This window comes from Mobula birostris, chromosome 10 (assembly GCF_030028105.1).
Source record: "Mobula birostris isolate sMobBir1 chromosome 10, sMobBir1.hap1, whole genome shotgun sequence".
Classification (NCBI taxonomy): Eukaryota; Metazoa; Chordata; class Chondrichthyes; order Myliobatiformes; family Myliobatidae; genus Mobula; species Mobula birostris.
The window spans coordinates 6,646,617-6,790,795 of NC_092379.1; the positions used below are offsets into that span (position 1 = coordinate 6,646,617).

Consider the following 144,179-nt stretch of genomic DNA (forward strand, 5'->3'; position numbering starts at 1 on the left):
ATACGACTATCCCAAAGCTATCCTGGCTGGTGCCCGCTCTAATAACAATCTAACCCTTTCCTCTCGTGGCCCTTCATCTTTCTTTCATCCCTCATGTCTATCACCACGGCCCATGCACTCAGCACCTTCCGTAAAAAGGAAACTTACCTGTGACGTCCCCCCTCCCCCCGACTTTCTTCCATTCGCCTTAAAGCTATGCCCTCCTTGATGCTTTTTCCCTCTGCACGGAGTCCACAGCACAAGCCAGCCCTGCTCAAAGCGGAACTGTTCACGGAGTTTGGCGGCCTGGCGGCTACCTCTATGGAGTGGAATAAAGAGTTGACGTTTTGGGGCCGAGTCCCTTCATCAGGAAGGGGGAGGAAGCCAGAATTAGAAGATGGTAGGAGGGGAGGGAGTTCAATCTAGAAGGTGACGATTAAAGCACAGTACAGACCCTTCAGCCCTCAATCTAGCCCGTCCTTCCCTCCCCTAGCTTAGACTCCTTCCCCTTCCTTACCTTCTTATATTGGTTTCTTAGCCCTTCCTTTCCAGTTCTGATGAAGGGTCTCGGCTGGAAACTTGGACTCTTTATTCCCCTCCATAGATGCTGCCCGGCCTGCTGAGCTCCTCCAGCATTTTGTGTGTGTTGCCCTGGATTTCCAGCATCAGTAGAATGTCTTCAGTGTTTAGGTGGTGGCTACATTCTGGGCGTTATGGCAATATTAAATCCCTTAATTACATCAGCTGACCAAAGTTGTAAAAGCACATCTGGTTTACTAACACACTCCGTGCGGTCCTAAGCCAATTTAGCCTTGACCACATTGACTGTGGGCTGTTGAAGTGGCAACTCTTCAACAGCTTCTCCAGGGCCATTCCCCAATGGTCAATGAATGCAGGCTTATACAGGAATCGAAGAAAATCCCCCAATCCTTGTAGCAGAGAAGCAGAATTAAAGTACATTTATTATCAAAGAATGTATAGATTATGCAACCTTGAGATGAGACTCTTTACAGGCATTCACAAAACAAGGACCCCATTAAAAAGGCCGTCAAACACCCAATGTGCAGAAGCAGAAACACAAAACAAATTGTGACAATGCAAGCAAACAGCACTCTGAACTGAAGTCCATAGAGAATGTCCATCCGCAGACCCTTAGTCCCTCGCCTCTGGCCCCCAAACCCCGGCCTTTTCAATCTAGCCCGGCGCCTACATCATCGTCCAAGCATCAGGTTCAGTCGCTCAATATAAATGGAGGAGAGATTTATAATCTCCTTTGACTATGATGCTTGAAGCCCACAAGAGCAGAATTAGGGCTTTCAGCCCATCGAGTCTGCTTTGCCATTCCATCATGGTTTAACTGTTACTCCCCTCCTTCCCCTCTACCCAATAACTTCCTTACCAGTCAAGAAGCGATCTTTTCTGCCTTAAAGACACCCAATCACTGGGCCTCCACGAGCCTCTCTGACATCAGATTCCATAGATTTACCACCCTCTGGCTGAAGGAATGCCTCCTCATCTGAGTTTCCTATTTTCTGAGGCTATGCTTCCCGATGCTAGACTTGCTCTCTACTGGAATCATCCTCTTCACATCCACTCTATCAGAATTGCAGTCAGGTTTAATATACCAGCATATGACGTGAAATATGTCGATTTGTGGCAATACATGATAAAAACTGTAAATTACAGTAAATATTTTATATATATATAAAAAGTTAAATTAAATAAGAAGTGCAAAAGACTGAGGTAGTGTCCATAGGTTCAATATCCATTCAGATAGCAGAGGGGAGGAAGCTGTTCCTGAATCATTGAGTGTGCGCCTTCAGGTCCCTGTACCTCCTTCCTGATGGTAGCGATAAGAAGGAGGCATGACCTGGGTGATGGGGGTCCTTAATGATCACCTTTGAAGCATCGCTCCTTGAAGATGATTTGGATGCTGGGGAGGCTATTGCCCATGATGTGGCTGACTGAGTTCACAAGATTCTGCAGCTTCTCTTGATCTTGTGCTGAAACAACCCACCCCCCCCCCCATACCAGACGGTGATGCAGCCAGTTAGAATGCTCTCCACAGCTCAGCTGTAGAAATTTGAGAGTGTCTTTGGTGACAAACTAAATCTTCTCAAACTCCTAATGAAGTACAGCTGCTGTCGTGCCTTCTTTGTAGCCGCATCGATATGTTGGGCCCAGGATAGATCCCCAGAGATGTTGACACCCAGGAACTCGAAAATACTCACTCTCTCCATGCCTGATCTCTCTATGAGGATTGGTGTGTGTTCCCTCTTCTTATCCTTTCTGAAGCCCACAATCAATTCTTTGGTCTTACTGACATTTCAGTAATGATAAAAGTTTAATGGTGAATTTTTAAGTAAATCATAAATATTTAAGGAAAGTTGGTCGGTGTTCAGATGAAACACATTAGAATGATCTCTAACACAAGGAAGCGATTCTGTAGATGCTGGAAATCTTGAGAAACAGGCACAAAATACGGGAGTAACTCGGTAAGTCAGGCATCCTCAGTGGAGGGGAAGAATCAGTAGAAGTGTTGGGCCAAGTCCCAAGACGACAACGGTTTATTCGCCTTCATGCTACTTGACTTGCTGAGTTCCTCTAGTATTTTGGGTGCGAGTTAGAATCACCTCAACTTAAGTTGCATTACAAGATTTCTGCCAGCAGGGGGAAGCACTGCGTCCGTTTTCCACAATTAGATTTTGACCGGGTTGGAGCTATGTCCAATTGCAATGAATATTACCAAATAAATTACGCCCCAAGTTAGATCATGGCACTCGTCAGGTGTCTGTGTGTCTCCCCCCACCCCCACCTTCCAGGAAAGGTGGTGATAAACTCCAGCCCTGAACTTCTGCAGTTTATGCAGGAAAAGTATCCCCTGTTTATTCATTTTCATAAATGCTGCTGAGCCCCTCCAGCAGAATTATTTAGCAATACAGTAGGCCCTTTGAGCAGGGCCACCCCGGCAAACCTAATTACCCCTGACAATCATGAGACAATTTACAATGACCAGTTAATCTACCCGGTACATCTTTGGACTGTGGGAGGAAACTGGAGCACCTGGGGAAAACCTTTGTACAGAAAGTACAGAGACTTCGTACAGAACAGCACCGGAATTGTACCTCAAACTGAGAACAACCCGAGCTGTAAAGGCGTCATGCTAACCCTGGCAATATTCCGTCGATACTGCATCGACACAATCTCTTCTGTTCCCCAATACCGGTGGGTTATATCAGAATTTACACCCAATTAGAAGTGATCCCAACTTCTAGACCAGGGGGGTCCCAACCTTTTTTATGCCATGGGCCAATACCATTAAGCAAGGGTCCATTGACCCCAGGTTGGGAACCCCTGATCTGGACTCAGTTTTAGGTCAGTCCAGAGGTGAGTGTGACCCTCAGATCTGCTGCCCTTGACCTTGGTAGAGCTTAAAGTTTTACTGTTTCTAATGATGACCTCTCCTCCAACTTCCTCCCCCCAGTAGATTTTGATATAATCGCACTTACAAATGTATATTCCATTATGAAAATGCTTTTCACCTTTGGAGTTCCTGGAGGTTGAGGATGCCTGAGAATTTTACATTCCCAAGGAGTTTGGAGTAAGAGACAGGAGGAATTCATAAGACTTAGGATCAGAACCAGGGAATTCGGCCCATCGAGTCTGCTCACGATTCTATCATGGCTGATTTATTTTCTCCCTGGACCCCATTCTCCTGCCTTCTCACAACCTTTGACACCCTGACTAATCAAGAATCTAACAACCTCCGCTTTAAATACATCCAATGACTTGGCCTCGACAGCCGTCTGTAGCAGAAATCCACCACCTCCTTGCTAAAGAAATTCATCCCTCTATTCTGAGGCTGTGCCACTTGGTCCTAGACTCTCCCAGGATCAGATAGATACACCCCCTTTCCTGTTCATTTCTGCCCATCCCAACCTCCTGGAGTTCTGCTTTAGTATTTTGAAAAGAAACCTACAACTAGTTGATGACTGTGAAAGAAACTATTCAGCCCACTGATTTGATGCTAGCTCTTAGCAGAGCAATCCCACTCCCCCTGCAGGAATTTGTCCAGGGAGGAACAGAGGGGGTGTACATGGAGAGGAATGTGTGCTGGGGAGAGGCAGAGAGGATTTCCGGGTTTACAAGAATTCCTTCCAAAATGCAACTCGGGAACGAAGGGATATGGGGAGAAGGCAGGAAAAGGGTACTGATTGTGGATGATCAGCTATGATCACAATGAACGGTGGTGCTGGCTCGAAGGGCTGAATGGCCTACTCCTGCACCTATTGTCTATTGACTTAGCAGCTCCGGCTGCTTCAACAAATGTAGAACAGGCCCCTTCAGCCCACGATGTTAACCCGCTCCAAGATCAACTTAACCCTTTCCTCCCACATAGCCGATTTACTTTCATCCATGTGTCCCCTATGCCTCCTAAATCTCCCGAGTGTGCCTCCCTCCAGCAGCAACCCTGGCAGGGTGTTCCAGGTCTGTTTAAAAAAAATCTGCCTCTGACATCTATTTCTTCCTCCAATCGACTTAAAATTATGCCCTCTCGTTTTAGCTATCTCAGAACGCCTGGTCTAGAGGGTGCACCATGGCCCTAACACAAGTCATGAACTTGAATGACTTAAAACACTGGGAAATTGTCGAGAATCTGTTGTTTATTATAACTGACATATCACAGAGATAATGAACAGGAGGCATTTAACCTTAACCTGCCTTTGGGATGTGGGAGGAACCCCACATGGTCACAGGAGAGCACGCAGACAGCACTGCGGATCAGGATCAAACCTGGTCTCGGCCCTACCGCCCGCAGCACGGCATTTTTTTTGGTGTTCTACGAGCCCCGAAGTTTAACCACCGAGGGAATGCTTGGGCCAAAAGCGCGAATGACAAATGCTGCCCGAGGTAAGCAGCGCCTCAGACACAAAGGGAGAAGTGGGCGACTTTGAACGGATCTGTGGGGCCTTATCCACCCAGTGGGAAGCAAGAAGCCTCCGTACGCACAAAAGTTCGACAAACCAGTGTGGGGGTTATAAATATTAATATAGTTACCTAGACCTCACTGCCTTGACGTGCAAGGGCTGGAGAATGAGAGCAATTAATATTCACTCCCTGTCCCAGTAAAAGTGACATTCCCTTGATCTGTGGCTCCGGATCGGGCTACTCGATGACCGCACAGAGTATGACAGTAGTCCCTTCGGCCCATTTATTGTCTGTGTTCTGTCAGGGGCCCAGTAACGAGGTTGTGGCAGCACGAACGGGGACTCCCAACACCCCCAGTCCCGATTTCTCTCCGTTCGCCGCCAGGGTGAGCTACCTTCCCTTCGGGTACTCCCCCGCAAACCCACTCAGACCTGAATGGTCACTGTCGGTGTGGGTGGGAGGGTGGGGAGGGGGGAGGGAGGAGGGCGGAGCGGTAAAGGGGGCAGCCCACCCCACTACAACCAGGAACGTCCACTCGCACATTTCCGCCCGTAAGCAAGCGGCAGACACGTTTCTCAAACCTCGTCCGTGAAATCTGAGAACAAATGGTTAAAAAAGGGGGAGTTACCCCGCCACAGGCCCCCACCTTGTGTAATAAGATAGTGAGGCGGGTGGTGGGGTCCGGTGTACATATTGACATACTTGTCAATTGCTTATTGAGGAAGGACTGTGTCCGACCCCCCGCACAAACCCTTGAGGTCGGGCGATGCCCCACGATGGATACAAGGAAGGAAGAGGTATCCAGACAATGTTACAAGGGACCGAACTGTCTGTTTAATCCACACCGGCTGGCTCATTGTTGCTTTTCACTGTATTTTGTTTGTAAAACGTAAGCTGTTGCTAAAAGCACTTGTCGAAGGTGCGGTTTCCAATGCATTCCATTGCCTCTCACCTCTGTGTAAGCTGTATAAATGTTAAACATTTGATGTTGCCAATCCGACCTGTGAGGACAAATTGGCTTTAAACTGAGAAGATTAAAAATAAGGACAAAAAAAAGCTTGATCTGATCAAGGTTCAAAAAACAAAAAAATACAAACTAACAACAACACTCTCCCGTGTCTGCGAGCCGTCTTTTGGTGTCTTGTTCGTTGTGTGGCTCCTGGTGTCCTCGTCCGCCCTCTGTTCACGGCGTGAAAACTGCAAGTTGTGTCGGCGGCGGACGTGGAAGAGCCCGGGGCTCCCGCAGGGCCTGGCGCCTCCTCGGGACGGCAGGAGGTGTTTCGGGGGCATCTTGAGGCGGGGGGCACGGCGAGTTCACAGGCCCCCCTCCGGCTGCCGTTCGGTGCACCGATCCGCCCGCTTCCCCCCACACCGGGGCATCTGAAGGCACGGTCACCGACACTGAATTATCGGAAACTGGGCGGCGCGCAACAGGAGGACAGAGAGCATTCGGGGGGCTACAGGAGCAGAGAAAGTACACCCGTGTTTGGGGGCGGGGGAGTTATATGGCATGCAAATATTAAAAAAAAAGGCAAAAATATGTCAAACATAAAGTCCTGCCCAGGCATTGGCAATGAGGAAATGCATGCAGCGCACTGTCACGGTGCCCACAGTGACTGCAGTCTAATGGCACACCTATCATCCGGAGTCGCTCTAGATTCACCGGCAAGACAAAACAATCCTACCGTCCCCTGTTTCACTCTGAAACACAGGACACAGGGCCAGGCCATTCGGCCCACAATGTTGTGCTGAACCGGCTAAAAAGCAAGTGGAAAACACACAAACACTAATCCCTCCTACCCGCACCGTGTCCCTATCCCTCCATCTTCCTCACATCCCCTTTGAACCTACCCCCTCTCACCTTCAATGAATGCCCTCTGGTATTAGACATTTCAACCCTGGGAGACAGATACTGTCTGTCCACTCTATCTCTGCCTTTCATAATCTTATAAACTTCTATCAGATTTCCCCTCAGCCTCTGGCGCTCCAGAGAAAACAACCCAAGTTTATCCAGCCTCTCGTGATAGCACACGCCCTCTAAACCAGACCCTGGTAAACCTCTTCTGCACCCTCTCCAAAGCCTCAACATCCTTCCTATAGTGGGGTAACTGGAACTGTATGCAATTCTCCAGATGTGTCCTAACCAGAGTTTTATGAAGTTGCAACATAACTTCTTCACTTTTGAACTCAGTGCCTCGACTAATAAGAGCAAGCATTCCATAAGCCTTCTTAACCGATATCAACCTTCAAACAGCTATGAACTTAGATCCCAAGGTCTCTCTGCTCAGCAACGCTGTGGCATGGGGAAACAGGATGTTAGCAGGGCATCTTGGTTGGCTTTGCCAAGTTGGGCCAGAAGGCCTGTTTTGGTGCTCATTTTTTTCTAGGCATCTGTTAGTCTCGAGAGACCACGGATTTGAGCCTTGGAAGGTTTCCAGGGTGCAGGCCTGGGCAAGGTTGTATGGAAGACCAGCAGTTGCCCATGCTGCAAGTCTCCCCTCTCCATGCCATCAATGTTGCCCAAGGGAAGGGCATTAGGACCCATACAGCTTGGCACCGGTGTCGCCGCAGAGCAATGTGTGGTTAAATGCCTTGCTCAAGGACACAACACGTTGCCTCAGCTGAGGCTCGAACTAGCGACCTTCAGATCACTAGACCGATGCCTTAATGACTCGGTGCTCAGTATCCTGCTATTCTCCTATACACCAACCTTAATGGTCCAGTCCCATCACAAGGCTCAGTCTAACAAATGATATTTCAGTGACAATTTTATGACAGTACTGCACAGTGGACACAATGCAACTCCAATGCAGAGAACTGCCTTGAGGCACAATCTGACATTGTCGGAGATTGGAGAAGCCCCACATCTTGGCAAAGACACAATTTAAGGATCATTATTGACATTTAGTGTGTAGTAGACCCTCTGAGCTGCACTGCCACCAATCCCCACCCCCCCACCCGACTTAATCCTAGCCTAATCACGGGACAATGACCAACTAACCAGTAGGACTTCGGAATGCGCGAGAAAACCGGAGCACCCGGAGGAAACCCATGCAGTCACGGGTAGATCATAGACAGAAAATGAACCCAGGTCACTGGTACTGTAAAGTATTGTGCTAACCACTACGCTACCGTGCCGTCCCAATAGTCAAAGAGCTTCAAAGAAAGAACATCTATCGCTCTAGATCAGAGGTTCCCAACCATTTTTATGCCATGGACCAGCGAAGGGTCCGTGGACCACCAACAGATGAAGGTCCTCGAGCTGAAACGTTGGCTGTCCACTTCCCTCTGCAGATGTTGCCTGACCCACTGAGTTTCTCCAGCGTTTTTTTTCCAAGTCAGAATTTAAACCGTTGGCACCTGGAGGCAGTCCCCAACACTGAAGGAATAGAAACCGGACAGAGAATTCAAGGGGCCACAGGAACAGAGAAGGATGCAAATATTAAAAATAAAGGCAAACAACTTTTTAAAAAGACACATAAACGGGTACATGGATAGGAAAGGTTTGGAGCAGGGGTTCCTAGACCTTTTTTATGCCATGGACCCCTACCATTAACCAAGAGGGTCCATGGACCCCAGGTTGAGATGTGGAACAAACGTGGGCAAGTGGGACTGGCTTGGATGGGCATCTTGGCACGGATCAGTTGAACCAAAGAACCTGTTTTGTACTCCTGTTGTTGTTCCTTCATGCCTTGTGTCGCATCGGGTGGCATTTTTGCCGTTTCTGTAGCATTTGTCTGTTTTTATTTTACAAGGCCGAGTTGCTAGCTCGACGATTGACCCAACACGGAAGGAAAGCATGCAAGCAACCAGCCAGATTCGAACTCGGGACCGTTCACCTCGAAATCCAGTCCTGATGCCACTACACGACTGGCCGGCAACTCTGAGTTTATATATATAGGCATGTTAGTCTTGCGAGACCATGGATCTGCGCCTGGAAAGTCTTCACTCTCCAGGGCACAGGCCTGGGCAAGGTTGTATGGAAGACCGGCAGTTGCCCATGCTGCAAGTCTCCCCTCTCCACGACACCGATGTTGTCCAAGGGAGGGGCATTAGGACCCATACAGCTTGGCACCAGTGTCGTCGCGGAGCAATGTGTGATTAAGTGCCTTGCTCAAGGACACAACACATTGCCTCGGCTGGGGCTCAAACTCACGACCTTCAGGTCGCTAGTCCAATGCCTTAACCACTTGGCCACGCGCCACACACAAACTCTGAGCTGAGTTGCTCCAAATTCTATTCTATGTTTACTTGTTTGTCACGTGATGGGGGCTCAGTTGATGATGAGCGTTCCCATTTTAAAACTCTCCCAACTTACACTAATGAACTGGGGGTGGCAGGGTAGCGTAGTGGTGAGTGCGTTTTACAGTACCAGCGACCCAAGTTCAATTCCCGCCACTGCCTGTAAGGAGTCTGCACGTCCTCCCTGTGACCGCGTGGGTTTCCTCCGGGTGCTCCGGTTTCCTCCCACAGTCCAAAGACGTTCCAGTGGGAGGTTAATTGGTCACTGTAAATTGTTCCATGATTAGGCTCAGATTAAGTCCAGGGGTTGCTGGGCAGCGCAGCTCGAAGGGCCACTCCACGCAGTATCCCAATAGCCAAATAAATAAATAAATCTCTAGTCCTTGATTCCGTAACCCTGGGAAAAAGACTTGCGCACTCACCAAGTCTATGCCCCTCCTGATTTTATACACTTCTCATTCTCCTACACTCCAATTAAGTCCCAAACTGAACTTACTTTCTGCTTCCTGCATTCCCATTAATTTCCCCCACATTAAGCTGCACACTCAGGGCAATTCAGAGCGTCCAGTCTGCAGGTCTATGTGGGAGTGCCCCGGGAAAGCCATATGGTCACAGGGAGGACATGCAAACTGCAGACAGGCAGCATCGAACACAGGCCCCTGGCGCAGTAAGGTTGTGGCTCTTCCTGCTGTGTCACTGTTGACCCTGTCTCGACTGCAGCTCACTCTACACACTCAGTGGCACCCGAACACCTTGTCGTCAACGCAAATATCTTATCAGCCAATCCCGTGGCAGCATCTCAATGCATAAAAGCATGCAGACATGGTCAAGAGGTTCAGTTGTTGTTCAGATCCAACATCAGAATGGGGAAGAAATGTGATCCAACTTTGACCGTGGAATGATTGTTGGTGTCAGATTCAGTGGTTTAAGTATCTCAGAAATCGCTGATCTCCTGGCATTTTCATGCACAACAGTCTCTAGGGCAGGGGTTCCCAAACCCCTCGGTTAATGGTAGGGGTCCATGGCATAAAACAGGTGGGGAAACCCTGCTCTAGAGTTTACTGAGTATGGTGGGGGGAAAAAAAATCAGTGTGCAGCAGTTCTGTGGGTGAAAACGCCGTTAATGAGAGAGGTCAGAGGAGACTGGTTCAAGCTGGCAGTAACTCAAATAACCACATGTTACAAAGGTGGTGTGCAGAAGAGCTTCTGTGAATGCACAAGACGTCAAACCTTGAAGTGGACAGGCCATGGTAGCAGAAGACCACACCGGGTTCCTCTTCTGTTTCTAATGAAGTGGCCACTGAGAGCATATTTATTTATTTATTGAGGTACAGTGTGGAGTAGGTCCTTCTGCCCTTCCAGCGCACTGGCCAGTAATCCCCCTGATTTAGTATCAGCCGAAACATGGGACAAATTACAATGACCAATTAACCAGAGCACCAGGAGGAAACCCACGGGGTCAAGGGGAGAACATACAAGCTTCTTACACGCAGCGCCAGGAACTGACCACATTCTGGGTGGTAAAAGTTACCCCCCACCCCACCCCCAAGGTTCCTATTAAATCACCCTCCTCTCACCTCCTTCACAGCAGCACCCGAACAGGTGGGCTTACTGACAACCAGGGTAAACCATCAATAAATGCGAATCGATCACATTCCACCCTTGCCATTCTCACACAGAAATCAGGCACACTTTTGAAGTTTTAATATCACTTTTTATTTCATTCAATTTTTTTTTTAAACAGAAAAATGCAAGCCGGCCGAAGTGCTTGGGGTTGAGAGCTCAGTGTTGGGAATGAGCAGCGAGGGTTTCTACGGCACTGGGGAGGGGCTGCTTCTCATTTCCGCACGGCACCCCTATTCACAGCCAGAGCCCAGGAGAGGACAAACGCAGCATTGAAAGATGTGTCAAAAGCACACCATTCAGCCCCTTGCTGATTATTCCTATCCTCCCCATATCCTCTCCGCTCCCGAGGGTGCTAAAGCAATGCCCTTTCGATTATTGCCCCCAAATGCAGACAGGAACAAGGACAATATGCACAACATGCTGGAGGAGCTCAGCAGGTCAGGCAGCATCTATGGATGGGACGAATCAGTCGACGTTTCGGACCGACGCCCTTCACCCAGTCCTGATGGACGGTCTTGTCCGGAAACGTCAGCCAATTATAGCATCCATAGATGCTGCCTGACCTGCTGAGCTGCTCCAGGACATTGCGTGCATCGCTCCAGATTTCCAGCATCCGCAGTACCTCTTGCGCCTCGGAACAAGGGTAAGCTGTTCGGCAGTGGGAGGCGCCGAGCTGCAGCCAAATGCGAATCACTCACAACGCACACATTGCACCTGGGGGCGGTGCGCTGACTGGACAGGGATCGGGAGAAGGGAGCCCCTGCCTGGGAGTTTATTAACCCAGGACTGCAGGGGCCCCTTCTAGCTGCACGAGGCAAGACAGGATAACGCAACGCAGACCAGTGACTTTGTTACAGGCACACATCGGTGGATGAAGCTGCCGACCGCTTCCAACAACTAAACTATTTGCAGGCAGGGAACAGAAAATGAACAGCAGCCACAGGCTCTTAAAATCAATAATTTTCCTTTCTAACCCCCACCCCCACCCCCCAGATTAAATAGAGAGATTTTGCACTTCTATACCCTCCTTTCACCTCCTTATGGATAGTGAGGCACTTCTGGCGCCCCGTCAGCCACGGCACCGTGCGTTACGTACAGGTTTCGACAGGTCCGAATTCCCGCTTCCACCGTCCACTCCACTCCACCCCCCCGCTACTTGTCCGATTTGCCACTGTCCTCTTTCGGCTGGCAGTCCTCGCACTCCTCGTCGTAGACGAACTCCACCTCGAGCCGGCCGATGTAGAGGGAGAGGGCGCAGACCCAGAAGAGCGCCACGGTGCCCACCACCAACCCACTCAGCACGGCCGTGGGCACCGTCAGCATCATCATCCGCCTGAGCAGGAGGAGGTTGGTGATGTAGGACCCGCTCCCGTAGGAGATGCACACTCCGCCGAGGATGAAGAATCCTGGAGGGGCAGAGGACCAGCGGATAACATTAACCAGGCTCACGCCGAACATGCAGCTGCAACAAAGCAGTACCCGCCGTAATCATCCGTGCACAGACATTCAGAAGCTCTGCAAGCTCTGGCAAACTTATTAAGGCCCCAAGTAACAGTTCAGTGTGAAAACCTCTCAGTTACTGTGCACATCTCAAAGTCAAAGTAAGTTTTATTATCAAAGTTCACAGACGTCACCACATCCAACCCCGTGATTCATTTTCCTGTGGGCATACTCAGCAAACCTACAGAATAGTAACTATAAAAGGATCAATGAAAGATCAAGCAGAGTGCAGAAGACAACAAACTGTGCAAATGCAAATGTAAATAAATAGCAATAAATAACAAGAACATGAGATAAAGAGTCCTTAAAGTGAGATCATTGGTTGTGGGAACATCTCAATGGAGGGGCAAGTGAGTGTACATAGGACATAGAAATCTACAGCACATTACAGGTTGTGCTGACCATGTAACCTACTCTAGAAACTGCCTAGAGTTTCCCTACCGCATAGCCCTCTATTTTTCTAAGCTCCATCTACCTATCTAAGAGGCTCGTAAAAGACCCTATTGTATCCACTTCCACCACAGCCGCCAGCAGTGCGTTCCACACACCCACCACTCTCTGTGTGGAAAAACTTACCCTGACATCCCCTCAGTACCCATTTCCAAGCACCTTAAAACTGTGCCCTCTTGTGTTAGCCATTTCAGCCCAAGGGAAAAGCCTCTGACTATCCACACGATCAATGCCTCTCATCACCTTGTACACCTCTATCAGGTCACCTCTCATCCTCCGTCGCTCCAAGGAGAAAAGGCCGAGTTCACTCAACCTATTCTCACAAAGCACGCTCTCCAATCCAGGCAAGATCCTTTTAAGAGTGTAGTTATCCCCTTTTGCTCAAGAGCCTGACGGCTGAGGGTTAGTAACTGTTCTTGAACCTGTTGGACAAGCCCTGAGACACCTGTACCACCCACCTGACGGCAGCAGCCAGAAGAAAGCAATGTCTGGGTGGTGGGGATCTTTAAAGATGGATGCTGCTTTCTGATGACCGCATTTCATGCTCAGTGGTTGGGAGGGCTTCACTGAGCCTGAAGTGGTCACTGGGCTGAATCCACTACCTTGTGTATAGCAACCTTGACAATCTCAGGATCTTCCCTCAAGTGAACTGCCAGATCACTGCTTACGTACAGAATGCAAAAGCCAAATTTACAAAGAAAGTTCCCGATAACAGCAAAACTTCTAGCAGTGGCCCATCAGATCTGCCGAAAGAAGTTAGATATAGAGTGAAGCTTCCTCTACACTGTCCCATCACACACTCCCAGGGCAGGGACAGCACGGGTTAGATACAGAGTGAAGCTCCCTCTACACTGTCCCATCACACACTCCCACGACAGGGACAGCACAGGTTAGATACAGAGTGAAGCTCCCTCTACACCGTCCCATCACACACTCCCAGGACAGGGACAACATGGGTTAGATACAAAGTGAAGCTCCCTCTACACTGTCCCATCACACACTCCCACGACAGGGACAGCACGGGTTAGATACAGAGTGAAGCTCCCTCTACACTGTCCCATCACACACTCCCAGGGCAGGGACAGCACGGGTTAGATACAGAGTGAAGCTCCCTCTACACTGTCCCATCACACACTCCCAGGACAGGGACAACACGGGTTAGATACAGAGTGAAGCTCCCTCTACGCTGTCCCATCACACACTCCCAGGACAGGGAGAGGACAGGTTAGATACAGAATGAAGCTCCCTCTACACTGTCCCATCACACTCTCCCAGGACAGGAATGGCATGAGCAATCACATAAAAAGCAAGCTTGACTTGCCACAAGGGATCCTCTACACTATCCTATAAACCACACCCTGGCCAGAGACAGCAACCCCCTCTACTCTGTGCTATCAAACAGTCCCAGGGCAGGCAGTGCACCCTTCAGATACAGCACAAAGCTCCTCCTAACACTGAAGGTTACAGCATGACAAAGTAACAAGTTCCTTTGATTTCCCTGGAATGCAGAAGACTGGGCAGAGATCTGATAGAGGTTACAAAATTATGAGGGGTATAGATAGGGTAAACACAAGCAGGGTTTTTCCACTGAGGTTAGGTGGGACTACAGCTAGAAGTTATGGGTTAAGGGTGAAAGGTGAAAAGTTGAAGGGGAATGTGAGGGGAAACCTCTTCATTCAGAATGTGGAGAGAGTGAGGAACGAGCTGCCAGCACAAGTGGTGCACGCGAGCTCAATTTCAACGTTTAAGAGAAGTTTGCATAGATACATGAAAGTTAGGGGTATGGAGGGTGATGGTCCCAGTGTAGATCAATGGGAGTAGGCATCTTAAATGGTTTGGCACCAACTAGATGGGTGAAAGGCCTGTTTCTGTGCTATACTTTTCTACAACTTAATAATATGGCTCAGAATTATTTGATTCTACCGCTGGATCCTTTGTAGTTTTCCCAGGAGGAACACTTTGTGCAAGACACCTATGTCATTCACAGCCTCAAATGCTGGACACAATTCACATTATCTCACAGGCCCTTATTATCTTCCCAGTCCACACACACGACCCAACTTGTTGACGGGACACACCCAGTTCACCACTATCCTTCAGGAAGACAGATCAGTTGCCCCAGACCAGGTGGCTCTTGTAAGATAAAGGGACAGAATTACGCTATTCAGCCCATCAAGCCTGCTCTGTTCTTTGTTCAACCTCATTCTCCTACAACCCTCTGCCCATCAGGGAACCTATCAATCTCTGCCTTCAATACACCCAGTGACGGCCTCTATGGCAACAAATTCCACAGATTCTCCGTCATCTCCGTGAAGAAATTCCTCATCTCAGTTTTAAAGGGGCATCCCTTTATTCTGAGGCTGTTCCCTCAGATCTTACTCTCGTACTAATGGAAAATCCTCTCCTTGTCCATGCAGTACAGGCCTTGTCCTCCAGAACGGCTCTGAATGGAGCTATGAGGGAGGATGAAAATGTACCTTGCTCACCGCCATGAGCTACCTATAACTCGACAGCACAGAGCAGAACAACCCACAGACAGGGCTGGGAGGCAGTTCCAGACCCCTGCCCAACCTCGATTTCCACTGCCAGGCCCAGGTACTCTTCAATAATCTTCACTTCCTTTAAGATGCCCCTTAAACCTCTCACTTTTTGCCTCCCTCCCCTGACCTAACCCAGCACAGCACCATCCCTGTACAGGTCCTCCTGAGCTTACGAGCACCCAATTTAAAATTCTGCCTGTGCGTGTGAGGGGCATTTGGGAGACTGGCGGAATATGTCTGCGGACTGCTGCGTAGCTGCAGGAGCGAACTCGGCTCGTGGCTGCATTTCCGACTTGTGAACTGTTCAGGTTTGCAAACAGTCCTCAGGGACAGAAGCTGCAGGCCATTATAATGTAAAGCACATCAGATACGTGCAATAAGATTTAATCCTTATCTGTAGAGAGAGGGAAGAGTAAAGAGGCTCTGTTGTTAGATGAGAAAATTGATGGCCAGTTGGTGGGTGTTCAATCCAAGAGATTGTACGGCTGCTGTATCATGTACGAACACAAGGGGGAGCTGGTTTCTTTGACTCACCGTAAGCTGCCTCCCTCGCCACGTCACTCTGCATGTAAGCCATAACTCCAACTCCAGTGGCCAGCAGACCATTCCGAAACCAGGAGAGAAAACCTGTGGGAGACATGTGCGACGTCACATTGTGAAACCTCAGGCCCACCTATCGGCTGTAAACCCAGTGAATTCCTCAGCTTTGGCATCACAACTGAGGGGGTGAGACTACTCGATGGGCCTAATGGTCTACTGGCTCCTATGTCCCATGGTGTAAAGGCAACCCCTTACTCGGCCTGAGGAGTCTACAACCCGATGTATGAACACTAATAAAATGCTACCTCTTTCCTCCTTTCTCTCCTCCTGATCTCCCTACATCTTCCAACACTCACCCCAGACTGCCCCCCACCCCACCATCACCCTGTTCCCTTAATATCCTCCCCCCACTCTATCTGCCCATCACTCACATACCCCCTCCCAGCATTGTTCACATCTGCCCCCCACCCTCCTCCTCACCACGCTCCGCACACCTCTCCTATCAGCTTTTATACGCAGCCCTTTGTTGCCACCGTTCACCTCTGAGCTTTTGTCACTATTCCACCCCTCCCTCCCCGCCTGGATCACAGAGCACAGAACGATACAGCACAGGCCCTTCAGCCCACAATGCTGTTCTGACCTTTTAATCTACTCTAAGATCAACCTAAACCCTGCCTCCCATACAGCTCTCCATTTTTCTTTCATCCATCTAAGTCTCTTAAATGTACCTAATGCATCTGCGTCTATACTGCTCCTGGCAAAGCGATCCACTCTCTGTGTAAAAAGAAGTGCCTCTGGCACAAGGGGGAGACGGTTTCTTTCACTCTGCTTACACATTCCTTTAAAGCACCTTAAAATGATGCCCTCTCGTATTAGCGTCCAGCAGAATTTCCGGATTAAAGTCCGCAATGCAACCAGAGTTAAAGAGGGCAGCATCATCAAAGTAAAAGCTGGCAGGGTTAGATTTCAAAACAAGAGCCTGACACTCCTCGCCTGGCATCTGTAAGGATGTCGCAAGCAATTAATGGAACAGGTTTCAAAGTTCAAAATGTATTTGTTATCAAAGTACATATATGTCACCATGTACAACCCTGGTATTTATTTTCTTGCAGGCATACTCAATAAATCCAATAACCATAATCGAATCAATAAAAGACCGCACCAATAGGGTGGACTACCAGTGTATACAAGGCAATAAACTGTGTAAATACAAATAGAAAATAACAAACAAATATATATATATATATATATACACACACACACACACACATACAGAGAAGATGAGATAAAGAGTCCTTGAAAGTGAGTCCATAGGCTGTGGGAACATTTCAGTGCTGGGGCAAGTGAAGATGAGTGAAGGGGTACTATCTGTTCCTGAACACTATGCCTCGTCATCTTGTACAACCTTTATCAAGTCGCCTCTCATCCCTTCGGTCCAAAGAGAAAAGCTCCAGCTCACTTAACCTTTCCCCATAGGACAGGCAGCGTCCCAGTACATCTCTTCTGCCCCCTAAGAGCTGGCAGATGATCCAATTATCGTCTGCCAGTTTTTCCTTCACTGTCTCCCCTCCTCACCTTTCAGTACAGAAGAAGGGTGTCAAACCAAGACGTTGACTATCCATTTCCCTCCACAGATGCTGCCTGACCCACTGAGGTCCTCCAGAATCTTGACTATGGCCTAATGACAAACAAGCCTTCATCTGGCACCCAAACCTCTGCCGGAAGCCACCCCGACCATAATCCCACTGGTTTATCTGTTGCCTGAGAGGAATTGGACCTCTCTCTACCCCTCCAATCCCTCAAACTACATCCAGCTGCTGCAGCACAGGAGGCCATTCAGCCCATCAGTCTGTGTCAGCTTCAAGTAGAGTCCCTACCGCTCTACAAGTTATTCTCGTTCAACTGCCTATTCAGGGCCCTGACTGATCCTGTACTGCAGCATCACAGCCAAGTTAAGGCTGAAGACACTCTTGAGGAACAGTACCTCTTATTCCCCCTTGGGAGTTTACAACCCAAAAGCATAAACACTGAATTCTCCAAGTCCTGATCGTTGCTACACTGTGTAAAAAGGTTCCTTCATAAGTGCCGCCCCCCCCAACCCATATCACTTGCCCAAAATATCCGAAGGCAACAGCTTCCCTCTGTTCACCCTCTCTAACGCAACACGATCCAACCTACCTCTGCCAATAACAATCAGCCAGGCTCGAGGGGCTGAATGGCCTAATTCTGCTGAAGAAGCCCCCTTTCAACCTTCTCTACTCCCTGGAAAACAATCCTGGGTCTAACTGCAGAAATATCCCTCCATCAAATCATCCTTCCTGGGACATTTCCAGATCAGGAATGTTGGAACACGTACCTTGATAGCTTTGGCAACCTGACAACAGCCAGCTGAAAATGAACAAGCTGACAATAACATTAAGGTGCAACATCTCATATTCCATCTGGGTATTCTCCAACCTAATGGTACAAATATCAATTTCTCCTTCCATAAACCAATTCACCCCCTTCCTTTATTTCCCAGTCTTTTACTTCCATCTAACACCTCCCCCTGGGTCCCCTCCTCCTTCCCGTTCTCCTCTCCTATCAGATTCTTTCTTCTCCAGCCCTTGACCTTTCCCACCCATTAGGCTTCATCTATCACCTTCCAGCTAGCCCCCTTCCCCTCTTCTCTTTTTATTCTGCCGTCTTCCCCCTTCCTTCCCAGTCCTGATGAAGGTATCGGCCCAAAACGTCGACTGTTTCATTTCCATAGATGCTGCCTGAGCTATTGAGATCCCCCAGCATTTTGTGTGCGTTGCTTTGGATTTCCAGCATCTGTAGAATCCTTCATGTTTATACAGTAGATTATTAATGAAGCACAAGAAAAACCCCATGAAATGCTTTTAATGATTTATACATTAGAAACATTCATACCTGCTTCATGAGCCTTCCTGAGCATCTGTGAAGAGAAAGAAGACAGGTAAAGAAATGACACAAACACTGCCACACAGCATCAATTGTACAGCCAACACTGTAAAAGCCATTCTTTGTTGCAATGCCTTAGCAGGCCACTTGATGGGAGGTTCGATATCTTGTCCTGGTGAGGCACCAGTGGTTTTTAAACCTGGGCAGTATCCTCTCCAGGAGCTCAGAATCTTCGCTGAACTTCTCCGAACTTTGGAACCATTAAATGGTGTGAGCCCATGAGACGCAAAGAGAAAATGCTCGAAACACTCGGCAGACCAGCCAGCCTCCAGAGGACAGAGATGTACAGTTCACGTTTCTAATCAATCTACTTCATTAGAAGCGAGAACACAGTTATGATTTCCACATCTAAAGGAAAAGATGTGCGACACAATCGCGTAGCGGTTAGTGTAAACGCCATTAAAGTGCCAGCGACCTGGGGTCAATTCCCGCTGCTGTCTGTAATGAGTTTGTACATTCTCCCCGTGACTGTGTGGGTTTCCTCCGGGTGCTCTGGTTTCCTCCCACAGTCCAGGTTAGTAGGTTAATTGGTCACATGGGTGTAATTGGGTTGTAAGGGCCAGTTAGCGTGCTGTCTCTAAAACAAAGGACAAAGAAAACATAGGGAATGCTTCTCATCTGTTAAGGACCTAGATTGTTCAGGTGATACCATGAGTCCAAGGAGCAGAATTACGCAATTCAGCCCATCGAATCTGCTCCACTGTTCCATCATGGCTGATTTATTATCCCTCATAACCCCTTTCTCCTGCCTTCTCCCCATAACCTTTGACACCCTGATTAATCAAGAACCAGTCGATCTCTCCTTAAAATATACCCAATGCTTTGGCAATGAATTCCATAGATTCACCACTCTCTGGCTAAAGACATTTTTCCTCATCTCTGTTCAAAATTGACATTCCTCTATTCTGAGGCTGTGCCCTTTGGCCCTAGAGTCACCCACTATGGGAAACATCCTCTCCACATCCACTCAATCTAGACCTTTCAACATTCAACAGATTTCAATGAGACCTCTCCCCCACCAATTCCTCTGAATTCCAGTGAGTACATCAAACACTCCTCATATGTTAACCCTTTCATTCCTGGGATCATTCTCCTGCACTTCCTCTGGATCCTCCCCAGTGCCAGCACATCCTTTGGATAACAAGCCCAAAGCAGCACCCAATACTCCAAGTGCAGTCTGACCAATGCCTTATAAAGCCTCAGCATTACACCCTTGCCCTTATATTCTAGTCCTTTTGAAATTAATAATAACATTGCATTTGCTTTCCTTACCACCAACTCAACCTGCAAATCAACCTCTAGGGAATCCTGCACGAGGACTCCCGTGTCCTTTTCCACCTCCGATTTTTGAATTTTCTCCCCATTTACAAAACAGCCCGTGCCTTTATTCCATCTACCAAAGTGCATGACCATACACTTCACTACGCTATATCCCATCTGACACTGCTTTGCCCATTCCGCCAACCTGACCAAGTCCTTCTGCAGATACCTTGCTTCCTCAGCACTACCTGCCCCTCCACCAATCTTCATATCGTCTGCAAACTTGGCCACAAAGCCATCAACTCCTCCATCCAAATAAGCAGAAGTGATACCAACACAGACTCCTACGGAACACCACTAGTCACTGGCAGCCAACCAGAAAAGGACTCCTTTATTCCCACTCGTCGCCTCCTGCCAATCAGCCATTACCTTATCCATGCTCCTGTAATACCACGAGCTCTTAACTTGTCAAAGGCCTTCTGAAAATCCAAGCACAGAACATCAACCAATTCTTCTTTGTCTATCTTGTTTGTTATTTTCTCAAGGAATGCCAACAGATTTGTCCTCCCTTCAGAAAACCACGATTACTTCAGCCTATTTTATCATATGCCTCCAAGTACCTCAAAGCCACATCAGTAATATTTGATTCCAACATCTTTCCAACAATGGATGTCAGGCTAACTGCCCTATAATTTCCTTTTTTCCGCCTCCCTCCCTTAGAGCAGAGTGACATTTGAAATTTTCCAGTCCTCCAGAGCCATTCCAGAATCTAGTGATTACTAACGCCTCCACAATCTCTTCAGCTAACGCTTTCAGAATCCTGGGGTGTAGTCCATCTGGTCCAAGTGACTTATCTACTGCCAGACCTTTCCAGCTTCCCAAGCACCTTCTTCTTAGTAATTGCTAAGGTCCTGCTTTTCAGCTTTCTGCCTAATTCCCTATATTCTCTCTTCAGGACCTTCTCCCTTTTCCTACCCATGTCGTTGGAACCACGACTTCCGGCTGTTCACCCTCCCCCTTTAGAATGCCGTGGACCCAATCCCGGTGTCTGAATCTGCTTTCTGCTCCTTTAGCTATGGAATCTCTATCGCTACTGCACTCCTCTCCTCTCTTCTGAGTCACGGAGCCAGACTCAGTGCCAGAGACGCGGTTGCTGTGGCCTCCCCGGTAAGTCATCCCCCACAACAGTATCCAAAGTGGTACACTTATTATTGAGGGGGATCGGCCACAGGGGTACTATTCCCTTTCCCTCTCCTGACAGTCACCCAGGTACCTGTCCCCTGCAACCTACGGGTGTACTACCTCGCTGTAGCTCTTATCCACCACCTCCTCATTCTCCCGTATGGGCTGAAGGTCAGAGAGATGCAGCTCCAATTCCTAAACACGGTCTAAACACGGAGCTGAAGTTCGATGCACCTTGTGCAGATGTAGTTATCAGGGAAACTTGAGGTCTCCTGAATTTCCCACATCTAACATAAGGAACCTCTGGATCACTTCTCAGCACACTGCATACTAATAGAAAATAAAACTCAATAGAAATGCTCTTAGTTATTTAGAACCTCCACTCGTGCTTACCTAAGCCTGTTGAGCAACTCTAACAATGCCCCACTCCAACAGTGGCCGCTCCGCTTACACCTCCTTTCTTTATATTGGCCTTGCATTGATAGCCACCCACTGAGAAAAAGCCGACAAACACCCGAGCTCTTTTTAAACCTTGTACTGTGTCATCAATAAACGACCTCTCGCGCTGAGTGCTGCCCGTCAAATTTAAAAAAGCTTTTGCAGCCTTCTAGTTAACAAGGGCACTGAGGCCTCCTTACAATGGTAGCACGACGCTTTACAGTAACAGCAACCCCGGTTCAATTCCCACTGCTGCCTGTAAGGAGTTTGTACGTTCTCTCCGTGACCGCGTGGGTTTCCTCCAGATTTCCTCCTACAGTCCAAAGATGTCCCAGTTGGTAGGTTAATTGGTCATTGTAAATTGTCCCGTGATTAGGCTAGGGTTAAATCGAGGGATTGCTGGGAGTCTCAAAGGGCCTTTTCCACACCGTATCTCAATAAATAAATCATAGCTACAACCCAGCATATAAAGTCACAAGATAATATTAACTCAACATTCAAATCGCAAGCGGCTGCAGTTTCTGACTTTCATATTTTTATAGATATCATCAGCTGATCTACTACCAGCACAGCTTTACTGACACAGCAAACGTGGCCCAGATCGTGCTTGCAATGTTCACTTTAATACTTAATGGTACTGATCCATGGCATAAAAAAGATCGGCAACACCCGTCCAATATCACACCATCTTTTTAACTTTGCCTAAATTTGTTTGCGCAGACTGAGAAAGAACAAAAAACTGCATTTATCGTTAAATTACATCCCTTCATAAATAAGAACACATCCCACTTCCAATACCCAAATCAAAGCCTACCCTCGCAACAAACTGCATCCATAGAGTGGCCCTACCATCAAGAATTTGTCTCCCCACCCACCCCCCACACCAGCCTGTCACAGCAAAAACGGGCTAATGTTTTTCAGAATTTCACACCAAGCTGTGAACCAGACTTGGAATGTACCTCAGCCAATGAATGGCACAGGAACCCATTCAGCCCATCAGATCTAGGTCAGTACCCCGTCAGTCCCTTTCACCCGTACGTCTGTAGATTAGTCACTTACACAATTTTGGGGTTTTTGTCTCCACTTCAAAACTTACACTTAAGTTTGAGTGCCTTCTTTCAGACAAAGCATTGAACATCCAGAAATTTCTCCTCCCTCCCCTCTTCTCTCTTTTTCCATTCCCCATTCTGGCTGCCCTCTCACCCCTTCGCTTCTCCTCAATTGCCTTGCCCAACATCTCCCTGAGGTGCCCCACCTCCCTCCCTTTCTCCCGTGCGCCACCCTCCTCTCATCAGATTCCTCCTTCCTCAACCCTTTACCTTTTCCACTATCACCTCCCAGCTTCTCAATCCATTCCCCCTCCCCCACCCAGATTTCCTCTCACCTGGCTTCACCTTTCACCCGGGTGCTCGTCATTCCCTCCCACCCTCACACGCCCCCAACCTTCTTATTCCAGATTCTTCCCCCTTCCTTTCTGGTCCTGATGGAAGACCTCAGCCTGAAATTGTTCATTCTTCTCAACAGATACTGCCTGATCTGCTGAGTTCCTTCAGCTTTCAAAGTACATTTATCATCAAAGTATGTATATTATATATAATCCTGAGATCGTCCCCTTACAGGCAGCCACAAAACAAGGGAACCCAATAGATCTCATTGAAAAAGACCGTTTAACTCCCCCAGGAGAAAACCTGCAGATGCTGGAATCTAAGCAACACACACAGAATGCTGGAGGAACTCAACAGGCCAGGCAGCGTCTGTGGAAAAGAGTAAACAGTCGACCTCTGGTCCTGATGAAGAGTTTCAGCCCGAACAGTCAACTGCACTCTTTTCCTGGCCTGGCCTGCTGAGTTCCTCCAGCATTCTGTGTGCGTTGGTCCGTCAAACACCCAACGTGCAGGAAAGAAAAATTAATTGGTGCAAACAATAAAAGTAATCAAATGACTGAAGTTGACGAAAGTGAGTCCCCAGCCACGAAGGCAGTCAACACTCCAGCTGGTCCAAGATCCCGTTAGTTGTGGGCCACGGCCTCAGTTCAGCGCAGGGACGAGTAAACCTGGCAGGGCAGCAAGCTGACCCAACCCATCTCTTGCCTCCAGTCCCAATATCCTGACCTTTTCAATCTGGCCAGGTGATGAAATTGTCCAAACCACAGGTTGCTCCTCACTCTCACACCTGGACCCTACTGCTTCGATACACTCTCAGGCGTATTAAACAAAGGCTCTGTCAGCCCCAGGATCCCATGGCACTGTCCTGAAGAGCAGGAGAGTTTTTCATGATGTCCTGACCAATTTTTATTCTTCAATCAACATGACTGAACACAGGGCCATCATATGATCACCGGCATGTGACGTGAAATTTGTTAACTTAGCAGCAGCAGCTCAATGCAATACATAATCCAGCAGAGAGAAAATAATAATAATGAAATAAAACAACAATAAGTAATCAAGTAAATCAATTACATATATTGAATAGATTTTTTTTAAAAACATGCAAAACCAGAAATACTGTGTATTAAAAAAGTGAGGAAGTGTCCAAAGCTTCAATGTCCATTTAGGAACCGGATGGGTGAGGGGAAGAAGCTCACTTCGCCACTGTCACATTGCTTCCAGTTCGAGCATGCTGCTCTCCTGTTTCCCACCGCGATCACACACCGCATTTAAACTAATTGCAGGGAGTTTAGGAATATCCCGCAGCAGCAGAAAAATGCAACTTTACAGGGGGTGATAAAACTTCTATGCCTCCCAAGAAGCTGGCCGGTTTGGGTGCCTCTCACACCACGGCACCGGCCCACAACTCCAGCCACGAACGCATTTTAAAAAGTTCCCCATTCCCACAGCACTTGGTCACCAATGCAACAGGCTGCATTTGCATAGCGCCCACCACCACAAACAATTTCTCCCACAACCCCCAGCACAGCAACAGCAAATATTTTAACAACTTTTGACTCCAAGACTCTGACTGCGTACCAAGATGTTTTTCAGCCAGTGAGTGGCAGGACAGACTGTTCAGCCCATCTGACCTGGCCCATCAGTCTCGTCTCTTTCACCCGTTACTCCTTATGCTCACCAAGTTCCTTTGCCACCCACCCAAACTAAGGGGAATTTTACCACGGCCAATGAACCTACCAACCCATTACGCAAGAGGAGACTGGAGCTCCCTGGGGGAAACACCCTCCCCCCATGCAGTCACAGGGAGAAGGTGGGTGCATGAACAGAACCCCAGGTCAGGATTGAATCTGACACTCTACCTGCTGGAGTCGTTTTCCCCTGTCATAAGGGAAGCACTGTCAAACTATGCATAGCAAGTTCCCACATAACAATAAGCACCTCGTAAACACAAGGAATTCTGCAGATGCTGGAAATTCAAGCAACACACATCAAAGTTGCTGGTGAACGCAGCAGGCCAGGCAGCATCTCTAGGAAGAGGTACAGTCGACGTTTTGGGCCGAGACCCTTCGTCAGGACTAACTGAAGGAAGAGCTAGTAAGAGATTTGAAAGTGGGAGGGGGAGGGGGAGATCTGAAATGATAGGAGAAGACAGGAGGGGGAGGGATGGAGCCAAGAGCTGGACAGGTGATTAGCAAAAGGGATATGAGAGGATCATGGGACAGGAGGCTCAGGGAGAAAGAAAAGGGGGAGGGGGGAAAACCCAGAGGATGGGCAAGGGGTATAGTCAGAGGGAAAGAGGGAGAAAAAGGAGAGAGAGAAAAAGAATGTGTGTATATAAATAAATAACGGATGGAATACGAGGGGGAGGTGGGGCATCAGCGGAAGTTAGAGAAGTCGATGTTCATGCCATCAGGTTGGAGGCTACCCAGACGGAATATAAGGTGTTGTTCCTCCAACCTGAGTGTGGCCATCTTTACAGTAGAGGAGGCCGTGGATAGACATGTCAGAATGGGAATGGGATGGGGAATTAAAATCAGGACATCTATGCTCTGTTCACCAGAGAAAGCAGGATCTCCCAGTGGCCACACATTTTAATTCCACATCCCATTTCCATTCTGACATGTCTATCCACGGCCTCCTCTACCGTAAAGATGAAGCCACACTCAGGTTGGAGGAACAACACCTTATATTCCGTCTGGGTAGCCTCCAACCTGATGGCATGAACATCGACTTCTCTAACTTCCGCTGATGCCCCACCTCCCCCTCGTATTCCATCCGTTATTTATTTATATACACACATTCTTTTTCTCTCTCTCCTTTTTCTCCCTCTTTCCCTCTGACTATACCCCTTGCCCATCCTCTAGGTCCCCCCCCCTTGTCTTTCTTCCCAGACCTCCTGTCCCATGATCCTCTCTTATCCCTTTTGCCTATCAACCGTCCAGCTCTTGGCTCTATCCCTCCCCCTCCTGTCTTCTCCTATCATTTTGGATCTCCTCCTCCCCCTCCAACTTTCAAATCCCTTACTCACTCTTCCTTCAGTTAGTCCTGACGAAGGGTCTCGGCCCGAAACGTCGACTGCACCTCTTCCTAGAGATGCTGCCTGGCCTGCTGCGTTCACCAGCAACTTTGATGTGTGTTGCTTGAATTTCCAGCATCTGCAGAATTCCTGTTGTTTACCTTATATTCCGTCTAGGTAGCCTCCAACCTGATGGCATGAACACTGAGTTCTCTAACTTCCGCTAATGCCCCACCTCCCCCTCGTACCCCATCCGTTATTTATTTATGTACACACATTCTTTCTCTCTCTCTCCTTTTTCTCCCTCTGTCCCTCTGACTATACCCCTTGCCCATCCTCTGGTTTTCTCCCCCCCCTCCCCCTTTCTTTCTCCCCGGACCTCCTGTTCCATGATCCTCTCGTATCCCTTTTGCCAATCACCTGTCCAGCTCTTGTCTCCATCCTTCCCCCTCCTGTCTTCTCCTATCATTTCGGATCTCCCCCTCCCCCTTTCAAATCTCTTACTCACTCTTCCTTCAGTTAGTCCTGACGAAGGGTCTTGGCCTGAAACGTCGACTGTACCTCTTCCTACAGATGCTGCCTGGCCTGCTGCGTTCACCAGCAACTTTGATGTGAGTTGCATGATTCAGGAACAGCTCCTTCCCCTCTGACATCCGATTTCTGAATGGACATTGAACCCGTGAACACTTCCTCACTACTTTTCTATTTCTACACTACTTATTTAATTATTTAAAATATATAGCCTGACTGTAATCCACAGGGTTTTTCCTCTATTATAATGTACTGCTGTCGCAAAGACAACAAATTTCACAACCATATGCCGGTGACAGTAAACCCGATTCTGGTAAAAGAAAGTGCAAACGCCAACTGGATGGAACAAGTCACATCTCACTGAAGGGTGGGATAGACTCAGGGCCTGAGTGGCCTCCTCCCGGCACGCAGGAGAGATCCCCATGGACGGACGAGAGACGGGAGCATCCTAAGAGAAATGCCACGCTTATAACCTTAACATTTCGTCGCATTGCACGATATTTTAAATATTTCACTGCAATAACATGCGTTTGATTTAACTGCATTTTGATTGCACGGTGGCTTAGCATTGCGCTCAGTGCAGGACACCCAGCTCTTCTCACCCAAGCATCCGCCCTGTCCAGTGCGGTCACCCCCGGTTGCCCCGTACCCGAGGTCGCTGCTCCCTCTCGGGGACCAGGCCCAACCCCGGACCTGGCTCCGGCTCGGCTCTGGTTTCCTCTCCCGCTGCACAAGCCGAAGCTCCTGCCGCTAAAGTGCGAGTAAAGGCGCCGGCGGAAAACGCCGAGAGCCCGGAAAGACGCCATCAGATAAGTGCGGCGGCTGAGCGGCGAAAGTCGACCCGCATCGCCACTGTCTTCTCCCGGACGTCGGTCGGTCGGTCCTCCGGGCGCACGGCGGCGCTGCTCAGGAACAATAGCGACGCCCCTCGGCGGTCGGAGTACGGAACTGCAACTCTGGAGTGCAGCGCCTCTGCCATCGGAGGACTGAACTGCAACTTCCCGTTCACAGCGCCACCCAGAGCTCGGAGGGCTCCGACTCCGTGGCTCCACTTTCGAGCACAGCACCCCTGACGGTGGGAGGACTGAATATAAATAATGTGTGTGTGTGTGTGTGTGTGTGTGTGTGTGTGTGTGTGTGTGTGTGTGTGTGTGTGTGTGTGTGTGTGTGTGTGTATATAAAATAATTATTTTAAATCGTTAAGAGTGTGTGCCCTCGGGCCCCTGTACCTCCTCCCTGATGGTGACAATGAGAAGAGGTGATGGGGATGGGGGTCCTGCTTTTTTGAGGGAATGCTTCTTGAAGATGTCCTGGATGCCAAGGAAGCTAGTGCCCACGATGGAGCTGACAAGAGTTCACAACTTACTGCAGGTTATTTCGATCCTGTGTCGTGGACCCTTCCCCTGCCTCCCCCACCCCGGCATACCAGACGGTGATGCAGCCAGTGACAATGCTCTCCACAGCCACCTCTGTAGAAGTTTGCGAGTGTTTTAGGTGACAAACCAGATCTGATCAAACTCCTTATGAAATACAGCCGCTGTTGTGCCTTCTTTGTAGCTGCATCATGACCCGGGTACATTGACAGGTTGACCAATGCTCCAGATCCTAAATTGTTTACTGATTCTATCTCCCCAGACACTGACTGACCTGCTGAGGTGTGTTTTTGTCTTGGGCTTTCAGTACCTGTCTTTGTGCTGGTTTTCAGTCCTACCTCCCCTTAGCCGTCAGAGGACCCAGCTGTTCCCTCCGACACCCCAGTGAGAGGGAAATACCACCACTGGTTGGTTAGAGTACTCAGTTACAGCAGGCCGGGCACAGCACCTCCCGCCAGTCAGAGGACTCGATTGCACACTTGCAATCAGGATAGTGGCATCACCTGGTGGGTGGGTGAACTGAGGAATGAGCAAAGAGGTGATGGGCTGAATAACAGCCTCTTTGATAAGGAGCCCCCAAGTATGTGAGGATCCAGGCTACATCACTGCTTATTACAGAGGCACTCCCGTGGACTGGTCTCTGTGTCCCATTTTGCACCAATGTCTTCTTTTCGATTGCGTTATGTATATTACATGAATCCACACAATGAGACACCAGAAGGTCCTCTGTATCTTCTGGCCAAGAAAGATCTCCAAACACACCCTACTCCTTCAATGTTGTCAAGAGGACATGGCCACAATCATCGCGAGGAAATGCTGGATGGATTGGGCACGTGATGAAAAGAGAGGCCAACTCCATCATCAGGACAACACTTCATTAGACCCCTGAAGGACGGAGGAAATGCGGGAGACGAAGGAAAACTTGGCACTGTGCCATACAGGCAGAAACGAGGACCATGGACCAACCACACCTGGGGCATGGTAGGGAAGATGGCCAAGGACAGAGAGAGATGTTGTACCTTCACTACTGCCCTAAATACCAGTATCGTGACGGGCGGTAACTAACCACATGCCTGTGATGGTGCTGCAAGCAATTTTTTTCATTGCACCCAGATGTCATCGTACCTGTGCATGTTTGACCTGTTTGGCATGGGCGACCCTACCAAGAGCCAAAGCATAAAGGCCCGACTCCAGCCAACATACAGTGACTCTCTGGGTCATTGAGGTACGCAAGCCTCTAAACCCTACGACAACGTAGGAGGATCACAAGCACAGAGTACCAAGTTTATCCAGCTGTCTTTTGCACTCTGGTTCAACGCCGAAGTTGGTATAATCTTTCATTATTTTATTATGGATTTATTGAACTTGGAACTTTTAAGTAGGCTCACAAGGAAATGAATCTCAAGATTATATATAGTGACATATATGTACTCTGATAATAAATTTACTTTGAACTTTCTCACCAAATACTACCCTGCAATTCATTTCTTGCAGGCATTTACAGGAAAGCAAAATAGAATTTGTGAAAAACTATACATAGACAGCCAATATGCAAACGAAGATCAACTGTGCAAATTTGTTGTCCTTTCTTTATTAATTTATAGCTTTAACTGAGAAAGTGAGTTCTGGAGCCCTCAAAAGTGAGTCCATAGGCTGTGGAATCAGCTTGGAGTTGAGTTGAGTGAAGTGAAGTTACCCACACTGGTTCAGGAGCCTAATGGTTGTAGGTAATAACTGTTCCTGAGCCTAGTAGTGTGGGACCTAAGACTCCTGTACCTCCTGTCCAATGTAACAGTGAGAGGAGAGCATGGCCTGGATGGTGGGGTCCTTGATAATGGATGCTGCTTTCTTCTGGAAGTGCATCAGTGGTGGGGAGGACTTTGCCTGCGATGGACTGGACTGCATCAAACCGCTCTCTGTAGACTTTTCCCTTCCTGTGCATTGGTGTTTCCATGCCAACCAGTTCAGAAACTCTCCACTGTGTGTCGTTAGAAGTTTGTCAAAACTTTAGGAAACAGGCTGAACCTGAACAAACTTCCAAGGAAGCAGAGGGGCTGTTGTGCCTTCTTTGTGTTGGCAGATACCTACTGGTCCAAGAACAAATCCTCTGAGATGATTTCACCAAGTAAGACAACGAGCCAATGGGCTCCCTGCCTCCAGCTACCAAGACAAACTCCCCGAACATTTACCAACAGCACCTGGACGACTCCTGCTACTTAATTCTTTTCCATCCACTGGACCAAATATCTAGCCGGTTGGAAAGAATTCAGAAGATGCATAGCTCCGGTGGTCGATGGTTGGGATCTTGGCAATCCATTTGCAAACTTTTCATCTCCATACGAGGAGACATCCTCAGTGTGCTGTCAACTGTGTGCGTCCTTCGAATGTTTGGCCTTCGTATACTTATCAGCTGACTGGCTGTCATTTCAAAAACGCAATTGTGATGTGGGAAGTCTCGTCGCTGATTGCCTGTGTGGTGAACTTTGTGCTTGTGGTCTGGAATTTTGCCGCATCGGCTCATAAATAAGACCAAGATCATCATCTCCGCTTACAAAATTGTTTGCGGAAAACCAAGCTTCTAGGAATCCCCTTGCATGCTGCATGAGCTTGAGACATGACTCTCACTGATGCCCAGTCGAATGTGTGCCCCTCTCAATCTTCATGGGTGGAAATTAGGGAGAGTTGGCCACGCTGCTTCTGCAGCCAGTTGATGTTCATGGATCCCTGTGGAAAAGTTTTTTCCCAAATTGGCCGAGGTAATATTTGCTGCAGTCCCCGCGTTGGATGTTGTAGACCACATTCGTCTCGTCCAGTAGCTTCCTCCCTAAATCACAATTCAGTTTTCGAAATGACGACCAATCAGTGGATTGGTAAGTACATAAAGGACACACCAGAACCAACAGCGCACTGACATAAAGTCCCCTCGTATGGGTGACGAAACGTTTGCAAGTAAATTGTCAAGATCGGAGAACTCAACCCAGCTCTGGAGCTGATTAGATATCTTGCAGATGGAACCAGGTGGGGAGGGAAAGAACAGAGGAGAGAGGCTTGGAAGTGGTAAGTGGTTGGGGGGGGGGGGGAAAGAGTTGGCAAAGTCAAAGTCCAGTTTGTCATCACGCTAGCGTAGCGGTCAGCATGACGCTATGACAGCCCAGGGCATTCCAGAGTTCGGGGTTCAATTCTGGCGCCCTCTGTAAGGAGTCTGTACATTCTATCCGTGACTGTGCGGGTTTCATCCCACAGTCCAAACACGCACAGGTTAGGTGATTCCGTCATTGTAAGTTGTCCTGTGATAAGGATAGGGTTAAATAAGTGGACTGCTGGGCTTATTGGGCCAGAAGGGTTTGTTTCGCACTGTATCTCGAAATAAATATCTCTAAATCGTTTCCCTGAACACCTACGCTCTGTCCGCCAGAGAAAGCAGGATCTCCCAGTGGCCACACATTTTAATTCCACGTCCCATTCCCATTCTGACATGTCTATCCACGGCCTCCTCTACTGTAAAGATGAAGCCACACTCAGGTTGGAGGAACAACACCTTATATTCCGTCTGGGTAGCCTCCAACCTGATGGCATGAATATTGACTTCTCAAACTTCCGCTAATGCCCCACCTCCCCCTCGTACCCCATCCGATATTTATTTATATACACACATCCTTTTTCTCCCTCTGACTATACCCCTTGCCCATCCTCTGGGTTCCCCCCCTCCCCCTTTTCTTTCTTCCCGGACCTCCTGTCCCATGATCCCCTCATATCCCTTTTGCCAATCACCTGTCCAGCTCTTGGCTCCATCCCTCCCCCTCCTGTCTTCTCCTATCATTTCAGATCTCCCCCTCCCCCTCCCACTTTCAAATCTCTTACTAACTCTTCCTTCAGTTAGTCCTGACGAAGGGTCTCGGCCCGGAACGTCGACTGTACCTCTTCCTAGAGATGCTGCCTGGCCTGCTGCGTTCACCAGCAACTTTGATGTGTGTTTCTCTAAATCGTTGTAAGTGTACAGTGCAGTTTAAAACTTACCTGCAGCAGCATCACAGGATGAAATAATATTTATATTTTACGTATTACACTGTAACGCTGCCACAATTTTCACATCAGTGATAATAAATCAGATTGATTCTGATAAACCGATTACCCGTGTCAATAATAAACTGCTTACCGAGGTTAGGAAGAAACCGATTCCCCATCCCAGCCACAGAGCAGCTGACAGTGGGAAACTAGCGGGGAGTGGGTAGAGGTGTCACGGTGCAAACCCCTCTGCGTCTGTGTGGGAAGGGAACACCCCCGCTTCACGCAACCCTCAGCCGGAGCCCGCTACCTCAGGTGTCTGCCGCGGTGTGCAGCGGACGGGTGGGCCAGTCACCCATGTCTCCTCGCTGATCTCACCGCGCCGGGGGCTCTCCCGGACGCTTCAGGCGCCGCTCAGTTCGTGACTTCCAACAACTGATCCGCGGAAAATGCCGCCGAGGTAGGCCACGCAAGGCAGAGCTAGCCATTCGGCCCGCGGTGACAACTCTGGCCAACCCCAACTAGCATCAAACTTGTTCCCTTCTTGAACCCCTAGTAATTCCCCCCACCCGTTCACCACTTCCCTACACACTGGGGGCAATTAGTTACTGAGAGAGGGCGAGGAAGCTGCAGTGTAGGAGGGGCATAGACGGTGAATTCACAGACAATTTACGGGTTTGGGGGATCTAGGACATATAGTACTGTGCAAATATCTTAGACACATTTATAACTAGGGTGTATAAGACTTTTGCACAGTACTGTAATGTTATGTATTGCACTGTACTGCTGCCGCAAAATAATACAAATTTCATGACAGATGTGAGTGATGATAAACCTGATTCTGATCTGGGTCTCCTGTGGACTGAGAGTGGGAAGGGGGCAGGGAGAGGGGAATCATGGTTGGGAAAAGGGGAAGGGAGAGGGGAGGGAGCGGGAAGCACCAGAGAGACATTCTGTCCTGATCAATAAACCAATTGTTTGGAATCCAATGACCTTGCCTGGTGTCTCAGGGCTGGGTGTGTCTGCACCCAGATCCACCCCGCCCCCACCCACCCACCCGACACTCCTTTTCTGCCACCTGTCCCGCAACCCTCCCCCCGCCCCCCCCCCCACCATTCCCAACCTTTGCTCCCGCCAGATTTGCAAAATTCACTCTCCGCTCCATGTAGACACAGTATAGTGCAGAAGTCTTCGGCACCCTAGCTGTCCATATGCGTCTGAGGCTTTAGCTCAATACTGCATCCTGCTGCTGTAAAGAGTTTGTACGTCCTCCCCGTGACTGTCCGGGTTTCCTCCGGGTGCTCTGGTTTCCTCCCACAGTCCAAAGACGTAGGATTGGTAATTGTAAACCGTCTCGTGATAACGCTAGAATCAGGGGTTGCTAGGCCGTGTGGGTCAAAGGGCCGGAAAGGTCTATTCCACACATCTCTATAATTTCTAGGTAAGGGGCCTAAAACAGTACCGCAGGTTCCTATTAAATCTCTTCCCTCCCAGCCTAAACTTGAGAGGGAACATTTTTGCCCGGAGGGTGGTTGTACATGGAATGAACTGCCAGAGGAGGTGGTTGAACTAGGCCCACTTACAAATTTAAAGGACCCTTGGGCAGGTAGCTGGAGAGGAGAGGTCAGATTCAGGTTTATTGTCATGGACAAATGTGGCGGGGGGGCGGATACGGGCCGCACGCAGGCGAAAGGGGCCGGTTTAAATAGCTCAGAATGGACACGCTGGGCCGAAGGGCCTATGCGGCTTTCTAGGTGAAAGCGGGCGCATGGATCCAGTCGCGGGACAGTTTCAAGGGGCCACGCAGCTTCGCCGGAGGGGCAGGGTGTCGGAATCCACAGCCACGAAGAACTCGGCAGCCGCACGGCGTCGGCAAGAGGGAAGGGAATCGCCGGGGTTTCCAGTCCAAATCCTGCACCAGGCCTCGGGCGAGTGGGCGGCACGGGAGGGTAGCTGTCGGCGTGATGTTACTTACGGCGCCAGTGACCCGGGCTCACCACGGCCACTGTCTGGCCGGAGTTTATCCGTTCTCCCGGTGACCGTGTGAGACTCCTTCCTGCTGCTCTGTTTTCCCTCGCACTCTAACGACGTACGGGTTAGGGTTATTACGTTTTTATTGACCCACAGTGCGGAGTACTTGGTAGTGTGGAGGAGCAGAGGGATCTCGGGGTACATGTCCACAGATCCCTGAAAGTTGCCTCACAGGTGGATAGGGTAGTTAAGAAAGCTTATGGGGTGTTAGCTTTCATAAATCGAGGGATAGAGTTTAAGAGTCGCGATGTAATGATGCAGCTCTATAAAACTCTGGTTAGGCCACACTTGGAGTACGGTGTCCAGTTCTGGTCGCCTCACTATAGGAAGGATGTGGAAGCATTGGAAAGGGTACAGAGGAGATTTACCAGGATGCTGCCTGGTTTAGAAAGTGTGCATTATGATCAGAGATTAAGGGAGCTAGGGCTTTACTCTTTGGAGAGAAGGAGGATGAGAGGAGACATGATAGAGGTGTACAAGATAATAAGAGGAATAGATAGAGTGGATAGCCAGCGCCTCTTCCCCAGGGCACCACTGCTCAATACAAGAGGACATGGCTTTAAGGTAAGGGGTGGGAAGCTCAAGGGGGATATTAGAGGAAGATTTTTTACTCAGAGAGTGGTTGGTGCGTGGAATGCACTGCCTGAGTCAGTGGTGGAGGCAGACACACAAGTGAAGTTTAAGAGACTACTAGACAGGTATATGGAGGAATTTAAGGTGGGGGCTTATATGGGAGGCAGGGTTTGAGGGTCGGCACAACATTGTGGGCCGAAGGGCCTGTACTGTGCTGTACTATTCTATGTTCTATGAATAAGCCCTACGAGCCACGCCGCCCGATTTTAATCCCGGCCTGCTCACGGGACAGTTTACAATGACCAATTGACCTATCAACCGGTACATGTCTGGGCTCTAGGAGGCACCCGGAGGAAACGCACATGGTCACGGGCAAAATGGACGCCATCGCCCGTACTGTGAAGCGTTACGTTAACCTCTACGCCGCCGCATTACGCTCCGCTCCGCGCCCCAGGCATGGCGACACCCGCGGGCATCCTCGGACCGTGCGCGGATGCCACCCGTCGCCGTCAGCTCTGCTGTTCCCGGCAAACGGAGCCAGCCTGATCCCGGGCTCCGACCTGAAGCGTCGACAGCTCCTCCCTGCCTCCCGCAGGTGCTGCTCGGCCCGCAGACGCTCTGCTGTCCCTTCTGCCTCCCCCCCCCCCCCAGTAGCAGCAGCCCGACCCCAAGAGTAAACAATTCAGTTTTAATCCGATTCACGCTCCCAGTACAATGTCGAGATCTCAGAAAGGACTGTGCTGAACCCGTCAAGCGGGAGCATTAGATGAGAGGACAGTTAACAATTTAGGCGATTGGCGAATCAAGGTCCCAAACCCCTCGAAACCATCTCCCTCTCCAAAGGCGAATGCATTAAATCTAAAGTGGCTCTGCAAAGAATTATCCTCAAAATGTAGTTTCCCGGGGAAAATTCAAAGTCACTCCGGGTGAAAACATAAAACACAGGAGGATGATTAGGCCATTCGGCCTATCGAGTCTCCTCCACCATTGCCCCCCTCAACCCCATCCTACCTTTTTCCCGTAACTTTTCACACCTTCCGCAGGGATGCCGGGGGTCAAATCCCGCTGTTGGACGACAGGAGCCCGCCGGACCACGGGGCCCTGCCAGAGAGGGGTGTGGGAAGTCCGCGGGAGGGGGGGGGAGAAGACAGCTGGCTGGCAGGATTCCCCCCCCCCCAGCGGCTTTGACAATCCGAGGTCTGTGGGGTCAAGTCCCGCTCTGGGAACTTGACTATGGAAATCCAGATACCACCTCCTCAGAAATGCCAAATTAGACCCCACGCCCGGGACTACCCTCTCATTAACAGGTGTGTTTTTAAAGAATGCAAGTGTTCTCTCATGTCCTGGCCAGTTCGAGCGATCAACATTATTAGTTTACCACCACCACGTTGCTGCTTGTGGGATCTTGCTGTGTACACCAAATGCCAAGCTTCCAGTGAGATCTCTTTTAAAATGCCACGCTCTTCAGATGCCTTCCCCGGCCTGCATGCTCCCAGGCCTCTGTAGTGGACTGGTCTCCAATTCCTGGAGGTTCTGGCCCATTCCTGGGGAGGGGGCGGCAAAGGGGGTACAGTGTCCAAGGGTGGGGGGGGCGACAGCGTCTTGTCACTTGGCCTCAATTTCCACTGGGCCGAGAATGCTGCCAAAGGCACCGGGTCACGCCGGTCCTAGCTCGAGATTCCGGAGCTGATGGTACCCTCCTAAGGGCCTATATCCAGCCACCTCCCCTCTCTCCAACAACTCCTCCCCCCCCCAAAAAAACAGGGGCTGGGAGTTCTTCCTTTCATCCCTTAACTACACTTAGCAAGCGGGAATGGTAGCGGGGGAGTGGGTGGACCCTGTCGGATCACCAGGGGAACTTCCGCACGGACCCTGACACGTGCTTCCCCCTCTGGAACCGGGCTGGAGATGGGACCAGGCTGAATCATGGGCTGGCACGGATCAAATAGGCCAAAAGGCCTGTTTCTCTCCTGTCGCGCTCTGTGATTCCACGGGCCAGATCAGCGCTGATAGGCCGAGGTGCAGGGCCGAAGACGTCGTGTACAACATGGAGACGGGGTTGGAGGGGTGGAGGGAGAGTTGTCCTTGGCTGGGAAGGGGGGAGGGGAGAGAATGACCAAAACTTCCAACGTTCACTCTCCAACGCCCACCGCGCACACCAGCGAAGTGGTCAGGCTCCACCCGACCCAGGCCAATTTGTCCATGAGGACTGGGGTCCTCTCCCGACACAGCAGGAGATCCACCGGGTCCACGAGGGGGGCCAAGAGGCTGGCGCAGCAGCACGACGCACGCTGGCGGGGTGGCCGGCCCGTCCAACGCAGCTTCCGGTCACCCTGCTCTCAGTCGAACTTCAAGGCCTTCTGGGCCAAGGCTGTGAAGAGAGGAGGACAATGCGTGAGAAAGAGCAGGGCCAGAGAATGTAATTAAACACTCCTGGGGTTACACAGAAGTCCATTTGCGAATGACAGATGTTTTTGACCTTTCCTTCTCCGCACTTAGTTCTGCTGTGGACGCCGTGTTGGGACCAAACGGAGTCCCCAACGCAGGTTTCAGGATTTGTTTATTAGAACAGAGGAGGCCATTCAGCCCACTGGGTTCAGCCTATCCCTCTCCCACCCCACCGTGCAGCACTGGGGCGTAGCGGTCAGGCAACACCAGCAATAAGGGTTCAGTTCTACCGCTGTCTGCACGTTTGTACAATCCCCTCCCGTGGCTGGGCGGGTTTCCCCGCACTTTCCAAAGACGTACGGGACAGGGTTAGGGCAGGTAGATTGTGGGTGTGCTACGCTGGTGCCAAAGAATGGCGACACTCGTGGGCACATCATCAGTCTATGTTGATTGTCAATGTAAATGGCACGTTTTACTCTCAGTTTTAGTATTTGTTATGTGCTGTATCCTACGACATGATCATTATGAGTTGTGCTGTACAACATGGGCAATCACGGTCTTCCATGACCGTGACTGCTCTCGGCAAATGTTTCTACAGAAGTGGTTTGCCATTGCCTTCTTCTGTGCAGTGACTTCGCAAGACGGGTGACCCCATCTGGCACCTACAATCATTCCACCATCAAAGTCACTTAGATTACACGTCTTCCCCCATTCTGATGTTTGCTCTGAACAACAGCTGAATCTCTTGACCATGCCGGCATGCTTTTATGCATTGAGTTGCTGTCACATGATTGGCTGATTAGATATTTGCATTAACGAGCAGGTGGACCTAATAAAGTGATCAGTGTATGTGTGTGTGTGTGTGTGTGTGTGTGTGTGTATGTATGTATGTATGTGAGAGACAGACAATAAGGGATTGTTCTCCTGGATGACAGAATGGACTCGATGGGTTGAATGGCCTCGCCTACCATTATAAGGAAGATGACATTACTTTCTTTGCTCTAAAGCAGGGGTTCCCAACCCTTTTCACGCCATGGACGAATACCATTAAGAAAGGGGTCTGTGGACACCAGGTTGGGAACAGCGGCTCCACTAGTTTGTCCCGTGATCCAGTTCCTTGGGTTACTTGGGGTCACTCTCTCTTAAAGCCCCTCTTTAATTCCTCAAGGGCAGCGTCAAACTCTGTCCCTCGTCTTTCTGAAACAAGGAAAGACAACAGCTTCCCTCTGAAGGTGCGAGGGGAAAGCACACGGGAGAGCTCCAGGGGGAACCGTGGCTCAGAGAAGCCAGCACAGGAGTCCCTAGCGCGGACGGGAAACGAGATGGGGCAGAAATAGCGGCTGCTGGTGCCTGACTGTACCGGACACCGCCTCTAATCATTCCATGGCGTAAACCCCAACCCCCCCCCCCAAGGATATGCGTTTCGTGGGGGGGATGCCGCACCTCTCTTGAATCGCTCTTTAGCTTCAATCCTCTCCTTGCCGTCAAAATACCAGACAGTGATGGCGTACCTGGGGAGGAAAGGGGAGGAAATGGTCAGTCAGGCAATTAATCCTCGCCTTCCGCTCACGCTCCACCGACACCAAGCTACAAAGGAGAGGAGGCTGGGTCATGTGGCGCACTCCTAGAGTGTAGTTTTAATCGTAGTTTCTTTTTTACTGACATAATTTGCATCTTTAACAATCTGAATCTTCAACAAACACAGTATGTGTTTTGTTGCCACTTACTGGCAGAAGGTAGTATAGCAGTTACATACACAGTATATACCTTTTCATTCCTTAATTGGCTAAAAACTGTTAGCACATTAAAGCAACCGTTATCATTGCTTTAATTGTGTAGCCTCTTAATTGGTTTATCTTTATCTAAGGAATTTCTGTTACCTTGAGTATAAAGGTGATAGATTTTTCAAAAGCGCCATATTGAATCTTTCATCTTGGCTCCGCTCAGCTCCTCACTTAGTTTCTATCTTTAGGTTAAACTTTAAGATAAAGGGGCGTGAAGTATCAATAAATCAAAAGAGCTTGTCCCAATACCTCTCTGGCTGTAACCTGTCTAAATGTCTCTTTAAACACCTCCTTCACAGCCTGTGGAGAGGAAGGTTAAAATGTTTGGGGAGTAGATATATATATATATATATATATATATATAGAGGTCAGCGCAACATTGTGGGCCGAATGGCCTATATTGTGCTGTAGCATTCTACGGTTAGTGGGGTTGAGATACGTCTCTACTAGAGGAGGTGTAAGGCACTCCTTCCTCCTGCTGGCCTGCAGGTCACCCTCAGGCAAGGCAGAGCACGAACATCCACCAGAATCCCACTGGGTCCCCTACCCAGCTCTCTTATTTGGTTCCATTCTCCACCTTCCTCTCCCATTATCTTCAGCCTCATGTTGCCCCCCCCCCCACCTCTTAGCCTCTCCCCTCCTGCACCTGCTTACGACGGCGTCTCACCCGGACCCACCTATCACCCGCCACCCCTCGCCCCGCTCTCTACACACCCGATCTCCCCTCCGCACTCCCAGGAGGAGGTGTTGTCAAAAGCCGGAGGAAGAAGAGAGCTGACATCGTCAGCTGGGATTTCTGGGACACGCACTGAGGAACGAGAAGCTCGAACATCTTGCAGCGACGGGGGTGAGGTGGGGGGAAGTGATGGAAGAAACAGTCACGGTCAACAGCGCACGATATTCACGAGTCACATCAAGGGAAAGTTCTGAGGAGCTTATGAGAACATCTCGGATTAAAGGCAGACGGAAGACCACGATCGCCAGGTCATACAACATGGCGCGTGATGACGACGGTGGTGATAATTCTTCCAAACCGGCTGAAGAATCCAACACATCAACTGTGCATTCCCCCCCCCCGCCCCCAAGGTGCTGCCTGACCGGCTGAGCACTTTTTTTTCACAAAACCTATAAAAAAATTATTTACGCATTTAAATACATTTAAAATCGGAAAGCTGAGCCTACTGGGCCTGAACACCTCCCTCTGCAACTGGATCATAGACTTCCTGACTGGGAGACCTCAGTCAGTTCGGATTGGAAGCAGCATCTCCAACACCATCACACTGAGCACGGGGGCCCCCCAGGGCTGGGTGCTCAGTCCACTGCTGTTCACTCTGCTGACCCACGACTGTGCTGCAACACACAGCTCGAACCACATCATCAAGTTCGCCGATGACACTACTGTGGCGGGTCTCATCAGCAAGAACGATGAGTCAGCATACAGAGAGGAGGTGCAGCGGCTGACGGACTGGTGCAGAACCAACAACCTGTCTCTGAATGTGAACAAAACAAAAGAGATGGTTGTTGACTTCAGGAGGACACGGAGTGACCACTCTCCGCTGAACATCGACGACTCCTCCGTAGAGATCGTTCAGAGCACCAAATTTCTTGGTGTTCACCTGGCGGAGACTCTCACCTGGTCCTTCAACACCAGCTCCATAGCAAAGAAAGCCCAGCAGCTTCTCTATTTTCTGCGAAGGTTGAGAAAAGTCCATCTCCCACTCCCCATCCTCACCACATTCTACAGAGGTTGTATTGAGAACATCCTGAGCAGCTGCATCACTGCCTGGTTCGGAAATTGCACCGTCTCGGATTGGAAGACCCTGCAGCGGACAGTGAGGTCAGCTGAGAAGATCATCGGGGTCTCTCTTCCCGCCATCACAGACATTTACACCACACGCTGCATCCGTAAAGCTAACAGCATTATGAAGGACCCCACGCACCCCTCATACAAACTCTTCTCCCTCCTGCCATCTGGCAAAAGGCACCGAAGCATTCGGGATTCATGACCAGACTGTGTAACAGTTTCTTCCCCCAAGTCATCAGACTCCTCAATACCCAGAGCCTGAACTGACAGCAACCTACTGACCTCTACTGTGCCTATTGTCTTGTTTATTATTTATTGTAGTGCCTGCACTGTTTTGTGTACTTTATGCAGTCCTGGTAGGTCTGTAGTCTAGTGTAGTTTTGTGTTGTTTTACGTAGTTCAGTGTAGTTTTTGAATTGTTTCATGTAGCACCATGGTCCTGGAAAACGTTGTCTTGTTTTTACTGTGTACTGTACCAGCAGTTATAGTCGAAATGACAAAGTGACTTGCCTTGACGAAGTACAAACATTCAGCATTTACAAGACAGTGAATGAATTCAAATTAAAATGTGATTACTACTGTCTGTAAAAGTCAATTCCCAGGGGGGCCCACTGCTCCCGGAGATCCCCCACTCTACCTATTGTGAGCGCGTGCTCCCTCTCCAAGGACAGCCGGGCACGAACGCATCCTCGAGAGAGGGGCAGGCAGTCGGCCCTCCATTTTCTGCCCCCTAGGCGCAGGAGCAAGCCCACCAGTTGATCCTCCTCCCAACCCGCACCCCTCCGAACTGGGTGCCCGTATATGAGCAGAGCGGGGCTGAATTGCAACCTGAACCCGAGCCACAGACACTCAAACGGGGGCTGCAACCCCTCACCACTCCACATAAGTGTGGTACACTGACTCGAAGGAAATTGAAGGAAACAAGAGTACCCCCCCCAGGGGAAGCTCAGGGAACGTGCAAACTCCACAGAGACAGCACTACAAATCCGATTGCACCTGGTTCTCTGGCGGTAGGAGGCCGGGTAGGTCGTACAACAGCTTGCTGTTCCTTTCCGCGCCTCGTGGCACGTCGAGCAGCAACCTTAGCATTTTTATCTGTCTTTAACGAGGCCCGAGTCGCTAGCCCGATGCTCAACCCGGCACGGGTGGAAAGCATGCACGGCGCCGGTCGGATTCGAACCCTAGACCACTCACCTCGAAGTCTGGTGCTGATACCACCGCACCACCGGCCAGCTCGTACGACAGGTGGGAATAAAAAGATTAACCTTATTTGTCATACATTCATCAGGATATACAGTGAACTGCATCATTTGCGTCAACAACCAACACAGTCGAGTATTGTGCTGAGTAGCCAACAATAGAACTAGCGCAAACGGAGAACGCCCACAACTTATCCGGTCGGTACGTCTTTGGACTGTGGGAGGAAATGGAATCACCCGGGACGAAACCCACGCAGTCGTGGAGCGAGTGTTCGAGCTCCTTGCCGACAGCAGCGGGAACTGAAGCCGCTGTAAAGCATCAACCACTATGTTACAGCGCTGACAAGCTCAGGTAGCACAGGGAGAAAGGGAGAAGTCCGGGGGGAATCCTGCCAATTCTGTCACAAGCAGTCAAATCCTTGCTTGAAAGGCCTGTGTCTATCCTCTGGGCTCCCAGAGGAAAGTGGCTGGGAAGGAAATTTAGCCGGGATGTGGGAATACAGTGTCCGGCCGCCCCAAGTCTGCTCTCGAGCAACAAGCCGCAGTTAAGAGTCTTTCTTCCTGCTTTGCCACAGTGCTTCCAAATGGGCTGCCCCCGTCCCACAGCACCGGGCTGGCCTGGAACACACAGTCCAAACGGGCTGCTCCCGTCCCACAGCACTGGGCTGGCCTGGAACACACAGTCCAAACGGGCTGCAACCGTCCCACAGCACCAGGCTGGCCTGGAACACACAGTCCAAATGGGCTGCCCCCGTCCCACAGCACCGGCCTGGCCTGGAACACACAGTCCAAACGGGCTGCCCCCGACCCACAGCACTGGGCTGGCCTGGAACACACAGTCCAAATGGGCTGCCCCCGTCCCACAGCACCGGCCTGGCCTGGAACACACAGTACACACAGTCCAGACAGGCTGCCCCCATCCCACAGCAGTGGACTGGCCTGGAACACACAGTCCAAACGGGCTGCCCCCGTCCCACAGCACCGGGCTGGCCTGGACACACAGTTCAGAAGGCAGGGTGCAGTTCCACTGACCACACCTCGCTCGAGAATTTCAAAGGGTTCTGCCAGTAGGGTTACACCTGCATTGCTCTTTTTAAAGGGCAGTCCCTGCATAGGTTCCTTAAGGTTGTTAAAGCCTGTTGGGGTGATAGTGGGGACAAGCTCCCACTACCTTTTAAATGCTCCCAATGGCGTATGCCTCAAATAGCCTCTGACAACCAAGTCCAGCTCCTGGCCTTCACGGGTGGCTTAGCTACCAAGCCTGGCGGAACTGTTTCTACTGACAGGAGGAGGGGCAAAGGCGGGTCACTGGCGCCTGAAAACCAGTCGTTTTGGGCAGAAATGGGGCTCGTCAGCCATGGTTGGCAGCTCATCGAGAAGGAAAACTCTGATCTCAAGCCTCCACTGCCTTGTGGTTCTACCTGCTCACGGGGACGGCTTCGGGAGAGAAGAAGCCAGAGGTGAGGTCCCTAAGGTAGTCCTACGTTGAGTTCAACGCTGACTGGAAGCTCCTGCGACGCTGCTGGTGCCAAACTGTATCGGTCTCTAACGTTCCTTTGGGTTCATCAGCTGCGTGGAGAGGGGGAGACTGCTACACGGGCAACAGCTTTCTCTCCATATTATACTCCCCTGGCACATGTGTCTAGACAGTTAGGCACAACATCTATCTATGATCAACTCTGACCAATAGGGGCATCACCCTGCATAGGGTGACAGAGACCTACAGTGCTGAAACAGGCCATTCGGCCCATTGAATCAGCACTGACGACCAATCCCTGCCAAACTTACCTGCCCCCACATTTCCGTCAATTGCGCCCCCATGTTTTAATCACTCACCTTCACATGAGGTGGCAGGGATGGGGGTACATCTCCACCAAAGGAGGTGCAAGGCGCCCCTTCCCTCCGCTAGCCTGCAGGTCACCCTCGGGCAAGGAGGAGTACTTGCTTAGCCCTTCCCTCCCCCCCACCCCTGAACAGGGACACGTGAACCCACAGGAGCTGAAAGATTGGGGTTCAACTCCCCCGGCTGAACGTCAGGAGTTGGTCCCTTTTAACTGCGACCGCGTGGGTTTCACCCCGGGTGCGCCAGTTTCCGACCACAGTCCAAAAAAGTCTTCTGCTGCTCCAGTGTTCGACTGGAGGACCCACAGGCTAGACTGCAGCCGCTACACGCTGCGGAGAACTGTACTGTCAATCTGCGGGACGCGTCACCCAGGGACTTGGGCTATATATAACGTGATTTTTTTTTTGGCGTGACTTTTTTTTTGCCTGCTATTTTGATTCATGTGCTGTGTATGTTTTGCACCTTGGAACACTGTCTCATTTGGCTGTACTCCGTGAATATGAATTTTGAATTTGGGTGAGGGTCAGTAGGCACTGGGCATGCTATGTTGGTACCGGAGGTGTGGTGACACTTGTGAGATGCCCTCAACGCATCCCTGGGCTGTGCCGGTCGTTGGCGCAAACGACATATTTCACTGTACAGTTCGATCAATAAGGCTCTTCTTTCAAATTTCAGTCTTCAGACTTCACACTCCCTCTGTGTGGGAAAAACCCCCTCAGATTACCTCTAAACCTCCTTCCTCTCACCTCAAACCTCCGTCCTGTCGTCTTGTTTCAGATCACTCTGCTTGGGAGGGTTGGGCATGGCACTAGCAACCCCATCCCGTTAAAAAAAACCAGGGCTACAGAAGCTCCAAAGACCTCATCCCAGGGAGAGGAAGGATCTTCAAAGATGGGCGACACCTAGGGACAACCTGAAAGTCTGGCCCAGGACAGAGGACTCCAGTGGGCTGCCGTCGGTGGCCGATGCCCCACTCTCTTTCAGGCTCACCACTGTGGAAAAGGCGATGTTCTGTCCCCTCCAATAGGACACCCGTCAGCCTCTTCCCCTCGAGGGAAAACTAGCCCAGACAATCCTGTCTCCTATTAACTGCTGTACTCCAGTCCAGGCAATACCTTGGTGAATCATCTCTGCAGCACTTCACCAGGTTCAGGCACAGCTACCACGCTGCAGCCATCAGGGTCCTGAACCAGCGAGGATAATAGGAGCAGAATCAGGCCATTTGGCCCATCGTGTCTGTTCCACCATTTCATCATGGCCTGATCCATTTTCCCTCCCAGCCCCAATCTCCTGCCTTCTCCCCATATCCCTTCACGCCCTGACCAATCAAGAACCTATCAACCCCTGCCTTAAATGTACACCAAGACCTGACCTCCACAGCTGCCTGTGGCAACGAGTTCCACAGATTCACCAACCCCTGGCTGAAGAAATTCCTCCTCATCTCCGTTCTAAACGGACAGCCCTCGATGCTGAGGCCGTATCCTCTGGTCTCAGACTCTCCCCCACCAGAGGAAACGTCGATCACCATGACTCTGAACTAACTCTTCACCCACCAGACTCACTTTCAAGGACTCGTTACAGCTCATGTTCCCAGTGTTAATTTTTTTTAAAATTTGCATTACTTGTCTTCTTTTGTACATCGGTTGTTTGTCAGCTTATATATAGTTTCTGTACAATTCCATTGTATTTTCCCTACCCTGTGGTACTTTGATAATAGACTTACTTTGAACCCTTGCCAGCTCAATCACATCCTTCCTACTGTGTGACAGCCACGGCTGTACACAACTCCAAGACGACCACAACCTTGTCGTTGGCTTTGGAGGCTCGCGTGCCTCAGTGACCCGGCTGGGGTCAGGGCTTTATGCTTTGGTAGGGTCGCCCATGCCAAGCAGGTCAAGGGGTAGAGGTCAGACTAAGAGTGGTCCACCGGTCCTCCAGGTTCGGAGGCTCAGCTCAGGGCTAACAACCTGACTGGTCAAACAAAACTGTTACAGAAACAGCAACGAAGAATCCTTCTACATCTGAGTGCGATGATACTCCTGAGTTTCCACCCGGGACTTGCATGACTGACAGTGGTGGAAACCGAGTGGAAACTACTGACATGATGAAGAAAGCCCTGAACACCACCAGAGATGGAGGACCTTCATTGCTGCCCGAAACGCCAGCGGCGTAACGGAGGGTAGGGAGAGAACTGTACTCGGGTGTAGCTAAAATGTTAGCACTCACTTCAAGAGGGTTAAAATGTGAAGCAGGGATGTGATGCTGAGACTTTCTAAGGCACTGCTCAGACTGCATTCGGAGTATTGTGAGCAGCTTATGGTCCCTTATCTCAGAAAGGATGTGTCAACGTTGGAGAGGGTCCAGAGGAACCTCACGAGAACGATCCTGGGAATGAGAGGGTTAATGTACGAGGAAGTTTGGAGGCTCTGGGCCTGTACTCACTGGAGTTTGGAAGAATGCGGTGTGGGAATCTCATTGAAACCTATTGAATATCGAAAGGCCTGGATGGAGTTCCTGTGGAGAGGATGTTTTCAACAGTCCAGGACCGGAGGCCATAGCATCAGCACACACGGACACTGTTCTAGAGCAGGAGTTCCCAGCCTGGCTTGGTTATCGGTAGGTGTCCATAGCGTGAAAGAGGTTGGGAAACCCCTGCTTCAGGTCAAAGATGAGGAGGAATTTCTTCTGCAAGTGGGTGATGAATCTGTGAAGTTCATCACCACAGGCAGCTGTACAGGCCAGGTCACTGGGTGTACTTAATGCAGAGAAGGCAGGAGATTGGGGTTAAGAGGGAAAGTAAATCAGCCATGATGGAATGGTGGAGCAGACTCGATGGGCTGAATGGCCTAATTCTGCTCCTATGTCTTATGGTCTTAAACAAGAGTTTCTATTCACCATTAACATGATGTACCAGTGCTGATATCCCAAGTCCCGGCCACTGAAAACAAGGATTATAGACTTCTCCATCACCTTATCCATTAACCCATCATGTTCAGAGGTTCTCCCATATCGATCCCAGATCTCTCAGCACCTGGCTAATTGCCTTCTAGGCGATCCAAGCGTTCGTTTGGAAACTTTCTAAACACTGTCCGTGTGCCCGCTTCCATCACCCTCTCAGGCATTGGGGTCCAGGTGCCCCCCGCCCTCATACATCTCTGGGTGAAAGAAATTCCCCTCAGACCTCCTCAGAACGGAATTTATCCATTTATCTTATTGATCGAGATACAGCACGGAATAGACCCTTCTGGTGCTTTGTGTCAGGCCGCCCAGCAATCCCCTGATTTAACCTTAGCCCAATCACAGGACAATTTACAATGCCCAATTAAACTACCAACCAGTACATCGTTGGACTGTGGGAGGAAACCAGAGCACCCGGAGGAAACCCATGTGGTCACAGGGAGAACGTACAAACTCCTTACGGGCAGCGGCGGGAATTGAACCGGATCACTGGTACTGTAAAGCGCTGTGTTAACCACTACACTACTATGCCACCATGTCACTGTCACATGGACTGAGATACAGTAAAAAGCTCGTCTTGGATACTGTTGATACAGATCAGTGCACTGAGGTGGAACAAGGGGAAACGCTAACAATGCAGAATAAAGTGTAACAGCTACAGGGAAAGTGCAGCTAGATGGGAAGTTGTAAAGATCATAACGTGGTGGATCGTGAGGTCATTGTCTTGTCATTCTAGGAAACTATTTAACAGCAACACACACAAAACGCTGGGGGAGCTCAGCACGTCAGACAGCATCCATGGAAAAGAGTAAACGGTCGACCTTTCGGGCCCAGAGCCTTCCTCAGGATTGGAATGAAAGAGAAGTCAGAATAAGAAGGCGGGAGAGGGGAGGAAGAAGTACGAGGCGGCAGATGATAGGTTGGATCGGGGGGGGGGGTGAAGTAAAGGGCTTGGATGTTCATACGTGGGAGAGATGGAGGGTTGGAGAAGGGGGAATCTGGGAGGAGAGGACAGTAGGCCATGGAAGAAAGGGAAGGGGGAGGAGCACCAGAGGGAGGTGATGGACAGGTAAGGAGAGGGAGAAGGGGATGGGAAACGGTGAAGGAGGCAAGGCAATCACTGGAAGTTGGAGAAGTCAATGTTCATGCCACCAGGTTGGAGACTACCCAGACGGAATATAAGGTGTTACTCCTCCAACTACTTAAAAAAGGCATCCGTTAGTCTTGCGAGACCATGGATCTGCACCTGGAAGGTCTTCACTCTCCAGGGCGCAGGCCTGGGCAAGGTCGTATGGAAGACCAGCAGTTGCCCATGCTGCAAGTCTCCCCTCTCCACGACACCGATGTCGTCCAAGGGAAGGGCATTAGGACCCATACAGCTTGGCACTGGTGTCGTCGCAGAGCAATGTGTGGTTAAGTGCCTTGCTCTAGGACACAACACGTTGCCTCGGCTGGGGCTTGAACTCACGACCTGCAGGTCGCTAGTCCAGTGCCTTAACCACTTGGCCACGTGCCCACAACTATTTAACAGCCTTATTACTGCGGATAGAGCCTGGTGGCACCAGCTTCCAGGTTTTTGTATCCTCTGTCCGATGGGAGCGGGGAGAAGAGGGAATGTGTGGGGTGAGTGAGTCTTTCATTATTCTGGCTGCTGTACTGAGGCAGCGAAGGACCTTACCTTAAACCCAGTTTTTATCTACCTATATTAAGGGGGAACTGTCTCCTCCATACCCCTCTTTATGTAATCGATCTTCCAACTCCTTCTGTCGTTCCTTTCCTCAGGCACCGGGTAGCATTTTTGCTGCCTCAGTTGCATTTGACGATTTTTCGACGAGGCCGAGTCGCCAGCTCGACGCTCAACCCAGCGCAGATGGAAAGCGCGTACGGAGCCGGCTGGATTCGAACTTGGGACCGCTCGCCTCGAAGTCCGGTGCTGGCACCGTGACACCACCGGCCAGCCCCCACCTCTTCCGCTGCAGGGAGAAAGAGACCCAGCCCCTCCAGTACCAAGCGGCTGAAAGGTTCTGGATTAGTCAGGGCATGAAAGGCCACGGGGAGAATGGGGTTGAGAGGGACGATACACCAGCCATGATGGAGATGACCGATGGGCTGAATGGCCTAATTCTGCTCCTATGTTCCACGTTCTCTCCTTGTAACCAAGACATTTCATTCCAGGCCACATTATGAATTCCTCTCCATCCTCACCAGAAAATTATTTATTATTTATAAATTAATTATTTCAGAAAATGATTACCCAAGTCCAGAAGGGTACTGCCGGGCCCAGTTCCCAATTTAGCCCATGTTCTTTTTGCTTTTGCACACGGAAAACCTCAAGGTCGCTGCGGCCCAGTAGCCCCACCCCAACGTCACCATCTCACTCACCACACCCCCCAGGCCGGAACCAGGAGGGCCCGACCGGCTCCCTCCCAATTACCTGGTGGCATAGGCAGGCTTCACTTCATGGGGGTTCCGGCGGTCAGACCAGAAGATGAGTAACCTGTCAAATAAAGGCTCAATGTTGGCGACCTCCGAGCGATTCTCCGGGAATATCTGCAGCAAGCCGCCATGGACCTGGGGAAACAAAAGAAAGGGAAGAGTGGGCGGCGAACGGCAGTTCCAGCACCGCGGAGTGAGACTAGATGGTTCGCTTGCTGGCAGAAGGTTGCGAGTTCAAATCCCGCCCTGGGGACACAAATTCGAGCTGATATCTGGCACACGGCCAAGGAAACGCTCTACTGCCATAGAAACATAGAAAACCTACAGCACAATAAGGCCCTTCGGCCCACAATACTATACCAAACACATACTTACTTTAGAAATTACCTCGAGCCCTGTATTTTTCTGAGTTCCGTGTACCTATCCAGGAGTCTCTTAAAAGACCCTATCGTTTCCGCTCCCACCATCTTCACTGGCAGCCCATTCCACTCTCTGTGTGAAAAACTTACCCCTGACATCTCCTCTGTACCTATTCCAAGCACCTTAAAACTGTGCCCTCTCATGCTAGCCATTTCAGCCCTGGGAAAATGCCTCTGCCTAGCCACATGATCAATGCCTCTCGTCATCTTATATACCTCTATCAGGTCACCTCTCATCCTCCGTCACTCCGAGGAGAAAAGGCCGAGTTCACTCAACCTATTCTCATAAGGCATGCTCCCCAATCCAGGCAACATCTTTGTAAATCTCCTCTGCACCGATAGTTTCTACATGCCATTTGGATGAGATGGCTGATTATATAGAACATAGAATAGTACAGCACAGTACAGGCCCTTCGGCCCACAATGTTGTGCCAACCCTCAAACCCTGCCTCCCATATAACCCCCCCAACCTTAAGTTCCTCCATATACCTGTCTAGTAGTCTCTTAAACTTCACTAGTGTATCTGCCTCCACCACTGACTCAGGCAGTGCATTCCACGCACCAACCACTCTCTGAGTAAAAAACCTTCCTCTAATATCCCCCTTGAACTTCCCACCCCTTACCCTAAAGCCATGTCCTCTTGTATTGAGCAGTGGTGCCCTGGGGAAGAGGTGCTGGCTATCCACTCTATCTATTCTTCTTATTATCTTGTACACCTCTATCATGTCTCCTCTCATCCTCCTTCTCTCCAAACAGTAAAGCCCTAGCTCCCTTAATCTCTGATCATAATGCATACTCTCTGAACCAGGCAGCATCCTGGTAAATCTCCTCTGTACCCTTTCCAATGCTTCCACATCCTTCCTATAGTGAGGCGACCAGAACTGGACACAATACTCCAAGTGTGGCCTAACCAGAGTTTTATAGAGCTGCATCATTACATCGTGACTCTTAAACTCTATCCCTTGACTTATGAAAGCTAACACCCCATAAGCTTTCTTAACTACCCTATCCACCTGTGAGGCAACTTTCAGGGGTCTGTGGACATGTACCCCCAGATCCCTCTGCTCCTCCACACTACCAAGTATCCTGCCATTTACTTTGTACTCTGCCTTGGAGTTTGTCCTTCCAAAGTGTACCACCTCACACTTATGACTGAAAGAAATTTATTGACCTTGACCAATTTTCAATGATTCATCACCTAAAATGTAAGGTAATGTAATTGGTGCAACAAGCATAATTCACAAGCACTGACAATGAGTTGGGGTTCACTTTAAGAGGCTGCTCTGACATGACGTTAATCTATATCGGTGAATCCAACGTGATCTGAACATACACCCTTCCAATTTAGGGTTTCCACAATAAAATGACCTGAGAATAGGTTGAGTGAACTTGGCCTTTTCTCCTTGGAGCGAAGGAGGATGAGAGGTGACCTGATAGAGGTGTATAAGATGATGAGGGGTATTGATTGTGTGGATAGCCAGAGGCTTTTTCCCAGGGCTGAAGTGGCTAACACAGGGGGGAGCAGAATTTTAAGGTGCTTGGAAGTAGGTACAAGGGGGATGTCAGAGGTATGTTTTTCACACAGAGAGTGATGGGTGTGTGGAATGCACTGCCGGCGATGGTGGTCGAGACGGACACGACAGAGTTTTTTTAAGAGACTCTTAGATCAGTACCTGGAGCTTAGAAAACAGAGGGTTATGCGCTAGGGAAATTCTAGGCGGTTTCTAGAGTAGGCTACATGGTCAGCACAACATTGAGGGCTGAAGGGCCTGTAACGTGTTGTAGATTTCTACGTTCTATGCTTAAGAAGAACCATAACAGCTCATTTATTGAACTCCAAAACCTGAATATGAAGTCCGGTAACCGAACTCCACGTAATTACGCCGTCACGTCAGACCAGCCTCTTAATCAAGTGAACCCCAACTCAACGTCAGCGCTTGTGAATCCTGTACGTTTCCACCAACTGGATTACCCTCCAAAACCGTTCCGTCCAGATGCATCAAGTCTTGTTATGAACGCTGCTCCAACCACGGCCACAAGAAATTGCAGAGTTGTGGACACAGCTGAGAACCTCACGGAAACCAGCTTAACCTCCATGGACTCTGTCTGCACTTCTCACTGCCTCGGTAACACGCCCAGCGTCATCAAAGACCCCCCCCCCCCCATCTATACACAACATTCTCTCTTCCTCCCCACTCCCGTCAGGCAGAAGATACAAAGCAACCCACACAGAATGCTGGAGATACTCGGCAGGTCAGGCAGCATCTATGGAAATGGATAAACAGTCGAGGTTTCAGGTGGGACCCTTCTTCAGGACTGGAGAGGAAGGGGGAAGACGCCAGAATAGAAAGGTGGTTGGGTGGGGGAACAGGGGAAGGAGGATAGCTAGAAGGTGCTATGTGAAGCCAGGTGGGTCGGAAAGGTAAGGGGGTGGCCCAGGCAGACTGGAAAGGCAGGGTGTTGGGACCAGAGGCGAGAGTCTGGCTGATTTCACTCGCTCTCCTCGCGACGTTGAGGTTGTAAGACTGCCCAGGCTGCCGTGCTTCGTGTCTGCGAGCTTTGCGGTGATTTGCCCTGCTAATGTGATGAACTGAGACCAAGGCTTTGGGCCTAGTCCAGGCTGCTCCAAGGATTCGGATCTAAGGACTCAATTTGGCTTGGAATGCTGTTGCTCACTTCTGCTGTTTGCACGATTTGTGTTTTCTTTCCTCTTTCTCTGCCCATTGGGTGTTGTTTATTTTAAATCAATTTCTTTCGGCTTTTTTGTTTTCTGGCTGCCTGTAAGCAGACAAATCTCAGGTGTATAATTTATAGCTACTTTGAATCTGAAAGGAGAGGGGGAGGTGATAGGCAGGTGAGAAGAGGTAAAATGTCAGAAAGGGGAATGAAAGAAGAGGGAAGGGGGGCGGGGTGTGAATCTTTTTTCACCAGGAGGAAAAATCGATATTCATGCCATCAGGTTGGAAGCTACCCATTGGAATATAAGGGTGGCCTCATCTTAGCACAAGAGGAGGCCATGGACCAACATGTCAGAACGGGAATGGGAATTACATAGAAACATACATAGAAAATAGGTGCAGGAGTAGGCCATTCGGCCCTTCGAGCCTGCACCGCCATTTATTATGATCATGGCTGATCATCCAACTCAGAACCCCGCCCCAGCCTTCCCTCCATACCCCCTGACCCCTGTAGCCACAAGGGCCATATCTAACTCCCTCTTAAATATAGCCAATGAACTGGCCTCAACTGTTTCCTGTGGCAGAGAATTCCACAGATTCACCACTCTCTGTGTGAAGAAGTTTTTCCTCATCTCGGTCCTAAAAGGTTTCCCCTCTATCCTCAAACTGTGGCCCCTCGTTCTGGACTTCCCCAACATCGGGAACAATCTTCCTGCATCTAGCCTGTCCAATCCCTTTAGGATCTTATACGTTTCAATCAGATCCCCCCTCAATCTTCTAAATTCCAATGAGTACAAGCCCAGTTCATCCAGTCTTTCTTCATATGAAAGTCCTGCCATCCCAGGAATCAATCTGGTGAACCTTCTTTGTACTCCCTCTATGGCAAGGATGTCTTTCCTTAGATTAGGGGACCAAAACTGCACACAATACTCCAGGTGTGGTCTCACCAAGGCCTTGTACAACTGCAGTAGTACCTCCCTGCTCCTGTACTCGAATCCTCTCGCTATAAATGCCAGCATACCATTCGCCTTTTTCACCGCCTGCTGTACCTACATGCCCACTTTCAATGACTGGTGTATAATGACACCCAGGTCACGTTGCCCCTCCCCTTTTCCTAATCGGCCACCATTCAGATAATAATCTGTTTTCCTATTTTTGCCACCAAAGTGGATAACTTCACATTTATCCACATTAAATTGCATCTGCCATGAATTTGCCCACTCACCCAACCTATCCAAGTCACCCTGCATCCTCTTAGCATCCTCCTTACAGCTAACACTGCCACCCAGCTTCGTGTCATCCGCAAACTTGGAGATGCTGCATTTAATTCCCTCATCCAAGTTATTAATATATATTGTAAACAACTGAGGTCCCAGCACTGAGCCTTGCGGTACCCCACTAGTCACTGCCTGCCATTCTGAAAAGGTCCCGTTTATTCCCACTCTTTGCTTCCTGTCTGCTAACCAACTCTCTACCCACACCAATACCTTACCCGCAATACCGTGTGCTTTAAGTTTGCACACTAATCTCCTGTGTGGGACCTTGTCAAAAACCTTCTGAAAATCCAAATATATCACATCCACTGGTTCTCCCCTATCCACTCTATTAGTTACATCCTCAAAAAATTCTATGAGATTCGTCAGACATGATTTTCTTTTCACAAATTCATGCTGACTTTGTCCGATCATTTCACCGCTTTCCAAATGTGCTGTTATCACATCCTTGATAACTGACTCCAGCAGTTTCCCCACCACCGACGTTAGGCTAACCGGTCTATAATTCCCCGGTTTCTCTCTCCCTCCTTTTTTAAAAAGTGGAGTTACATTAGCCACCCTCCAATCCTCAGGAACTAGTCCAGAATCTAACGAGTTTTGAAAAATTATCACTAATGCATCCACTATTTCTTGGGCTACTTCCTTAAGCACCCTGGGATGCAGACCATCTGGCCCTGGGGATTTATCTGCCTTCAATCCCTTCAACTTACCTAACACCACTTCCCTACTAACATGTATTTCGCTCAGTTCCTCCATCTCACTGGACCCTCTGTCCCCTACTATTTCTGGAAGATTATTTATGTCCTCCTTAGTGAAGACAGAACCAAAGTAATTATTCAATTGGTCTGCCATGTCCTTGCTCCCCATAATCAATTCACCTGTTTCTGTCTGCAGGGGACCTACATTTGTCTTTACCAGTCTTTTCCTTTTCACATATCTATAAAAGCTTTTACAGTCCATTTTTATGTTTCCTGCCAGTTTTCTCTCATAATCTTTTTTCCCCTTCCTAATTAAGCCCTTTGTCCTCCTCTGCTGAACTCTGAATTCCTCCCAGTCCTCAGGTGATCCACTTTCTCTGGCTAATTTGTATGCTTCTTCTTTGGAATTGATACTATCCCTAATTTCTCTTGTCAGCCACGGGTGCACTACCTTCCTTGATTCATTCTTTTGCCAAACTGGGATGAACAATTGTTGTAGTTCATCCATGCAACCTTTAAATGCTTGCCATTGCATATCCACCGTCAATCCTTTAAGTGTCATTTGCCAGTCTATCTTAGCTAATTCACATCTCATACCTTCAAAGTTACCCCTCTTTAAGTTCAGAACCTTTGTTTCTTTGGTCAATATTTGGCCAGCGGGAAGCCCTGTTTTTGGCGGATGGAGCAGAGGTGCTTGACAAAGCAGTCCCTCAATTCACGATGGGTCTCACGGATGTGGAGCAGGCCGCACCGGACACAAAAGGCGACCCCAGCAGGCTCGCAGGTGAAGCGCTGCCTCACCTGGATGGACTCTTTGGGGGCCCCGAATGGAGACGAGGGAGGAGGTGAGTGGGCAGGTGTAGGAGTTGGGCCGTTTGCAGGCAGAGCTGAGAGCACGTACTGGCTTCTATCCCACTGTTATAAAACTAATGAACCTCTGTATAAAATACAGCACCTACTGAATCCTAAATCACAAAATACTCTGCAGATGCTGGGGTCAAAGCAACACTCACAACACGCTGGAGGAACTCACAGAATTCTGAAAGGCCTAGATAGAGTGGAGGTGCAGAGGATGTTTCCAATAGAGGGAGCAGTCTTCTGGAGTCTATCTTTATGATTTGTTAATTTATTTGTGGTAATATTACTTGTGTTGTGTGTATGTGTGAGTTATATGCACTGTGTTTTGCACCTCGGTCCAGAGGTATGTTGTTTCATGTGTATCGTTGAATGATAAAGAACTTGATATTGAACTTAAACTCAGAATACGAGGATGTCCCTTTGGACCCAGAGATGAGGGGGAATTTCTTTAGCCAGTAGGGTGGTGAATCTGAGGAGCTCATTACCACAGACGGCTGTGGAAGCCAAGTCATTGGGCATATTTAAAGAGGAGGTGGCCAGGCTCTTGGACGTTGCTCCGGTTTGCTCCCGCAAGGCGTACAGGGAAGGTTAATCGGTCCTGTGATTGCGCTAGGGTTAGTCGGGGTTCTGTGGGGTTGCCAGGGCAGCCTGGCTCCACGCTGTAAATGAAATGAAACGGGGTTGAGATGGAAAATAAAATCAGCCATGACTGAACAGTCGAATCCTACTCCCATGGTCATAAGGACATAAGAAATAGGAGCAGGAGTAGGCCATCCGGCCCATCGAGCCTGCACCGCCATTCAATAAGATCATGGCTGATCTGTCCGTAAACTCAGCTCCATCGACCTGCCTTTTCCCCATAACCCTTAATTCCCTTACTATGTAAAAACCTATCTAACTGTTTCTTAAATATATTTAGTGAGGAAGCCTCAACTGCTTCCCTGGGCAGAGAATTCCACAGGTTCACCACTCTCTGGGAATAAAACACTTTCTCCTCATCTCTGTCCTAAATCTCCTCCCCTGAATATTGAGGCAATGTCCCCTAGTTCTAGTCTCACCTACCAATGGAAACAACTTTCCTACTTCTATCTTATCTATCCCTTTCCAATAGTATTTATAAGATCCCCTCTCATTCTCCTGAACTCCAGAGAGTATAGTCCCAAGCGATTCAATCTCTCTTCAAAGGTTAACCCCTTCATCCCTGGAATAAACCTGGTGAGCCTCCCCTGCACTGCCTCCAAAGCCAGTATATCCTTCCTCAAGTACGGAGACCAGATCTGCACACAGTACTCCAGGTGCGGCCTCACCAGTACCCTGGTCTTATAAACATGGACTCTCAGTCTCACAGTCTACCTTTTCATGGCGTTTGCACCTGTCTGCCTGCACTGCACTTTCTCTGAAACTGTAACACTCTATTCTGCATTCTGCTTTTCTTTATACTGCCCTGAGGTTCTTGTGCTTGGAATGATCTGTGCAAACGGCAGAAGTTTTTGCAAAGGTGTTCGCTGTATCTCAGTACATAGGGCAATAATTCCAATTCCAATTCCTTCTTCAGAGCAATGGCTCAGAAAGGCAGCGTCCGTCATTAAGGACCCCCATCACCCAGGACATGCCCTCTTCTCACTGCTACCATCAGGTAGGAGGTACGGGAGTCTGAAGGCACACACTCAACGATTCAGGAACAGCTTCTTCCCCTCTGCCATCCGACTTCTGAATGGACATTGAACCCATGAACACTACCTCAATATACACATACACACACCTAATCATCTATACCCGTACACAGATCGATCCATCTGTATTATATTATATTATATATGACTGTATATCCGGGTCGCAGAGTGAAGATACGTCTCTACCAGCAGAGGTGTGAGGTGCTCCTTCCCCCCACTAGCTTACATGTCACCCTTGGGCAAGATGTAGCACCTGCTTAGCCCCCAATCAGGGTCATGTGAAACCATAGGAGCAGGTGGTGGATAGTTGGATGAGCAGCCGGTGCAGATCACAAGTCCTGGTTATGTGACCACTGACACCAGGCAGACAATCTCTGAAGAGTATTGATAACGGCTGGGGGTCACCCGTCTTGTAAAGACACTGCCCAGAAGAAGGCGATGGCAAACCACCTCTGTAGACAAATTGGCCAAGAACAATCATGGAAAGACCATGATCATGGAAAGACCATGATCGCCCATGTCATATGACATCACACATAATGATGATGTCATACGGCACGGCACATGATGATGATGTCATACGACACGGCATATAATGATGATGACATTGAGAACATAGAACAGCACAGCACAGTACAGGCCCTTCGGCCCACAATGTTGTGGCGACCCTTTAACCTACTCCAAGATGAATCTAACCCATCCCTGCCACACATTTTTCTCTCATTCACGTCCCAGCGAATTACCTCAGGAGTAATCCCCACATTCCCCGACTCTGTCCAAACCTGCCAACCCACATCAAGAGTCCTGCTGGGACTGGATTCCCGTTACACCACTGAGAGCGGAACGCAGGGGCCTGCCGGCCTCCGTGGGGCTCAACGCTTATCCCAGCGGGCAAACCGGAGGGGAGGCCGTACCGCTACTTACACTGACGTCCCAGTCCCTGTTCAGGTAATAAATGCAGGTGACGCAGCGCCCGTCTCCATTTGGATTGTCGATATGACGAACGTAGCCCGTTCCGTGCCCGGGGTAACAAGCGACCATGGCCTGTAGAGAGGAAACAGTGTTAACCGCAAGGCCAAACCATCCGCGGCAAAGCAAGAGTATGCAGTAGCGTTTAGCGACAGCACGGTAGTGTAGTGGCCAGCATAACTCTATAGTGCCGATGACTCGGGTTCGGTAAGGCGCTGGTACGTTCTCCCCGTGACCACGAGGGTTTGCTCCCACATTCCAAAGGCGTGTGGGTTAGGGTGAGTGAGTTGGGGGCACGTTACTCTGGCACGGGAAGTGCAGCAAAACTTGGGGGCATCCTCGGATTGCGCTGGTCGCTGGTGCAAACACGTTTTACTGTGCGCTTTGATGTACGTGTGACAGATAAAGCCAGTCGCTCTTTTGAAAGATTTGGCCTGCACGGGGCTGTCCTCATCCAGGCGGGGGCACAGTTCCACTCCAGTCCCTGGTCCTGAGGAAGGGTCCGGGGACTTGGGGGAAGGACCCATCCGTCAGTGATAGCTGAGCTCACAGCTGACTCTGATATACCTGTGGTGAGGCAATGCTAACGCCCAAGAGGTCTGCGACCTCATCGTACTGTTTGGAGGCTTGTGTGCCTCGATGACCTGAGGGCTATGCCGGCTGGAGTCAGGGCTTCGTGCTTTGGTAGGGTCACCCATGCCGAACAGGTCAAAGGGTAGAGGTCAGACTAAGAGTGGTCCACCGGTCCCCCAGGTTCGGGGGTTCAGCTCAGGGCCAACAACCCTGACTGATCAAACAAAATTGTTATGGAAACAGCAATGAAGAATCCTTCTGCATCTGAGTGTGACGATATTCCTGAGTCTCCACCCGGGACTTGCATGACTGACAGTGGTGAAAACTGAGAGGAAGCTACTGACTGATGAAGGAAGCCCCAGACACGGCCAGAGATGGAGGACCTTCATTGCTGCCCTAAACGCCGGCGGCGCTGGGCTAAACCCTTCACCCCCTGAATGAACAGTGACTCGGTACGTCCACACAGTGCTTCAGTCTCACCCCACTGGATGGCGATCCTGCGGAACGACTCTGCTCTTACACAAATGAACCCTTTCCCTACAAGATGAAGTGACCTTGCAGTTACTCAGTAACTAACCTTTACCTAGCTGAATCAACACGGTGCAGTGTTTCACCCTGAACGGCTCTGCAGTTATACAGTTTAACCCTTTCTCTACCAAATCAACCATAACTGTGCAGTTCCAGCATTTAACCCTTATCCTGCTTTTTAAACTTGTTCACACCTCTTCGTTATGTGCACGTCGCCCTCTTTTACAATTTAAAGTGGTTCATAGAGCCTATATGACTAAAGATAAGCTCTCTCCTTTTTACTCAGATTTTTCTCCATACTGTAATAGGTGTAATATCGAAGAGGTCTCTCTAATTCATTTCGGTCCTGCCCGTGGCTTGATAGATTTTGGAAAGAAGTATTTCAAACTTTCTCGGAGATTTTTAAAGTAAACTTTAAACCCAACCCTCTGACTGCCTTGTTGGAGGAAATGATTTTACTCTTAAGCTGAATGATTTGCATATTTTGGCTCTTATTTCTCTTTTAGCTTGAGCATCCTGAGCAGCTGCATCACGGCCTGGTTCGGAAATTGCACCGTCTCGGATCGCAAGACCCGGCAGCAGACAGTGAGGTCAGCTGAGAAGATCATCGGGGTCTCTCTTCCTGCCATTACAGACATTTACACCACACGCTGCATCCGCAAAGCAAACAGCATTATGAAGGACCCCACACACCCCTCATACAAACTCTTCTCCCTCCTGCCATCTGGCAAAAGGCACCGAAGCATTCGGGCTCTCACGACCAGACTATGTAACAGTTTCTTCCCACAAGCCATCGGACTCCTCAATACCCAGAGCCTGGACTGACACCAACCTACTGCCCTCTACTGTGCCTATTGTCTTGTTTATTATTTATTGTAGTGCCTGCACTGTTTTGTGCACTTTATGTAGTCCTGGGTAGGTCTGTAGTCTAGTGTAGTTTTGTGTTGTTTTACGTAGTTCAGTGTAGTTTTTGTATTGTTTCATGTAGCACCATGCTCCTGGAAAATGTTGTCTCGGTTTTACTGTGTACTGCACCAGTAATTATGGTCAAAATGACAAAGTGACTTGCCTTGCCTTGACGAAGTACAAACATTCAGCATTTACAAGACAGTGAATGAATTCAAATTAAAGTATGATTACTACTGTCTGTAAAAGTCAATTCCCAGGGGGGCCCACTGCTCCTGGAGGCATTCAGCAGCACAAGGTGAAACACTGGGTAACAATTCAGAGTTATTTTGTAGATTTAGTGGAGAAAGGGTTAACGTGTATAACTACACAGGCATTCAGCATAGTAAGGGTTGAACACTGGGTAACTGTACACTGTTATTGGTAATTTGGTAGAGGAGGGGATAATCTGTATGACACCAGAACAATTCAGCAGGGTAATGGTCATTACTACCATTACCGTAGATTACTATTACTGTGATTACTATCACTACTGTAGTTTTGTGTTGTTTCAGGTAGCACCATGGTCCTAGAGAAACGTTGTCTCTTTTTTACTATGTTCTGTACCAGCAGTTATGGTTGAAATGACAATAAAAAGTGACTTGACTTGACTTGACTTGACTTGAAGAGTTTCGTTGCTTAAGTGGAAAGATGCCGTTCCACCTACTGGTGTGCATTGGTTGATTGATGTTACGTCATGCTTAAGTCTAGAGAAGATTAGGTGTTCTACTTCTATACCTAGACAAGATTTTTTCACCTTATGGGGACCTTTCTGGAACTACTTTCACAGTTTTCAATTTGGTCCGTAATGATGATGGCTATTATATGTTCCAATTTACAACTATATGTCAGAGAATTTTTTTTCTTTTCTTTTAACCAAACCGCTTTTTTTCCTGTTTTTTTTCCTTTTTTTTTCTATTTTGTTATGGGATTTTGTTTTTGCTTTAGATTAGAATAAAATACACCTTTTCAATATTATGGTTAATTTACTATACAAAGTTATGGGGAAATTCAATCTTGTTTCTGTTTCCATAATACCAAAATGTATTTTGTATTCGTCTATGCAAGTAATTAATAAAAGTATTAAAAAGAAAGAACCCTTACCCTGCTGAATAGCTCTGCAATTATACAGATTAAACATTTCTTTACTAAAGAGTATGCATTACGATCAGAGATTAAGGGAGCTAGGGCTTTACTCTTTGGAGAGGAGGAGGATGAGAGGAGACATGATAGAGGTGTACAAGATAATAAGAGGAATAGATAGAGTGGATAGCCAGCACCTCTTCCCCAGGGCACCACTGCTCAATACAAGAGGACATGGCTTTAAGGTAAGGGGTGGGAAGTTCAAGGGGGATATTAGAGGAAGGTTTTTTACTCAGAGAGTGGTTGGTGCGTGGAATGCACTGCCTGAGTCAGTGGTGGAGGCAGATACACTAGTGAAGTTTAAGAGACTACTAGACAGGTATATGGAGGAATTAGGTGGGGGCTTATATGGGAGGCAGGGTTTGAGGGTTGGCACAACATTGTGGGCCCAAGGGCCCGTACTGTGCTGTACTATTCTATGTTCTATAAATGAGCAATGATTGTGCACAGTGTTTAACCATTACCCTGCTGAATTGTTCTGGTGTCATACAGATTATCCCTTCCTCTACCAAATTACCAATAACAGTGTACAGTTACCCGGTGTTTAACCCTTACTATGCTGAATGTCTGTGTAGTTATACACATTAACCCTTTCTCCACTAAATCTACAAAATAACTCTGAATTGTTACCCAGTGTTTCACCTTGTGCTGCTGAATGCCTGTGTAGTTATACAGATCAACCCTTTCTTGGTTAAATGAGCAATAGTGTTTAGCCCTACAGTTCTATACTGTAGATTAACCCTTTCCCACTAAAAGAGCAATATTTGTGCATACATAGTAGTTAACCCTTACCCTGCTGAATGAGATGTAATGTAAAATTTAACACTGGGAAGCAGTCTGTGCTCCCTGTCAGTCTCCCCTATCTCGTCCACCTCACCTCTGGCGGTCCCTCCCCCGCCCCACAATGCACAGTTCAACGGTCTGTTGAAACAAGTCGGCTGCTTGTGTCTCCGGTGTGCCACCTTCTGCCGGTAATCGGCCAGAATTAACAGTCCCTTCCCCATCGGACAGGTGCAAACTCCAGCCCAGAGAAGCGAGTGGCAGCACCAAGTTATTGCCAGAGATGAAGTCCGCGGGTACGCTTTGGTCTGGCGGACGGGCAAATGGAGAGGGTTCGAGGCACCTAGCACGCCGTGGAGATAAAACTTGTCCCACACATCTCCTTCCAACATTTGCCTTCTTACCTTAAAGCTAAGCCGTCTAGTGTTTGACATTTCAACCTTGGGAAAAGGATTCTGACTGCCGACCCTATCTAAGCCTCTCACAATATTCTACATTTCTCCCAGGTCTCTCCTCAGCCCCTGACAGTCCAGAGGAAACATCCCAGGTCTGGCCAGCCTTCTCATATACCCAGGCAGCAGCTTGAGAAACTTCAGCGCCCTCTCGGACCGGCTGGCGGCACAATGGCATCAGCACCGGACGCCAGAGCGAAGGCTCCCGAGTTCGAATCCAATTCGGGCCGCACCCCCCCCCCACCCCCCAAGCATGCTTCTGATCCGTGCCGGGTTGAGCGTCGAGCTAGACACGGCCCGGTAAAAAAAAACAAGGGTCGACTCAGGAACGTTCATATCGTGACCCCGTTAATCCGAAAGGAGACCAGTCCTGACACCACGCGCCAGACAAGAATGGCTGACTGTCGCTAAAAAAAAATATCACCCTCTCCAGAGCCTCCACGCGCTTCCTGTAAACAGACGGACAGAAAGGCACACAATATCCTGAGTAAGGGGTGGTGGGGTGCAAGATACTACCGAAGCACTTAGACTTTCTGTCCCCAGGGAGGATGTGCTGAAAACAAGAGGGCACACGACTATAAGATCAGGGACAAGAGATTTAAAATGGACTTCGGGGGCTTCTTCACACCAAGGGGCGGGGCGTATTCTGAACTGCCGTGCGCCGATTTCGCCGCATGAAAAAGTGTCGTGGGAGACTGAAACGTGGAGACGGCAGGCACTGTGTGCTGCCCACCCCATGAAGAAGCAGTCCCTCGTTTTCCTTTTTGATGGAGAGGAGGACAGCCTGTCGGCCCCCAAGACAAGAGGGCTTGGAGAAGCGACGGGGAAGATGGTAAGACCGGAACAGCGAGTGTTCGGTGTCCGCAATCGTTGCAGGAGCTGCGTCTCTCTCTCCCTCAGTGGGGGCAGAGAGCTGTCTGAGATACCAAAGTACTGTAGTTTTCGATGGACTTTGCATCAAGGTCTCTTTGTGAGGTTTTGCTACTGCGTGCATGGTGGAGGGTGGGTTTCTCAGGGCTTTACCTGGCATGGGGGGGGTTGGGGGGGGGAGGGTTGACGGTTCTGCTGGCACAAATAGGGTGGGGGGGGGCTTCGGGGTTCCGATGTTACAAACATTCATTTTCTGGGATCTCTTGTTTCATGGATGTCTGCGAAGAGTAAGAATTTCAGGTTGTATGTCGCCTACATGTTGCACCCCGATTACAATGTAGTTGCAATCGTATTACAAAACAAACAGAGGTAGCCACCTTAAATACAGTAAACAAACAACATGTTCACATTTACACATCCCCGTTGCTAAAGTGGGATGTCCCGCTGTGTATGACGGGACAGGCATCAAAAAGGCAACCGGAGCACATCAGCTCGGTTCCGGACCCATTATGAGAACGTACCAGGAGGAGACATTGAAGGTCATGGTTAAACATAGACAATAAGTACCCTCACCGTTCACATTACTACCATCAGGGAGTACATTCAGGAGCCCAAAGACCCAGACTCTACGTTTTTGGAACCTTTCTTTTCGAACCCATGAGCACTACCCCACAGTTCATCTTTTACACTTGTCAGCTTTTAACACTGAACCTTGCAACCGGCTTTTGCACTTTAAAAACTCGCCTGCACGGGCCTCCTGTCATCGTCGGACACGATGGACAACCACCAACGTGCAAGAAGTCTCACACACATACATATAGCCGGGGTGCCTCAGCCTTTTGCACAGGACTGTAGTAATTTTACGTATTGCGCAGTACTGCTGCTGTGAAGAAGAAACAAATTTCATGGCATATGTGAGTGATGATAAACCTGATTCTGATCTGGGTCTCTATTGAGGACTGAGAGTGGGAGGGGGACAGGGAGAGGGGGATCGTGGAGGGAAAAGGGGAAGGGAGTGGGAAGCACTAGAGAGGCATTCTGTCAAGTCAAGTCACTTTTATTGTCATTTCAACCATAACTGCTGGTACAGTACATAGTAAAATCAAAATAACGTTCCTCCAGGACCATGGTGCTACATGAAACAACACAAAACTACAGTAAAAATAGTAATAGGAACCTACGGTAATGGTAGTAATGATCTATAAATCAAATGTTTGGAATCAAATGACTTTGCCTGGTGTCTCAGGGCTGGGTGAGTCTGTACTCGCACCAACGTCCTGACCACCTCCCCCAACACTCCTCCTCTGACACCCTCACCATTCCCAACATCCTTTGCTCCCGTCAGATTGACAAACTCGCTCTCCGCTCCACGTTGACAAATACAGTACCGTGCAGAAGTCTTAGATACCCTCGTTACATATATGTGCCTGAGACTTTTGCACACTGTATATTCTTAAGAGTTTTTTTAACGTATTGCCTGTACTGCTGCAAAAGAACAAATTTCACAACATACATCAGTGATGATAAGGCTGATTCTGAGATGGGACTAGCTCGCTGGGCAACCTGGTTGGCAGAGACAAGTTTGGCCGACGGGTTTGTTTCTGTGTTGTATGACTCGATGACTGTCCAAGGGGCACGGGGAGGGAGAATTAATCCAGACCCAGTGAGCACTGTGTTGCAAGGAAGGCCGTGGCCATTAATACTGAAGTGTTTGTCCCAGCAAGAGATGGTAAGCAGCTGAATTATTCACAGGACAGAATGTAAAAGGAGAATGACAATTATCTCCACCTTCCAGTAAAGGCCTTGAAACCTGCTGGTACTGGCCTACCCCTGGTCTGGATACAGATCGGGACCGGCCCACCCCTGGTCTGGATACAGATCGGGACCGGCCCACCCCTGGTCTGGATACAGATCGGGACCGGCCCACCCCTGGTCTGGATACAGATCGGGACTGGCCCACCCCTGGTCTGGATACAGATCGGGACCGGCCCACCCCTGGTCTGGATACAGATCGGGACCGGCCCACCCCTGGTCTGGATACAGATCAGCACGCACTTGCCATACTACAATCCTGCTGTCAAACCTCAACTTGCCTTTCAGTCTGTACCTTCTGGCCCCCTTGGTATCCCACGTCTCCCTCACGGGGGTCACCGAGCTGCCATTTCAAGGGCCAAGCCTCGGCAGCAACCTGCCCCGAGTGTGTCACTACGTGCGCTAGGCAGCGGTGAAATAAAGGACGCTGGAGTAGATTCCCGTCCAACTCCGAGCAGGGTTGCCGTGGTAACGGGGTGAATTGGCACCGAGCCTCTTACACTGGAAAATCGTGTTTTTCTTTTAAAAAAAGGAAACCTTAATAAACAAATCCTGGAGAGCGATGGGAAGGATTTCAAAATCTGAAATCAGGTTTTATTATCACCAGTGGACAATATGCCGTGAAATTTGTTGTCTTGCATCAGTAGTTCAGGGCAAGAAATTACTTCAATTTACAATATGAAAATATTTTTTAAAAGCACAAAAATACAGAGAAAAATAGTGTCAAGGTGGAGATACCAAAGGAGGTGTAAGGCCCTCCTTGCCTCTGCTGGCCTGCAGGTCACCTTTGAGCAAGGTGTAGCACCTACCTAGCCCCCCAACCCCGATCAGGGTCACGAGAAGCCATGGGGGCAGGTGGTGGATGGTCGTATGAACAGCCAGTGCAGATCACAAGTCCTGGTTATGTGACCACTGACACCAGGCAGACAATCTCTGAAGAGTATTGATAATGGCTGGGGTCACCCGTCTTGGTAAAGACACTGCCCAGAAGAAGGCGATGGCAAACCCCTTCCGTAGAAAAATTTGCCACGAACAATCACGGTCACAGATAAAGACCATGATCGCCCACGCTGCCTCCTTGGGGCATCGCCTTTTGAAGATGTCCTCGACGGCGGACAGTGTTGTGCCTGTGATGGAGCTCGCCCAGTCTACAAGCTCTCCGCAGCTTTTGCCCCCATTGCAGATGGCGAGGAAACTAGTCATTAAATGCTCTCCGTGGTACAACTTGTGGGTTCCTCCCAGATACCCCAGTTTCCTATCACATCCCAGAGTCATTGCCCACTATCAATTACCCCTGATGTGTAGTTGGGGGGGGGAGAAGGGCATTGACGGGAATCTGGGATTAGTGTCAACGGGTGGTTGGTGGATCTGGTGGTTTGAAGGGCCTGTTTCTCTACTGTATCCATGACTCCTAAGTCCAATGACTTTACACAAAGTGAAGCATTGGAAGCCCAGACAGTCTGCCTTCCCTGGGGGGGGGGGGGGTCTGGTGCCAGCTGAGGAGGGGCACGACAGGAAGTTTAAGCACCCCAACAGCAGAATCAGTCGTTAGTAAGCCAAACGAGCTGGTCATTAACGTCAGGAAGGGGAGGAGGAGTGACATACGTGCTCCTGTCTCCATCAACAGCGTCAAAGTTGAAAGGGTTCAGGACATCCTGGTCTGACCACGTAAATATCACGGCCAAGGAAGCCCACCAGCCTCCTCAGGAGGCCAAAGAAATTCGGGCACGTCCCCGTCGGCTCTTGCCAATCTTTAATCAACGCACCACAGAGCACCCTGGATGTACAACGGCATCAGCTCTGCACGAGGAACCGCAGAGTCGTGGGCAGAGCTCAGCACATCATGGGAACCTCTCTGAACTCCGTCTGTAACTTTCGCTACCTCATTAAAACAACCAGCATCATCCGCCACCCGCCCCGGACATTTTCTCTTCCCCCCTCTCCCATCGGGAAGAAGACACAGAAGCCTAAAAGCTTGTACCACCAGGTTAGTGACTACCCCACCGTTATCAGAGTCCGGAACGGACCTTTTACATGATAAGACAGACGCTTGGCCTCAGAATCTACCTCGTTATGATCCTGCTCTTTATTGCTTACCTGCACTGCACTTTTCAGTAGCTTTTACACCCGTATAGAATATAAAAAGTGTTGGCGCGTGGCCAAGTGGTTAAGGGGTCGGTCTAGTGATCTGAAGGTCGCTAGTTCGAGCCCCAGCCGAGGCAGCGTGTGTGTCCTTGAGCAAGGTACTTAATCACACATTGCTCAGCGACGACACTGGTGCCAAGCTGTATGGGTCCTAATGCCTTTCCCTTGGACAACATTGGTGTCGTGGAGAGGGGAGACTTGCAGCATGGACAACTGCTGGTCTTCCATACAACCTTGTCCAGGCCTGCACCCTGGAAACCTTCCAAGGCGCAAATCCATGGTCTCACAGACTAATGGATGCCTATAAGAATATAAAAGCAAGGAAGTAATGCCAAGGCTTTGTTGGGCATTGCTCAGACTGCACTTGGGAGTACCGTGAGCAGGTTTTGGGCTCCTTAACTAAGAAAAGATGTGCTGGCCCTGGAAGGGATTCGGGCATGAAAAGGTTAAATACAAGTGCTTTGTAAGCTCTCGGACTGCACTTGGAGGCATTTAGTAGAACGACGGGGGAATCTCATTGAAACCTACCGAGTATTGGAAGAGCAACACACATCAAAGTTGCTGGTGAACGCAGCAGGCCAGGCAGCATCTCTAGGAAGAGGTACAGTTGACGTTTCGGGCCGAGACCCTGCGTCAGGACTAACTGTAGGAAGAGTTAGTAAGAGATTTGGAAAGGGGAGGGGGAGGGGGAGATCCAAATGATAGGAGAAGACAGGAGGGGGAGGGATGGAGCCAAGAGCTGGACAGTTGATTGGCAAAAGGGATGTGAGAGGATCATGGGACAGGAGGCCCAGGGAGAAGGAAAAGGGGGAGGGGGGGAAAACCCAGAGGATGGGCAAGGGGTATAGTGAGAGGGACAGAGGGAGAAAAAGGAGAGAGAGAGAAAGAATGTGTGTATATAAATAAATATCGGATTGGAAGGCCTAGATTTGGTCAGGATGCTTCCTGCAGTCTCGGACCAGAGGACACAGCCTCAGAGTAGTAGGGCGTCCATTTAGAACGGAGATGAGGAGCAATTTAATCAGCCAGAGGGTTGGTGAATCCGAGGAATTTGATGTAGGCCGAGTCATTACTTAAACAGTGCTTAAAGCAGAGGTCGATAGACCCTTGGTAAGTCAGGATGTGAAGGGTTACGGGCAGAAGGCAGGAGGGCAGGCGGGGGGAACGGATCAGCCACGATGGAATGGAGGAGCAGACTCGATGGGCTGAGTGGCCTATCTCTGCTCCTGTGTCTTATGGTCTTATTCTGCATCGTTACTGTTCGACCTTATGCTGGCTCAGTGCAGTGTGGTAGTTTGACCTGTGTAAAGAGTATGCAAGACAAGCTTTTCGCTGTATCTTGGTACATGTGACATTAATGAACGAATACCAATACCCAGACAACAAACACCACTCTTTGCTCTCCGCATGCACCCACAGGCCACCCCTGCCGTTGCAAGGCTCGGGCTTTTATTGCACAGGGCACAAGTGAAAGGTGAGAGGAGGGGGGAAGGCGAGAGGTGGGGGACCCCAGCGCTCTCGCAAGGCTGGAGATCCCAGCTTATATAGCTTCGACCGGCTCACGTCTTACAGCGCTGTCGCACGGGCCACGACGCCCACACCAGCACGCACGGGGAAAGGGAACGAGACCAACTAGGAACTGGGAGCTGCCTAACCCGGAACACAGGCTCAAATCCAGAGGGGCACTGGCACTGCTGGGAGGGTGTAAACAGGCACAAAGTATTCTGCTACTCTCCTTATCTCCCCCTCATTCCTCTCTCTCCCTGTCTCCGTCCCTCCTGGCCCCTGCCCACTCTCTCCTCTTCCCTTCCCATCCCTTTCTCCCCTTCCTCCTCTCTTACATCCCCACACGAACTACATCCTCTCTCTCACATCCCCACACAAACTACATTCTCTCTCTCTCTCCCCTACATTCCCAAACTACAGACATCCCACCTCTCCTGGAAGTTCCGGGAGTCTCCCGCATATTAATAGTGGCTCCCTGATGCCCGCAAATTATATACAATGTCACGGAAATCAATTTTTTTGAGAGCAAGCCAGAGCGCTTGAGAGCGCGCGAGCGACGAGAGAGCGCGCACACCATGGCAGTGTTCCAAAAAAAATATAAAACGTACGTCACCTCAGACTACACTAAAGTGTACCCCTGCCTAATAGGGGTCAAAAATAATGACAGTGTTGCTCGCTGCACTGTTTGCAACAGTGACTTTTCTATTGCCCAGGGTGGGTTAAGACTGTAAAAGACATGCTGAGGTGAGTTAACAGGTGTCATTCGTTCATTAGCATAGCTAACGTTATTTAAACTAGCTGGCTAGCTGCTAAGGAGCCACTCTATTGCAGGCATCCCACCTCTCCTGGAAGTTCCAGGAGTCTCCGGCAAATTGATGGTGCTACCTCCCTGAAATGAGTTTTTGCAGGGTGGGATGTCTGAAACTATACTCTCTCTCTCTCTCTCTCCCCCCCCTACATTCCCACACGAACTACATTCTCTCTCTATTTCTGTCCCACTCTCGTACCTGCCACCCCGAAGGTTGGCTGACTGCAGTCAGCTTGACAGAACCAGTTTGTCACCTGACTTAAATTCAGATCCAGTGCTGGAAACTCTCAGTTGTTCGCACAGCACACTTCAGGCCGAAAACCAGCATTTGATCTCTGAACTTATGACGACACACGAGACCGTTCGGCCCGTCGGACCCTCTGCAGCTCATCGCAGAGTAATCCCATTCCCTGACTCTCAATCCTGCCTCTTGATAACCCCGCCCCCCAGATTCTAACACTCACCCTCATACTGGGGGGCAATTTACAGCGGCCAATTAACCCACTAACCCACACGTCTCTGGGTGGGGCACGCGGTCAGCGCGAAGTTAGTACAGGTCGGAGCATTCCGAATTTCTGAGTTCAATTCTGACACCGTTCCGTGAGGAGTCTCTGCCCGTCCTCCCCGCGGAATGCCTGGGCTTTCTCTTGATCTCCTGATCAAAGACGGACCGGGCAAGCTAATGGGTCATTGTAAATTGTCCCGTAATTACGTTAGGCCATGGAGCCTTACCACTAACCGTGGACCACAGGTTGGAAACTCTTGGGTTAGAAACAGGAGCAGGAGTCGGCCATCTGGCCCATCAAGCCTGTTCCACCATCCAATAAGATCATGGCTGATCTGACCATGGACTCATCTCCACCTACCCGCATAACCATTAATTCCCCTGATGGACTGAAATCTATCCAACCTTGTCTTAAATATATTTACTGAGGCAGCCTCCACTGCTTCACTGGGCAGAGAATTCCACAGTTTCCCTACTCTGGAAAAAGTAGTTCCTCCTCTCCGTCCTAAATCTACTCCCCTGAATCTTGAGGATATGTCCCCCTCGTTCTAACCTCACCTACCAATAGAAACAACATTCCTGTCTCTATCTTATCTATCCCTTTCATAATTTTATATGTTTCTATAAGATCTCCCGGTTAATTGGTGTCGTGGGGTTGCCGGGTTATTCCCGGGTTAATCGGTGTCGTGGGGTTGCTGGGTTAATCGGTGTCGTGGGGTTGCCGGGTTAATCGGTGTCGTGGGGTTGCCGGGTTAATCGGTGTAGGTCAAAGGGCTGCAAGGGCCTACTCCACACTGTATCTCAATAAACACAATAAATAAATCTGCAGAGACGGCTCAGCACATCACGGAAGCCCCTGGACCCCGCCCACACTTTCGCCGCCAGCCTCATTGGAGAGCATCGCACACAAAATGGCGGCGGCCCTCAGCAGCCATACTGCCCGACCCGCTGAATCTCCCCGGCGTTTCATGGGCATCACCCAGGATATCCACCGTCTGCAGAATCGCCTGTGTTCTAACCCCACCCACCGAGCATATTCTCCCTCCTGCTCCCCCCCGCCCATTAATAAATCTCTACATTGGACCCCCCCCATACAATAAAGATGAACTCTGGACTGTAAAACCTACGTCATCATAGACCTTCCACCTTATCGACTACCTACCCTGCACTTCCACTGGAAAGCCACACACGCCCTGCTTTCCCTTGTTTGCGTGCTTGCTTACTTACCTACCCACTTACTTATCTATTTATTGGGATACAGCGCGGAAAAGGCCCTTCCGGCCTTTCCAGCCCCACCGCCCAGCGATCCCCCAATTCAATCCCAGCCTAATCACAGGATAATGTACAATGACCAATTCACCTACCAACTGGTACGTCTTTGGACTGTGGGAGGAAACCAGAGCACCCGGGGGAAACCCACGCGGTCATGGGGAGAACGTACAGACTCCTTACAGGCAGTGGCGGGAATTGAACCGGGGTCGCTGCTACTGTAAGTCATTCTGCAAGGGACGTTATCCCTTGTACTTCGGGCAGGTGGGGCTCGACAGCCCTGGATGGCAGCCCGCCCGGGAGAAGGAAAACTCTGATTTTAAACCTCTGCTGCCTTGTGGTCATACCTGCCCATGGGAAAGGCTTCAGGAGTAAACCCTGAGGAAGAAATCTAGGGCCGGGGTCCCTGAGGCAGTTTGATGTTGTTTACAACTTCACTCTGGCAACCTCTGTGACGACACTGGCTCGAGCTCTATTGGCGCTTGCCTGTCCCTTGGACTACGTCAGTGACGTGGAGAGGGGGAGCCCACTGCACGGGCAACAGCCGGTTCTTCAAATCTTCCCACCCAGGCTTGCACCCTGGAGAGGACACAGTCCACCAGAGGCACAAACCCATGATCCCCCAGGATCGATGAATGTCTACTACCATCCCCTGTACTATATGATCAGCTTGCCAGATGAAGTTTTTCGCTGTTATCTCGCTGTACATGAGCTTGCCCAAGTCTGAAGAAGTGGGTGAGGGTTCGAGTGGCACACGAGCTAAGGATGGAGTTAGGTGATGTCCCCGAAGGAGAATCAGACCTTAATGACATATCATCATGACATCAATAACATTGCACTCTTAGTTAAACAGTTTTACAATGGCAAATTTATAACCACATCTCCTCAACATTTCCCTAAATTTCCTTTACTCTCTGTTTTGGATGAAAGAAAATGAGCAGCTCCGTGTCAGAGGGAAGGGTTTGACTGGTTAAAGGACAGCACAACATAGTGGGCTGAAGGGCCTTTACTGTGCGGCAATGTTCTATGTGACAACAATAAACCAAGGTTGTTGTAGTCAGGGGCGGTAATGGGGACAGGCTCCCACTACCTATTAAATGCTCCCCATGGTGTGTGTGTATCTCAGATAGCCTCTGACCACCAGCATCCAGCTCCTGGCCTCCACATGGCTGAGTCCACTGGAGCCTGCTCTACTGACAGGGGAGGGGGCAAAGGCACTTTAAAACCAGTCGCTTCGAGCAGATGGGGCTTGTCAGCCATGGTTGGCAGCTCATCTAGGAGGAAAACTCTGATCTCAAACCTCCACTGCCTTGCGGCAATACCCACTCACGGGGAAGGCTTCGGGAACAAACCCCGAGGGAAAAATCCGGAGCTGGAGTCCCTGAGGCAACTCCTACGTTGAGTTCAATGCTGACTGGCAGCTCCTGCCACACCGTTGGTGCCAAACTGTATCGGTCTCCGCCGTTCCTTTGGGTTCATCGCGTGCCTTTAGAAGGGGAGCTTGCTACCTGGACAACAGCTCGCTCTCCACATCGTACTGCCCTGGCTCGGCGTATCTAGACAGCTAGGACACAACATCCACGGTCGACCCTGACCGACGGAGGCCTCAGAAACCAATACCGATATTGGGCATCAGACTTTGCAGTTGCTACCAGCACACCCTTGAGAAAGCTCTACCCCACAACTCCCAGGAGGTGTTAATGGAGATAATTATTGTGAATGAAAGATAAATTGTAGATGCTGAATCATGAAATATAGACAGAAACAGCAAGAAATGTATGAGGAGATCTCACTGAAACCAACCAAATATTGGGAGGCCTGGACTAGGGGTTCCCAAGCTCTTTTATGCCATGGACCCCTACCATTAACCGAGGGGGTCCGCGGACTCCAGGTTGGGAACTTCTGGCCTGGACAAAGTGGATGTGTAGAGGATGTTTCCTATAGTTGGGGAGGGAGATCTAGCACCAGAGGGCACAGCCTCTGAATAGAAGGACGTCCATTTAGAATAGAGATGAGGAGAGTGGTGGATCTGTGGAACGCATGGCCACGAACAGCCAGGTCATCGGGTACATTTAAAGCAGAGGTTGAATAGTCAGGGCGCTAAAGGTTACGGAGGGAAGGCAGGGGAATGGGATCCAGAGGGATGAAGCATCAGCCGTGATGGAACGGCACAGACTCGATGGGCTGAGTGGCCTAATCCAGCTCCTATGTCATACGGAGACACTCAGCAGATGAGGCAGCGTCTGTGGAGAGAGAACGTGTCAGTTCCAGCATTTTGGGATTTTTTACTTTGGAGATAACTATTTCGGCTGATGACAAGGTAACAGGCTGTCCCTGGTTAATGAAAGGGGCCCCATCTTTAATCTCTGCTTTGCTTGTATCACTGCTTCCTGATTTCAAGGGCACGCAGGCCACTTCTGCTTTTAGGTTCTCGAGTCGGAGGGAGCCGGAGGGGGTAAATATGGAGGAGGAGTGGTCTTTTGTCTCGGTCGCTGTCTCTGAGATGAGCACAGGGACGGGAAGGGGAACAGAAACCGCGCCTCCATCGGCAGCCGCTCTGCAGACCTAACACCTCGCAAAGAGCCCGTCCTATCCATCCGCTGTGAGGAATTGAAATTGGACTCTTCATTGTCCCACGTACCGAGATACACTCGCCTTGCACACTGTTCAGTCAGATCAAATCAAACGACACAGAGCACTGAAGCAGATCAAGGTAAAACAACATTGCAGAATAAAGTGCAGCAGCTACAGAGAAAGTCCAGATAATTGTTAAAAGTGCAAGATCATCATGAGATAGATCTTATGGACACTGACTTGCTTACAGCCTGTTACGTCGCTCGTGTTTAGGGCAGCAATGGCAGTCCTCCATCTCTGGCAACGTTCAGAGTTTCCTTCATCGTGTCAGGAGCTTCCTCTCAGTTTTCACTGCTGTGAGTCATGCAATTCCGGGTGGAGACTCAGGAATACTGTCACACTCGGATGTAGAAGGATTCTTCATTGCTGTTTCCGTAACAATTTTGTTTGACCAGTCAGGGTTGTTAGCCCTGAGCTGAACCCCGGAACTAGAGGACTAGAGGACCGGTGGACCACTCTTAATCTTGCCTCTACCCTTTGACCTGTTTGGCATGGGTGACCCTACCAAGAGTCAAAGCATAAAGCCCTGACCCCAGCCAACACAGCCTTCCAGGTCGTTGAGGCAAGGCCGACGACAAGGTTGTGGTCCTCTTGGAAAAGACTGTGAGGCCTTAAGAATCTGATGAGAACAGGATAGAATCTGTCCTCGAGACTGGTGGGATGTGCTTCTTCTGCCCGATGGGAGAGTGGAGAAGAGCAGATGTCCGGTAATGGATACAGTCTTTGTAATGTGTTGGTGTTCCTTGGTTTACAGTCTGCCCCAAGTTATGAAAAGTATAACTTCTGTACACCTCTATATTCTGTACAACTCCCAAAATATTAGTAAATTCTGAAGTCTGACATAAGTACATACGTTCCTACAAACAGCAGAAATAATTTCCTCCCTTGTGCTATTTTTAATAACTGTTCTTCCTCATCAGTCTTCTGTGCTTTTAGGCTATTCGGCCCACAATGTTGTGCTGACTTTCTAACTCACTCAATAAGTCAAAGTACATTTACTATCAAAGTGTCTATGCAGTATACAACCCTGAGATTCATTTTCCTCACAACCACAAAACAAAGAAACACCGTGAGAAACATCGAACACCCAACCCGCAAAAAAAAAAGAATAAATCGCACAAATGGCAAAAAAAAAGTGAAAAGCACACAGAATATTGAACGTCAAACCACAGAGTGCTTGGAACAGTCCAGGACTGTTCAGTTTAGGTCAGTTCAGTTCCATTTAGCACAGCGTCGCTCGCTGACTGTAGGCCACGGAGCCAGTCTGCCCCGATCAAAATCGCAATTGAAAAAAAAGTAACCAGAAGCACACAACATGAACTACAGAGTCCTATCCACAAGCAATGCAACCCTCCGCTCCTACACAGTCCATAACCCTCCATCTTTCTAACATCCAGTCTCTTAAAATACCCTGAATGTATCAGCCTCTATCACCACCCCCGGCAGCCTGTACCACACACCCACCCCTCTCCGACATCGGCCCTGTACTTTCCTTCAATCAGTTTTAAACACGGGCTCCCAACCTGGCGTCCACACACCCCTCGGTTACTGGCCGGGGTCCATGGGTTGGGAACCCCTGCCTTAAAAGGAATTCTTCTGGGAAAGCCATTTTCACCCTGGGGCTGGGCTGTCCACTCCATGTCTCTATCTTATACACCTCTATCTCATCCTCCTCCACTCCCAAGGGAAAAGCCCTAGCTCGTTCAAAATATCCTCAAAAAAAAACGGGTGACAAGGTTGTGACCTGATAGAGGTGTATAAGATGATGAGAGGCATTGACCGTGGGGATAGACAGAGGCTTTTTCCCAGGGCTGAAATGGCTAGCACGAGAGGGCATAGTTTCAAGGTGCTTGGAAATAGGTACAGAAGAGATGTCAGGGTTAAGTTTTTCCACACAGAGAGTGGTGGGTGTGTGGAATGCACTGCCAGTGGTGGAGGTGGATACAACAGGGTCTTTTTAGAGACTCTTAGATAGGTAGATGGAGCTTAGAAAAATAGAGGGCTATGTGCTGGGGAAATTCTAGGCAGTTTCTAGAGTAGGTAACATGGTCGGCACAACATTGTGGGCCAAAGGGCCTGTAACGTGCAGCAGATTTCTATGTTCTACGCTTTATGTAGTGTCACTGTTCGCGTAACGCCGTGACAATGCCAGCGACCCGGATTCCATTCTGCCACTGTCTCTGTTACCGTGGGGGTTCTGCCTGAGCGCTCCCGTTTCCTCCCACAGTCCAAGGGCGCTCAAGGCGCTCCGGTGATTGGTTGCAAGGGTGCAGCTGGGCGGCGTGGGATCGCCAGGACAGTCCGGTCAGTTGTTGCCGCCAAAACGGGGTGGGGGGGAACTTTACAGTATTTGGAAGACTTCAGAGAGTGCTGGGTGCATGGGAGAGACAGATACACCGGGGAGATTTCCCAGACTCTTAGCTAGGTACATCAATGAAAAAAAACGGAGGGCTGTGCGTGAAGGAAGGATTAGATTTTTCTTAGAGATGGTTAAAAGGACCCCATCACCCAGGTCATGCCTCTGAAAAGAGGATGCTGTCCAAGTTGCATGCCATCTTGGTCAATGTGTCCCATCCACTATATAATGTACTGGGTGGGCACAGGAGTACATTCAGCCAGAGACTCATTCCACCGAGATGCAGCACTGAGCGTCATAGGAAGTCATTCCTGCCTGTGGCCATCAAACTTTACAACTCCTCCCTTGGAGGGTCAGACACCCTGAGCCAATAGGCTGGTCCTGGACTTATTTCCTGGCATAATTTACATATTACTATTTAACTATTTATGGTGTTATTACTATTTATTATTTATGGTGCAACCGTAACAAAAACCAATTTCCCCCGGGATCAATAAAGTATGACTATGACTATGTTCTCATTGTTACCATCAGGGAGGAGATACAGAAGCCTGAAGACACACACTCAGTGATTCAGGAACAGCTTCTTCCCTTCTGCCATCTGATTTCTGAATGGACATTGAACCCATGAATACTGCCTCAATACTTCTTCTTTCTCTATTTTTGCACTACTTATTTAATTTAACATTTTAATATACTTAATGGGAGTCACATCTTGTTTCCTTTTATTACATCTGCTGCCACAAAGTTAACAAACTTCACGACATATGCCGGTGATTTTCAACCTGATTCTGGTGCTGAAAAGGTCAGTACAACATTATGGGCCGAAGGGCCTCTACTGTTCTACAGCGGGTCCCTCCTCCACTACCTAGTAACAGATTAAGACACAAGAGGCGACAGAGTCATGGTCCCTCACTCAAGGTCTACGGAGTAAGCTGCATTTTTCGGATATTTGGCACAGGAGTCCAGCCACATTTGACATTTCACAGGCAGAAAAACAAAGGACAACGTACAAGGATGGGTAAGACTGATCTCAGAGTGGGTTAAAAGGTCGTCGTCATAGCGTGGGTGAAGAGCCTGTGCTGTGATATTCTACGTTCTGCGACCACTGTGATCGCTCTGCACGAAAATGTACTCCTCGCAATTGGCAAGAGGACAAAGGTCGTTAACAGTGTTGCTGAGCGGGGGATCTTGGGATCCAAGTTCATAGCTACACAGTGGCTACACAGGTCAATAAGGTGGTTAAGAAGGCTTATGGAATACTTGCTTTTATCAGTTGAGTCATTGAGTTCAAAAGTCAAGAGGTTATGTTGGAACTTTATAAAACTCTGGTTAGGTCATATCTGCGGTATTGCATACAGTTCTGGTTGTCCCACTATAGGAAGGATGTCGAGGCTTTGGAGAGGGTGCAGAGGAGGTTTACCAGGATGCTGCCTGGTTTAGAGGGCATGAGCTATCATGAGAGGCTGGATAAACTTGGGCTGTTTTCTCCGGAACACTGGAGGGTGAGGGGAAATCTGATAGAGGTTTACAAGATTATGACAGGCCTAGATAGAGTGGACAGAGAGTATCTGTTTCCCAGGGTTTAAATGTCTAATACCAGAGGGCATGCATTGAAGGTGACAGGAGTAGGTTCAAAGGGGTTGCGAGGGGGAAGATTTACTCAGAGAGTTGTGGATGTCTGGTATGATGGTAGAGACAAATACATTAGAGGCTTTTACAGCCGTTTGGATGTGAGGAAGATGGAGGGATACGGACATGGCGTTAAGTAGGAACAGTTAGTTTTTGGGGGTTTTTGTGATTTACTTTTTAGCCGGTTCAGCACAACACTGTGGGCTGAACGGCCTGCTCCTGTGCTGTACTCTTCTCTGTTCTACAGTACGTTAATTCTAACTGTGTCCTCCCGTTTACAAATTGAGCATAATGTCTGTTTAATTTCTGTGAATAGGAGCTGAGGGGGGCTGTCATTCCATCAGATGGTCGGTGGGCTGGACGAGGAGAAGTTAACTCAGTGCCCATCTTCCCTTTAGTACAAGCTCCAGCAAGTCTCGCCGTACCTCGGCTCTGCAATGTGATGCCACTGCAAGTTCGTTTTTCACTGCACCTGCGCACACACGTTCCTGTGCAGATGACAATAAACTTGACTTTGACCTTGCTCCTTCTGTTACCCATTTCCCTGAGTAACGAACAGCATAGTTCTTTGCCACAGTAATTGCTTGCTTGACCTGTGCTCTAGCCCTTTCTGACTAGTGCTCTGGAATGCCCCAAAACCCCGCACCTCGCTCCTCTTCGACCTCTCAAAATTTTGACATTTCCCCTTTTCCTCCTCCTGTCAAAGTGGACAATTCCACGACGTCAGAAATTGTACTCCATTTGACGGATCTTTGCCCTTTCACTTAACCTATCCATATCCTCATGTGCCTCCCCCATGCCCTCCCAGTGACCACACTGCTAGTGCCTTCACCCACTTCACATAGAAAATGTAGCATATAACGTGGCCAAGAGGTTACGGCATTGGACTAGTGATCTGAAGGTCATGAGTTCGAGCCTTGGCCGAGACAGCGTGTTGTGTCCTTGAGCAAGGCACTTAATCACACATTGCTCTGCGACGACACCGGTGCCAAGCTGTATCGGTCCTAATGCCCTTCCCTTGGACAACATCGGTGGCGTGGAGAGGGGAGACTTGCAGCATGGGCAACTGCCAGTCTTCCATACAACCTTGCCCCCTGCGCCCTGGAGAGTGAAGACTTTCCAGGCGCAGATCCATGGTCTCGCAAGACTAATGGATGCCTAAAAATAACACCATAAGACACAGGAGCAATAATCAGGGCATTCGGCCCATCTCTCTGCTCTACCATTCTATCATGGCCGATTTATTTTCTCTCTCAACACCATTCCCTTGCCTCCTCCACCCATAACCTTTGATGCCCTGACTAATCAGGAACGCATCAACCTCTGTTTTAAATATAACTGATGACTTGGCAATGAATTGCGCAGACTCACCACCCTCTGGCTAAAGAAGTTCATCTGCGTCTGGGGTAAAGGGATATCTCTGCACTCTGAGGCTGTGCGCGCTGGTCCTGGGCTCCACTAGTGTTGGAAACATTCTCTCCACCTCCACTCTATCTAGTCCTTTCAACTAGATGGCCGATTTTTTTTTTAAAGAGACTCCTGGATGGCTACATGGAGCTTAGAAAAATCGAGGGCCATGGGTAAAGCCTGGGTTGTTCTAAGGTAGGGACATGTTCGGCACAATTTTGTGGGCTGAAGGGCTGTAGGCTTTCTATGTTTCTAACACCGCCAAGATGGAGGACGTTCATCGCTGCCTTAATGCCAGTGGCGAAACGGGAAGTACTAGGACACAGAGGACACAGCCTCTGAATAGAGGAACGTCCATTTAAAACAGAGATGAGGAGGAATTTCTTTAACCAGAGGGTTGCAGACCTGTGGAATTCATTGCTACAGGCGGCTGCGGGGGTCAAATCACTGGGTATATTTAAGGCAGAGGTGGATAGGTTCTTGATAGGTCAGGGCTTGAACGGATATGGGAAAAAGGCAGGAGAATGGGGTTGAGAGGGAAAATAGCTCAGTCATGATGGAATGGCAGAGCAGGCTCGATGGGCAGAATGGCCTAAATCTGCTCCCATCTCTTACGGTCTTATGGGATCACCGATGTTTCACGCTGAAACCCGGCATCAGGACAACTGACGGTCCCATTCCCTCCGCAGGTGGCGCTCGACTGGCTGAGCGCCTCCAGCGGGTTGGCGCTTGGCCGCATTTAACCCTACACCGTTCCACTGTCGACCCTCCACTGACATCAACACGCAACCTTTGCACCATGAACTTTGACCTTCCATAATAGCACAGCGGCAATCGCACTGATTAACAGAGCCAGCAAACACCCGACATGGGTTCAGTTCCCGCTCCTGACTGTAAGCTCGGTGTGACACCTTTGCGGCCTACAACCAATGGATCACTTCCAGGGACCTAACGTTCTCGATATTTATTATTACTATTTCTTTCTTTTTGTACTTGCAGGGCTTATCGTCTTTTGCACGCTGGTTGGCCGCCCTGTCCGTGCGGACTTTCAACGATTCTATTGTGGTTCTTGGACATATTGAGTATGCACACAGGAAATCGAATCTCAGGGTTGTATATGTACTTTGATAATAAAACTTACTTTGAACTTTGAAGGAGTTTGTATATTTTTTCCCCGGGACTGCACGGGTTTCCACCGGGAGCTCCAGTTTCCTCCCACAGTCCAAAAGGCGCACGGTTGGGGTTAGGGTAAGTGGTGGGCATGCGAGGCTGTCGACACTTGCAGGCCGCCCCAGCGCACAGCTGGACTGTGTCAGTCTCCGATTCAAACGGTGAATTTTACCGCAACACGCACAAAATGCTGGAGAAACTCAGCAGGCCAGGCAGCATCTACAGAAAACAGTTTCGGCCGGAAACGTCGACTGTTTATCATTTCCATAGGTGCTGCCTGACCTGCTGAGTTCCTCCAGCATTTTCTGCGTGTTGCTCAGATTTCCAGCATCCGCAGATTCTCTCTTATTTGTGATAAATCTCACTGTATGCTTCTATCTACATGTGACTAATAAAGCTCACCTTTAAAATCTTTTTAATCTTATAAATTAGGAAAACATTACATTTCTATGGGCACTTTGCAGACAACGCAATAACGGGAGAAAAACTGTTCTCGTCAGCGGGAGAAAGCGGGCAGAGATAAAATTTCAGGCATATGATACAAGTAAACGATCTGAAGGAAAGTTTCCTTTTTACGCAGAGAGGGACGATGATCAGCAGTGCAGTGCCTGGTGCCTGGAGTGAAGGGAAGGCTTCATTCTTATGCGAGGCCTGTTATAGCGTCAGTAACAGAATCCATTTCCAGAAAAACGAGGGGTGACCTCACTGAAACCTATCAAAGGTTGAAAGGCCTCGATAGAGGGGATGTGGAGAGGATGTTTCCTGTGGTGGGGGAAGTCCAGGACCAGAGGGCACAGCCTCAAATTGAGGGGTGTCCTTTTAGAATGGAGATGAGGAGTAATTTCTTCAGGCAGAGAGTGGTGAATCTGTGGAATTCGTTACCACAAGTCTTCACGTATATTTAAGGCAGAGGTTGATAGATTCTTGATTAGGCAGGGCATGAAGGGATACGGGGAGAAGGCAGGGGATTGGGGCTGAGAGGGGAAATCGATCAGCCAGGATGGAATGGTGGAACAGACTCCACGGGCCGAATGGCCTAATTCTGCTCCTATATCTTGTCTGAAGTGGATGGGGACCAGAAGGTAGACAATGTGGGGATTGACCGAGAGAATGAGATTGGGAGCCATAACGGATTTGACAGGCCGAAAGGCCTCCTGTTTCACCGAATTTTTAAACTAAAAACACAGTTCCTATCGTAAGATGGGAAATTCCACAGCCAATGTATGCACAGCAAGATCCCACAATAAGCACAGATAACAAACATAAGCACAGATAACAACGTTCCTGAGGGAATTTTATTTTCCCACGGGATACTTTGCCTGCAAGAGGGCCACAACCTTGTCGTAGGGTTTGGAGGCTCGTGTGCCTCAATGACCCGGAGAGTGATGTCGGCAGGGCCTTGTGCTTTGGCTCATGGTGGATCACCCTTGCCAAACAGGTCAAAGAGCAGGAGGCCCCCCTGGAGTGCCCTCCTGTTCCGTCGGATCATGGCCGATTTATGCTGAGCTCAGCTCCCCTCAGCCCTCACTCCCTGCTCTTCCACCTTAAACAGAGAACATTCAACTGTCCAGCACACATCCAGGCCATTCGGCCCACAGTGCTTGTGCTGAGTACAATGCAGAACTGAACCAAACCTCAGCTGCCATACCAGTCCATTACTGCAAACCTGTGCGTCTACCCAACAAGGACCAAATTGCATCTGCCTCCTCCATTAACACCGGCAGCTCGCGCCAGACGCCCACATCCTAGTGGGGGGAGAGGGAGAGGGGGGGAAGAGGGGGGGGGAAGGGGGGGGAAGAGGGGGGGGAGAGGGGGGGAGAGGGGGGAGGGGGGGGAGAGGGGGGGAGAGGGGGGGGAGAGGGGGGAGGGGGGAGGGGGGGGAGGGGGGAGGGGGGAGGGGGGGAGAGGGGGGGAGAGGGGGGAGAGGGGGGAGAGGGGGGGAGAGGGGGGAGGGGGGAGGGGGGGAGAGGGGGGGAGAGGGGGGGAGGGGGGGAGGGGGGGAGAGGGGGGGAGAGGGGGGGGAGAGGGGGGGAGAGGGGGGGAGAGGGGGAGGGGGGAGAGGGGGGGAGGGGGGAGAGGGGGGGAGGGGGGGAGGGGGGAGGGGGGGGGGGGGGGGGGGAGGGGGGAGGGGGGAGGGGGGGAGGGGGGGAGGGGGGAGGGGGGAGAGGGGGGGAGGGGGGGAGGGGGGAGAGGGGGGGAGAGGGGGGGAGAGGGGGGGAGGGGGGAGAGGGGGGAGAGGGGGGGAGGGGGGAGAGGGGGGGAGGGGGGAGAGGGGGGAGAGGGGGGGAGGGGGGAGAGGGGGGGAGAGGGGGGGAGGGGGGAGAGGGGGGGGAGGGGGGAGAGGGGGGAGAGGGGGGGAGGGGGGAGAGGGGGGGAGAGGGGGGGAGGGGGGAGAGGGGGGGAGAGGGGGGGAGGGGGGGAGAGGGGGGGAGAGGGGGGGAGAGGGGGGGAAGAGGGGGGGAAGAGGGGGGGAAGAGGGGAAGGGGGAGAGAGAGAGAGAGAAAGAGAGAGAGAAAGAGAGAGAGAGAGAGAGAAAGAGAGGAGAGTGTGTGTGTGTGTGTGTGTGTGTGTGTGTGTGTGTGTGTGTGTGTGTGTGTGTGTGTAGGGGTTGAGGATGACATTGAGACAAGGAATGATCCCAATTCCATTGCCCTGTCTGAGAGGAGTTTGTATGTTCTCCCCATGACCACATGGTTTCCTCCGGGTGCTCTGGTTTCCTCCCACCGTCCAAAGACGTACTGGTTGGTAGGTTAATTTGTCATTGTAAATTGCCCTACAATGACAAATTAACCTAGGTTAAATCAGGGGGCTGCTGGGCAGCGGGGACAAAGGGCCTGTTCCACACTGTATCCTGATGGGGTGGGGGGGGAAAGAGACTCACCTTTGTCCGCCCATTGATCCCGTAGTTGCCCAGCCGTCCGGAGCTGCAGATAATCAGCTCGTCGATCCTGGCCATCAGCTCGCCGATGCTCGTGCAGTCGGGCTCCGTGCCCTCCACCCAGGCAATCTTGTCGCCCCCGGATGCTGCGGGTGGGGACGCTGAGGGGGCTGACCACCCGGCCGTCCATCAGGGTCCCGTTGCGGTGCAGGGAGAGCACCTCCAGCAGGACCTTGCCGCCCAGCACCGCCCCGAGGAAGTTGTCCTTGACGCAGATGCCGTAGCTGTTCATGCAGGGCACGATGTACTTGTTCACCAGCTCCAGGGTCTGCCACCTCAGCTGTGCCCCCGGCGGCCCCTCGCCGTGGCCCTCCAGCAGCCCCACTCGCTCCCCCTCGGCCTTCCTCCTCTTGCAGGCTGCCACGGCGTCGCAGTGCCCATTCGCCAGCCTGCCTTCCCCGTTCTCCAGCCTCTTCCGCTTGAGCTGGGCACCTGCCTCCCCCTGCCAGCCGCCGGGCACCGGGCTGGGCGTCTCCCCACCGCCCAAGGCCTGCCGGGTAGAGGGGAGGGCGCCGAGCGGGTCAAGGGGGAGCAGGAGGTCGTCAGGCGGGCAGCAGTCTGGGTGGCACCTCCTCGAGCACCCGCTGCCGGGCACGGTGCCTACTGTAACCACTGGGGAGTCCTGGGGTGGAACCAACTGGATGGCAGCTGCTGTAGCAAACCGACTGCCAGGCAACACTGTAACCAACTGACTGCCAGGCGATACTGTAACCAACTGGGTGCCAGCAGATTTAACCAACTGGGTGCCAGGCGATACTGTAACCAATCGGGTGTCAGCAGATGTAACCAACTGGGTGCCAGGCGATACTGTAACCAATCTGGTGGCAGCAGAAGTATCCAACTGGGTGCCAGGCGATACTGTAGCCAGCTGGGTGGATACAATGTCTCTGCCCGCTTCGCTCCTCTTGCCACCTTCCGCCGGGCACAGGAGCTGGCAGGGCGGGCTGCAACCAGCCGCCGGCTCGCCTCCGAAGCCCTCCAGCCCCATGCGGACGCCCTGCGAGGCGGCCGATCCCCGGAGCCGGGGACGCGGCGGCGGCGGCGGCGGCTGCGGGCGGCGAGCGGGGCGAGGGGCACCGGCGTGGGCAGCGAGCAGACCCGCGATCCTCAGGCACTCGGGCTGCGGCTCTGCCATCCCGGCTCACGTCCCCGGGCCATGACTCGCCACCATCCCGCTCGCCCCGAGACCGCGGCGGAGACGCATCCTCACTCCCCCAAACTTGGCCCGCCGCGCAGTATCATTTCCTGCCGAGACACACAAACGCGCTCACACGAAACACCGACGGGGCGAGACGGGGAGGCTCCTCCGCGAATTGCAAACGTCCGCGATCTCCCGGGCGTTGCATTTAATTGGTTGCATAGACTCCGAGTTGCATTGAGCGCCGGACCAGCCCGGGAACCCGCCACCTTTTCTCCATCAGCCCTTGTGTCAATTACACGTGCACACCCGCACCACGTGACCCGGTAAACACAGCGAGCCCCGGCACTTCCGCGGCGCCGCCGGCAGGGGGCGGCGGTGGGCGCGCTCTTAAAGGCGCAGGCACCCGGTGGGAGGGGGGCGACCTGCGGAGGTGCCCCCTCTGCACCCACCAGCATTGAACATTCAGCTCAAAGGTGCAAAGCATCGCCCACCATCGAGCCATGCTCTTCTCAGGTAGAAAGAGAGCCTCAGGACCCCCACCAGCAACCTCACGGGCAGTTACCACCCCTCAACCATCAAGCTCTTGAGCAAAAGGGGATAACTAGTCTCATCTACTGAGCGGTTCTCCACAACTAGTGACCTCACTTTAAGGATTTTTTATCTTGTTATTGCTATTTATTTATATTTAATGCTATTTATCTATAATAGAGCCATCTCTATTTCCTGAGGAGACTGAGGTCCTTTAACATCTGCTGGACGATGCTGAGGACGTTCTACGAGTCTGTGGTGGCCAGTGTGATCATGTTTGCTGCTGTGTGCTGGGGCAGCAGACTGAGGGTGGCAGACACCAACAGAATCAACAAACTCATTCGTAAGGCCAGTGATGTTGTGGGGATGGAACTGGACTCTCTGATGGTGGTGTCTGAAAAGAGGATGCTGTCCAAGTTGCATGCCATCTTGGACAATGTCTCCCATCCACTACATAATGGACTGGTTGGGCACAGGAGTACATTCAGCCAGAGACTCATTCCACCAAGATGCAGCACAGAGCGTCATAGGAAGTCATTCCTGCCTGTGGCCATCAAACTTTACAACTCTTCCCTTGAAGGGACAGACACCCTGAGCCAATAGGCTGGTCCTGGACTTATTTCCTGGCATTTACATATTACTATTTAACTATTTATGGTTCTATTACTATTTATTATTTATGGTGCAACTGTAACGAAAACCAATTTCCCCCAGGATCAATAAAGTATGACTATGACTATGATTTGCATTTGCACAGTTTGTTGTCTTCTGCACTCTGGTTGATCTTTCATTGATCCTGTTATATAGATTTGCTGAGTATGCCCGCAGGAAAAAAGACCTTCAGGGTTAAAAAGGATCAAGTGCTTTCTTGGCGTGTCTGACGGATAAACTCTTCTCAGGCTTCCAGACGGGTACAAATATTGATTTTAACTGATGTTTCAATGACAAACTCTGCCATCTTCATCAGGGGTGATGCCTAGTCTGGTGGTATTTACACCCCGTCGTCCATCACTCCTGATTGGTTAGTGCTCATCCAATCAGGTTTCCACTGTCCTACCTTGTTTACAGTCAAATTCCAGTTCTTACTCAGAGTAAAACATTGCCAATTGTGAACAAGGGGTCACCTGATTGGATGAGGACTAACCAATCAGGAGGGATGGACAACAGGGGTACAAACACCACTGGGCTGGGCGTGCCCAGGCTTCATCCCTGATGAGGATCCCAGAAGACCAAGAGATAGGAGCAGATATAGGCCATTCAGCCCATCGGGTCTTGGCAAAGTTTCGTCATCGAAATACCGCTTAAAATCGATACCCGGTGGCTGGAAGCCCAAAAAGATTTTATTAAACTCGGGGTTGTATGTGGTGACTTACGTGTACACTGAAAATAATATTTATTTTGAACTTTAAACTTCAAAGCTGAGTCATTGCTGCAACACGGCAGATGTATCAGTTGTTTTGCACAGAACAAGATTAAATGCTGGAGGAACTCAGCTGGTCCAGTAGCATCTATGGAAAAGAGTAAACAGTCGATGTTTTGGGCTGAGGCCCAAATTTTCCTGTGATTAGGTTAGGTTAATTGAGTTTGTTGGGGTTGCTGGGGTGACGTGGCTCGAAGGACTGAAAGGGGCCTACCCCACACTGCATCGCCAAATACAATAAAATATCTACATTACGCCCTTCGAGGCTTTTATAAATTTCATTCGGATCAGCCCGCGTTCCCCCACGCTCACAAAACGATAGATGTAATTGTGTTTGTATTACGATAGGCCGGGATTAGCCGAGAGAATCGCTGTTTGGATTGCGGGAGCACCTTCATCGAACAGGAGAATCAGCAGCCTCAGTGAAGATCACATCCCAACAGTGAAAGAAAACTGCATGAAACACAAGAGGGTCTGCAGACTCCGGAATTGCTGAGTTACACGCACAAAAAGCTGGGACGAACTCAGCAGGTCAGGCAGCGTCTATGGAGGAGAATAAAGTGTTGATATCTTGGGGTTGAGATACTTCAAAGATCGAGCAACACACACAAAATGCTGGAAGAACTCAGCTGGCCAGGCAGCATCTGTGGAAAAGATCCCACACTGCCTCCTCCTTCACTACCATTCAAGGCCCCAAACAGACCTGGTAGGTGAGGTGACACTTCACCTCCGAGTCCGTTGGGGCCATCTACTGTGCCCGGTGCTCCCGGTGCGGCCTCCTGTATATCGGTGAGTCCCGACGCGGATTGGGAGACCGTTTCGCCGAGCATCTACTCTCCGTCCGCCAGAGAAAGCGGGACCTCCCAGTGGCCGTCCATTTCAATTCCACTTCCTTTTCCCATTCTGACATGTCTGTCCATGGCCTCTTCTGCTATCGTGATGAGGCCACACTCAGGATGGAGGAGCAACACCTCATATTCTGTCTGGGTAGCCTCCAGCCTGATGGCGTGAACATTGACTTCTCTAACTTCTGGTAATGCCCTCCCCCTTCATCATACCCCATTTCTTTCTCTCTCTCTCTCTCTCTCTCTCTCTCTCTCTCTCTCTCTCTCTCTCTCTCTCTCTCTCTATCTATCTATCCATCACCTCCCTCTGGTGGTCCTCCCCCCTTTTCTTTCTTCCAAGGCTTTCTGTCCTCTCCTATCAGATTCCCCCTTCTCCAGCCCTGTATCTCTTTCACCGATCAACTTCCCAGCCCTTTACTTCCCCTCTTCCCCCTCCCCCTCCCGGTTTCACCTTTTACTTTTCACCTTGTGTTTCTCCCTCCCCTCCCCCCCCCCCCCACTTTCCAACTAAGACCCCTCATCTCTTGTTCTTCGCCAGTCCTGCTGCAGGGTCTCGGCCCAAAACGTCGACTGTACTCCTTTGCCGCAGACGCTGCCTGGCCTGCTGAGTTCCTCCAGCACTTTGTGTGTGGGTGTGTGTGTGTGTGTGTGCATTGCCGGGATTTCCAGCGTCCACAGATTCACTTTTACCTCAAAGTTGAAACTACATTTGTTGTCAAAGTACGTACGCAGTATCCAAACCTGGGAGGTTCGTCTTTCCCACAGGCGGCCACCAAACAAAGATACGCCATGGAACCCGTTTGGAGAAGAACGCCAAACACCCAATGCGCAAAAAAGAGAGAACAAATCACACAAATGGGAAAAGACGAGCAAAAGACACACAGAATATCAAACATCAAACCACTAGAGTCCTTGAGTTCAGTGCCGTGTCATCCATCCATCGTCAGGAAGTGGGTAGAAGCCAGAATTAAGATAACCAGGCTGGAAGTGGCTAATACAAGGAGGCACATTGATATGGTGATTGGAGGAAAGTACAGGGCTGCGGGGGAGGGGTATATTTTACACAGAGAGTGGGGGGGACGTGGAACACCCCACCAGGGGTGGAGGAAGACAGATACACTAGGGACATTTGAGAAACTCTTGGGCACATGGATGAGAGAAACAGGAAGGGCTATGTGGGAGGGAAGGGTTGGACTGATTTTGGTGTAGGCTAAAAGGTCAGCACAACATTGTGGGCTGAAGGGCCTGTATATTTATTTATGGGATACTGCGTCAAATAGGCCCCTCCAGCCCTTCGAGCCACACCGCCCGGTAACCCCTGATGTAACCGGTAACCCCCGATTTAACTGGTAACCCCTGATTTAACCCCAACCTAATCACAGGACAATTTACAATGACCAACTAACCTACCAACTGCCACGTCCGTGGACTGTGGGAGGAAACCAGAGCACACAGAGGAAACCCACGCGCTCACGGGGAGAACGTACAAACTCCTGAAAAACCCGGGGTCACTGGTACTGTAAAGCACTGTGCTGACCACTACGCTACCGTGCTCTAAGTTCTCTGCTCAGCAATGTGGCGTAATAGATGAATATTGTTCAGAACACCGGGGCAAATTCTTCTGTAACAAATAAGTTGAAGGAGCAATATTTGCTTCGTTTATAAATTCATTTTGAGTCAAGTCCAGTTTATTGTCATTGAACTATATGTACACCGTCAAACGAGACGATATTTCTCCGAACCAGGGTGTAAAGCACAGTAGTACACATAACACACTAACACGCGGTAACTTAGGAAAGTAAGGATGAAATCTACAAATGATAAACAAAGTAAAATCCATAAATTAAATATTTTCAGGTACAGAACAGATTAACCAGTGACACTTCGTTTGTGATACGACAGGGAGTTCAGAAGCCTGATGGCCTGAGGGACCGTTCTTGTCTTTATGCATCGGAGTCTCCTGCCTGATGGTAGAAAGTCAAAAGACGATGCTGGATGGATGGGTGGGATCCTTGATAATACTAACGGCCCTGCGTACGCAGCGCTCCTGATAAATGTCCCCGATGGATGGTAGGGAGACCCCTACGATCCTCTCGGCCATTCTCACCGTCCTTTGTAGGGACTTCCGGTCCAATGCTCGGCTGCTCCCAGACCAGATGGAGATGCAGCTCGTCAGGACGCTCTCAGTGGTGACCCTGTACAATTCAGTGAAGATGGGGAAATTCCCACTTTCCTTAAGCTGGTCAGTGCAATAATGAAGAAAGCACAGTGGCGACTCCACCTCCCTGCACACTGTCAGACGTATTGGTGGGTAGGTGAGCAGAACCACACACAATACTCTGAATCTGGATTCACCAGCTGCTGCCAACTTCAGCCTAACATCCCACCTCCACTATTACAAAGACCAATAGGCCAAAACCACTCACTTCGATTCTGTCTACACCTGACATCATTTTCTTTCTCTCTCTCTCATAAAGATCAATAATTTCTCGAAAGTGGCAGGAATCATGGATCTATTTGCCAATTTACTTTTCGTGCCGCTCGGACTTTTGACCTCAAGCCCCTGATACTTGGACTTAACCCGTTATCACTGAGGCAGGCACAGGTTTAGAAACGCCGCTGAGCTCTAAGCAGTACCGCGTGCTCTGTGTAATCCAATCAGTGAGATGGAACGTACAAGTTTCATATTTTAATCTTCCTCTATTCCCCACGCTGACCTTTCACTTCTCACCTGCCTACCACTTCCCCCTGGGTCCCCTCTTCCTTCCCTTTCTCTCCTCTCCTTTCAGATTCCTTCCCCTCCAGCCCTTCGCCTTTCCCAACCACCCGGCTTCACCCGTCACCCTCCAGCCGGCCTCCTTCCCCTCCCACCACCTTTTTTTTATCTTGGCACCTTCCCCCTTCCTTCTCAGTCCTGAAGAAGGGTTTCAACCAGAAACATCGACTGTTTACCCATTTCCATAGATGCTGCCCGAGTTCCTCCAGTGTGTGCTTGTGTGTGTGAGTGTGTGTGTGAGTGTGGGTGTGTGTATGTGTGTGAGTGTGTGTCTGTATGTGTAAGAGTGTGTGTGTGTCTGTGTATGTGTGCATGAGTGCATGAGTGTGTGTGAGTGTGTATGAGAGAGAGAGAGAGAGTGTGTGTGTGTGAGTGTGTGTCTGAGAGAGTATGTGTGTGTATTTGTATGTCTGTGTGTGTGTGTGTGTGTGTGTGTGTATGTGTGTGAGTGTGTGTGTGAGTGTGGGTGTGTGTATGTGTGTGAGTGTGTGTCTGTATGTGTAACAGTGTGTGTGTGTGTCTGTGTATGTGTGCATGAGTGTGTGTGAGTGTGTGTGTGTGTGTGAGAGAGAGTGTGTGTGTGAGTGTGTGTCTGAGAGAGTGTGTGTGTGTGTGTGTGAGAGAGAGTGTGTGTGTGAGTGTGTGCGTATGTGCTTGTGTATGTCTGTGTGTGAGAGAGAGTGTGTTTGTGAGTGTGTGCGTATGTGCTTGTGTGTGTGTGTGTGAGAGAGAGAGAGAGTGTGTGTCTGAGAGAGTGTGTGTGTGTGTGTGTGTGAGAGAGAGTGTGTGTGTGAGTGTGTGTGTATGTGCTTGTGTGTGTGTGTGTGTGTGTATGTTGCTGTGGATTTCCAGCATCTGCAGATTTTCTCTTGCTTATCACTAATGGAAGTTTGTTCTGCGCAATTTGACTGCCACGCTATGACATAGAAAACAGCATTTACATTGTGGTGGTGCCTGTCACGTCCCCAGCTGTTGTCCATGTGAGAAGCAGGATTCCTGGAACAGAAGATTGGTGGATATGACAGGAATTACTAAGGAATATTCCCTGGGTCTTTTGGAAAGGAGAGGAATTGCAGAGTTACAAGGAACTATGAAAAAAAGTTCCCTCAAATGCCTCAGTGGTGACATAAATTTCTCCGAATTATTTCTTCCAGCTATCTGTTGTGTAAGTTGTTTTTTCCCTACCAGTCAGTAATTTCACAATAGCTGCCTCATTGTTTTTTCACACACCATCTCCAGTTAATGGCGGGCCTTCCCAGGCCACGGCTTTGGAGCTGTTTTATGCATGTTGCTAAGCAACTGTCTCCTTAACGTTTCCCACAAAGGGATTCATTAATTTGCGGGGACGGCGGGGGGGGGGGGGTGCTGGAACTTTTGGTGGACACCGTCAGAAAAAGGGGCTCTTATCCTGCACCCCCATCTGCCCTGAGGAGGCAGCAAAGAGTCACCCACTGTGGTGGGTCCGGAGGCTCAGACGGGGTAAGGGCAACAGGGGGTGATAAATGAGTCAGGTATATCTCTACTGGTTCCAAGAACCAAGCTTGCTTATTGTAATTGTTCAGTACAGGAGTGGTTTGTGGATTGGCCCCCTGCAGTCCATGTTATGATGTCTCTTGTGGTTTCTGGTTACTCCCTTTTCCCTACTGCCATTTTGTGTGATTTTGACCGGGGCGGACTGACACCGCAGCCGGCAGTCAACGAACAGCGCCGTGCTAAATTGAACTGAACTGAACCAAACGGAACGGCACATTAATAGGCTGTTTCAAGGACTTTGTGGTTTGATGTTTTATATTCTGTGTTTTCAGCTCGTCTTTTTGTCGTCTGCGCGATTTATTCTTTTGTTTTTTTTTGCACGTCGGGTGTTGGACGTTCTTTTTCTCGTCGTGTTTCTTTGTTTCGTGGCTGTCTGCGAGAAGACAAATCTCAGGGTTGTGTGCACCGCGTACATGCTTTGACAATAAATGTACTTTGAATCTTTGAATCGTTGAGTGTAAAGGAGTGTGAAACAATTGTTACTTTGGATCCGATGCAACATAAGAAAACACAACAAGCAAAAAAAAACCACAATAAACATAAAATAACACAAACTAATTATAAAGCAAAGTGAGCAATTTCACGTTCCTGGGTGTCAACATCTCTAAGGATCTAACCTGGACCCAACATATCGATGCAGGCACAACAGCAGCAATATTTCATTAGGAGTTTGAGGAAATTTGGTTTGTCACCAAAGGTCCTGTCTGCATCACCGTCTGGTATGGGGAGGGGAGGAGGGGTTACTACACAGGATCGAAATAAACTGCAGAAAGTTGTAAATTCGCTCAGCTCCCACTGAGCCTCCGTAGTATCCAGGACATCTTCAAGGAGCAGTGCCTCACAAATCCATCATTAAGGACCCCCATCACCCAGGACATGTCCTCTTCTCATTGCTACCATCAGGGAGGAGGGACAGGAGCCTGAAGACACACACACTGTCAATAATTCAGGAAAAGCTTCTTCCCCTCTGCCATCCGATTCCTGAATGGATATTGATCCCATGAACAATACCTCACCACTTTTTTTTTTCTCTTTTTCGGTCCGCAATATCTGTACCAATCATGATAAACTATTCCCAGTTGTCTAAATGGAGGCCTCTGATGGTCAGGGTCGACCATAGATGTTGTATCCTGGCTGTCTAGACACACCAGCCTGGGCAGTACGATATGGAGAGCAAGCTGTTGCCCAGGTAGCAGTCTCTCCCTCTCCACGCATCTGAAGAACCCAACAGAACAGCAGAGACTGATATAGTTTGACATCAGCAGATCACAGGAGTTCCCAGTCAGCGTTGAACTCAACATAAGACTGCCTTCAGGATCCCAGCTCTTACTTTATACTTCATACTTTATTGTCGCCAAACAATTGATACTAGAACGTACAATCATCACAGCGATATTTGATTCTGCGCTTCCCACTCCCTGGATCATGAATCAATAGTAAATATTAAAAATTTAAATTATAAATCATAAATACAAAATAGAAAAATGGAAAATAAGGTAGTGCAAAAAAAAACAAAAGGCAGGTCCTGATTTGTCCCTCGGGGTTTGCTCCCGAAGCCTTCCCCATGAGTGGGTACAGCCACAAGGCAGCAGAGGTTTGAGATCTTAAACAAGAGGAATTCTACAGATGCTGGAAATTCAAGCAACACACATCAAAGTTGCTGGTGAACGCAGCAGGTCAGGCAGCACCTCTAGGAAGAGGTACAGTCGACGTTTCAGGCCAAGACCCTTCGTCAGGACTAACTGAAGGAAGAGTTAGTAAGAGATTTTAAAGTGGGAGGGGAGGGGGAGATCCAAAATGATAGGAGAAGACAGGAGGGGGAGGGATGGAGCCAAGAGCTGGACAGGTGATTGGCAAAAGAGATATGAGAGGATCATGGGACAGGAGGACCCGGAAGAAAGACAAGGAGGGGGGGAACCCAGAGGATGGGCAAGGGGTATAGTGAGAGGGACAGAGGGAGAAAAAGGAGAGAGAGAGAAAGAATGTATGTATATAAATAAATAACGGATGGGGCACGAGGGGGAGGTGGGGCATTAGCAGAAGTTTGAGAAGTCAATGTTCATGCCATCAGATTTGAGAGGTTTGAGATCAGAGTTTTCCTACTCCTCGATGAGCTGCCGACCATGGCTGACGAGCCCCAGCTGCCCGATGTGACTGGTGTTAAGGTGCCAGTGACCCCCTCATCCTGTCAGTAGAAACGGTTCCTCCAAGCCGAGAAGCTAAACCGCACGTGAGCGCCGGGATGTTACAGCCGGGGGTGGTAATGGGGACAGGCTCCCACTCCCCATTCAATGCTCCCAACGGCTTGCATGCATTTAAATATTATCAAAGATTATTTATTTACTCAGAACTAGAATCAGAATCAGAGTCACTTTATTGCCAGCCTGTGAAATATCCCAGAATTGACTGTGGTTCGGTACCGAGCATAAGACACAGGACAATACCATATCAGACAACACAATAGCGACCAACAATTCACAACACAATCGTGCAAACACCCTTCAGCAGTCAGCAATTGTCACATGTGCAAAGGTCAATAATCAAACTTAAATAAACGTGAACATGTGAACAAACTCAACAACTATCAACAGAACCAGGAGATCAGGAAAGGCCATTTAACGGATGTTAGAAACATAGAAAACCTACAGCACGATACAGGCCCTTCGGCCCACAAAGCTGTGCCAAACGTGTACTTACTTTAGAAATTACCCAGGGTTACCCATAGCCCTCTGCTTTTCTTTTTTTTGGGCGTGTGCCTGTGTGCATGTGAGTCTGTGTGTGCGTTTGTGATGATGGATTTTTCATGGCTTTTCACAAGGCGTTGAGCGAGAGAGAGACTGTGTGGCGTTGCACTCCCCACACAGACACCTTCACAGTATTTTCCCTTTGTCTTACGAGGTCGAGTTGCGATCTCGACACGCAACCCGGCACGGATGGAAAGTGTACTCGGTGGTGGACCCGACTGGTTTTGAACCAGGAACCTCCGCTCCCGGGTCCGGCGTCGATGTCGCTGCGCCACCAGCCAGCCCAGCCCTCAGTTCTTCTACGCTCCACGTGCCTATCCAAGAGTCTCTTAAACGACTCTTGGCCGGGGACAGTTAGGGTATCACACCTGAGTGAGTTTTGTTGAGAAGCTGGACAGCTACAAGCAAAGAAGCTTCGGAGGTGACGTGTAGGCCTGGTGCTGATGGACTTGTGGCATCTCCCTGATGGCAATTTGGTGAATACGGTGGAGCCAGCTCGTGTCTTCGCTCTGGTGATGAACAAGTTGTTTTATGTCGGTGGCTGACAGCCATTGACCTTCTCCACCGGGTGGGCCACACACTGCAACCTGGACTTGGAGAGGGAGGACGAATGGACAAGGGAGTCACGTAGGGAGCAATCCCTGCGGAAGGTGGGAAGTGCGGAGGGGAGATGTTCTCAGTGGTGGGACCCCGTTGGAGATGGCAGAAGTTACGAAGAATTATGTGCTGTACGTGGAGGCTGGTGAGGTGGTAGGTGAGGACAAGAGGAACCCTATCCCTGGTGGGGTGGCGGGAGGATGGGGTGAGGGCAGACGTGCGCAAAATGGAAGAGATGCGAGCAAGGGCGGCGTTGATGGCGGAGGAAGGAAAGCCTCTTTCTTTGACGAACTAGGGTTGTGCTGGTGACTTTGACAATAAATTTACTTCGAACTTGGAACTCACAAGTCCTGCAGTGGGGAGAGACTACAGCCAGTGACCTTTGCTGTCGACCTGACGGTTCACTGTAGCTCTCGTACGTTGTGAGTGGATGTTGCACCAAACCAGACGGTCATGGCTGATGTGAAAATGCTCTGTGATGTTTGCTGTCTGCTCTGGGAAGCTCCATTGGGTCAGAGTCTTGGGTGGTGGGAATGTATTTCCTTCCCGAATCCAGGTCCCAAGACAAATGTTCAGGATCCTGGATGGATTGGATGAATTGTCAGAGTTCACCACATTTCCAGTAAGTGAATGAACAGCCGGCCAAGTTGGGGCCGCTCGATAACCTGCTTGTGCAATGTTGGCTCTGTAGTGAGGGACGGGAAGGGTTCTGAGAAACAGGCGATCAAACTCTGTGCAACAGCCCCAGCGAGAGTTGGCAGAGCCAGCACGGGCCTCCAGTTCCAGGGTCGCGGGGTCCCCCTCCTCTGTACGAATGCGGGATTTGAGAGGGCGTGGACCTGCACAAAATACTGGAGGAACTCAGCAGGCCTGGCAGCACCCACGAAGGGGAATAAACTGTCGACAATCTGGGCTGAGATCCTTCGACAGGACTGGAAAGGAAGGGGCAGCAAGCCAGAATAAGAGGGAGGGGAAGGAATGGGGGGGGGGCGGATGAAGTAAGAAGCTGGGAGGTGATAGGTGGAAGAGGCAAAGGGCTGAAGATGAAGGAATCTGATAGGAGAGGAGAGTGGACCATGGGAGACAGGGAAGGACATGAGGCACCAGAGGGAGGTGAAGAGCAGGTAAGGAGAAGAGAAGGGGTAGGAGGGGAGTCAGAAGGCCCCAAAATCCCCGGCTTTGCCTGCTGCCGGTGACCGAGGCTGAGGTCGAAGCACTCAGCAGAGATGGTGCTCGGTACTCGGTGTCGGGGGGCTGATCGGAGGCTCAAAGTTTTCGGACGACTCAGAGTCAGACTGTGGTCGGGCATGGCAGGGAGAGTTTTCTTCCTTCTCCCGTCTGCGTGAGATGTGGGACTTTCGAGAGACTTTGAACTTTTTTACTGTGCCATGGCCTGTTCTTCATCAAGTTACGGTGTTGTTGCACTGTTATAACTATATGTTATAATTATGTGGTTTTTGTTAGTTTTTCAGTCTTGGTCTGTCCTGTGTTTCTGTGATATCACACCAGAGGAATATTGTATCATTTTTTAATGCATGAATTACTAAATGACAATAAAAGAGGACTGCGTGTCCTCATAATCTAATCTAATCAAACAGGGATAGAGGAGGTTTCAGGATGTGACAGGATTGACCAGGAGTTCTGAGCTGGAGATGCTGTGGGTTGGTGAGCAGAGAGACTGATGAGGTTTAGGATAATGTGGGTTGGGAGGAGTGGCAGCAAAGTCATTTGGCTACTCAGGGCCTTTTTCAATGCTATGTGACCCCACGTCTCTAGTACATGGTCAAGCTCATGGAGAAAGCTTTGTGACCTGGAAGCACTCAAGTTACACTGAAATAAGTACTCAAAAGAGTCTCTTCAAGGTCAAATTCCGGTCTGGCTGGGAGCTCTTGAAATTCAATAAGGAGTGACCAAAGGTGAGGAATTATGAAGAGTTGAGGATTAACACTAACCAATGAGAGTTATAGATTCTGGTTTGGAGTTAAGGGGAAGGTCAGGGGTCAGAGAGAAGCTGAAGGATTATGGGAAAAACAAACTCAAGAATATTTGCAGCTGCGGGAAATCCAAAGCAACACACACAAAATGCTGGAGGAACTCAGCAGGTCAGGCAGTATCTGTGGAAAGGAATAAACAAAGGAATAAACAGTTGAGACCTGATGAAGGGTCTCAGCCCGAAGCGTCAACTGTCCACTCTTTCCCATAGATGCTGCCTGGCCTTCTGAGTTCCTCCAGCATTTCATGTGTGTTGATTAGGGTAAAAGGTAAGGTTGGGAAGTAAGGTGAGAGGGTCAGGGAGAAGTTGAGAGGTCAGAGAGTAAAGTGAGAGGTTCAGGAGAAAGGAAAGAGGTCGGGAAGCTGGTCTGTGGGCTGACATGAAACCTGATGCCTTCCTGTCACTGCAGGAGATTTCACCCAGGCCAGCTTGAAGAAGTCTCTGAAGAACCACCACCAACTTATCACCTGTGGAACCAGAGGAGCCAACACGCTCGACCACTGTTACACCAACATCAAGAACACACTCTTTCAACGTCTGATCAACCGTCCGCACTTCTACTCCCAGTGTACAGGCAGAGACGAAAGGCCGCAGCAAAAGAGGTGAGGACCATGAAGGTACGGTCAAGGGGGTAGAAGGAGAACCTACTTTGAGTTGGTGGACTGGACAATATTCAGGGATTCATCTTCGAGTCTGAATGAATACGCCACAGTTATCACCGACTTCATCAGGAGCTGTGTGGTTGAGCGTGCGCCTTCGAGAAAGGGTTAACATATGAGGAGCGTTTGGCAGCTTTGGGCCTGTACCCACTGGAATTTAGAAGAATGGGGGGGGGGGGTCTCATTAAAACCCACCGAATGTTGAAAGGACTAGATAGGTTGGATGTGGAGAGGATGTTTCCTATGGTGGGGGTATACAAAACTAGAGGGCACAACCTCAAAATTGAGGGGCGACCCTTTAGAACTGAGGTAAGGAGGAATATTTTTAGCCAGAGAGTAGTGAATCTGTGGAATGCTCTGCCACAGACTGCTGTGGAGGCCAAGTCCGTGGGTACATTTAAGGCAGAAGTTGATCGTTTCCTGATTGGTCAGGTCATCAAAGGACATGGTGAAAAGGCAGGTGTGTGGGGTTGAGTGGGATCGGGATCAGCCACGATGGAATGGGAGAGTAGACTTGATGGGCTGAATGGCCTAGTTCTGCTCCTATGGAAAACGTACCAGACAAACCAAAATCCTTGGATGAACCAGTCTGCTAGATCTGTGGCATTCAAGACCAGTGATCCAGAATGATCCAAAAAGTCCAGATATGACCTGTGGAAGGCTATCTTGCTATCTTAGGAATGTAAAAACAATTCCGATTGAGAAGGAATCGGATGCGCAAAAACTCAGGCAGGGTTTGCAAGCCACTGCTTCCTACAAAGCAAAACCTAACATCATGAACGGCTGTGATGTTTCACTCCCAGACGAGCTCAACGCCTCTCATGCTCGCTTTGAAAGGGAGAATACAACTCCATCTGGGCAAAACCCTGCAGCACCCGGTGACCCTGACACCTCTGCCTTGGAGGCCATTGTCAGAACATCTCTTAAGAGGGTGAATCCTCGCAAGGTGTCAGACCCTGAAGGTATCAAGACCTGGCAGGGCTCTGAAAACCCATGCCAACCAACTGGCAGGAGTGTTCCAGAACATCTTCGATCTCTCACTTTTGCAGTCGGAGGTTCCTGCCTGCTTCAGAAGGGCGAGGATCATACCAGTGCCCAAGGAGAACAGGGTCAGCTGCCTCAGTGACCACTGACCAGTGGCACTCACGGCTACTGTGATGAAGTTCTTTGAGGGTCTGGTCATGACGAAAGTCAACCCCTGCCTCAGCCAGGACCTGGACCTGCCACGATTTGCCTGTTGCCACAGTCGCTCTACAGCGGATGCAAGCTCACTGACTCTCCACTCCCTACAGCAGATCAGAAATAACATCTCCACCTCACTGACGATCGACACTGGAGCTCCTCAGGGATGTGTGCTTAGCCCACTGCTCTCTCTCTGCACCATGAGCGTGTGGCTAGGCATACAGACATCCCACCTCCCCCGGAACTTCCGGGAGTCTCCCGCATATTAGTAGTGGCTCCCTGATGCCCGCAAATTATATACAATATCACGGAAACCAATTTTTTTTGAGGTGAGATTAACCGGTGTCATTCGTTCATTAGCATAGCTAACGTTATTTAAACTAGCTGGCCGGCTGCTAACGAGCTACTCTATTGCAGACATCCCACCTCTCCCAGAAGTCTCCCGCAAATTGATGGTGCTACCTCCCTGAAATGAGTTTTTGCAGGGTGGGATGTCTGGGCATAGCTCAAACGGCATCTATAAATTGCAGCAGTGTCTGCTATCTATGAGATGCACTGCAACTACACACCAAAGTTCCTACAGCAGCACCTTCCAGACCCACGACCACTCTCATCTAGAAGGACGAGAAGGACGAGAACAGCAGATACCTGGGCACCCCACCACTTGGAAATTCCCCTCCACGTCACTCACCATCTTGACTTGGAAACCTATCGCTGTTCTTTCACCGGGTCAACATGATGGAATCCCCTCCCTAACAGCACTGTGGGTGTACCCACGCCTCAGGGACTGCAGCGGTTCAAGAAGGCAGCTCATCACCATCTTCTCAATGGGCAACTAGGGATGGGCGATAAATGCTGGCTTCGCCGGCGGCACCCACGTCCCGTAAATGAACAAATTTTTAAAAGTTGCCAGTGACACAGCTGTTGGCAGAATTTCAGGTGGTGACGGGGAGGCGTACAGGAGCGAGATGGATCAGCTGGTTGGGTGATCAGCCTTGCACACATCAGCGCGACCAGAGAATTGATTGTGGACTTCAGGAAGGGGAAGTCGAGGGAGCACACACCAGTCCTCGTTGAGGGGCCGGCAGTGGAAAGAGTGAGCGGCTTCAAGTTCCTGGGTGTCCGCATCTCTGAGGATCTACCTTGGGTCCAACATTTTGACGCAGCGACGAAGAAGGCTATATTCCATTCAGGAGCTTGCGGAGATTTGCAATGTCACCAAAGACACTCGCAAGTTTCTACAGGTGTGCCGCGGAGCGCATCCTAACGGGCTGGACCAGCGACTGGCGTGGCGCTGCACAGGATCGGAAACAGCGGCAGGACTTTGTAAACTCCATCATGGCCACTAGTCTCCCCGGCGTCGAGGACTCCTTCAGAAAGCGAGGTCCGTTACTGGGGACCCCCATCACCCAGGACATGCCCTCTTCGTTACCGGCAACTCATGCCGGTGATAATAATCCTGACTCTAATACTTGTCTTTGTTACCGGCAAGAAGGAGGTCCAGGAGCCTGAAGACACGCACCGAACGATTCAGATTTCTGAATGGACAATGCACCCACGTACACTACCTCAATATTTTTGGTTCTCTTCTTCCACTGCTTACTTAATATAATTTTTATATATATTTCTTGTTGAAATTAACAACTTATCAGAGGAGACTGAGGTCCTTTGACATCTGCCGGACGATGCTGAGGATGTTCTATGAGTCTGTGGTGGTCAGTGCTATCATGTTTGCTGTTGTGTGCTGGGGCAGCAGGCTGAGGGTAGCAGACACCAACAGAATCAACAAACTCATTCGTAAGGCCAGTGATGTTGTGGGGATGGAACTGGACTCTCTCACGGTGGTGTCTGAAAAGAGGATGCTGTCCAAGTTGCATGCCATCTTGGACAATGTCTCCCATCCACTACATAATGTACCGGGTGGGCACAGGAGTACATTCAGCCAGAGACTCATTCCACCGAGATGCAACACAGAGCGTCATAGGAAGTCATTCCTGCCTGTGGCCATCAAACTTTACAACTCCTCCCTTGGAGGGTCAGACACCCTGAGCCAATAGGCTGCTCCTGAAACACACATCAAAGTTGCTGGTGAATGCAGCAGGCCAGGCAGCATCTCTAGGAAGAGGCACAGTTGACGTTTCAGGCCGACACCCTTCGTCGGGACAGAGATGGTTTCACTGAACTCCCGTCGAAGAGAGGATTTAAACTTCTTCGGTGTAGGCATCACCGGAAGAGGCTTCGCAGTAGTGAATTTAAAAACGCAAACAACAGGAATTCTGCAGATGCTGGAAATTCGAGCGACACTCATCAAAGTTGCTGGTGAACACAGCAGGCCAGGCAGCATCTCTAGGAAGAGTTTCAGGCCGAGACCCTTCGTCAGGACTGGTCCTGGACTTATTTCTTGGCATAATTTACATATTACTATTTAACTATTTATGGTTCTATTACTATTTATTATTTATGGTGCAACTGTAACAAAAACCAATTTCCCCCGGGGAAGTATGACTATGACTATGTACTGCCGTAGTGCTGCCACAAAACAATGAATTTCAGGATATATGCCAGTGATATTAAACGCACACAGACACTGCCAGCAGCACTGCATTGTGGGTAGGCCAGGGCCACAGCAGTAAACAGCAACGCCCTTGGCTCTGATTCCTTCAGCCACCTCAGCTGCTGACATGAAGGGAAACTCCACAAAACACACACACACACGCACACAGAGACCAGCTCACATGAATCCAGAGACTTCCCCGGCAAGCCGCGCCCTCCCCCTTCAGCCGGTGGAGACCCTGTCTCAGATACACACACACACTCACACTCACACTCACACTCATTTCCACAGTGACTGCCTCCCCTTTGAACTCGAGTGTCTGAGCCGGGCTTTTCGAACTCCTCCCGTGAACCGGTTCCAGTTCCCCACCCTCTGTCCCAGGGCCGAAGCTGGCTCCCTGAATCCATCCCTTTTGTGTGGGCGACTTCTCTCAATCCCGAACCCCTGGACTTATTTATTTATTGAGACAGAATAGGCCCTGCCAGCCCTTCGAGGCACACCACCCAGCAATTCCCTGATTTAACCCTAGCCTCATCACAGGACAGTTTACAATGACCAATTAACCTACTATCTTTGGAGCACCCCGAGGAAACCCACACAGTCACGGGGAGAACGTTAAAAATCCTTACATAGTCATAGTCATAGCATAGTCATAGTTATACTTTATTGATCCCGGGGGAAATTGGTTTTCGTTACAGTTGCACCATAAATAATAAATAGTAATAGAATAGTAATAGAAAATAGTAGTAAATAGTTAAATAGTAATATGTAAATTATGCCAGGAAGTAAGTCCAGGACCAGCCTATTGGCTCAGGGTGTCTGACCCTCCAAGGGAGGAGTTGTAAAGTTTGATGGCCACAGGCAGGAATGACTTCCTATGACGCTCCGTGTTGCATCTCGGTGGAATGAGTCTCTGGCTGAATGTACTCCTGTGCCCAACCAATACATTATGTAGTGGATGGGAGACATTGTCCAAGACGGCATGCAACTTGGACAGCGTCCTCTTTTCAGACACCACCGTCAGAGAGTCCAGTTCCATCCCCACAACATCACTGGCCTTACGAGTGAGTTTGTTGATTCTGTTGGTGTCTGCTACCCTCAGCCTGTTGGCCCAGCACACAACAGCAAACATGATAGCACTGGCCACCACAGACTCGTAGAATGTCCTCAGCATCGTACGGCAGATGTTAAAGGACCTCAGTCTCCTCAGGAAATAGAGACGGCTCTGACCCTTCTTGTAGACAGCCTCAGTGTTCTTAGACCAGTCCAGTTTATGCCCATGGACAGCAGTGGGCATTGAACCCGTGACGCCGGTACTGTAAAGCGTTGTGCTGCCCACTACCCTACCATGCCGCCCTGTAACAAGCCAGACAAGAGAGGGCCTCCTACTTCATTCCCCCCCCCACCTACCTGCCCCCTCACCTGGCCCCACCTATCACCTGCCAGCTTCTGCTCCTCCTATTTCTACCTCCTTCCCCTTCTAGTCCTGAGGGAGGGTCTCAGCCCGGAATGTCTTCGGAGACGCCGCCTGCCCTGTGGACTTCCTCCAGTGTTTTGTGTGCATTGCTCCGGATTTCCGGCATCTGCAGGTTTTCCCTTGTCTGTTGTGCACGAAAGGACTGCAACTTATTGTGTCCTAGCTACAAAGGAGGGCACAGGTATGGGCCCTTCAGCCCATCTAGCCCATGCCGAGCCATTTAAACTGCCTACTCCCATCGCCATAGACCGAGCCCACAGCCCTCCATACACCTCCCATCCATGTACCTGTTCAAACTTCTCCTGAATGTTGAAACCGAGCTCGCACGCACCACTTGTGCTGGCAGCTCGTTCCTCACGCTCCGGAGCCCCTGAGTGAAGAAGATTCCCCTCTTGTTCCTCTTAAGCCCGATGAAGGGTCCTGGCCGGAAACGTCGCCTGTTTATTCTCATCCATAGATGCTGCCTGACCTGCTGAGATCCTCCAGCACCTTCTATGGGTTACTCTAGATTCCCATCACCTGCAGTACCTCTTGTGTCTATGTATTCACCTTTCACCCTTAACCCACGACCTCTGGTTGTCGTCTCACCCAACTGCAGTAGGAAAAGCATTGCATTTACCCTCTCTATACCCCTCATAATTTTCCATGCCTCGATCAATTCTCCCCTCAGTCTTCTGTGTTCCAAGGAATAAAGTCCTAACCTATTCAATTTTTCCAAATAACTCAGGTCCTCCAGTCCTGGGCAACATCCTTGTAAATTTTTCTTCAGCCTGGGCTTTGAAAGGCCAGTTGGATGTACGATTGGTGTTGGGGTTGGCACCAAGCCCTGAGATACAGTGAAAAACCTTTGCTTACCTCTACCGTCCCAACAGATCATTCCGTACAGAAGGATATGAGGACAGTAAGAAAGGAACACGGAGGTGCGGAACATGGTGTTGCTGTTACAGTCACGTTTGCGTGTCAATCTCAAAAGGTTGGCTTGCAGGTGCAGCAGACTATCAAGAAGGCAAATGGACTGTTGACCTTCATTACCAGAGGGATTGAATTTAAGAGCAGGGAGGTTATGCTGCAACTGTGTAGGGTACTGGTGAGGCCGCTTCTGGAGTACTGCGTGTAGTCCTGGTCTCCATTCTTGAGGAATGATAGACCGGCTTTGGAGGCGGTTCACCAGGTTCACCAGGTTGATTCCGGAGATGAGGAGAGATTGAGTCACCTGAGACTGTACTCGCTGGAATTCAGAAGGATGAGGGGAGATCTTCCAGAAATGTATAAAATTATGAAAGGGGTAGGTAAGATAGGGGCAGGAAAGTTGTTGCCACTGTTCGATGAGACTAGAACTAGGGGACATAGCCTCAAGATTCAAGGGAATAGATTTAGGACAGAGATGAGGAGGAACTGCTTTTCTCAGAGAGTGGTGAATCTGTGGAATTCTCTGCCCAATGAAACAGTGGAGGCCACCTCAGTGAATATATTTCAGACAAGGTTGGATAGATTTTTGCATAGTGGGGGAATTAAGGGTTATGGGGAACAGGCAGGTAGGTGGAGATGAGTCCATGGCCAAATCAGAATGATCTTATTGACAGTCGGAGCAGGGTCAACGGGCCAGATGGCCGACTCCTGCTCCCATTTCTTATGTTCTTATGTTCTTAAATTGCAGTCCAGGTAGCCAACACAGAGTGAGGATCATGACGAGATAGACTGGGAGATCGTGCATTCACATTTTTGTGTGTGAGAAGTCCATACAGACGTCTGATAACAGCAGGAGAGAAGATGTCCTTGAGCCTGGTGTTGTCAAGGGAGGGAGTTCCAGAGCCTGGGACTCAGGCGGCTGAAGACAGTGGGGGATCGATCCAATGAAGCAGTGGTTATGGGGATCACATACAGAGGAGCACTCGGACCGGGAAGGGACTGAGAAGAGGCAAGAAGGGTGTGCGCGGTTCAGAATTTCCGTCGATCTTCAGAGTTCGCTGCAGGGACTGGCTGCTGGGATGCCATAAAACCATAGAGTGGTACAGCTCGGGATCTGGCCCTTTGGCCCATCTAGTCCATGCTGAACTGTAATTCTGCCTAGTCTTGTGAACCTCACCTGGATCATAGGCCTTCATACCCTTCCCACCCACATCCAACACTTGGACACACACACATACATATAGCTAGGGTGCCTAAGACTTGTGCACAGTACTGTAGTAATTTGATGTATTGCACTGTACTGCCGTCACAAAAAAAAAACAAATTCATGACAGATGTGAGTGATGATAAACCTGATTCTGATCTGGGTTTATTGTGGACTGAGAGTGGGAAGGGGGCAGGGAGAGGGGGATCAGTGTTAGGGAAAAGGGGAAGGGAGGGGGGAGGGAGCGGGAAGCACCAGAGAGACATTCTGTAATGATCAATAAACCAGTTGTTTGGAATCAAATGTCCTTGCCTGGTGTCTCAGGGCTGGGTGTGTCTGCACCCACGTCAGCCCATCGCCCCTGGCACTCCTTCTCTGCCACCTGTCCCACACCCCTCCCTCGGCACTCCACCCTCTCTATTCCCAATGTCCTTTGCTCCCGCCAGATTTACGAACTCGCTCTCCGCTCCACGTTGACACATACAGTCCTGTGCAAAAGCCTAGCGATATATAAATGCCTGAGACTTTTGCACAGCACAGTGTTTGCCAACGTGGAGCGGAGAGCAAGTCTGTGAATCTGGCGGGAGCAGTTGCACATCCAAGCGTCTCTTAAACGTTGAAATTGGACCGATATCCGTCACTTCTGCTGGTCCCTCGTTCCACACCCTCTTCTCTCACTCTGTTGCTGTCGCTGCTGCTTGTGTTGTTCTGTGGAACACCGTTGGCACGCTACGTGGGCGCCAGAATGATTGGCGACATTTGCTGCTTGTCCCCAGTACATCCTGACATTAACACAAAAGGCGCATTTCACCGTATCAATCTGAATTGGAATGAAGGAGAATATTCAAAGAAGGCTGGTAGAAAAAGTTCTTTTTTTAATGGGCCCCATGGTTTATTTTCTCAGGCTTTTCACAAGCTACTGTTGTTTCCTCAAAAGATAAATCTCTCACTCCAGGATAATCCTGGAGACGCTTGGACGTGTTGCTAATCGATATTGGATGGAACTGCGAACTGACAACGCAGTACTCACTCTCTGAGAAAGCACCGCATGCAGGAGGAGGCCCGGAGAAACTGGGTCACAGGAAGTTGCCAATGGGATGTTGCCGTACAGGAAGTGTCTCGCAGGAAGCTGCCAGTAGACGTAGTATGGAGGAAGTGAGGCACCTCCTTCACATTTCACTCCGAGATTTTCTTTTCCTTCCCACGGCTGGGTGGCTGCAAGCTGCAGTGACTACAAGGGGCCTTTCAGAGGCTGAGGTGTGGTTCCCCGCCAGGGCAAGTGTCTGGAGCCCTCAGTTTTGAGAGGACAGGATGAATATCTATCTATCTGTCTATCTTTCTATCTTTCTATCTGTATATCTGTCTGTCTGAATATCTATCTATCTATCTAACTATCTATCGGTCTGTCTGTATATCTGTCTGTCTGAATATCTATCTATCTATCTAACTATCTATCTGTCTGTCTGAATATCTGTCTATCTATCTATCTGTCTGTCTATCTTTCTATCTGTATATCTGTCTATCTATCTATCTGTCTGTCTGTCTGTCTGAATATCTGTCTATCTATCTATCTATCTATTTATAGTGACACCTTGAATAGGTCCCCCCAGCCCTTCGAGCCCCACCGCCCAGCTATCCCCCTGATCTAACCCCAGCCTAATCACAGGACAATTTGCAATGAACAATTGACCTACCAACTGGTTCGCCTTTGGACTGTGGGAGGAAACCAGAGCACCCGGAGGAAACCCACGCGGTCACGGGGAGAACGTACAAACTCCTTACAGACAGCGGTGGGAATTGAACCCGGGTATTGTCCTAACCACTACACCACCGTGCTGTCCTCGAGAAATTCTCATTTCCCTTCTGACAGAGTCTGGACACCACGGGATAAAGCTTCTTATCAAACACAGGGAACATAAGAAAGGTGCCATTAAAATGGACACTGAGTGGTCAGTTCATTGGGTACAGGAGGTGCTTCCTCTGCCTAAAAGAGTGGCCAGTGAGTGTATGTTCCTGGTCTTCTGTTGCTGTAGCCCGTCACTTCAAGATTCAACGTGTTGTGTATTCACACCACTGTTGTAGCGTGTAGTTATTTGAGTTACTGTCACCTTCCTGTCAGCTTGAACAAGTCTGTCCATTCTCCTCTGACCTCCCTCATTAACATGACGTTTTCACCAGCAGATCTGCTGCTCACCTGGTTTCTTCTGTTTTTGTTTTCTCGCACCATTCTCTGTAAACTCTGAGACTGTTGCGTGCGTGAGAATCCCAGGAGGTCATCAGTTTCTGAGATACTCAAACCACCCCATCTGGCACCAACAATCACTCCACAGCCAAAGTCAATGAGATCACATTTCTTCCCCATTCTGATGTTTGGTCTGAACAACAACTGAACCTCTTGACCATGTCTGCATGCTTTAATGCATTGAGTTGCTGCCACATGATTGGCTGATTAGATATTTGCATTAACGAGCAGGTGTACTGGTGTACCTAATAATGTGGCCACCAAGCGTATATAGAATATTGGAAGTTTGTCTTATGATATTAGGAGGTCATTTGGCCCATTGAGTCCATGCAGGCTCCCAACAGTCCAGTTTTATTGATCCCCTTCCCCTTCTATCCCTGAAACGTATTCTCCCCCACCCACTCAACCAGGAATTCTGCTCCGATGGTTCTATGAACCCGCCTCCTTCATCTCCAGTCCTTGACCTTTCCCACCCACCTGGTTTCACCTATCACCTTCCAGCTGGCCTCCTTCGCCTCCCCTCCTCACCCCCACCTTTTTATTCTGGCACTTTCCCCCTCCCATCCCCTTCTCAGTCCTGATGACGGGTCTCGGCCCGAAACGTCGACTGTTTATTCACTTCCAGTGATGCTGCCTGACCTGCCGAGTTCCTCCGGCATTTTGTGTGATTTTCGATCAGCTTGTTTCTGGGGGGGGCGGGGGGTACCCACGCAGTCACAGGGGGGAAGTGCGGGCTCCACATAGACAGCACCGGAAGTCGGGCTTTTACCTGGGATGCTGGGGCCGGAGGTAGGCCACTCTGCTAGCTGTGGTCGAGGTGGTTTGCAGGACGGTGATGGCTAACGTTGGGCCTTATCACTGTCCCTGCTGCCCTGCGCCTGACCATGTCAGACGGACAGAACGTTTCATTACTAAACCACTGTCCTCAGATTAAACCCAGAGTATTACACTACAACCTGAGGCTATGCACGGTCTGGGAAGCATTGGATATCGCTTGGAGCAGCCAGATTCCCTCCATCTAGGATCTGAATAGAAGGACATCCCTTTAGAACAGAGATGAGGAGGAATTTCTGTAGCCAGTAGCGTGGTGAATCTGTGGAATTCATTGCCACAGGTGGCTGTGGAGGCCAAGTCACTGGGTGTATTTAAAGGGGAGGTTCATAGGTTCATCATTAAGGATTAAGGTTCATGATCTGACGGTGGTGTCTGAAAAGAGGATGCTGTCCAAGTTGCATGCCATCTTGGACAATGTCTCCCATCCACTACATAATGTACTGGGTGGGCACAGGAGTACATTCAGCCAGAGACTCATTCCACCGAGATGCAACACATAGGAAGTCATTCCTGCCTGTGGCCATCAAACTTTACAATTCCTCCCTTGGAGGGTCAGACACCCTGAGCCAATAGGCTGATCCTGGACTTACTTCCTGGCATAATTTACATATTACTATTTAAGTATTTATGGTTTTATATTGCTATATTTATACCTTATTCTTGGTTGGGGCAACTGTAACGAAAATCAATTTCCCTCAGCATCAACAAAGTATGACTATGACTATGACCGTGACTATGGGAGAAGGCAAGAGAACAGTGCCTCTACTTTCTTAGGAGTTGGAGAGACTTGGTATGACATCTAAAGCTTTGACAAACTTCTTTAGATGAGTAGTGGAGAGTATTGTGACTAGCTGCATCCATCATTGCCTGGTATGGAAACACCAATGCCCTCGAATAGAAAGTCCTACAGAAGGTGGTGGACACGGCCCAGTCCATCACGGGCAAAGCCCTCCCCACCATTGAGCACATCTACATGGAGCGCTGTGGCAGGAAAGCAGCATCAATTATCAGGGACCCCCACCACCCAGGCCATGCTCTCTTCTCACTGCTGCCATCGGGAAGGTGGTACAGGAGCCTCAAGATTCACACCACCAGGTTCAGGAACAGTTACCACCCCTCAACCATCTGGCTCTTGAACCAGAGGGGATAACTACACTCAACTTCTTTTGTCTCCTCATTGAAGTATTCCCACAACCTATGGACTCACTTTCAAGGACTCTTCATCTCATGTTCTCAATACTTATTGTTTATTTATTTATTTTCGTATTTGCACAATTTGTCGTCTGTTGCCACTGGTTGAACACCCAAGTTGGTGCAGTCTTTCAAGGATTCTATTATGGTCATTATTCTACTAAGGATTTGCTGAGTATGCCCGCAGGAAAATGAATCTCAGGGCTGTATCTGGTGACATGTATGTACTTTGATGATAACTTTGCTGTGAGCTTGGAACGGGGCTGTAAAGAATATCAGCCATGATTGAACGGTGGAGCAGACTCGATGGGCCGATGCTCCTGCATCTGATGGTTTGATTGATTCCTCTGGGTGTTGCAGTCTCGTCCGACATCCCAGAGGTGTGTGGGCTAATGCTGGCAACCGATGCTCTCAGCATCATTCTACACAAAACTCTTAGGCACCCATATATATATAGGGTGCCCCAGATGTTTGCACTGTACTGTAGCATTGTACTGCAACTGCAAACAAAAAAACAAATTTCATGACATCTGTGAGTGATGACTGATAAAGCTGATTCTGATAAATAAAGGCATTCGTTAGTCTTGCGAGACCATGGATCTGCGCCTGGAAAGTCTTCACTCTCCAGGGTGCAGGCCTGGGCAAGGTTGTATGGAAGACTGGCAGTTGCCCATGCTGCAAGTCTCCCCTCTCCACGACCCATACAGCTTGGCACCAGTGTCGTCGCAGAGCAATGTGTGGTTAAGTGCTTTGCTCAAGGACACAACACGTTCCCTCGGCTGAGGCTCGAACTCACAACCTTCAGGTCACTAGTCTAATGCCTTAACCACTTGGCCACATGCCCACTGATTCTGATCTGGGTCTCTGTTGTGGACTGAGAGTGGGAAGGGGACAGGGAGAGGGGAATCAAGGTTGGGAAAAGGGAAAGGGAGAGGGAAGCACCAGACAGACATTCTGTAATGCTCAATAAACCAATTGTTTGGAATCGGATGACCTTGCCTGTTGTCTCAGGGCTGGGTGTGGCTGCACCCACACACTACATCACCCCTCCCATCTGTGACACTCCTTTTCCGCCACCCCTCCCCCGAGGCGCCACCCTCACCATTCCCAGCACCCTTTGCTCCCGCCAGGTTCACAGACTCGCTCTCCGCTCCACGTTGACAAGCTCAGGACTGTGTATTCGCAATAGCAATGTGCGTCAGACTCTTGCACTGCTATTTATTTATTAGAGTTATTATTATTTGCTTTTTTTGTATTGCAGAGTTTGTCACTTTTGGGACATCGGCTGCCTGTCTGCCTTTGCGCATAGTTTTTCATTGATTCTATTCTATTTTTTTGTTCTACTGTGAATGCCCGCAAGAAAATTAATTTCAGGATAGTATATGGTGATTTGGTCGATTCTTCGGTAGTACGTTCTTTCATAACAAATTTACCGTGGAGGGACCGGCGCCGGCCCCCTAGGCTCGAGTGGACGTGGTAGTAGTAGGAGGGAAACAAACAATGGTATTAACATGGGATCGAGGTCAATGTGTGGTTAAGGGACAGCACAGAGACGATGGGCCGATGGGCCTGGTGTTGCGCTCTACCGCTCTGTGGCTCTTGTGACAATCTATTAAAATCTGCTGCTGCTGATTAAATGCTCCTGGTGGAAGCTGAGTCATGCAGACACACAGTTGTGACACCGCATTGTAAGGCAGTAACTCAGATAAGGTGAGGACACTGCTGGGATAACTTCCAGACTCTGGCTTCCAAACAAGATTTGAACCTGTAACCCTCGGCTCAGATGTGAGAGGCTACAAACTCACCCCCCACCCCCACCTCGCCAATCCTCGGCTAATTTCGCATCTCTGCCCGAGTTTAATCCATGCCTCAGGCTATCAGTGAGAAAAAACGAGAGTTGTTCCTTGAGTCGACAGGGCTAATTCACGCCAGGACATTTCCTTCCCCACAGCGGGACTGAACAGTACGTTCCTTGGACGGGCTGCAGGCAGTTACGTCATGTACACTCGCACACAGCAAGGTCACGGCTGGATGATTTTTTAAAAACTTAAGTCTGTCAGCCCTTCCCTTAAACACACTTTCCTTGACCCCTCCAAGGATGAGGACGGTTTTCCAAGTCTTTCAAATGACACAGAGGGTCACTGGCCCCTCCTGTGCGTAATGAAGTGGCTACTCGGTGTCTGTTCGTGGACTTCTGATACCCATCCACTTCAAGGCCCGGTATGTTCTGCGTTCAGAGAAACTCTTCGCACACCACTGTTGCAACGAGTGGTTATTTGGGTTACAGTTGTCTTCCTGTCACTTTGAACCAGTCTGGCCATTCTCCTCTGACCGCTGTCATTAACAAGGCATTACACTCGCTGACACTCACTAGATTTTTTTCGTTTTTCTGCCCCATTTTCGATAAACTCCAGAGCCGGGGTTCCTCTTGGTTAATTGTAGGGGGTTCATGGCATAAAAAGGGTTGGGAGCTAGGGCTTTACTCTTTAGAGAGGAGGAGGATGAGAGGAGACATGATAGAGGTGTACAAGATATTAAGAGGAATAGATAGAATGGATAGCCAGCGCCTCTTCCCCAGGGCACCACTGCTCAATACAAGAGGACATGGCTTTAAGGTAAGGGGTGGGAAGTTCAAGGGGGATATTAGAGGAAGGTTTTTTACTCAGAGAATCGTTGGTGCGTGGAATGCACTGCCTGAGTCAGTGGTGGAGGCAGATACACTAGTGAAGTTTAAGAGACGACTAGACAGGTATATGGAGGAATCTAAGGTGGGGGCTTATATGGGAGGCAGGGTTTGAGGGTCAGCACAACATTGTGGGCCGAAGGGCCTGTACTGTGCTGTACTATTCTATGTTCTATGTTCTAACCCGTGCTCCAGAGATTGTTGTGCATAAAAATCCCAAGAGATTAGAAAAATTTCTGTGTTATTCAAACCACCCCATCTGGCACCAAAAATCATTCCACAGTCAGAGTCACTTAGATCACAGTTCTTCCCCCTTACTGATGTTTGGTCTGAACGACAGCTGAACCTCTTGACCGTGTCCGTGTGCTTTGATGCATTGAGTTGCTGCCACATGATTGGCTGATTAGATATTTGCATGAACGAGCTAAATAAAGTGCCCGCTGAGTGTACTTTGGCCACTTCTCCGAGGGTCGTCACCTTGTGGCAGTGGAGAGGGTTGTGGGTCCCGGAGATGCCAAGTGGAGTGTAGCTCCTGGTAGGGGTCACCCCTGGTAGTAAGATCAGGGGGGAGGGAGGGGATCAGGACAAGGAGCGATCTGACCGAAACCTCCACGGTGGATCTGGCAGAAGGTGATGGTGCATCACAACAGCAGTGAAGGTGGAGGAAGGCTGAGGCAGGGAAGGATCCCCCAGTCGTCTGGACCCTGAGCCCAATCTGTCAAGGACCACGTGGTGGCTGCCCATGAATCAGCCCCCCCCCCACGTTCAAAAAAGTCACGCACAGGCGCTTCCCGTTAAGGGAATCCATCCTAATAGGGACCCTGGATTAGACTCTGGAGCCAAGTAAGGACCAACCAATAGACAACCTGTTCGGAGAGCATGGTACTTGACTGCAGTGATCATAACATTATCACTTCTACTAATCGTTTTTGGCCAGGATAACCCCAACGCGTCCAAAATACATGCTAGATATTTTACGCCTTGAGAGGGAATTTCATTCTTAGCAACACACACACACACACACACACACTCACACACACACACACACACACACACACACACACACACATACACACACACACACACACACACACACACACACACACTCACACACAGACACACAGATACACACACACACACACTCACAGATACACACACTCACACTCACACACACACACACACACACACACTCACACACACACACACACACACATACACTCACACACACACACACAGATACACACACACACACACACTCACACACAGACACACAGATACACACACACACACACTCACAGATACACACACTCACACTCACACACACACACTCACACACACACACACACACACACACACACACACAAAATGCTGGAGAAACTCACTCAGCAGCTTCTATGGGGAAAAAGTGCAGTCGAGCCGAGACCCTTCGTCAGGACTGAGAGGGAAAGGGGGAAGATGCCAGAATAAAAACGTGGGGGAGGGGAAGGAGGCTGGCTGGAAGGTGATGGGCGAAGCCAAGCGGGTGGGAAGGGTCAAGGGCTGGAGATGAAGGAATCTGACAGGAGAGGAGAGTGGACCGTAGGAGGAAGGGAAGGAGGAGGGGACCCAGGGGGAGGTGATAGGCAGCTAGAGAAGAGGTAAGAGGCCAGAGTGGGGAATAGAAGAAGGGGGGGAGCTGGAGGGAATTTTTTTTTTAACGGAAGGGGAAATCGATATTCATGCCATCAGGATGGAGGTTCCATGGTTGGAATATGAGGTGTTGCCCCCTCCACCCTGAGGGTGGCCTCATCTTGGCATAGGAGGAGGCCATGGACTGACATGTCGGAACGGGAATGGGAGTTAAAATGTTTGGCCACTGGGAAGATCCACTTTTGGCAAATGGTATGGAGGTGCTCAACGAAGCGGTCCCCCAATTTATGAAGGGACTCACCAATGTAAAGGAGGCCGCATTGGGATCACCGGACATGATAGGCGACCCCAGCAGATTCTTTCGGGAGCGCCGGACATTGTCTCCCATCCACTACATAACGTACTGGGTGGGCACGGGAGTACATTCAGCCAGAGACTCATTCCACCGAGATGCAACACAGAGCGTCATAGGAAGTCATTTCTGCCTGTGGCCATCAAACTTTACAACTCCTCCCTTGGAGGGTCAGACACCCTGAGCCAATAGGCTGGTCCTGGACTTATTTCCTGGCATAATTTACATATTACTATTTAATTATTTATGGTTTTATTACTATTTAATTATTTATGGTGCAACTGTAACGAAAACCAATTTCCCCCGGGATCAATAAAGTATGACTATGACTATAACTATGAAAGACGACCCCAGCAGATTTGCAGTGAAGTGTTGCCTCACCTGGAAGGGCTGTTTGGGGTCCTGAATGGAGGTGAGGGAGGAGGTCAATGGGCAGGGGTAGCACTTGGAACCCTTGCAGGGATAGGTGCTGAGAGGGAGATTATTGGGGAGGGACGAGCGGACAAAGAAACCATGGAGGGAGTGATCCCTGCGGAAAGTGGAGTGGGGGGGGAGGTAAAGATGTGTTTAGTGGTAGGATCCCTTTGGAGATGGCGGACGTTGCAGAGAATGTGTTGGATGCGGCGTTCAGGGGGTGGTGGGTGAGGATAAGAGGAAGTCTATCACTGTTAGGGCAATGGAGTACGCTGCGTGGGAACAAGTCTCTCACCCTACAATGTCGTGCCAAACTAAGTTAGTAATGAAATGTCCGCAAACTGCTTACAAAGTTGCCTACCTGAGTTATTCCCGTTTTCTTGTGTTAGCCCACAGCTCTCTGAAACCTTTTATAATAAGTACCTGTCCAAATACCTTTTAAAGATAGCGGCATCAAAGGTTATGGGGATAAGGCAGGAACTGGATACTGATTGTGGATGATCAGCCATGATCACAGTGAATGGCGGTGCTGGCTCGAAGGGCCGAATGGCCTACTCCTGCACCTATTGTCTATTGTCTATAAATATTATAATTGTACTCGTCTCTACCACTTCCTCATTCCACATACCACCACCCTTTGCATGAAAAAGGTGCCCAGCAAGCCCCTTTGGTATCCTACCCCTGTCATCTGAAAATCTGTGCCCTTGGGCTTTGGGGGTTTTCTACCCTGTGACCACCACCTGAACCGTGCCCCTCACGATTTTGTAAGCCTCTATAACAGGAACGCAGCAACCTTTTTTATGCCATGGAGTCTTACCATTAACTGAGGGGTCTACAGATTCGAGGTTGGGAACTTCTGCTCTTCAAGGTAACCCTCAACTCTCACACTCCAGAGAGAGAAAAAAAAACTATCCAGCTTCTCTTTCAACCTCGAGCCCTCCAGTCCTGGTAATCCCCTTGGGAACCTTTCCTGCAACCCTTGTAGCTTATAGACACCCCTCCTGTGGGTAGACGATCAGAACTGTACGTAATACTCTAAAGGTGGTCTCACCATGTTCTATACTATTGCACTGTGACGTTCCAACTCCTGCACCCAAAATCCTGACCAAGGAGAGAAAATGCCTTCTTCACCATGCGCGGTTTAACCGATAAGGAGCATTTGATAGCTTTGGGTCTGTACGTAGAGGAATAAGTGTGGGAGGCAGGGGTTGGGGGTAGGGATCTCATTAAAACGTACCGAATATTGGGAGGCCCAGATATGGAGAGAATGTCTTCAATAGTGGGAGGGTCGAAGACCAGAGGACAGGGCCTCAGACTACGGGGATGTCCATTTAGAACAGAGATGAGGAGGAACTTCTTTATACAGAGGGTGGTGTTCATTGCCACAGACAGCTGTGGAGACCAAGTCATGAAGTATATTTAAAGCTAAGGTTGATGGGCTCCTGATTAGTTGGGGTGTCAAACATTACGGGGAGAAGGCAGGAGACTGAGGATGAGGGGGAAAATAAATCAGCCATGGTGGAATGGTGGAGTAGACTCGATGGGCTGAATGGCCTACCTCTGTCGTATGACCTAAACTGTTTAGCTTCTCTCAGCAGGACAGGGAATCTGCTTCGGACTGCTTCCAACGATACTAGACCCTTTCTTAGGGAAGGGGACAAAAAAAATCACCTGTCCAGCTCTTGGCTCCATCCCTCCCCCTCCTGTCTTCTCCTATCATTTCGGATCTCCCCCTCCCACTTTCAAATCTCTTACTAGCTCTTCCTTTAATTAGTCCTGACGAAGGGTCTCGGCACGAAACGTCGACTGTACCTCTTCCTAGAGATGTTGCCTGGCCTGCTGCGTTTTTTGTGTCTGTTGCTTGAATTTCCAGCACCTGCAGATTTCCTCGTGTTTGCGGAAAAAAAGAATAGTGGATTTGGCCCGGTCCGTCACAGGTAAAGCCCTCCCAACCATTCAGCCACTGAGCGCACCTACATGAATTGCTGTCACAGGAAAGCAGCATCCATCACCAGGGATCACTACTCAGGACGAGCTCTCTTCTCGCTATTGCCATCTGGTAGAAGGTACAGGAGCCTCAGGACCCACGCCACCAGGTTCAGGAACAGTTCTTACCCCTCAACCATCAGCCTCTTGAACCAAAGGGGATAACTTCACTCGCCTCATCAGTGAAATGTTCCCACAACCAATGGACTCGCTTTCAAGGGCTCTTCATCTCCTGTTCTCGGTATTTATTGCTTATTTATCTATTATTATTATTTCTTCCATGTTTTATATTTGCACAGTTTGTTGTCTTCTGCACTCTGGTTGGTCGCCCAAGTTGGGCGGTCTTTCATTAGTTCTGTTACGGTTATTATTCTATAGATTTATTGAGTATGCCCACAAGAAAATGGATTTCAGGGTTGTATATGGTAACATATATGTACTGTGATAATAAAATTTACTTTGAACTTTGAAAACTGAGTGTGATTTGATTCAAGCCTATCTGCTATGCAGACCCCAGGGAGCTGATGTGACATTGTAGGATTGGGTACTAGCTGGGGCAATTTGAGTCAACTACTCTAATGTGAAAAAGACTAAGGAGCTGGTGGTAGACCTGAGGAGAGCTAAGGCATTGGTGACTCCTGTTTCCATCCAGGGGGTCAGTGTGGACATATTGGAGGATTACAAATACCTGGGGATACGAATTGACAATAAACTGGACAGGTCGAAGAACACTGAGGCTGTCTACAAGAAGGGTCAGAGCCGTCTCTATTTCCTGAGGAGACTGAGGTCCTTTAACATCTGCCGGACGATGCTGAGGATGTTCTACGAGTCTGTGGTGGCCAGTGCTATCATGTTTGCTGTTGTGTGCTGGGGCAGCAGGCTGAGGGTAGCAGACACCAACAGAATCAACAAACTCATTCGTAAGGCCACTGATGTTGTGGGGATGGAACTGGACTCTCTGACGGTGGTGTCTGAAAAGAGGATGCTGTCCAAGTTGCATGCCATCTTGGACAATGTCTCCCATCCACTACATAATGTACTGGTTGGGCACAGGAGTACATTCAGCCAGAGACTCATTCCACCGAGATGCAGCACTGAGCGTCATAGGAAGTCATTCCTGCCTGTGGCCATCAAACTTTACAACTCCTCCCTTGGAGGGTCAGACACCCTGAGCCAATAGGCTGGTCCTGGACTTATTTCCTGGCATAATTACATATTACTGTTTAACTGTTTATGGTGCAACTGTAATGAAAACCAATTTCTCCCGGGATCAATAAAGTATGACTATGACTATGACTATGACTAATTGGCTTGTCGTCAGAGTGGGACAGGAGCCACAGTGCCTCCCCTGAAGGGCCACGTTGAACCAGACGGGCTTTGATGACAACCTTGTCGCTGTAGGAACAAGGGTTCCCAATGTTGTTTTTATGCCGTGGGCCCCTTACCATTAATCAAGGGGGTCTGTGGGCCCCAGGGTGGGAACCTGAACTGTGAACGTGGGAGAGTTCAGTAGATGCTGGAAATCTTAAGCAACACACACACACACAACGCCGGAGGAACTCGGCGAGTCCAACAGCATCTACGGAGAAGAAGAAGCTGTTGACGTTTTATCCGGATTGGAAAGGAAGGGGGCTGAAGCCACAGTAGGAAGGTGGGGGGGGGGGGGGCAGGGGTAGGAGTACAAGCTGGTTGGTGATTGGTTGTGTCTTCCCCCTCTAAAAACTATTCTAAATAAGCAATTGAATTTAAGTCATGTCAGGAGTTAAACTCAGTTCCTGGTATTGCAGGAGCTGGGAACATGGAAACAGCGAGCAGTTGGTTTCCCTCTCACCGTGGCAGGAGCGATACCTCTCTCTCTCTCTCTCTCTCTCTCTCTCTCTCGTTGGTGAGAGAGGGGGCCTGTGGCACGTTGGGGCGAACAGTAGATTTTGATGGAGTCAAGATCATGGTCTCCTTGGGGGTCTTTCTATTCTTTGCATGGCAAGTGGAGGGGGAGACGGATACTTTTACAGGTGGAGAGACGGGGAGGAGGGGGGTTGATGCTTTGCTGCTGCTTGTACGTGGGAAGGAGGAGGAGGGGGGGCTTTGAAGTTCTAACACTTTATTGTCATTGATCCTACTGGGATTTTCTTCTGTTTCGAGGATGTCTGTGGAGAGCAAGAATTCCAGGTTGTATACTGACTCTGACGTGAAAAGGAACTATTGATCCACTGTTAGCCCAGACTACTGGGGCACGAACCTGCAACTTTATCACCGTGGCACCACTTGAGCAGGTACATTGGGACACCCTGGGGCCAATTTTTTTTGTCCATCCCCAGTGCGAGGTGTTCGCTGGGACATTATAGACTCAACCACACTCTTGGGTCTTGGAGACCCACCTATAGAAATACCCAAGAGCAGGAGGATCAGCACAAATTGGTTGTTATATTCCGGGGTTTGGATACTGGATCAGCACCACACCAGGTCCCCCAGGAGGAAACACAGAAATCTTAAACGACAGATGCAGGAAATCCAAAGCAATACACACATAATGCTGGAGGAACCCAGCAGGTCAGGCAGCATCAATGGAAATGAGTATGCAGTCGACTTTTTTGGGCCGAGACCCTTCTTCAGGACTCCATTTTAAATTGACTTAGACAAATTTTCACCATCGCTTGCCAGAGCCTTGATCCTTGGCTCGGGAGCGCCCTCTGTTGGACACCGAGTGGAACTGCAAGTAGTAGACGGCAGCTTGCGCAGGAAACACTGAGATGTCCCCACCGCCTTCAGAGAATTGAAAAGGTTGCAGATGGGCACAGCTGGTCAGCTCCAGAACTAACTGAGCTGAAGGGCCTGTTTCTATGCTGTACTTTTCTATGACTCTGTGGTAATTGATGCAAAAATAGCAAAAAAGTAGTGAGGTAGCGTCCATGAGTTCCATGTCCATTCAGAAATCAGATGGGGAGGGGAAGAAGCTGCTCCTGAATCACTAAGCGTGTGCCTTCAAGCTCCTGTACCACTTCATGCTGATAGCAATGAGAAGAGGGCATGTCCTAGGTGATGTGGGTTCTTAATGATGGACGCTGCGTTTTTGAGACATCACCTTCTAAGATACCCTGAAGAGGCTAGCGTCCATGAGGGAATTGGCCGAGTTAACAACTTTCTGCAGCTTTTTCTGATCCTGTGCAGTGGCCTCTTCACACCAGACAGTGACACAACCAGTTAGAACGCTCTCCATGCTACCTCTGTAGAAATTTGCGAGTATCGTTGGTGACAAACCAAATCTCCTCAAACTCCTAATTAAATATAGACGTTTTCATGCCTCCTTTGCAATTGCACCGATATGTTGGGCTCCGGAGAGATCCTCAGAGATGCTGACACCCAGGAGCTTCAACTTGACCCCTCGGTGAGGACGGGTGTGTGTCCCCTCAACTTCCTCTTCCTGAAGTCCACAATTAATTTCTTGGTCTTACTGATCAAAGGCTGGTTCTGAGGCGCCATTCAACCAGCTGACCCATCTCTCTCCTGTGTGTCAGCAGCTGAAATTCTGCCAACAATAGTTGTGTCATCAGCATATTTATAGATGGTGTTTGAGTTGTGCCTGGTCACAGTCATGAGTATAGAGAGAATAGAGCAATGCGCTAAGCACACATCCTTGAGGTGCACCAGTGTTGATTGTTAGCAAGGAGATGTTATTTCTGATCTGCACAGACTGTGGTCTCCCGGTGAGGAGGTCAAGGATCCAGTTGCAGAGGCCCAGGTTTGGTAATTTGTTAAATAGAACTGAGGGTATGATGGTGTTGAATGCTGGGCTGTAGTCAATAATCAACAGCCTGACATAGATATTGCTATTGTCCAGGTGATCTAAGGCCAATTGGAGAGCCAGTGAGATTGCACCACTGTAGATCTATTGTGGCGATAGGTAAATTGCAGTGAGTCCAGGCAGGTGATTCTAGGCATGACCAGCCTCTCAAAGCATTTCATCACAGTAGATGTGAGTGTCACCGGACAATAGTCATTGTCCAGTGGTCAATAGTCATTGAGGCAGCTCATCCTGCTCTACTTGGGCTCAGATGTAAGTGTCGCCCCTTTGAAGCAGGTAAGAACCTAAATGCTATTATGAGACGCTGTTGCGTGAAATCAGCATCCATAATCAGGGACCCCTACCTCCCAGGACATGCTCTCCTCTCACTGCTCTGATCAGGAAGAAGGAACAGGAGCCTCAGGACTCACACCACCAGGTTCAGGGACAGTTACTACCCCCCAACCATCAGGCTCTTGAACCAGAGGGGATAACTTCACTTGCCCCTTTATTTAAATGTTCCCACAACCAACAGACTCACTTTCAAGGACTCTTCCTCCATCCTCACCACATTCTACAGGGGTTGTATTGAGAGCATCCTGAGCAGCTGCATCACTGCCTGGTTCGGAAATTGCACCATCTCGGATCGCAAGACCCTGCAGCGGATAGTGAGGTCAGCTGAGAAGATCATCCGGGCCTCTCTTCCCACCATTACAGACATTTACACCACACGCTGCATCCGTAAAGCAAACAGCATTATGAAGGACCCCACGCACCCCTCATACAAACTCTTCTCCCTCCTGCCATCTGGCAAAAGGTACCGAAGCATTCGGGATCTCACGACCAGACTGTGCAACAGTTTCTTCCCCCAAGCCATCAGACTCCTCAATACGCAGAGTCTAGACTGACATCTACGTCGTTTATTATTATATTGTAATTTTTCCTCTACTGTGCCTATTGTCTTGTTTATTATTTATAAACACAAAATACTCTGCAGATGCTGGGATCAAAGCAACACTCACAACACGCTGGAGAGCCTTCTTCCAACCCTCCCACCACCCTCCTTCTACAGTCCTGACGAAGGGCTCCGGCCCGAAACGTCGACTCATCATTTCCGCTGATGCTGCCTGACCTGCTGAGTTCCTCCAGCGTGTTGTGAGTGTTGCCTTATTATTTATTGTACTGCCCTGCACTGTTTTGTGCACTTTATGTAGTCCTGTGTAGGTCTGTAGTCTAGTGTAGTTTTGTGTTGTCTTATATAGTCTAGTGTAGCCTTGTGTTGTCTCACGTAGTCTAGTGTAGTTTTGTGTTGTTTCATGTAGCACCGTGGTCCTGGAAGAACGTTGTTTCGTTTTTACTGTGTACTGTACCAGCAGCTTATGGTCGAAATGACAATAAAAAGCCACTTGACTTCATCTCAAGTTCTTGATATTATTGTTTATTTATTATTCTTTCTTTTTGTATTTGCACAATTTGCTGTCTTCTGCACAGTGGTTGATCACCCTAGTTGCTGTGATCTTTCATCGATTCTGTTATGGTTATAATTGTATAGACTTATTGAGTATGCCCACAAGAAAATGTATCTCAGGGTTGTATATGGTAACATATATGTACTTTGATAATAAATTTACTTTGAACTTTGAACCTCTGACTGCAGCAGTTGCCCTTGAACTCTTCTGCCAGTTGGTTGGCACAGGGGATTGGTGCCCTGCCAGGTACACCACCAGGGCCTGATGTTCTGCTGCTAGGAGTAAAGCACCACAGCCCTTCATGAGGTTTCGCTCCGTAGGAAGCAATGGCCTGCAAACCCTGCCTTGGCTGAAATGCATCCAATTCCCTCTCTAATGCTCAATCAGAATTGTTTTTATAGCCTTCCCTATGTCGTATCTGGACATCTCACATAATTCTGGGTCACCGGTCTTGAATGCCACAGATCTAGCCCTCAGCAGGCTATGAATCTCCTTGCTCATCCACACAGCCTTTGGTTTGGGTATGATGTCTTGCCGCTGGGAGGCACACACCCATCCGAACAGGTCTTGATGAAGTCAGTGTATTCATTCAGACTTGGAAGAATGATTGCTGAATATTATAACCATATAACAATTACAGCACGGAAACAGACCATCTCGGCCGTTCTAGTCCGTGCCGAACTCTTACCTCCCTAGTTCCACCAACCTGCACTCAGCCCATAACCCTCCATTCCTTTCTTGTCCATATAGCTATCCAATTTAACTTTAAACTACAAAATCAACTTCCCCTATTAGCCATTGTTACATGGAAATAGTTATATATGCTAAAAATTGCAAACTACCATTTAACTGATTAACAGATTATGTATTTAAATAAAATACAGAACAAATAAGAGAACTATCAATATAACTATAGTATTTATCAATGGAGGAATTTATTCATGCTGACCTTGTTCTTTTGACTGACAGTAAATGAACAAAATCAGCACAGACATCTCGTGCAGATAATGGACTGCTTTCATACATTGTTCTGCATTTTATTTAAATACATGTTACTCAGTTAAATGGTAGTTTGTCTGTTTTTAAAAATACCTTTTCACTAGTTCCATGAAGCTTTGCTGTAGTGGGGTGGAGATATGTCTCTGCCAAAGGAGGTGTAAGGCACTGCTTCCCTCTCCTAGCCTACAGGACAAAGTTTGGCACCTACAAGAGAAAATCTACAGGTGCTGGAAATCCAAGCAACACACAAAATATTGTCTGGCCTGCTGAGTTCTTAAGGTGTAGCACCTGCTTAGCCCTCCCACCAGCCCAAAATCAGGGTCACGTGAACCCATGGGGGCAGGTGGGGGATGGTCGTACGAGCAGCCGGTGCAGATCACAAGTCCTGGTTATGCGACCATCAACACTAGCAGACAATCTCTGAAGAGTATTGATAATTGCTGGGGTCACCCGTCTTGTAAAGACATTGCCTAGAAGAAGGCGATGGCAAACCACTTCTGTAGAAAAATTTGCCAAGAACAATCATGCTCATGGAAAGGCCATGATTGTCCACGTCATGCGATCTGGCACAAAGTGAACATGAAGCTTCGGCTAATATGTCCAATCGACTTCAGTTGAACACGTGGAGGTAACAATCATATTGGAATCACAGAGCAGAGAAAGAGGCCCTTTAGCCCACTGATTCTAGGACCAGCGGGCCCAGCCTCAGAATAGAGGGCGTCCATTCAGAACAGAGAAGAAGAGGAATTTCTTTAGCCAGAGGCTGGGGAATCTGTGGAATTCATTGTCAGAGATGGTTGTGGAGGCCAGGTCGTTGAGTATATTTAAAGCAGAGGTTGATGAGTTATTGATTAACCAGGGCATCAAAGGTTTTGGGGAGAAGGCAGGAGAATTGGGTTGAGAGGGATAATGAATGGCAGAGCAGACTCGATGGGCCAATTGGCCTAATTCTGCTCCGGTCTTGTGGACATTGTGGTTTTGAGGCGCTCTCTCTGTGCTGTTGGGAGGAAACCCCAGAAGTTGGTCCAGGCAATGAGGAAGGACTATGACAAGTTATTACTATTGTTATTACTGAAATAGAGCGTGGAATAGGCCTTTCCTGCCCTTTGAGCTGTGCCGCTGACCAATGACCAATGGGCCTACTGGCCAATTATGGATGGCGTGATTCCATATGCCCCCCACCCCCCCGTCACTGTTCCACGTACGCAAACCACGCCCACACCACAGACAGCCCCAGCCCCCAAAAAACAGGAAGCAGCAACAGAGTGCCGATGCAATTTTAAGGTGTTTTAATGAAATCAAAGACTTTGTTACAGGAAGCTGGTACATCTGAGGCAACGTGCTGTTAGCAACAAGTTGCGAGACATGTATGAATGCACGTATAAGCAAAAATAAAACACAAAATCAAAACAAAAAAACAATTTAACACAAGGAATCAGTGGAGATTTAATCTTTCCCCAAATCACAGTACGAGTGCTTTTCAAAATAAGATTTATAGTGCAGTCTCTGTGCATATGCTCTCCACACACTTACTGAGAGGCACAAGACACAATGGGTTATTATTTTGTAGATCACGTACCTTAACAAGGCCACAGCAACCTGTCTCCATTTAATTCCACTGACACTGCTTTAACAGTCAGGCATTAACACACAGAATAGATCGAGATAGCTGCTATTCCACTGAGTAATTCCAATTTCAATAAATTACTTGAACGGGACGGAAAAGAATACGGGGGGGGGGGGAATAGTTTGATTTTTGGTTTTATACCTTCAGCTCAGAACAGAAAGGTGTGTTCTTGCCAAGGTGGGAGGAAGAGGAATGGGTGATGTTTATTCAAGACTTGTGTCAGGATGTTTCAACATGGACGTCATTGTGTTCGGCCCCACACACCTCCCCCAGTTTCACTCTCCGACACTCACGCTAAGGAGATCCAAGTGGACCCTACGCTTACCAGGATAAGGAAGCTAAGCTTCAGGACCGTGAGCCCTCCTGGGACGAAAAAAAATGGTTCATTTTCTTTCAATGCCGCCTTTCATGAATTGTACGTTTTTTTTTGGAGGGATGAGATCAGTTTGGGAAAATGACTTCCCTCCTTGGCAATCCTGTGTCAGAGTTCGAAGTTCACTGTTAGCTAATCCCAGGGATGCATTGAGGGCCTTGACAAGACTGTCCCTCAACACATCCCTGGCACTGGATTGCCAACAGGGAAGTCATTCCCAGAGCCTGTCAGCAAGGATGGTCTCCTGGTCTCTGCTTTACACAGGAGTCCCTGCTTTCTTGGTGAATGTGGTAGACGAAAAAGAAATGCAGGTATGTGTCGCTCTAGATGGCATGGATGTGGGGAGTTGGGGGTGGAATCAGAAAGCCTGAATGCCTGTCTAGTGGTGGCTCTCAGCAGATGGTGTTGGAAGGGGTGGGAGTGAGGGAAGAATGAGGGAGACTCATGGAGGAGATGCAGTTGGTTGGAGATGACCTTGTTGTGCACTCTGAAACTTAGAACCAGGGTCACTGGTCTTACGGCACTTCAGCTCGGTGATCCTTCCAATCAGAGTGAAGCTTCAAGTCATGTGGTTCTCGTGCCACAGCCAATGAGTGAGACTCTAATGGACACAGAGGGCCGGATGTAAAGAGGCACTTGGGAATGGTGAGCCCCTCCTCTCTCTCTCTGAGCTGTTTTCGCCAGGGAGGTGGGCTTGCTTGCTCTGAGCTATCTTGTCCCCACACACCATCTAAATCCACCAGTGTTTACAAATCCATGTCCAAGAGAGACAGGGACGGTGGCCAACATGACCTGTGCAGGCAGTGGGGAGCATGTCCAGCTCTGAAGGGGACTGTAGCACACAGGCATCCGGAACTGCAAAGCACAGAACACCAGCCCCTTTCAAACAACACTACGGACGGGCGCGAAAACACTAGCCCCTTTCAAACAACACTACGGACGGGCGCGAAAACACCAGCCCCTTTCAAACAACACTACGGACGGGCGCTAAAACACCAGCGAAACAACAGCCTTAAAACACAACAAAACTCCATTAAGTCCCTACCAACCTGGGTCTCACCAACTTCCTTTGTGCAGACACTTTGACGTGTGGCAAATAAACACAGCCATGTAGGCAAGAATAAATAACACCAATGGGAAAGAAAAGGCAAACCTATTTACAGATATGCTCCAAATGCACAGAACCCATCAAGCAGTACGTCAACAGCTACCTCACAATGGTTCTGGTTGTCTTTAAACCCGGCAGTCAGGGAATCTGCTGGAATTCCAGCGAGAAGAAACAGCAGCTCCAGGGAAGACCACAAGAAAGAAAGTCTTTGAATCCCATTTCTGAGAATGTACGGCAAATTACTGGAAGATCCATGGAATCAAGGTGGTGGGGTGGGGAAGTGGTCTGATTGATTGGAGAGCAACTGGTTTATGGTGTGTCAGGGTAAGAGTCCTGTATTTTATGGAAAAAGCTTTTGTGCTGCTTCCTCCCTCATCCAAGCATTTATCCTCCTCCTGCGTCAGAGGGAAGGGACCCCAGCCAGAGGCTTCTAAAGTAGTCACTCTTGCTGCCAGCAAGACGTTCAACTCCAGGGGGGATCACGCCAACCTTGTTGTGATATTTCTTCCATCCAAACCTCGAGTCCCTTCTCTCTGCTCCACTGACAGCACAGATCAGAGAGACCTGCCTTGTGCATGCTCCTGGGCAAAGTTATTTAAAACAATGTAACCGTATCCAAGCAAGCACTGTGCATCAGGAGGAACAGGGTATTGGCCATGGATAGGCTTTTCTTCTTTATCTCAATATGATGGTGACACAAGTACGGACTTAGATTCAGTCCATGTTTCTGAGTTGTCCAGGGGGGCTTGTGTAACGCTCTCATCTCGAGGTAACCCCCCCGAACGTCACCACATGTGGGAGAGGAGTGAGAGGAATCTGTGTGTGCACCAGATCTCAGGAGGGGAAAAAATCAGAAGAAAATTCAAAGGGAAAAGCTTCCAGAAAAAGCGAAATTACATGAGTGAACTTCATGGCCTGTAGGGAGCACTCAGTAACCGGCTAACCACATGAGTGCAATCTCTCTTTTGTAGGCTGAGGGCAAGAGCACATTTAAACAAAGAGAGCCTGTATGCTTTGGTGACGAAACCTGGCCCCCCCCCCCACCCTCCTGCCAGCTCCATACATTACTCTTTGCACCCCCAACAATGGCCAACGGGCATTGTACTGCAACTGTTGACTGGTCTTAACGCAACGGCGCGGGAGAATTCCTGAGGCTCGGTCTGACCTGCACTGTGGTGGGATGGCCGCCCAGTGGTGCACTGCAGACGCACTGCACCCGATGCGGCGTGCAGGGTCAGTAAATGACCCAATGCACAAATAATCAGCTGGTCTCTGACAAGCTGAACTAGTGGAAACAGTTACTCCTTTCACTTCCTTCCCGAAATGTGCCAGACCAACTGCCTAATTAGTAAACAACACTGAGTTATTTAATAATTAGGTAGTTCCACTGTCAGTAAAATCTGAATACAAACTTGCTGGTAAGATGCTCTTAAGAGATATTGGAATTATTAATTGATAAGATGCTCTTAAGAGTTATTATTTTAAAAATAGGGTCAAAAATGACTCAAATTTGAGATTAAGGTGAAATTCCATTGGTTAGTGAAACACTGTCATCAGTTGAGGGAAACGACAGTTCAGGTTTATCTCTGCAAGCGCTTCTTGGGATCGGAGAAGGCTGCTTTATCGTTCGGTGGGCCCTCCCTACAACTGGAAGGTGTTCACGAAATGTAAGACTTTGGGTGCATTTTTATTTGGGACCAAGGACGGGGAAGGTGGTGATATAAAAAAGCAAGAGAAAAGAATGTGATCGAAAACGCGGTTGCATGGAATGTATTGAATTTGACTACAGAGGCGTTTGGGAACGGAGAGGAGTGTCAGTGACAGTGTTAAATACGACATGACTTCCTTAGGTATGAATTTCAACTGCAGTTAGCACCTGTCTGAAAGCACAAGGTTAGCAGTTCCACGTGATAACCTCACATGGGAGGTTTCAGGCAGCTGGATAATTCAAGAGGCCTCGTTGCAACTCATCAAGTATCAGAAATCTAAAAGCAGTTCTTCCAGGTCTGGGGAGGGGGAGGGGGAGGTGGGTCTCGAATGTACCAGCTTCATGTAGCGCGTAACCAGTGACGTTGTAAGGTTAGAAAGCTCACTGTTCAACGTGAGGGGCGGTCAGAAAGGATCACGCATCGGCCATCAGCCTCGGTCCTGAAAGCAGAGGCTGCAACTGCCAGTTGCTGCCCTGCCTGACTGACCGACTCGGGGAGTTTGTCCTCAAGGGGCAGCGTCACAGGGACTGGCTGCTTCCTCGGTGAACGAACGCAGAAACCCAGCGTGCTTTGGTCACACTAACGCGAGGGCTGGCGTGGGAGGCGGCGGATGCAGACTTCCTTCGTCTCTTCAGGAAGGTGAGGGGCGGAGAGGAAACCAGCAGCGGGAAGCAGAGGGCACAGCATCCAACAGCTGGGCACCTCACCAGGAAACGCATCAAACCATCCTGTAACACACTCCAGGTCAGGCGACATCATAAGCTGCCGGTACTGAACTGCACGCTTTAATCATTATCGCAACCCCTGGCGTGTGTCTGCACTGAAATGGAATGCATTCATATACAGTAGATCAGGATTTCCCACCTGGGGTCCACAGATTCCTTGCTTAATGGTATTAGTCAATGACTTAGAAATGTTGAACCCCTGGTCTAGATGATAGAATGCATATATACTCTATATACCATATGTGATCTATGTGGTATATAAACTATATACAACTGTCTGATATGTACCTTCCTGCTTGCTTACTTCCAGCCATCACTTGCTACCTCAGTTTGATATATATTCCAAAACCTGCTCTCTCGTCCCAGAGGGAAGCAACAGATCGATGGACAGTCTGCTGAGGGGAGGTCTCGTTTGGTGATAATTACTATTGATAAATTATGTCTGTGTGAGAGAGAGAGAGAGGACAAGGGAGGGGAGCAACATGAGAGGGGGATGGGTGGAAGCAGGAGGGAGAGGCGGAGTGAGACAGAATCGGGGAGAATGGGTGCAGAGATACAGTGCAGGTAGATTACAACAGCAGTGCTCACTATCGTTCAGAATCCTTATTCTTCCCATTTCTGGAAAAGACAATTTGCATCTGGATTTGGCCAACACACGTGTGCAGAAATTTCTTGTCCCAGGGACGGTGCACTCAAGTGGGATTCTCTGAATTTGGGCTTGGTTGCTCAACTGAGACCAGCTATGACCTTTGGTTCATGTGGAGATGAGGTGAGGATTGGACTAGGCTGAAAAACACAACTCAATTCCCAGAGGTGTAACATATGGGTATACTGTACTGTCCAACAGCGAATCCTGCAGGATGGAGGCCTATTTTGTGGCACATTGCTCAACGCTCTGACGACATCAGGTTGAAATTACGATGGAACAAAACTCCTGCATCTGAGGGAATGCTTCCTGGGGAAGCGTAGTTGACAAAACAAGGCATTACGGCCCTTTAGAAGCCCCTCAGAAGTGTCCACAGATATTTAACAACCACTTTGCAGTTGGCAGGGTTGGAGTGGTCAAAAGGCCCAATTGGAACAAGAACTGGTGAGGACATTTCACAGAAATAAACAAAAGGTTGCAGTCTATACATTGCCCGAACCCCTCTCCCTGGCCATTAAGAGTATTGATATTTCTTACTGGATACTGTTCTAAGGTCAAAGACTGCTCTGCTACTCTAGCTGTGGTCATTCGTCCAGTCTGAACAAAGACATTGAATGCTACAGGGCTACTCATACTTGGGACACAAGGTGCAAGCTCAGTTTTGCTCTCTGCCCATCTACCAGATCGTGGGTGCTGCAACTGCCAGTGACAACCCTGACCCCAGCCAACACCCAATTCATGAAGGGTTTACTCAACTCTAAAGCTCAAGGAACTTAGAGTTAGTGTGTTAAATGGAACTGCCTGCTGTGAGCAACTGTTTCAGTCTCCCTGTAGCCCCCATCCATCTGTCCTCGTGACAATAGCTGCGCGGCAAGGAATGTCCCTCCACTAGTCTGATATGTATAGGCAGGTTAGACCCATCTTTGGAGTGTGCCGTGGTAAATCAGCAGAAATTAATCCGGTTGGGAACACTGCAGCAGCTAATGCAACAAGGGCAAGGGGACAGGAGATTCGTAGGAAGCAGGATTGGCTGAGGAACAGCTTGACTTTCTTCCCCCAATTGAAGCCTTGGCATTACCATTAAGCAAGGTGTCCGTGGATTGGGAACCCCTGAAAGGGATCCTTAGTACAGTAAACTTTTTGCTCTTCAGTTGCTCCGAGTTTGGTGGGGAGAGGGGCGATAGGGATGTACAGCTGAGACTGACAGTAAAACCAGCTATTGGCTCATGGATGAAATGTTGAAGGTGGATGGAGCCACTTGTACGGTAACGCTGAACGACCGCAGGGTTCAGGTTTAGTCATCGGCGGCATTGCTGGGGTGGGGCAGTGAAGAGTCTGCCAATTCTAAAGGCAGTTGCAGGGGATGGCGACTGCTTGTTCAAAATGCTAAACCAGTCGTAGTGGCCATCCACCATCATACCAGGAACTGTTCCCAGTGCTGGAGAAGAGGACTTGGAGGCTCATCCTCAATACTCTGGACAGTACAGGAATGTAGGTGGCCTTTATATTGGAACACATCAGGACCTGGACAACCCAACCCAACCACTGCCACGTTCAGTCACAGACTGAGGTCATAACCTGCTGTGAACTCTGTGGGGCCAAGGGGTAGGTCATCCTCAAGATAACTGTCATAGAATCAGCACCACCCCCACCCAACCCAACGAGCACTAAACACTTGCCTTCAAATTACAGGAATTCCTTCATATTTCTTGGGAAGCTGGGACTCCCGTCCTCAAATAGCTGCATCAGGACCGTGACTGGGAGCTTGTCACACGCCTGGGAAGCGTGACAAGGAAGCCAAAGGACTGACAGCGCACTTGGTCATGATCGGCCTGAACGGTCTCCCTTGCCGTCTCTGATGCTCAAAATCCAACCCTTGCAATGCAGGACAGCGCAAAGGGGACAGGGTACAACACGGTAAGAGAAACTCGGCAGAGGAGCATCCTCGCTCTGTCTCAGATACGCAAGGTTATCAGGGAAGGAGGAGGCAGGTCTGAAAGTCGGGACGAGAGACAGCATTTTGGGTCAGCAGGCTGCGCACCACCCCTGATGATTAAAATGAGAGAACGAGAAACCAATTCACCCAGTGCAAAAAAAAATAGTGCTACCCACGCAGATTTGGGATTGATAATGCTGGCAATAGTCGAACAAAGTTAAATTAAATGTTATTGTGCGGCTCGTGCTAAAGCACAATAGGTTGCGATTAGTTGAGAATGGAATGAGTCTATCTACATTGACCAATTTGACTAATAATTACACTCAGAATGGTGGGTGGTGAATAAAGTCTATTGCACAGGGTTTACCAGTATAGTCTTGGGTTTAAGTAGCATTACCCTTCACCGAAATAAAAATTAAACAGCCCAAATGGGAGAATCTAAACCATTCCACACACATAGACACATTTTGTGTGGTCTCTTTTTGGAAAAAAAAGAGGATATTATTTTCCATCTTTACACCCTGTGGAGTCATGTGGCTAGGAAAGCTAACCAATTGGGATACAGTTATATAAAACATTAGAACTGGGAGGATTGCTCACTGAACAGGCAGATGACACACAGTATACTGTACAAGGAGGATCACTGGGTCATTAGACCTCAAGGCAAGGCACCAACCCCCCAGATAAACCAACCAAGGCCAGTGCTTCACCCCCTGGTCGTAAGGTTTCCGTCAAACCGATCAACTTGCATCACTGTCGGGAGAGAAGAGAGAGAGAGAGGTCAGGCGTTATTTCCAAACACGATTAAACAAGTTGAATACAGAACAGAGCAGAGTACAGGCCCTTTGCCCTTGTGCCGAACAGTGCTTTGTAAAATTGCACTGCAGCGTCTCAACCGTGGGGCAGATGGTAGGGTAGCGGTTAGCGCGATGCCATTACAGCTCAAAGTACGGAGTTCAATTCCGACATAATCTGAGAGGAGTCCGTACGTCCACAGACGTACTGGTTGGTAGGTTAATTGGTCATTGTAAAACGTGCTGTCATTAGGCTAGGGTTAAATCAGAAGATTGCTGGGCTGGGCAGGATGGCTCGAATGACTGGAAGGGCCTATTTCGCGCTGCAATCAATCAATCAATAAATAAATTCTGTCATCTTTATAAAATTTATCTACAGCTTTCAGATGTTATCTACATCCACTTTAAATGATATAGTCTGCACAATCCTTTACTGTAGAGTTCCGGAGATTCACTACCCTCTACGAGAAGTTGCTACCAACCTCAGTTTTAAGTGACCTTACACTGATCTTGTAACTGTTGGATGAATATAGGACACAAAGCACACTACAGGCTCCTCAGACAACAATGTCAAGCTGGGTTTATAACCTACTTTAAAATCAATCCCACCCCTCCTACCTGCACAGCTTTCCATTTTTCTATCATCCACGTGCCAATCAAGAGTTTCATAAGTGCTGCCACTACCACCTCCCCTGGCAGAGCGCTCGATGCACCTACCACTCTCTGTGAAAAAAGTTACCTCCAACACCCCCCTCCCCAACACTTTACTCCAATCACCACGTATTAGCCATTTCCACCTTGGGATACTTTAACTTAAAATATATCCCTGTACACATCCATAAACCTCGAAGGGCTGTGACGAGTGAGAGTGCTCTATTTGAATATTCTGCATTAATTTCACCTGAGGTCAAGGGTGAGCCATTCCCATTTACCACACCGTGCCAGTGGTTTACTGCACTAAAGGCATGTGTCACTTCAAGAGTTCCCAACCTTTTTTATGCTGTGGACCGATACCATTAAGCAAGGGGTCCGTGAACTCCAGGTTGGGAACTCGCGTGTTACTGTCTCAATCCTCCAAACACACAATGACTAATTCCCAGGTGGAACGGCAGTGCTCAGTTACTTGTCCTAGGCACTACATCTACCTGCCCCGGCCTTATCCACTTGCTTACCAAGTCATAATGATATTCAACAGTTTACCTTCTCATAACTACCTTATATTCAGCAACTCAGCATCCAGAGGAGAGAATTTCAAAAGTCCAAGAGCTTTCAGGAAGATTATTTCTGTCACCTTGTCCTTTATCCTGGGACACTGCCCCAGATATATGCTCACTAGTTAAATATAATATTTCTCAGTGTCTACCTTATCAATCCCTCCCAGAATCCAGAATAGTCCATTCTTCCAAATTGGGTATAGGCCAATCTTCCTCAACCTCTGTCTATAGGACAAACCTATTTGATCTTCATTTTATGTGGGCTTAACTCATCATGGCTACAAATGGCGCCTAAAGGATCTCTAGAAAAGGTCAAACGCAACTAACACAATTTTCCTCTTGATATTCATCCAACAATGATATTAAAGCAAAAATGTGGGGCTGGAAAGCTAAAGATAAAATATAATTACATCAAGGCCCAAAGAGGAAGGAAAATCTATTTTCAAAATCATGACATTCTAATCAAGTTGCACTGTACAAGTTTGAAACAGTAAAGCTCCCTCTACACTGTTCCAAAACATACTCCTAGAGCAGGGACAGCACGGGTTAGATACAGAGTGAAGCTCCCTCTACACCGTCCCATCACACACTCCCAGGACAGAGACAAGTATGGGTTAGATACAGAGTGAAGCTCCCTCCACACTGTCCCATCACACACTCCCAGGACAGGGACAAGTATGGGTTAGATACAGAGTGAAGCTCCCTCGACACCGTCCCAACACATACTCCCAGGATAGGGACAACACGGGTTAGATACAGAGTGAAGCTCTCTCTACACTGTCCCATCACACACTCTCAGGACAGAATCACTGATTAAGTAAAGTTCAGTCTATACTGAAAAAGGATCTGGCGCTTTCTGGTGTATATAACAAATAAACTCTTCTCAGGTTTCCAACCAGGTACCGATATCGATTTTAACCATCTTTTCGATGACTAACTCTGCCATCTTCATCAGGGATGATGCCTGGGCATGTCTAGTCCGGTGGTGTTTATACCCCCATTGTCCATCCCTACTGATTGGATGAGGACTAACCAATCGGGTTTCCGCTGTCCCACCTTGTTTATAACCAAATTCCAGTTCTTACTTAGAGTGAGACCTTCCTCTTTGTTAAAATTCTTTTCTCTAGTTTTATTTCAATGGTTTCCTGTACTGCACACTTCTCTGGGTAACTCAAATGGATACATCTCCTGTGTTCCTTTATGCGGGTTTTCACCGCGTGTTCTGCCTGGATAGCGTTTATTGGCCAGATGGGATGCACGGTGGAAACCTGCATCAAAGAGCACAGGAGGTGAATCCATTTGGGTTACCCGGAGAAATTTTCGGTAGCAGAACATTGCTTTCAGAATTGCCATCGGATCGGCTTCCATGGCACAAAACAAATGTGCCGCACCGATGGCTTTTGCGACCGCCATTGAAATAAAACTAGAGGAAAAGAATTTTAACAAAGACAATGGTCTCGCTCTAAGTAAGAATTGGAATTTGATTGCAAACAAGGTGGGACAGTGGAAGCCTGATTGGATTAGGAGGGATGGACTACAGGAGTATAATTACCACCGGACTAGACATGCCCAGGCATCATCCCTGATGAAGATGGCAGAGTTTGTCAGTGAAACGTCAGTTGAAATCAATACCTGTACCCGGCTGGAAGCCTGAGAAGAGTTTATTCCTTCCTGCATACTGTCCCATGACACACTTGCAGGATAGAATCAGATCAGGTTATATACAGAGTAAATATCTCTACAGTGCCCCATCTAACAATCCCAGGGTTGGGACAGTGCATGTTGATGCAAATCAGAGATGAAGCTGAAAGCTCTTCTTCTGTCTTTCTCTGAGACCTGGATGAAAATCCAGTCAAAACTGACTGGATAGCATTCATTTTTTTTCTCTCTGCAGAAGACCTTGTGTAAAGTACACTTGGTGCCTATCCATTTGGCTAAGCCTTATGCGACTTCATTCACCTACCTTGGTATCTTTGTCTCACTTAAAATTGATTAATCTCAACACTGAAAATGCTAACTCACCCCTAAGCACTGTGACACGGGATACCCGACCTTTTCTTTAATGCCAGGGACCCCTACTACCAACCCAGGGGTACACGGACTGCACGTTGGGAACCCCTACTCTAGGGAGAGAGCTCCAGCACACTGTGGACCATTAGGCCATAAAACCCAGGAGAAGAATTAAGCCATTCGGCCCATCAAGTCTACTCTGACACTGCATCATGGGTGACTTATTAACCCTCGCAACCGCATTTTCCTGCCTTCTCCCCGTATCCATTGACATCCTTAATAAGACCATTAGGAGAAAAGCTTCCTGACACCAACACAGTTCAATGTGGCTCTGATTTTAAGGTGATGCCCGCGCCCCCCCATTATTTTCTTGACACAACTAAATCCCCAGAAAGCTTGTCTTCACACCGCACCGTGAATCCTACCTGCTTTTACATGAGCTCCACAGCATCGAGTCACGGCCACCGTGCCTAGCAGTTGCACTGCTGTTTGTTTTGCGTCTGCATGCTTCTGGGTTGCCGAAGTTGGCGTAGCGAGGCGTCGCCGTACTGGATTCCTGAGCCCATGCGCTCGGGGTCGAGCTCACCTGTAAGTTTACAACAGGAAGGCAGCTGCATTTCGTTAGAGTCACACAGCACGTCAGCGCCATTACAAAGCGCTCGGAGTCAAGCTCACCTGTAAGTTTACAACAGGAAGGCAGCTGCATAGAGTCACACAGCACGTCAGCGCCATTACAAAGCGCTCGGGGTTGAGCTCACCTGTAAGTTTACAACAGGAAGGCAGCTGCATTTTGTTAGAGTCACACAGCACGTCAGTGCCAGTACAAAGCAAGCACGGCAGCCCCTCTACTTCCTTGGGAGTTTGCAGAGATTCCTTGAAAGTATTCTATTCTTAATATGTTAATTTCTTTAATGAAATACAAACATTTCTCTGTAACTTTTAAGTTCCTGGAAAATGAATGTTCGGACATCTAAAATTTGCTCTTTTCTACTGACACGCTAATGCAGAAGACAAAAATAAACATCTAAAATAAAATTAATATAAAAAAAATCTAGGGTGCCTGAGACTTTCGCATCTGCCTCAACCACTTCCTCTGGCAGCTCATACTATAAATGGACTACCTTCTAGGCAAGATCCTTAACGGTGTTGCTGAGCAGAGAGATCTTGGAATCCAAGTTCATAACTCCTTGGAAGTGACTACACAGGTCAATAAGGTGGTTAAGAAGGCTTATGGAATGCTTGCTTTCATTTGTCGAGGCATTGAGTTCAAAAGTCCAAGAGATTATGTTGGAACTTTATAAAACTCTGGTTAGAACACACCTGGAGTACTGTATACAATTCTGGTCACCTCACTATAGGAAGGATGCTGAGGCTTTGGAGAAAAGGTTTACCAGGATGCTGCCTGGTTTAGAGGGCATGAGCTATCACGAGAGGCTGAATAAACTTGGGTTATTTTCTCTGGAGCGCCAGAGGCTGAGGGGAGATCTGATAGAGATTTATAAGATTATGAGAGGCATAGATAGAGTGGACAGAGAGTATCTATTTCCCAGAGTTGAAATGTTTAATACGGTGAAGGTGGGAGGGGATAGGTTCAAGTGTTTTTGTGCAGAGTAAGTTTTTTACTCAGAGGGCCATGGATGCCTGGACTACGCTGCCCTATGGTGGTAGAGGCAAATACATTAAAGGCTTTTAAGAGACATTTGGGTAGGCACATGGATGTGAGGAAGATGGAGGGATAGGGACATGGTGTAGGTGGGAGGAATTAGCATTTGGGTGTTTTCGATTTGCTTTTTAGCCGGTTCAGCTCAACAATGCGGGCTGAATGGCCTGTTCCCGTGCTGTACTGTTCTATGTTCTATGAAAAAGTGTCCCTTCAGGTTCCAATTAATTCTCTCCCCTCTCAGCTAAGTCTCTGCTTCTGAGTTCATGATTTCCCAAGATGTCGAGTGAGTGCGGTGTTGGTGTGTGGCCAAGTGGTTAAGGCGTTCGTCTAGTGATCTGAAGGTCGCTAGTTCGAGCCTTGGCTGAGGCAGCGTGTTGTGTCCTTGAGCAAGGCACTTAACCACACATTGCTCTGCGACGACACTGGTGCCAAGCTGTATGGGTCCTAATCCCCTTCCCTTGGACAACATTGGTGTCGTGGAGAGGGGAGACTTGCAGCATGGGCAACTGCTGGTCTTCCATACAACCTTGCCCTGGCCTGCACCCTGGAAACCTTCCAAGGCGCAAATCCATGGTCTCACGAAACTAACGGATGCCTATATGAGTGAGTAAAAAACAGCACCGCCCCCTACCCCGATGACAGCCAACGTTCATCCTGAGCAAGAGCACGAGGGTGCTAACAGAGCCTCAGAAGGAAAACAGAAGTGCTGGTGAAGACATGGCCGGACAGTCGCACTGGTGGCGGAGGACGCAAGATCAAACACTGTTCCACAAGCACATTCTTTTCTTACCTGATTCAATTTTATTTAAGATGGTCCTTGCACACTTCAGAAATGCTTCTTCCACATTCTCCCCAGTCAGCGCGCTGGTCTCCAGGAACATCAGCTCTACAGCGGGAAGACCAGAAAGAACCTCAGCTGAGCCCTTCAGAAACGCGCAGCTACGTGCTGCTACCTTGACGTCCCAGGTATGATGGGACCATTGCTGTCTGAACTGGGGCAACGCGCAAGGAGGGGATGCTTGCTGTCCCGTTGACCTCAGCTGCATGACAGTTGGGACAGAGGAAGCTTAGTGATTCGTCACAAGGCTACAGTAGCTCAGCCTTTACCCCTGGTGACTGGTGCCAGAGGCAGATACAAGTATGACACTTAAAGACATTTGGACAAGTGCGTGGATAGGAAAGGTGCACAGCAGGGGCTCCACAGACCGCTTGCTTAATGGTATTGGTTCATGGTATAAAAAGGGTTGGTAACCCCTGGTACAGAGGGATATAGGCCAAATGGGAATGAATTGTCCTTTAGGTCTCCTTCCATGCTGGGCTGTTTTATAATCCCCTACAATTCCCTCTGATGGAAACTACCTCCACTACCCTCTAAACTTGGAATTGCTGCTCCCATGGTTCTGGGATTTTGAGGAGAAAAAGTCAAACCTCTGAAAGACCAACGAGAAAAGGGAGCTCTGAGCAAATGTAGGCCCTGTGGAGGCCGAATGGCAGCAGCAAATTCAACTTCACATTGAATTGAATCAGCCAGTGAACCCCACTTCTGGTACTATAAGCGAGCTACGATTCCAGGATGGTAAAGAAAAGCCCAGACTTCCAAATATTCACTGGAAAGCCCAGTTCAAATGGCAGCATGTCCCTCAAAAGCTCCTGACAGAGTACATGTCCCTCTAGTCCACAAACCCCTCGGTTAATGGTATCGGTCCATGGCATAAAAAAGGTTGAAACAGACCTGGAGATCTTTTATTAAATATTTTCATTTAATGTAATTTTTTTTCTCTCTGATCATATATATACTCCCTTCGTGGATTTTATCTGCTATTAATGGAGGTCGGGTTTGAGGACGTGATTGTTTAATCTGGTTATGTTTACTATTTACCTAGCTAGCTCATTGCTTTGCTTTGTAGCTTAGTGGCACGGTAGGTTTTTTTTGGGGTTTTTTTTCTTCTGTTTTTTTTTCTCTCTACCGTTATATGGAAAACCAGTATACAATTATATTACCTTGTTATTTTTTTAACTAACCTATGTTGTTTTCATTGTTTTTTTTGTATTAATATTTCTTGTATATCTATATGGTAACAATGTATTGGTTGCTATATGTTTTATCCGGTGTGTACTAATTTAATAAAAAGATTTTTAAAAAAAGGTTGGGAATCCTTGCTCTCGTCTGTTGGTTGCGCAGTGCCAGTGACTTCCTGATACGGATTAGGCTCAGGGTAAACTGGGAAAAAAAATGACTAGATAGCAAAGAGTTACCGTTTTCTTGTGCAAAGCGTGAAGCCTCCAGGAACGTGACCTCCCGATCAGCATCCAAGTCCTTCTTGTTCCCACAGAGAATAATGACGATATTAGGACTGGCAAGGGTCCGGGCATCTGTCAACCAGTTTGTGAGTGCGTTGTAGGTCTCACGGCTTGATGAAGGAAGAAGACAGAGGGGAGTTACATTTCATGTTTTGGTGAGTAAGCTTTAAGGAATCAAAGTGACGAGGTACAAATAATCCATACGCTAATGGAGGGGTTCCCAACCCTTTATTTTAATATCAGGACCAACATTATTAAGGTTGGGAACCCCTAAACTAATGGAATGATGGAACAGGGTTGACCCACTGGAATTCCTCCAGCAGATTCAGTTTCTTACATCAGGGGTCCCCAACCTTTTTTGCACTGCGGACCGGTTTAATATTGACAATATTCTTGCGGACCAGCTGACCGGGGTGGGGGGGGGCGGGTGAGGTTGCAAACGGACAAGAGTAGCAGTTGAATATGTTGTGGTTACCCGGAAAAGACTACAATGACCATGAAGCTTTGCGTGGGCACCAGTGCACATGCGTGTACCTGCCGATTATTTTCCCTGCAAATAGTTTTTGGTAATTCTGTTGGGGGGGGGGGTGTTAATCACGACCAGAATATAAGTGATAAGTGGCTCAATTTGGTTTCTAAAGGGTCTATCTAACGAATTTAATATTAAACAGCGCATATTTTCCACGCATGAATACAGTGATAAGTCAGGGGAGGACAGGGGAGCTTGAAGTAAGTATTGAACGAACTTCCAGTAGAAGTGGTACAGGCAGGTTTGATATGATCATTTGAAGAAAAATTGGATAGGTATATGGACAGGAAAGAAATGGAGGGTTATGGGCTGAGTGCAGGTCGGTGGGACTAGGTGAGAGTAGCGTTCGGCACAGACTAGAAGGGCCGAGATGGCCTGTTTCTGTGCTCTAATTGTTATATGGTTATATAAGTAAGTCAATAGCATCATAACATTTTAAGTAACATTTGGATATTAAACACACAGCACATATTTTCCCCTTATGAACATATGAAATCATTGCAACGCACCAATATCACTGAATCAGTGGGAGCCCTGGGCTTGTTCCCTGCAACAAGATAGTCCTATCGAAGGGTGATGGGAGACAGCGATACTCGAAGAGGGGGTCCTTATGTCCAGTCTATTTCGCAATTTAGTTTTCGTTGCATTCATTGCAGAAAACCCCGCTTCGCAGCGATATGATGTTGAAAATGGAAGCAACGTTTTCAGTGCTTTCCTGGCTATCTCAGGATATTCAGCCTCGACTTTGATCCGGAATGCCGGCAGAGATGTTATGTCAAACATACTTTTCAGCCAGCCGTCATTTGCAAGCTCGAGGAGTTGATCTCCTTCCTGCGCTGACATGGATGACGCGCGGGTAATGACCTCGTGTGCGTTCAAGCTCAACAGCGGGCGTGTCAGGGAATGAGGAAAGGTGCAGCTGACTCATATCTCCAAATCATATCGTTTTCTCGCGGCCCGGTAGCACATGCTTTGCAGTCCGGTGGTTGGGGACCACTGTCTTACATCATTCCTGCTCTATACCCTCCCCATCTGGATCCACCTGTCTATCACCAGCCAGCCTTCCTCCACACCCTTCCCTCCACCTTTTTAATCTCTCAATTCACTGACTGTCTGTTCCTCCCCGCGGAGGTGGCTCAGCATGCTGAGTTCCTGCAGATTTCAGCGGCTGCAGTCTCCTGAGTCTCACTAGCATTTCTGAGCTTGCCAGCAACATGAGCTGAGTGGGCGAATTGTGGAGAAGGCGCAAACAGACTTCAAAGTGATTTGGATGTCGAGCGAGCAGGCAAATATATGACAGACGCAGGGAAAGTGAATAAATATGGGAACAACAAACACAGTACTGTTTACAGTTCTGTGAAAAGTCTTAGGCACACATACATATATGTATCTATATATATCTTAGACTATTGCATAGTACTGCAGTAATTTAATGTATTGCACATTACTGCTGTCATAAAAAAACAAATTTCATGACAGATGTGAGTGATGATAAACTTGACTCTGATATGGGTCTCTGTTGTGGACTGAGAGTGGGAAGGGGGCTGGGAGAGGGGAATCATGGTTGGGAAAAGGGGAAGAGAGAGGGGAGGGAGTGGGAAGCACCAGAGAGACATTCTGTAATGATCAATAAACCAATTGTTTGGAATCAAATGACCTTGCCTGGTGTCTCAGGACTGGGTGTGTCTGCACCCACGACACCCCCCAGACCCTGGCACTCCTTGTCTGTCACCTGTCCCTCACCCCTCCCGTGGCACTCCACCCTCGCGATTCCCAACATCCTTCACTCCCCACAGATTTACAAACTCGCTCTCTGCTCCGTTGACAAATACAGTCCTGTGCAAAAGCCTTAGGCACCCTAGCGATATAATGTATGTGTGCCTAACATATTTGCGCAGGACCGTAGATGGTGATGGATTAGAAAATGTTGATGGGCAAAGGGATCCCTTGTGCCAACTGCTGAAGGCAAGCATGCGGTCGCATCCAGCGGTTACAGAAGGCCAATGGTTGAGTACAGGAACAAGAAACTTGGTGTGACAACATGTGGGGTGATTAAAAAAACTGAGGTGCAAAGGGACTTGGGAGTTTACATTCAAGATTCCCTAAAGGTTAACTTGCAGGTGAGGAAGGCAAATGCAATTTTAGCATTTATTTTGAGAGGACTAGAATATAAAAGCAAGGATGTAATGTTGAGGCCTTATAAGGCACTTGGATTATTGTGAGCAGTTTTGGGCCCCTTAGCTAAGAAAGGATGTGCTAACATTGGAGAGGGCTCAGAGGAGGTTCATGAAACCAATTCCAGGATTGAAATGCTTATCATATGAGGAGCGATTGAAAGCTCAGGGTCTGGTACTCACTAGAATTCAGAAGAATGAATTTGGGTGCGAAGGGATCTGGGGAGAAGGCAGGAAATGGGGGCTGAGAGGGAAATGGATCAGGTATGATGAAATGACAGAGCAGACTCGATGGGCCAAATGGCCTAATTCAGCTCCTATCTCTTATGGTCTTACGGTATATTTACTATCACGAGTGTAATGAAAGGCGCACTGTACTGGCTCTGGAAAGGTTGATCATATGACAGAGGTTAGATTAACCAGGCACAGTCAACAGTTCAGAAGAATAAAAGTAAATCTCATTGACTGGGCTCAACAGGCAGGATTTACAAGCTCAACACTTATTACCACAGGTCTTGGCCACGAAATTTGTTGTCTTGTGGTAGCACTATAGTCATCATCATTATGTGCCATGTTGTATGACATAGGCGACTAAACAGGAACATTAGGTATTTAAAAAAAAATTCAAACAGATAGATTACTGTAGTCTAAAAATAGGCATCTGCTAGCTTTATCCGTAATAGGTCCCTTGTGGCAAAATATTACTCAGGGACTCTTCAAACACCAAGAGTGACATGTTTGATCAGTATCATCCAGGATAGTTTGTGCAAAGCAGGCACTGTAACTGACTGACTTGTAAAAGAAAACTGGACCATTTATTGCGACTGACTAAAACTAGCCCACAAAGAGAGCTGTATTTGCAAAATATTTCCTTATTTCACACTGGAAACCTTCAGGAAAGTCCGAGAGAATCCCGGATTCTCACATAAGGCTGTGCGCTTAGACCCCTGCTCTACTCGCTTTACACTTACGACTGTGAGGGCAAGTACACCCTCAGTGCCATATTTACGACATGCTGACGACATCACTGTCGTAGGCTGAATCAAAGGATGTGATGAATCAGCAGATAGAAAGGAAATTGAAAATCTGGCTGAGTGGTGCCACGACAACAACCTCTCATCCAACGTCAGCACGACCAAGGAGCTGATTATTGACTTCAGGAGGAGGAGAGGGTCAGCAACTTTAAATTTCTCAGTATTATTATTTCATAGGTTCTGCCATGGGTCCTGCACGCTTTGCCATTATGAAGAAAGTACGACTGCACCTCCACTTCTTCAGAAGTTTGCAAAGATTCAGCACATCATCTAAAACTTAGACAAACTTCTATAGATGTACGGTGGAGAATATATTGAAGGAAGTTCAGGATGTATATTGCATAGGTTTCTTGACATTAAAAGGAACTATTGGTTACATTGCGGCTTGGGGTGGAAACATCAGTGCCTTTGAACGGAAAAGCCTACAAGAAGGAGTGGAATCTGCCCAATCCGTCGAGGGTGAAGCCCTCCCTACCACTGAGCACAGATCTACAAAGTGCTGTTGCAGGAAAGCGGCGTCCATCTTCTAGGACCCCCATCATCCAGGTCATGCTCCCTTCTCACTGCTGCCATCAGGAAGGAGGTACAGGAGCCTCAGGACCCACACCACCAGGTTCAGGAACAGTTATTACCCCTCAACCATCATGCTCTTGAATCACAGGCCCATCACTGAACTGTTCCCACAACCTACGGACTCATTTTCAAGCTCAAGGACAGCTTCTATCCCACTCTGATAAGACTATTGAAGCTAGTGCGATAAAATGGACTCTTGGACTCACAAAGTTACCTCATTATGACTTTGCACCTTATTGTTTACCTACACTTTTTCAGTAGTGTAACACTTTATTCCACATTTAAACATGAGAAGGTATGCAACTAACACACACAAAAGGCTGGAGGAACTCAGCAGGCCAGGCAGCACCTATGGAAAAGAGTACAGCTGCTGTTTCAGGCCAAGACGCTTCAGTGAGACTGGAGGAAAAAAAAGACGAGGGGTAGAATTAAAAGGTGGGGGAGGGGAGGGAGAAGCACAAGGTGATGGGTGAAACCGGGAGGGGGAGGAATGAAGTAAAGAGCTGGAAAGTTGATGGTGAAAGAGATACAGGGCTGGAGAAGGGGGAGTCTGATAGGAAAGGACAGAAGGGAAAGAAAAGGGGGGAGGAACACCAGAGGGAGGCAATGGGCAGGCAAGGAGGTAAGTGAAGGTGGGGGGGGGGGGCCATTACCGGAAGTTAGAGAAATCGATGCTCATGCAATTAGGTTGGAGGCTACCCAGAGGGAGTATAAGGTGTTGCTCCTCCAGCAAGAGTGTGGCCTCATCACAACAGTGGAGGAGGCCATGGACAAACATAGCGGAATGTGAATGGGAAGTGGAATTAAAATGGGTGGCCACTGGGAGATATAGTATGCAAATGCCGGAAATCCAGGGCAACCCACAGAATGCTGGATGAACTCAGCAGGTCAGGCAGCACTGATGGAAATGAACAAACAGCTGATGTTTTCAGCTGAGACCCTTCTGCATGACCGAAAAGGAAGGGGGAGGGGATGACTCCAGAATAAAATGGTGGGAGAAGAGGAAAGAGGCTAGTTGGAAGGTGATAGCTAGGTGAAGCCAGGTGGGTGGGAAAGGTAAAGGGCTGGAGAAGAAGGAATCTGACAGGAGAGGGGAGTGGACCATAGAAAGGGAAGGAAGAGGGTACACCCAGGGGAACAAAATAGGCAAGTGAGAAGAGGTAAAAGGCCAGAGTGGGGAATAGAAGAGGGGAGGGGGAGGAATTTTTTTTAAACCAGAAGGAGAAATCTATATTCATGTCATTGGGTTGGAGGCTGCCAAGATGGAATATAAGGTTTTACCTTGTACCACTTCAAAGCACTACTGCAATGCATTTATCTGGATGGACAGTATGCAAATTCTTCACTGTGCCTCAGTACGTGACAGTAATAAACTATTTTACCATCCTTTTACAGTTCATATCCCAAAGTGCCACACCTCACATTTGGCTGGGTTGCACAGCATGATCTGCCTGGACGGCACTCAAACAAGTTGAGCTTGAACTGGGACAATGTAAAGGTGAGACCCGTCATAATTGGTGAGACCCATCGTAAATTGTCACAGTTTTGGCCACCAGGGAAGTCCCACCTGTGGCAGATGCTTCGTCAAGTCCTCTGCACC

The 144,179-nt window shown here is 49.1% G+C and overlaps 3 protein-coding genes across 4 annotated transcripts in view; all 3 read right to left on the reverse strand.

The window, feature by feature from the left end:
• Positions 1-10,848: 10,848 nt before the first annotated feature.
• tmem160 (transmembrane protein 160) lies at positions 10,849-27,483 on the reverse strand. 2 transcript variants are annotated; one of them, XM_072269859.1, is made up of 4 exons: positions 27,188-27,483; positions 18,720-18,744; positions 15,801-15,893; positions 10,849-12,182 (listed from the first exon to the last, which is right to left on the reverse strand). In XM_072269859.1, exons 1-4 carry the CDS (start codon positions 27,389-27,391, stop codon positions 11,929-11,931), a joined length of 576 nt encoding a protein of 191 aa, XP_072125960.1. In that variant the 5' UTR covers positions 27,392-27,483; the 3' UTR covers positions 10,849-11,928. The 2 variants fall into 2 exon arrangements, with proteins under 2 accessions (XP_072125960.1, XP_072125961.1); XM_072269860.1 differs by lacking the exon at positions 27,188-27,483 and adding an exon at positions 26,563-26,707.
• A 7,758-nt stretch (positions 27,484-35,241) lies between these two features.
• egln2 (egl-9 family hypoxia-inducible factor 2) lies at positions 35,242-84,469 on the reverse strand. The gene is given in 6 exon segments (XM_072269858.1): positions 35,242-36,938; positions 38,399-38,466; positions 48,978-49,114; positions 57,504-57,623; positions 82,965-83,099; positions 83,101-84,469. Coding segments are annotated over 6 exon segments (1,548 nt in total). The 5' UTR covers positions 84,157-84,469; the 3' UTR covers positions 35,242-36,906.
• A 38,960-nt stretch (positions 84,470-123,429) lies between these two features.
• Positions 123,430-144,179, reverse strand: part of rab4b (RAB4B, member RAS oncogene family) — an 86,616-nt gene continuing 65,866 nt past the window's right edge. Inside the window, exons 5-8 of the mRNA XM_072269861.1 lie at positions 138,225-138,379; positions 136,759-136,854; positions 134,731-134,891; positions 123,430-131,040 (exon numbers count right to left, since the gene is read on the reverse strand). Of these exons, the coding sequence (XP_072125962.1) occupies positions 134,776-134,891; positions 136,759-136,854; positions 138,225-138,379 (367 nt within the window). The 3' untranslated portion in view covers positions 123,430-131,040; positions 134,731-134,775. The remainder of the gene's footprint in view (positions 131,041-134,730; positions 134,892-136,758; positions 136,855-138,224; positions 138,380-144,179) is intronic.

Excerpts from the sequence above, each read along its gene's own strand:
- tmem160 (XM_072269859.1), bottom strand. The coding sequence starts at position 27,391 with ATGGCGTCTTTCCGGGCTCTCGGCGTTTTCCGCCGGCGCCTTTACTCG. Across the intron at positions 18,745-27,187 it reads TGGACAGGGCGGATGCTTGG|ATGCTCAGGAAGGCTCATGA; the intron begins GTGAGAAGAGCT and ends TTCTCTTCACAG. Across the intron at positions 15,894-18,719 it reads CAGGAAGGCTCATGAAGCAG|GTTTTCTCTCCTGGTTTCGG; the intron begins GTATGAATGTTT and ends TGTCTCCCACAG.